Genomic DNA, 144179 nt, shown 5'->3' with positions numbered 1-144179 from the left:
AAATCGTAAAACAATTTTAAAAAGCTCTTTTGAAAAGTAGCAACAATGACTTTTTTTCAGACTGAACTTTTCATAATGAATTTGTTTTAATGTGACCTTTTTGCAACGCAAGATAAAAGCTGAAATCAAATTTAATTAAAATCATCCCCTGAAACATAAAGGCACCAACATTTCATAAAACATTTTGATTCAATGTATTTTCATCAAATACAAATTAATTACTATTGCCACCAGTTCATGTTGGCAGGTGCATTAAAGCTTTATTTGAATAGCAGCTTTATTTTTGGGAATTTCTTGCTTATTTTTACTGGTGCAAAGTTAAGTTTATTATTTTATAATTGTAATGGACATTGATTGAATTAGTGAAATCTACAGTAAATCCTTCACTAAAATGAAAAAGACTTTATACATAAAAACTTGCAAGGTTAAACTGAAACGTGTCTTAATAACAACACATTGTGCATGGAATACTTGAAATTATCATATTATTCCATCCACATCAGTATGTCACGTTCATAATATTTTACATCCCAGAAATGAATTTTCCGCTTGCAATATAGTGGCAACTTATTACTACCAAATAACAGACCAATGCAAGGCTCAAATATACAGCTCAAAACATTCACATCCCACACCCGTGCCTTCAAAAGGATTTTATGGTAAAATCTCTCATACTAGTTAGACTGCAGTGATTTAAAAAGTTGAAAGAGAGCAGAAGTCAGGAGCTCTGGAATATATTAAACACAGTGTGAAAAGATAGCAGAAATATTCATCGTCAGGAGACTTCAGAATGCATTACCAAAGAACAATTTCAACAAGCTCTTAGTACCTCTCATTAGACGGTGTATCAAACCAGAACAAAACTCACTTCTCCTAACTACGTGGAGGAAGTGGATTGGAAAATTAAATGGAAGAGACAGCACAGCCTTTGCCATGGTATTGTCGCCAGGCCTCGTTCACGCTCAAAAGTCCCTCAGCTGCTAAATTACATGCTCTTTAATATCACATCATTGGCTGTCTTTGAATGCCTAAGCATATCAGAAAACACATGAAAATAATTGTTTGAAAACCCATTTTCTCAAGTTCACTCAAAGATGCCCTTACTTTGGAAGATTTCAAGTTTGCATGCTGGTGTGAGTTGGTAAAGCGAAGACCTTCTTCTTGGCCATCTTCTTTTTAAACCTAGAGTTTCTTTTTTTAATTTTAAGAAGGAATGTTTTATTTGTTTACCTTTATGTCGGATATCATACAGTATAGTTCCTTGTTGAAAAATGAAGTCAAGACCGTTAATTAAGGATTTTATTGGATTTATTGGACATATAGAGGATACATTTGGGAAAAACCGTATGTAGCTTGGTCCTCGAATAATGAAGTCTGTGAGTAACTTTGAATTGGATCACAGTATACCTTGCATTAATAGAGCATTCATTCATTTGATTAAAACAACCTTCCCGTGACTCATCAGGAAATTTTATTCCAAGTTCCTTTTCTCATTCCAATTTTCAAAACATGTGAAATGTTTCCTAGTAAAATCCCTAATTTGTAAACACCAGGAAAAAAGTCTGTAAATAAAAGATCATATTTTAATCTTGACTGAATGAGCCAAATGTATTATCAATACGTCTCTTATGGAAATTAAAGACTTTTGCTTCCATTGGGAGAAAACATTGTCTTGTAAGCCAGGGCGTGGTTTTTACAAATTGGACTGTCCAAATATATATGTAAAAGATCCAAAAATGATTTAATCTGCTTCTATATCCTAAGAGAGTTATTTGTCACCATATATTCATTATAAAACCTTAAATCCATTTTTATTGGACTATTCAACAAAGCTTCTAAAGATGTCTTCCTACATGACATTCTTTCTAACCAAACTCATTCTGGTATCTTTGGTATCTCCACCATGAAAGAAACTGTAGATTAGTCGCCCAGTAGTAACATCTGAAGGAGGAAAGACTAAATCGTCCCTTTGCTTTGAACTTACATAGATGTTTTGTTTTGTAGACTTTTATAAATAAAATAATTATAGACTCTAATTTTGCAAATAACTTGTATGCAAATAACCGATGTGAGAACCAGAATGAAAAAAAAAAACAAATTGAGGAAGTGTTACCATTGGGCTCTATCATTAATTAAAATAGGGACAATTTTAACATTCTGCCTGACACTTTCTGCCAAGGGTGACCGAAAATCAGTGGAAAGTTTGTCTGCAGGCTTTCTTTTTGTGTAGCAGTGACAGTTTCTCAACTCATGGTGAATATCTTATGAGTAATATTTAATTGGGTTGGCATTGCCATGTCAACTGCCCCTCCTCTTTGCTTTCTTATGCATTGGAAACAGTCCTCAAATGAGCCGAGTCTCTCATCTCTGTCTGCTATAAGGAATCAGATAAAAGCCTCTTCAGTGAAACCTGTTCCTTTGCATAAACACTACAGCCAAATCAAACAGTCCTTTCCTTCATTGTGCTCTGACAGCAGAATGACAAAGGTACACCTTTGGTTCTTTCCAATGGGACAATAGTTGTATCATGCACATCAAGGGAAGTTTTAAACATTTCAAGAGCCCTAAGTTGTTCTATGCATGCAAATATTCTCTTTTCATGTGTGACTTGAAAGGCAGATGGCTCACATTTCCAAGAGAACGGTGGTTTAAGAGCACAGTTTTGCCCGTCTTTTGCATGCTAGCTTCATCCATATGCATTGTATGACTTTTAAAAAATGTATTAAAAAAGTCATTTCATTCAATTTTTTCCCACCACTAAAGAAGTCCATCTCCTGTTGTCATCTAATGTCAAAATCCACTGACATATTTGTTTTGGAACTGTATTGGACAGATTTTGTTTGTATACGGTGCTCGATTTGTGCATATTTCTCTCCTGATTCAGATTAGAATGTTTTATTATTATTATTATTATTGCTGAAGGAAGCAATATTATGGATTGAGGACACATACTGTAAGAAATGGTTTGAAGTTAAAAACAGCTTGATGGATTTGTTTGTTACAAACATACAACTTTTTACTTCACAAAATGTTAACTAATGGACTGGAGTTGTGTTGTGAATTGTTGACGTTTTAATCAGCTCTTTGGACTCTCATTCTGACGGCACCCATTCACTTCAAAGGAATCATTGGTGAGCAAGTGATGTAATGCTATACCTGTCTCCAAATCTCTTCTGATGAAGAAACGCATGTCATTTAAAGCTCTCTTATGTACTCTAAGTGACACAATATTTATGTATTGTATGTTTGGCTTGATCGTGATTAAATTTTAAGCACAGTTTATTTTTGGGGATTTGAGCTATTCCTTTAATATACTGCACAAAAAGTGTGTGCAGAATAGACAAGCTTATGTTTTTATTTTACAATTTTTTATCTCAATTGTTATGAAAGTGTAGTACAATTCAAAAAACCATCAATACAGTTTTTCTTTTGTTCATTTGAATGAATGAATGAACGAATGAGTGTAAAAATAAATATTTATGTTGAAGGCGAAATGTTGTTAAAAATTTGCATTTGATTTGAACAAAAATGATTTGCAATAAAATATAACAAAAAGCAAAAATAATACATGCAGTATGAAACTTTAAAATAACATAATGTGTACCATGGTTGCACAATAATTAGTCAAACAGCTTTATATAAAATCTCTGAAAATAGATCTGTGCTTCACAGGCAAAATCCACCACCTTCAACACATCTGCTGTATCTGATCAGTTGATGTATTATTGGGCCCTTCTTTACTATGCCAACACTAAACTACTTCTACTGCGTCATTTTTGGCTCAAGTCTAGGATTTTGAAAACTTTATTCCCTAACAATTGGTCTGGAGACAAAAAAAAACTATAACAGAACTGACAAAATAACCATCCAATTCACTCAACAGTCTTTGCAATCACATATCGAAATGGAAATTGCACCCTCTTGGAAGTGCCTGGTTCATGAATTACTTTTGCATTGATTGTGTGTTTTACATGCATCCAACAACTTATATGGAGTGCTGTAATCCACAGCCAGTGGTGTATTTTCACTACTTGAAAGTGACATTTTTTTATCCATTCTGCAAGATATATTTATTTTGCCACTGGAAATAATGCACCCTTTTTTACTGAGGAAATCTGTATAAAATTATAGTGCCACCGTTCAAGACAGAGCATGATGTTAAGGAACAAATCAAGCAGATTGCGAGTCCCTCAGCTTGGAGAAAGTAGCAAATGTGTCAACACATGCCAAAAATAAGCAATCCACCTAAAAGAGTTGCAAAAGCAAACAAATGATTAAAGTGAAAATGCCTATTTACAGGAGCAACACTAAACCTCTTAACAGTGCACAGAATAAGCCTGATTGTTTCTCTTTTAGCTAGTAAAATCTATTATTTTAGATGCACATCAGAAAAGTTTACATCCTGACACAGGTCAGCCAGGACGTTGTTGTTTTTTCCATCATTTAACCAATGTAGAGATGACCTTCCAAATCAGGCCTGATAGCAGACACCATTGACTTGGCCTCATCCGTGTCTCATTTGAAGCTCTCTTATGTACTCTGTGTGACACAACTATTTCTAGCTGATAGTGCATCTCGCCCCAAGTCTTTGTGATCTTAGATATCGTGTTTGACTTTGCCGGCTGATCAATATTCTATGAATTTTTGAAGCTCATTTAGTCTTTGGCAGAGAGAGCAGCCAAATGTGTTGGGGCATTACTGGGCCTAAATAAACAGGACATTTCACAGTACAAAAAAGTTCTGTTTCTGTTGTGCTTTAAAACACAATGTGTATGCATAAAAATCTCTCTATTGATTGTACATAGCCGTCATGTTGATTTTCACACTCCATAACGAAGCAGTTGTTTGTAAGGGGAAAAAGTTTGCAGAAACTTGCGGCACGCTATTCGACAGATACATCTACTATTCCTTTTGATCAAATGACCATTATACTGCAGGCGTTCACTGTCTCCTGCTGTCATTTCATTTAGCAATACTGGAATCGTAAGACCCTCATACTGTGCTTTCTGCTAAGATATCATTAGACACTTCAGAGTAGGAGATGACTTCAGCAGTTTACAAAAATGTTTTGAAGAAATATTAAGGTGAGTAAACTCTCATCATCCCTGCTTTGTAATTTATGATATAACAGTACTTTAGTTAGACTAATGGTGTATTAGCAACAAAGGTGTATACATTTAACAGAAATTGTTGAAAGGATTGCACGTAGAAGCAGGTCTTATCCAGGAAAGCTCATTTTCAGTTTGAGACTTTCCACTCATAGACATACATCTGGTGAAGACCATTCAACTTCAAGTCTTCTAAAGTTGTGTGATTAATAAACTGTAAATGTCTGAATATGCTGCACATAAATTGTGTTCAGAATACTTTTTTTTTTTTTTGCAAGTTATATAATTCCACCAGTAGGTCTTTATGAGTGAGTCGAGTCATTCATTATCCAATTCATTCAAACCATTAATTCAGGATTGAAACCTGTGTCATTGAATCATTTTTTCAGTATATTCGTTCAAACCACAGATTAATTTGGGAATTAAACAAACAACTCAAATGAGCGAGTCATTGAATAATTAATTGATTGATTTGTTCAGAAATACTGATTCATTCAGCAAGGAGTATGTTTATGAACAAGTCAATAACTGATTAGTTCAAAACAATGATTCATTTAGCGCCATAAAGGTTTGTTTCTCGCGCAGACGCAACAATTATGCTTTGATTTCATTTGAAGGAGCAAAAATAAGCAAAATAAGTGGCAATATTGTGTCTAAAAATGCAAGCTACTCAAAATTGTTAGGTATTTGTTTGCCAAATTGTTGTATAAATGCATACTCGGACTCGCAGTTGAGCACCGCTGTAATTCAGCACGAGGCTTTGGTAATACCGCTGGTGCCATATGACATTGGATAATTATCAAGCATAGAGTTACAAATTCTTGCAAAATTTATAATATATCACGGATGAAACTTTGTATGTTTGTGGGGAAGTACTTTTGTTACAAGAATTTCCCTTAAAAGAATGCAACTGGACCCGATCATAAGTTTAGCCACCTATCCAAAAGATTAATTTGAGATCGTTTGTAGTGAGCTTAATGATTAGAGGTACACTCTGATGCAAGAAAAATAATCACATCAGCTAGTGTCATTAGCACTCCTTTCCCCAGAGGTTAGAGCGTGTGGCACTGTTTGAGACTGAAATTAATTCCCTGACCTAATCAGAACCGCATTCCATGACACGGGTTTAATTTTCTTTTCTTAAAGGCAGGGTAGGTAATACATGTATAAACAACTTTCTTCCAAATTTGTTTAAACTTTCTATATTTCAATGCATAATTAAAATGTAAGTACTCTGATAAAAAAGAGTATAAAAATCGAGTGACTCTAGACCGTTTAATCTGTATTAAACACAGCTCATTATTTCCATTTCGGGACGAAACATAGGATTGGCTTAGGCGACTGTCACTCTCTCGCAACCATGGCAACCACCCTTTTGCCACACATGACCTGCCCACTTGCGCGTGCACGTTTGATTTTGGGAAACAGCACGTTTGATTCAACAGGCACGGATCCTAGGAATACCAAAACAATGGCAGAGAAACAGCAAGCAAAATTCACAGTACCAGCCTATGCAGTTAGTGAAGGCAAACCAGGCAAAAAAAGGAAGACAGTAACAGTACAAGAAAAGGCAATGAACAAAAAGTATTTGGATAAACAAAGAAATAAAACGCGAGTTAAAATCGGCGTGGCTTTCCAGCGATGGCGAGAACTGAGGGAACTCAAGGGGCTGAAAAATGATTCCTTGATGGCTTTATTTCTGCTGGACAGGTAAATCTTTCTTTTTGTATTTTGATCATACATATTTTTTTCATGAAGCATGTGTCATTAGCACACGTAGCTTCGTAATATAGCTAACATAACATTACTTAGCGAGCCATAGTAGAGGCTTTGGAAGGAGCCCAGAAGGGAGGGGGTGGAGTGAATGGAAATAATGAGCTGTCTTTAAAACAGTCGTGAGAGGTCTACAGTCACTCGATTTTTATACTTTCTTTTTCAGAGTACTTACATTTTAATTATGTATTGATATATAAATAAAGTTTAAACAAATTTGAAAAAAAAGTTTTTTATACATTTTTTTTTACCTACCCTGCCTTTAAGGCTGTTATAGAATTTATAGATTAGATACAATGCGGTTTCTGTAATTATTAGTTGCAGTCATGAGATTATATTCCACAGTAGTGTTCCTGTCTTGAGCGTATAGCAAAGGATGCTCACATGGTTTATACATCACATACATCAGTGTTTATTTCCATCCTGCAAAATGTTTTAATATGCTTGTTTAGTATGCTGTTATTATAATAACTAAATTGTTAATTATAAAAAAAAAAATTATAATAATAATAAAAACATTAAGGAGTCTATAAACACAGGGGAAAATTGAACTTGACACCATGAATTTCAAATTCTAAATTAACCATAGGAAAGAATTCTCTTTAAGTCACTCACACTAATGTCGAACCAGTTGTCGTTTCCAAATAAGGTTATAGCATCAGTTAATAAGCAACCCATGTATTGCTTTCAAAAATAAAAACATTCTTATCTTTATCTAGCACCATCAGAGGAAGTCATTAGAACTGATGGTCTTAATTATACAGAATCAACTTATAATGGACAAACCAATAATATACAATCATATCATAATGCAAATAATATATAAGTTACATTGTATTGTTTTTGTGCTGAAACTTTGATTATGCACCTGAGTGAGGATGACAGCAGTGCAAGAGAAGTTATGATGTTAAAGCATTTAAGGGTGATTATTTGTAAATTGTGGCAATTTATTTTTTTAACGGTCCTGAAAATGCATTTTATTAGCAATGCCTTATCACTTTAACTGTTTTGTCCTCAGATTATTGTGACTGCACTGTGTGGATGGGCAGAATTGTCACTCTGCCAGCAGGCTCTAGCTGTCACAAACATGGATTTGACTTGTTTTAAAGGCTATAAGGGAATGACAGGCCACTGTAAAATATGCCTTCAGACATTACCCTATGTTGGTGCCAGTTCTTCATCTGTGCCACCACTTGCCACAATTTATATGAATCATTCCCACACTCCCCTTGCTGCTTGTGATATATACAGTATTTATTGTAAATCTATTCAACACAAGTGTGATTTTCAAATATTGCTGCACTCTACTGAAGAATGATCGTAATAAGTTATACTGACCATAAACATAACTTTACAAGGCAGTGCCTGACATAAAAGATGTAGGGTGTGTGATTATGAATTTTGCATTTATCGTGCTGGATGAAAATATGGCAAAAATGTATAAATCTTTTCAAAATGCCATACTACACTCTTAGAAAAAAGGGTTCATTGGGGTTCTATATAGAACCATAGGGTTCTTTACTCAACTCCAAAGAACCTTTTATGCTTAAAAGGTTCTATAATGACAAGAAAGAACCCTTTTGGCACAAAGGTTCTTTAGGCTATTATTCATTCATATATTACATTATTCTGCAACATTTTGTATTTGTAATTAAATTATTGTTTGTAGTTACTTAATATCACATTTTAATCATGCTGATTTTTGGAGAAAAACTGAAATGGCACTCTTCATGTGATATTGATTAACTACATAAAATTATATAAATATATACATTTTCTAACCCCCATATCTTGAATTTTGTGATCATTCACATGCATTCATAAATAATGCAGTGAAAGAACGCACTCAAAATTCACACGCGCACTAGTATGACTTCATCATGTAACTTTACATTAGCCTAGATGCGTGCACTTTTTAGACACGATTTGTTTAGTTTTTGAATATACTTATATAATAAACTATACTGTTAAAAGGCACCTCATTAAAACAAAAAATACAAGTTCACATATCACACCTAAACACTCGTGGAAAACGTAATTAGAACTAGCTAGTAAATTAGTAAAAAAATGCCTATCCATATACAGCTATGATTCGCGAACCCCAAACTGACTCAAATGATTCGCGAACCTGCTCCGAACTTCCAAACTGGCTCAAATGATTCGCGAACCAGCTCTGAACTCCCGAACTGACTCAAATGATTCACGCTACGAACTCCCAAACTGACTCAAATGATTCGCAAACCCGCTTTGAACTCCAGAACTGACTCAAATGATTCGCGAACCCGCTACGAACTCCCGAACTGACTCAAATGATTCGCTAACCCGATCCAAAATCTCGAATTATCATCCGCGAACCCGCGATCCCGCTCCGAACTCCCGAACTGACTCAAATGATTCGCGATCCCCAAACTGACTCAAATGATTCGCAAACCTGCTCCGAACTCCCGAACTGACTCAAATGATTCGCGATCCCGCTCCGAACTCCCAAACTGACTCAAATGATTCGCGAACCCGCTCCGAACTCCCAAACTTACTCAAATGATTTGCGATCCCGCTCCGAACTCCCGAACTGACTCAAATGATTCGCGAACCCGCTACGAACTCCCGAACTGACTCAAATAATTCGCGAACACGCTACGAACTCACGAACTGACTCAAATGATTCGCGGATCCGCTCCGAATTCTCGAAATGATTCAAATGATTTGCGATCCCCAAACTGACTCAAATGATTCGCAAACCTGCTCCGAACTCCCTAACTGACTCAAATGATTCGCGAACCCGCTACAAACTCCCGAACTGACTCAAATGATTTGCGATCCCCAAACTGACTCAAATGATTCGCGAACCTGCTCCGAACTTCCAAACTGGCTCAAATGATTCGCGAACCAGCTCCGAACTCCCAAACTGACTCAAATGATTCACGCTCCAAACTCCCAAACTGACTCAAATGATTCGCGATCCCATTCTGAACTCCCGAACTAACTCAAATGATTCGCGAACCCGCTACGAACTCACGAACTGACTCAAATGATTCGCGGATCCGCTCCGAATTCTCGAACTGATTCAAATGATTCGAGGTCCCCAAACTGACTCAAATGATTCGCAAACCTGCTCCGAACTCCCGAACTGACTCAAATGATTCGCGAACCCGCTACAAACTCCCGAACTGACTCAAATGATTTGCGATCCCCAAACTGACTTAAATGATTCGCGAACCTGCTCCGAACTTCCAAACTGGCTCAAATGATTCGCGAACCAGCTCCGAACTCCCAAACTGACTCAAATGATTCACGCTCTGAACTCCCAAACTGACTCAAATGATTCGCAAACCCGCTTTGAATTCCCAAACTGACTCAAATGATTCGCGAATCTGCTACGAACTCCCAAACTGACTCAAATAATTCGCTAACCCGCTCCGAAATCTCGAATCATCATCGCGAACCCGCGATCCCAATTTATTTATTTATCTGAGGGAACTTTTTTACTGGAGCATTGACAGAAACCGCAGTTTAAATCTATATTAGATCTATAAATTAAATATAGTTAATTAAAGTTAAATAGATGAAAATATATTAACGTTAATTAAATAGAAATAGTATCATATCATATTAAAAAATAAATATTTAACACATAGATTTAAATTAAATGAAATACAGTGTATACGTGCGCTCGCCACGAGGGAGAGACGTTACGTGATGTTACGTTAGTGAAGTAAACGTGATGGCAGAAAAAAAAAACGTAAACGTGATGGGCTCAAATAAAACTAAGGAAGTTCATTTTAAGATCTTACATAAAATATACCCAGTGAATGATACTGTTGCAAAATATATGAATGTTGACAATTCTTGTTCATTTTGTGGGAATGAGGATGAAACACTGATTCATTTATTTTTCCAATGTGAAAAAACGAGTAACTTCTGGAATAGGTTTTCTTCATATTGGCAAGCACCTTGATTCTTCCAAATCCTTTCAATTAAAGAGGCGGACTGGCCATCTGGAGCACCGGGATTTTTCCCGGTGGGCCGCTAGCCAATGTGGGCCGGCCCACCCGGTACACAAATATATATATATATATATATATATATATATATATATATAATTTTTTTTTTTTTTTTTACTTGACGGAAATCATAATATTACATCTCTTTTCTACGCAAATGGATGAGTGAGTCGATCGCGCAGCCAACAAGCGCGTTTTCGTCTAATTTAGAGAGAGACAGATTCATCTGGTACAGCGAATTTCTCTGAGCAGCAGGCCACTGTATACGTTCACTTAAAACATAACCGACTGTGTTTACGAGAATACTTGCAGAGACAATTATTTTGAAATAATTGTGTGTGTATTTGTTCATTTAGAAGTTACGATACCCAAAAGATGAATTAATTCTTTGTACGCGCATTGTCTGAAATGCTGCTCACAGCGCGTGCTTTGAACGAGTGCGCGCAAGCTTCGAACGCGCGCAAATTGTTTAAAAAAGTTGAATCAGCAAGATTTAGAAACAAGTGAAAACGATCAACTACGATACATTTCACCCCTCCAAGCGAGTGAACAACGCGAATTTTAAATCGCTATTCACGATAGCCCGTCGGGAAGAGCAGTGATACATTTTGGAGCCCGACTGCAAAACACAATAGCCCCTGGACGTCGGGCTAGCGATTTTGCGAGCCCTGCACCTCAGATCTATCCAGTTTGTGAACCACTGGTTTCCACAATGTTTTCGTTAAACAAAATAAATGATTATTTTAAAAGATTTACTCAAGAAAACGTAAAAAGAAAAGATTTTACACGAATCGGATCATGAACTTATATTACAGCATATTCATGCATCTGTTAACTGAATGCAAAGTGTGAGTTCTAGGAGAATGTTTGTCTCGTGATGAACATGTATCGCTCACTAGGAGTCGCTAAATGAACAGCTGCAGCACGCAGGTTATATATATATATATATTTTTTTTTTTTTTTTTAATTGACAGAAATCATAATATTACATCTCTTTTCTACGCAAATGGATGAGTGAGTCGATCGCGCAGCCAACAAGCGCGTTTTCGTCTAATTTAGAGAGAGACAGATTCATCTGGTACAGCGAATTTCTCTGAGCAGCAGGCCACTGTATACGTTCACTTAAAACATAACCGACTGTGTTTACGAGAATACTTGCAGAGACAATTATTTTGAAATAATTGTGTGTGTATTTGTTCATTTAGAAGTTACGATACCCAAAAGATGAATTAATTCTTTGTACGCGCATTGTCTGAAATGCTGCTCACAGCGCGTGCTTTGAACGAGTGCGCGCAAGCTTCGAACGCGCGCAAATTGTTTAAAAAAGTTGAATCAGCAAGATTTAGAAACAAGTGAAAACGATCAACTACGATACATTTCACCCCTCCAAGCAAGTGAACAACGCGAATTTTAAATCGCTATTCACGATAGCCCGTCGGGAAGAGCAGTGATACATTTTGGAGCCCGACTGCAAAACACAATAGCCCCTGGACGTCGGGCTAGCGATTTTGCGAGCCCTGTACCTCAGATCTATCCAGTTTGTGAACCACTGGTTTCCACAATGTTTTCGTTAAACAAAATAAATGATTATTTTAAAAGATTTACTCAAGAAAACGTAAAAAGAAAAGATTTTACACGAATCGGATCATGAACTTATATTACAGCATATTCATGCATCTGTTAACTGAATGCAAAGTGTGAGTTCTAGGAGAATGTTTGTCTCGTGATGAACATGTATCGCTCACTAGGAGTCGCTAAATGAACAGCTGCAGCACGCAGGTTATATATATATACATTTTTTTTTTTTTTAATTGACAGAAATCATAATATTACATCTCTTTTCTACGCAAATGGATGAGTGAGTCGATCGCGCAGCCAACAAGCGCGTTTTCGTCTAATTTAGAGAGAGACAGATTCATCTGGTACAGCGAATTTCTCGGAGCAGCAGGCCACTGTATACGTTCACTTAAAACATAACCGACTGTGTTTACGAGAATACTTGCAGAGACAATTATTTTGAAATAATTGTGTGTGTATTTGTTCATTCAGAAGTTACGATACCCAAAAGATGAATTAATTCTTTGTACGCGCATTGTCTGAAATGCTGCTCACAGCGCGTGCTTTGAACGAGTGCGCGCAAGCTTCGAACGCGCGCAAATTGTTTAAAAAAGTTGAATCAGCAAGATTTAGAAACAAGTGAAAACGATCAACTACGATACATTTCACCCCTCCAAGTGAGTGAACAACGCGAATTTTAAATCAGCCCAACTGCAAAACACAATATCCCCTGGACATCGGGCTAGCGATTTTGCGAGCCCTGCACCTCAGATCTATCCAGTTTGTGAACCACTGGTTTCCACAATGTTTTCGTTAAACAAAATAAATGATTATTTTAAAAGATTTACTCAAGAGAATAATCTGTTCACGAATCGGATCATGAACTTATATTACCGCATATTCATGCATCTGTTAATTGCAGTGTTGGGAAGGTTACTTTGGAAATGTAATAGGTTACAGATTACAAGTTACTCTATTTAAAATTTAATAGTAGTGTAACTTTTTCAATTACTTTATTAAAGTAATGTAACTAATTACTTTTGATTACTTTTTGATTACTTTTCAAAATCTCCAATAAATGTTTATTTGCAACTGTTAATCATCTTCAAACATTTACACCATTCAGGTTTAACCTTACAGCAGTGCTCAATACAGTCAGACTTTTACAATCCTTCATCACTTGAATTAAGATGATCAAATTTGAACACATGTCTGCATGTCTGCTTCATTAATTTCCACATGGGGCGGACTGGGATAAAATTTCAGACCGGGAAATCTCAAAGTCATACAAACAAATTCATGGACAACACTATTTTTTGTATGGACCTGATATAAAAAAAGGTTTAAATCTTTAGTTTGGGGACATGCAAAATAATTAAAAGTTCTCTCCTGAACTTCACCTTCACTTCATTTCTTTTTTCTTTTCAGTCTCTTTATTTTGCCCAAAACTATACTTTCTAAATTGCCTACATGTCAAATTGAGTGCATCACTACAATATAAAATCCTAATACTGAACATGAGCCATGTTTTTCCCTCACAAAAATTAACTGCTTTTATTACGTAAAAGTACAGTAACCATGTTTTTTTTAAATTATTATTATTGCAAATGGGTTACCATTTGTATTTATTTTTAAATAAATAAATATGTAAATTTGTGGCATGGTTTAACAACAGTAACCTTTGTCTCTGAATTTATAGCAAATATTAAAACTTTGCATATGCTTTGATTCAAGTGAACTTTTGATATATTTGTCCAAAATGTGGCATATTCCGTCCGTGTTAGGCAATAGCAATCCCGTTTTTATGACTGGATTCTACTAACCAGACTATGTTTCTGCATCGCGGAAATTATAGGGCCGTAGGTCTCAGAATAGTCAGTTCAATTTGGGAAAGAAATCAATTACATCTGTATGTGGATGTGTGTAAATATTCAAATGTAATCCCCACTGTAATCTTTAAAATTTTCAGAAGTAACTGTAATTTAATTACTCATTTTTTCTTAGTAACTGTAACTGATTACAGTTATTTTTATTTTGTAATTAAATTACGTAATTAAGTTACATGTAACTAGTTACTCCCCAACACTGGTTAATTGAATGCAAAGTGTGAGTTCTAGGAGAATGTTTGTCTCGTGATGAACATGTATCGCTCACTAGGAGTAACTAAATGAACAGCTGCAGCACGCAGGTTATCTTTTTTTTTTTTTTTATTCAATGGAGGATCAGTTGCCCTATTGGTTAAAATCCCCAAACAGTATACTTAAATATCAAATAAATAAATTACATCAAAACAGGGGCGTTTGCGTTTTGATGTGGTGGGCTGCTGTGGGCCAGAAAGTCCAGGGCCACTTTTTGGTCCCAGTCCGCCCCTGAAGGATATAATCTGTTACTATAAAGAAGATAAAGCTAGCACTTCAATTAATTATATTTTTAATTTTTTAATTGTGTTTGGGAAGTTTTTTATTCACAAGCAAAAATTCTCTAAATCGCAGCCTACTTTTCCTCATTTTTTAATTGAAATTGATGCATGTCTGAAGTCTCTAAGGTTAATTAAAAACAAGAAAAGTGACAGATTCCTGAAATATTATGACGATATTTTTGGTATTACCAATGATGCATAATGTTTCCTCTATGTATCCCTTTTTTATTTTATTTTATATATTTTTTTATTTATATATATATATATATATATATATATATATATATATATATATATATATATATATATTATTATTATTAGATTTGGTTTATATATGTGAAGCTTTACATACACTTGATATAATTTAATTCCTGTAGATGTTCTATTTGTTCTGTTCTTTATATGTCCTTGTTATCTAATGCATATTCAATAAAAAAAAACGTAAACGTGATGGCAATCACGAAGAAGGAAGGATAATTCAGTTTATTACAAAAGACTGAAGATATAACTACCGCCATCCTTTAATTTATGTATTTTTACGTTGAGGACACTTGATAAACCTACAGAGATACCTGACTAACGAACAACCTTCACAACGGGACAGAGCTAATTAACGTTAACGTTACTTGGAAATTCAAACAGTAACGGTCATCTGACTACTGGTGTTGAGCCAAAGGTAAGCATAAATGTGCTTTTATTCGTCGTTTTATCAATCTAGTGTTAAATTTCACCTCAGATTAATATTTCAAATTATTTATTTGGATTAGAAAGATTATATATTTTCAAATTACTCTTTTTGTAATTGTACATATCCCTGTTGGTTTATTTTAGGTGGTTCAATTTACAGTCTGGGGTAAAATTATGATGATCCTTTTTAACTTAGTTATTAAAATTGGTCACTAAAACAGGTGACCGTAATTTTTCTTAATCAAATAAAAAACTGTTTTGTTATTTTGTATATATTTTTCTACTTTTCAGGACGGGAACAGCAACAAAAAAAGGTTTAACTTCTGATTCATAATCTACACACTCTACTGGTAACGTTAACACTACTGACACCTAGTGGTAAGTGTTAGTAACGTTACTGGCAAATACAAATACATTCTGTCACTACATTAACAATAATGTAAGATTTTCAAAACTTTATCTTGTGTGAAGTGTTCGTTCTTGTATTAAAACAGCCTTTGTGGTATATCCTGGATGCTCACACTATCCTGTGAAATTAGGCACTTTAAACTTTAAAATAATTTTTAAAATCACATTTTGAAATGATTCACACAGAATTTTCTGATCATATCTTCACCACAGAGGTAAAAATTTTCATTTTGAAGCTCTATTTATATTTATGATAATCATTTATATTTAATTTGTGTTTCAGGGCAGTTGGTGAAGACAGAGAGCTGTTGTGACGACAGATCCTCCTTCCACACCAGATTCTGCTGTATATGACATTTACAACATTTTGGTGCCAGGGACCCCTAGCAGAGAAGATTTTTCAAGGACACCCTCAGAATTACAAGATTTTAAGGTTTAAAATTATTGTGGGTTGGAGTATAATGAACATAATATGATTGTTTTATTTATTCATTTAGTTTTTTTAAATGATCCCCATTTTTTAAGTTGCACCAGGTCAGGAAAAAACACATAAGTTGCATCGGTGTATAAGAAACATTTTACTATTCATTTCAGAAATAATTTAAATACTGATAAATTAAAAAAATTTAAAGAAACTTAAAAACTATAAACACTGTAAATATTTTATTTTCCCTCACTCCTCATCTATTCAAATCATCTATTCAAAACAGAACAAAAATAAAAATATTTAGGCCTATGTATAAAATAAACTAATTCTAGTGCCATTAGTTACAAGCAGTATATATTTTGTTAAATAAAGAAACCAAAAAAAAAAAAAAATACACTTGCCATCTCAGTTTCTGTGAACCTCATCCTGAAATGTAGAAAACACAGAGGTACAGACAATGCTACTGTTTACAGACAGACTTGAGAGTGTGAGAACTATATTTATAGAAACTTTTAAGTGCCCACTTTTATGTTTACGTTTTGCTTAGGCTTTTTGACATTACATGCATTATATAAGTTACTTTGGAATAATTCAGCACATCTCAGAAGATTCAAAAATATGACTTGTAGTCTGGAAAATATGGTATAAATTATTTTGTGGACCCATTTGCTTTGGTCCTGAACCCCAGATCGAAAACCCTTGCATTGTAGTATATTGATGCTTTTTTATTATTATTATTATTATTATTCTGCATGCAGATAATATTTAGGCACACAAACACTTGACTATTGCATGAATAAAGAATACCATATTTAAGAATTTTATGCTAATTGCAGTTGAAATAAAAAGGTTAAAGCTTAAAAAGTGAAGCTCCAACAGGTGAACATAATGTGTGAACTACCCAACTAAACTAAATTGTTTGTTGTTAATTGTTATCCACTGTATAATGAGTGAAATTTATTTTATTTTTATGTTTTTTGTGTGAACACACTGTTTCTTTAAGTTTATTTACAAGTACAAAAATAAATTGCATGGAAATAAACATGAGATTTAATTGAATGCAGCATAAGAGTGTTTATTTTGTAGAGATGTCCTGTGGACGTCGATATTGGACGTCCAAAAGACGTAGAAAAAAAGACGTCATAAAAACTTTCATTCTGGCGCTTCAAGGGACGTCATGTCAATGTCCGACAAAGACGTCGAAAAAAGACGTCATAAAAACTTTCATTCTGGCTCTTCAGGGGACATCATTTCAACATCCGACAAAGACGTCGTTTTTTGAACGAACCCCCTCCGAACTGCCAAACTGACTCAAATGATTCGCGATCCCGCTCCGAACTCCCAAACTGACTCAAATGATTCGTGATCCCGCTCCGAACTCCCAAACTGACTCAAATGATTCGCGAGAGTTCAGTTCGAGAGTTCGGAGCGGGTTCGCGAATCATTTGAGTCAGTTCGGGAGATTGTAGTGGGTTCGCGAATCATTCGAGTCAGTTCGGGAGTTCGGAGCGGGTTGGCGAAACATTTGAGTCTGTTCGGGAGCTCGGAGTGGGATCGCGAATCATTTGAGTCAGTTTGGGCATCGCGAATCATTTGATTCAGTTCGAGAGTTCGGAGCGGGTTCGCGAATCATTTGAGTCAGTTCGGGAGTTCAGAGCGGGATCGCGAATCATTTGAGTCAGTGATTTGAACTCCCGAACTGACTCAAATGATTCGCGAACCCGCTACGAACTCCCGAACTGACTCAACCCAGATAGCAAGCAGACGTTGATCCGATTTTTGGTTATAAAGGTCAGTATTGGTTGTCGATCAAATTTCGTATTGAATCAACGTTCACTATTTGGTCGGAACATCAGAACGTTATTTAGTGGGAAATAAAGCATCATTCAACGTCGAAATCACGTTGACTCATCAACCGACACAGCCGACGCATCTGATCGAAATCATATAACGTTAACGTCGGATGTATGTTGAAACTTGATTAGTGCGCGTGCACTCTCACAGAAAGAAAAAGAGTAACTAAATTTATTTTTCTTCATTATTTTATATAGCCTCGTGGGTTGTCCGTCTGCCACTGAATATTATAGGCTAAGTTACTTAAAGTCTGTTTTTTTTAACGAAACAAGCGGTGAGAAATCAAAGAGAGAGTGCAAGTGTTAGAGGGTCAAGTCAACTATTAGGTATCATAGTATACACACACAAGCAGATTTTGTAATCAGCTAGTCGGGGGTTGATTGTTTCTGTAAATTCTGCGTGTTCATTCAGATTCAAACACTGGAGCGGAGGGAGTTGCCATGGAAACGGGGCGATCGACTCGACAACACTGTCAAGGTGCAGCTCTGTTTCTCGCTGCTGTTTTCACTGTTTTCGGTAAGTTTAGTAAATTAAAATTGCACAAATATCATATGCCCCTGTGCATGACATCTCTCTTGCTTGTATTTGACCCGCATCTGTTGAATTTACTTCATAGAAATGGTTTAGTGTTTTCGAACAAGTCTGTGAGCATCTTAACCGTTATCAGAGGAGGTAACGTATGCTAACTCCATAGACTGAGCTTTTATGAAGAGTTTGGGATTTTAATAACACATTTATGTGTAGATGAGAGGCATTGACATTTCTGTAAAAGATTTGCTGGTCATTTTTCAATGGATGATTGAAAATAGGCTTTTTTATTTAACCTAAATATACACGTATGTATAACCTAACGTTACCATTAATCAGTGACGTCATTACATCAGTGTCACAGTTCAAACGCATTTTGATCTCGTCTAATGATAAACAAATATTGATAAAAACTGGTCAAGATATTTATTAAATACATATTCTTTCTCTTTTCTACATTTCTAGTAGCTGGGTTTCTTGTGATAAAACTGTCATTGTATACTGAATATTGTTGGCTCTGTGACAGATTGCTTGTTATATTTCTAGATTCTTCTAGTGCTTGATGGCCTTCTGTATCCCATGATGAGCAAACCTCCTGTCCAACAACATTTCCAAGGTACAATGAACCATATGACTAGCAGGTTTACCCCAAACATACACTAATGCTATCCTTACCAATTTCTGAAATAATACTACAATTTAAAATAGCAGTTTTCGGTGAAATGTAATTTATTTCTGTGATGTGCAGCTGTATTTTCAGCATCATTACTCCAGTCTTCATTGTCACATGATCTTCAGAAATCATTCTAATATGATGATTTTACTGCTCAGACAACACACTGACAGAAGAAGACAGAGAAGATCACTTCTGGTATGAAACAAGTATTCAGCTTTCAAATTTGGCCCCTTTTTTTTTTAAAAAGAAATTCAATTCAAACAATAAATACTGTTTTGTGTTGTTTTAATGTGTTACAGATCGCTGTAGCGTCTCAGTTCAAGCAGCACACATGAACCGATTGATTCATATTTAATTGAAGCACAAAATAAAAGATGTCACACGTCTTTATACAACATTTTTCAAGTTTAAGTCCACCGAAGTTAATCTACTCTCCTGTCTACTGTATTTTCTGCACCATAAGGCGCACCAGATTATAAGGCGCAGTCTCAAAACAGTGAGTTTAGTTGAACTTTATTCTACTATTTAACAATACACTCACATTATTTTTTAATTAATCTTCTCCCACAGATCCATCAAAGTCCTCATCTTCTGTGTCTGAATTGAACAACTGGGCAACAGCTTTTGAACAGGTTTCACCATCAAATATGCCAGGTTCCCTCTCATCATGGTTGATCGCTGCCAGTGTACGTAGTGTACGTATTATGTCCCTGTGTCAGCGGGAAATGGTCCAACAGTCAGGTAAACGGAGCGCTTACCAAAGCCGCACAAAAACATTTTTACAGATTTTGGAACTCAGTGCACACATAAGACACACCAGATTATCAGGTGCACGCCTGATTTTTGAGAAAATGAAAGACTCTTAGATGCACCTTATATTGTGGAAAATATGGTAATTTGTTTGTCAGGCAAGATGGCAGTATTGGCGTTATGATAGGTTAGATCACCTGTCAATCAAGCTCACTGTGGACGTTCAATGACATTTTAACATGTATTCACAAAGAAAACATCTCATAATGTTTCACTTCTGTTAAATGCGATGAAATAAATCATCTTTTGTGTGAAATATGAACAGCTATGCTAATCTTTCTCCTTTTGTTTTCCTGTTTCTCCAGCCTCGCGTGTGGAGACTTCAGAAGATGCCAGACCTCACAAAGATTTCAGATGATGGAAACTATAGATGAACATGCAAAGCTGCTAAATAATCCTTATATTGTAATCATTGCCCTTAAAGGTAAGTTTGCAGGCTGATTTAAGGTGTGCTCCTACATTTTCTGCTTGTACTCCTATGTATTTATGATACAAATGTAAATGACTGTAAATGAACATAAAAAGCTGTTGCATTCCTTTCTCATAAGCACTTGCCTGTTAGCGATGCTAATTTTATTTAACAATGTTATTACAGAGATCATTAAAAAAGTAATTGTGATGAGTGGGGTGGGGCCGAGAGCCGTGGGAACGGAGCAAAGCCGGTGGAGTGATTGGGAAATGAGTAGGGATGGGTATCCAAAACCGGTTCCATTTTAGAACCGGGTATTTGATAAGATGCGTGCATTTCGATTCTGCTTAACGATTCCAGCGTTTGAATTCAATTTGATTAAAAACGATTAAGTGCAGGAACGGAAAGAATTTGCACCCTGTTTGTGTGCAGCGTGCATGAAGCGCAAGCGTGAACACAGAGAGCAGCGGTCGCGCTGCGGGTTCCCGGTTTGTGTCTGTTCTTGGACTGTTCCATGTATTTCCACTGTAGAAAAGGTTGTTCAGAGTCGAAACTGACTTCTTTCATATTTGTCGACCAATATACAGAAAACTACATCAGTATATCATCATAAACACAGCCGTTTTCGTCTTACGTGAACGTAAACAGATGAGAAAGAAAACACACATGTACAGTGTTTTTGCTTAAAGAGACAATAGCTTAATAATCGCGTTGCCTGTCATTAATGTTAATCAAAGAACAAAAGAAAACCATTCACTGATCTTGACTGAATGTGTTTAATAACTTTAATTGATGAATCTTTATTTTATTTATAAAAAGAAAACTATGCAGTGTTTTTAAACTTTTAATTACAGTTTCTGTACCTGAATTTTTTTTAGATGTATTTATTTAGGATATTGCTTATTGATTTGTTTGTTCCTATCTTATTACTGACGGTTTACTTGTCTTTAACACTAATATTTAATATTTGAAATTTATATTAATCTAGTTGTTTTTGCTATGGTATTTTTTTTTAAAGCACAGGCAAAATTCCTCTTGCAGTTTTTTGTAGGCTGCTGATTTTTGCTCATGTTATTCAGCTGCAACAGAATGCTTTGTAAAAAGACAGAATACATGTTTGACATCTAAATGTTTGACTTAATTTTTTTTTTATCTTATTGGAATCTAAACTAGGAATCGATAAGAATTGGAATCAATAAGCAGAATCGGAATTGATTAAAAAAAAAAGATACCCAACCCTAGAAATGAGGGACACCTGCTCCACTCACCGGTCTCGCATCCCACGGAGGAGATCAGAGGGATACAAAAGAGGAGCGACGACAGTGAAGGATGAGAGAGGACCAGGCCTGGACTTTATTTTGTGTTTGTGTGCGACAGTCATCTGCCAGGGGCTGGCGCAATGTTTTGTCTTTATTTTATTATTAAAGCTTTGTTTGATTGTCCACCGGTTCCCGCCTCCCCCTTTCTGAGATTGTGAAGTTTGTATGCCGTTACAGTAATATTGTGACTTTATTAAACGATCCTCTACGAAAATACAGTTTCACAGTGTTATCAATGTACTTACAGGGAGGAACTTGTCAGCAAATCTACTTCACAGCACATCAGTGAAAGCAGTTGACAGTTACAGACGTGTGTTGGATCAGGATCGGATCTGAATTCTGCAGGTAGGTAGATCTCCAGGAACAGGATTGTACAGACCTGTTATATTGGTAATGTACGATGGATTTTGTTTTTATTGAAGGTTTCCTAGGATGACCGTTGAAGAGATCAGCACATCAGATGTTGGCCTGGACAGCTGTACCTTCAGTACACCACACTGACTTCTTTGCATGGATAGCTGACTACTACTATTATGTTCTGTGAAGGTATTATTGTAGCAAACCTGAGCACCTGTGACAGTGTAATCTAAACATTTGTATTTTCATACAATTTCATAAATAAGTAGGCTATAATATTCCGCACCACAGGCATACCGCTGTGTGAATGCGTTCATGTGATTGGCTTATAAGTAAACAATCCCCCACGTGGGGTGCATTCTTGTGATTGGCTAAAACAAGGGAGATATCTGATTGGTTGCAGATCATTCCCTGTTTAAAAAAAGGCATTTGTGTGTCAAGCCAAGTCAGGGGAGTCTCAAAATTCACACACAAATGCAGTGAAGTTCACAGACCGCAAGCAGTTTGTAAATCAAGATATATGTGTGTGTGCATCAGAAATACATTTCTGAATCTTGTCCTGTGCATTTGTGAATTGCATTTCTGAATTGTGTGTGTATTTCTGAATTTTGTGTGCAACACATGGTCATATTTTTTTTTTATTCTGTGAATATAGCTTTTAATTTGTGACTTGACACAATTTATATTAGCCTATAATATACTTTATACCTATTTGTGTGTATTTGTGTGGTAAAGCATTTTCTTTGCTAGACTTAGAAGGTTTGTGCTCTACACGTGTATTTGTAACTGTGTATAAACTGTATTGTATAAATAATAAAGAAATTGTGACTGAATGTGATGTGTTTAATAAAGTTTTACTTATACAGGCTAATTTATTTAGTAGTAAGTATGTGAGATTTTTAAAACAAGCAGAAAATGTTAATAGTAAAGTAGTTTTACCAAATGAAATAAGCGTCGTTTCAACATTAGGTAAGCAAACCAATTAGATCGATTTTATGTTGAAAACGTATTGATTCTCTGACGTCGTTTCAACTAATTGAAAATCAACGTTAGGTAAGGCAACCAATTGCGTCGATTTTCCGTTAGTTTTGAATGGCGTGCCTGACGTTGGATCAACGTTAACCCGATGAGCAAAACGATGTTGGATCGACGTCGGAGATCAACGTCGTTTCGACGCCACGAGAAACGTTGATTCGACGATGTCAGTTTGCCATCTGGGAAATGATCCGCGTTCCCACTTTAAACTCCCGAACTGACTCAAATGATTCGCGAACCCGCTCCGAACTCTCGAACTGACTCAAATGATTCGCGATCCCCAAACTGACTCAAATGATTCGCGATCCCGCTCCGAACTCCCGAACAGACTCAAATGATTTGCGAACCCGCTCCGAACTCCCGAACAGACTCAAATGATTCGCGAACCGGCTCCGAACTCCCGAACAAACTCAAATGATTCGCGATCCCGCTCCGAACTCCCAAACTGCCTCAAATGATTCGCGATCCCGCTTTGAACTCCAGAACTGACTAAAAATGATTCGAGAACCCGCTCCGACCTGACTCAAATGATTCGCGATACCGCTCTGAACTCCCGAACTGAGTCAAATGATTCGCGAACCCACGAACTCCCGAGCTGACTCAAATGATTCGCGAACCCGCTCCGAACTCTCGAACTGACTCAAATGATTCGCGATGCCCAAACTGACTCAAATGATTTGCGAACCCACTACGAACTCCCGAACTGACTCAAATGATTCGCGATCCCGCTCCAAACGATTCGAGAACCCGCTCCGAACTGCCAAACTGACTCAAATGATTCGCGATCCCGCTCCGAACTCCCAAACAGTATGAGACATACGGCCAAATCAAGTTTTTTATTATTCTTGACATCCATGAATAAAAGTCATGTGGGTTTGGAACAACAAAGGTAAACAAGTTTTTTGGGTGAATGAATGCTTTAATTCTACTGATAATTGATTATTGACCAGTAATGCTAGAAGATTGTAGATAACAATTTTGTTATTTACTACTTTTTACAGATTATATTAAACCTGGAAAATATTGGAGAAGATCAATTAAGTTTTCAGGAGCACATTACTGTGATAAATGCTAAACTACGTAAAAGAGAACCTGACTACACCAACATATTAAAAATCTAATGAGATGCGCTCTTTTTAAAAGAGTTGATTTAATGACAAAATCAACATGAGAGGTCATGGACATGTACCCATTTCTTCGGGTTCCACAACTTGTGAGTATTTGTTTTTAGTGTTGTTTCCTTTGAGTTTAGTATTTCACATTTTCACATTTTTTTTGTATGTATAAAAAGTCCAAATTGTTTTAATGAATTTTTCTTTCTTTTTTCTTTCTTTCTTTTTTTGGTAGCTGCTGCATTAAGTGAAGATGTGGTTTGGGAAGGACCTTCATCTTAATTGCGCTTGATAACGCAAGGCTCTACCAATTGAGCTACAGGAACACTACTGTTTACTTCAGCAAATTGACACAAACACAAAGTGTGTTCTTTTTTTCCTTAACATAACCATTAGTTGCTTGGTTTGTTGAATGGTTACTCTAATAAATCTATTTATACCTTGGTTTGTCTGAATATTTGATTCTGATTGGCTAAAAGGTGTGCATTAAAATAATTAATGATTAATGTTTGAAAGTGAAGTGTAAAATAAATTATATAAATATTTTATTTGACTAAGTAATTACAGTAATATTTTAGTCTTTATATATTAATAATTGAATTAAAAAATAAGCAAAATAATAATGTTATTATTTAGATGTTATTTGTTCATATTTACAGGGTTTCCAAAAACACTGTGAATGTAAACCGAGACAACCATCACAGCTAAAATATAATGTGTACCAATAACCTGTTTTGTTTTGTTGTTTTTGTGTAAACAGATATTGCAGATCTGGAGAAAAATGCAGCACTGCTAATCTTACCATCTTTATTCAGAGAAAACATCAAGAGAGGACTGCTCAGTTTCTCACAAAGACGTGGAGGCAAAAAATCACTGATGCATTTTTTTTTTACCAACCGGCCTTTAGATCTAGCATTCTGCATGCTTTAAATCAGATACAAAAATGATGTAGCTTGAACGAATAGCATTTTTATTTATATTAACAAGAGAAAGTGAGAAACTGCGTGTGTGAATGTTTGTGTAGTGTCTCAATAATCAAGCTGCAAGTTTAGTTAAATCAAAAACAGACATTGTTGCTTTTTAGTTTTTCAGTATGCTATCCAAGCTATTTTATTAATGAATATTGCATTGATCTTGAAGTTTCTGTGGTCATGATTGTTTGTGAGTTGTGTGTTCAACCTAGCCAGTGAAATGGCCCTTTCCACTGTGGTAAAAAATGATCAGTCACATCCCTAATTGTTTGGAAGAAAGTATGCAAGATTCTAAGTTATATAACAAATAATTTATATGTTTTTCCAACTTGCAGGAATCAGTAAAGCCAACACCGACTATAGTTTTTCATGAAGCTTCAAACCCCCTCCATGCAAAAAGAGCCAGCATCAATATGGAGGTTGTCAACATTGTGAGCGCAGAAATGGATGTGATGGAGGCAATGGAGTGCCTCTTTGCTACTTATTTCATATTCAGTGTGGAATACCCCAAGCACATCACTCACATGATGAATTTTGTTGAGCACCTGTTTAAACTCTCCATAAGCCAAAAAAAAAAAAAACGTCTGTCCCAGTGCTCAAAATGTATAATCAATTATCATAATACTTTGATATTTTGTGAATAGTGCTAATGTAAATTTGTAAATATGAGGCGTTTGATGTTATTCTGAAATACTGATCTGAATTTGAATCTGTAATTACAATTCTTTATGAGTGATATTAATGTAAATTTGTAGATTTGAAGTACTTGATGTTCTGAAATGTTGATCTGAATTTTAATCTATGTATTCACATTCTTTATGAGTCATATTAATATATTAATATGAATTTGTAGATTTGAAGTACTTCTATATCTGTATATTTCCATTGTGAGTTATATTAATATGGATTTGTAGTTTTGAGGTACTTGATGTTGTTCTAACCCTGATGGGAATTTAGATGAATCTGTATATTTGCATTATTTATTAGTGATAGATTAATGTAATTCTATAATGGACTTATTTTGTAATATGTAGATGTAGGTGAAACTCTATTTTCATTATTTATGAGATTTTTTAAATGGTTGGTGTCTTAATGTTGATTTGTACATTTAAAGCCTTGAATATTTGAAATTACAGTAGCATTCTTTCAGTAATAGTAATTATTTTTGTTAATATAAATAAATGACTAGTTCTATGTAGTTGGGTGTGCTTTTTTTCAGTATTCATGGGTGACTTTTTTATGTGAATTACATTTTTACATTTTAGGGTATTGATGTTTGTCAATTATATGAAATATTTAATCTGGAAAGGACAAAAGAAATAATCATGAATGAACCCCTAAAAGGTTCCATATAAAACCTTTTTCTTTTGATTGAACCCTTAAAAGGGTTCTATATAGAACCTTTTAGGGGTTCCAAATACGTAGCACCTGATAGAACCTTTAGAGTGTAGAGTGTATATACTACATTGATGTCTTCAGAAATGAAAGATTACAAATTTATTAGGTTTATTTCAGATTGGTAAAGCATGCACTGAGCCGTTTCTGTTACAAAAGGAGAGAATGCAAAAGTTCTGTAGTGCCATTGTGCCCTTACGAAAAAGAGGTTTATTCAAGTGTGCTATTACTATACTTCTTTTAAACTAAAAATAGGAAAGTATGCTTTTAATTAACTTTTTATGTACTTTTCAGAAATTGGCTTTATGTACTCCTCAGAAAAATACTTAAACTGACATTTAAGTATACTTGACTTATACTTACAAAAAGTCTAAATATATTTGAGCTATACTCCTAGAATCTGTGTTTTCATTATTATAGATAGGCCTATTCATAAAACAAAATATATAATTAAAACCTAAATAGGAACATAGTATACTTAAAGTATGATGTGAAGTTCAATTAAAGAAAATTTATGAGTATACTTCCAGTATTAAACTAATAAACTATAATTTAATGAGACACTTATATTTGTAAACTTGCTACATAAAGTATACTTAAAAATAAACTTAAACTTTACTTAAGTATACTTAATAAAATAAACTTGAAGTTTACTTCTTTCTGGTAAGGGTGACCATAACCTAAATTTTGATAATTTCACATTTATCTAAACCAGTGGTCTTTTTACATAAATCAGCATTTTTATTCCAAACGTTAATTATATTTGTTTACATTATAATTTGTACACACCGGCGGCGCTAGGGGGGTCTCAAGAAACCGGCCAAAAAACGTCTTGACCCCCCCACCCTCTTCCTGATTAAAAAATTTATCCGGGATAAAGATTAAAAAAATGTTTCTCTTCAAACTACGCAGAACAATAATAAATAATAATTATTTTGACATTTATTCGTACACTGAACCGAGAACCGTTTCTGTCGGACGTGTCCGATTTGAGAACCGAGGAGCTGATGATAGGGCGCATGTGTGATTCAGCGTGAAGCAGACTGACACAGAGCGTGTCTGAACCGAACTGATTCTTTTGATGATTGATTCTGAGCTAATTTTATAAGCGTGGGTAAACCGAAGGCTTGAATAAAGGGCAGTCATCGCCAATGACATTACATCGAGAGCAAAAGAACCGGTGAACCGTTTGTTTTTTTCATGGAATCAGATTTGTGCCAAATAAAACGAACGTAACTTGCGAAAACGAACAAAAATATACATTGATAAATGAGAAAAACACTCTGAAAATAAAAACAATAAACTAAATAGCAAAAAAGTAACAGCGTCTTCAAATAAACTGCATTCTTTGTTGATTTCACTTTCAGCTTCACGTTTGCTGAACGCAGTTTTGAATGCGCTGCCAGTGTTTTCGTTTTCGCTTTCCAAGTTTTTGTTTGCGCTTCGCAGATTTACATTCGCCATTCTGATACGAACCTCTCGTGAGGGCGGGCTTAACAGCGGCTCGCTCTGATTGGCTCGAGAGATTTTGATCGGCGGCTCATTGAACCGGAAGTATTGTTTTAGTGGCGCGGGTGCACGTTCGGAGATGTAATGGCAATAAGAGGATATTAAAGAACATTAATGATAAAACACGGATATTTTCCACATCGGAAGAAGTGTAGGCTTATTCGAGATGAGTAATCGGGAGGCTCACAGAGAGTCGTCAACATCCTCCTCGTCAGAACATTCGAGGCAGCCTGAGGTAACGAAAGTTTGTTGTAACCAGGCACGGGGGGGGGGGGGGGGGGGTCGTTGGGTGCTTGAGCACCTGCCCCTTTGCCCCTTGTTGCCCAAAGTGCCCTTTTGTCAAAGCAAAATTCAATTCAAGTTTTTCAATTCAAGTTTATTTGTATAGCGCTTTTTACAATACAAATCGTTACAAAGCAACTTTACAGAAAATTATGTTTCTACAATATTTAGTAGTAGCTAGTAGTTTGTGCATGTTTGACAGGATTTTAGAAAAAATAAAAAATAATAATAATAATACAAGACGTAGTCAGCTAGACGATGAACTATCAATATTATTAATTAATAGTTATCATATGATGCAGTCACACATGTAGCAATAATTATTTAGTTCTGTTGTTGATTCAAGGTTAGGATCATCTGGGGTCCTCTGAGGGTCAGCATCATCTCTTCTCAGGTGTTCTGGATCCAGAATGGAGCTTGTGTAAATCCTAGTTACGCAAAACATAGAAACAAAATAGAGACATCATTAGCATAGCTGATGTTCTAACAAAGTAAAATTAGTTTAACACAAGCTAAAGAATAAAAATGCACATTTGATCAGATGCAACTACACTCACAATTTAAAAGATACATTTTTCATATGCTTGGCGAAAGAGATGTGTTTTAAATCTAGATTTAAACAGAGAGAGTGTGTCTGAACCCCGAACATTATCAGGAAGGCTATTCCAGAGTTTGGGAGCCAAATGTGAGAAAGCTCTACCTCCTTTAGTGGACTTTGCTATCCTAGGAACTACCAAAAGTCCAGCGTTTTGTGACCTTAGGGTGCGTGATGGGTTGTAACGTGGTAGAAGGATAGTTAGGTACGCAGGAGCTAGACCATTTAGGGCCTTATAGGTAAGTAATGATAATTTGTAACTGATTCGGAACTTAATAGGTAGCCAGTGCAGAGACTGTAAAATTGGGGTAATACGATCATATTTTCTTGACCTCGTAAGGACTCTAGCTGCTGCATTTTGGACTACCTGTAGCTTGTTTATTGAAGATGCAGGACAACCACCTAGAAGTGCATTACAATAGTCCAGTCTAGAGGTCATGAATGCATGAACTAGCTTTTCTGCATCAGAAACAGATAACATGTTTCGTAGCTTGGCAATGTTTCTAAGATGGAAGAATGCAGTCTTTGTAACATTGGAAATATGATTTTCAAAAGACAAATTGCTGTCTAATATAACACCCAGATTTCTGACTGTAGAGGAAGTAACAGTACATCCGTCTAGTTGCAGATTGTAATCTACAAGATTCTGTGTAGTGTTTTTTGGTCCAATAATTAATATCTCTGTCTTATCCGAATTTAATTGGAGAAAATTATTTGTCATCCAATCTTTTACATTTTTAACACACTCTGTTAGCTTAGATAATTGGGAAGTTTCATCTGGTCTCGTTGAGATATATAGCTGAGTATCATCAGCATAACAGTGGAAGCTAATTCCGTATTTTCTAATAATATTACCAAGGGGCAACATGTATATTGAAAATAGAAGGGGACCTAGGACGGATCCTTGTGGCACTCCATATTTTACTAATGATAAATGAGATGACACCCCATTTAAGTAAACAAAATGGTAGCGATCGGACAGGTAGGATCTAAACCATCTTAGAGCCTGCCCTTGAATACCTGTATAGTTTTGTAATCGATCTATGAGTATGTCATGATCTATGGTGTCGAACGCAGCACTAAGATCAAGTAAGACTAGAAATGAGATGCAGCCTTGATCTGACGCAAGGAGCAGGTCATTTGTAATTTTAACAAGTGCAGTTTCTGTGCTATGGTGGGGCCTAAAACCCGACTGAAATTCTTCATACAGATCATTTTTATGCAGGAAGGTGCTCAATTGAGCAGACACAACTTTTTCTAAAATTTTAGACATAAATGGAAGATTTGAAATAGGCCTATAATTTGCCAGTACACTAGGATCTAGTTTTGGTTTCTTAATAAGAGGCTTGATAACTGCCAGCTTGAATGGTTTTGGGACGTGACCTAAAGATAACGACGAGTTAATGATATTGAGAAGCGGTTCTTCGGCTACAGGTAACAACTCTTTCAGTAATTTAGTGGGTACAGGATCTAATAAACATGTTGTTGGTTTAGATACAGTGATAAGTTTATTTAGCTCTTCCTGTCCTATATTTGTAAAGCACTGCAGTTTATCTTTGGGTGCGATGGATGAAACTGAAGTGTTAGACGCTGTAGAATCTACATTCGCTATTGTATTTCTAATGTTATCTATTTTATCAGTGAAGAAATTCATAAAGTCATTACTATTTAACGTTGGTGGAATGGTGGAATATTTGAATCAGGTGGCGTCTGGTAATTTGTTAACTTAGCCACTGTGCTAAATAAAAACCTTGGATTGTTTTGGTTATTTTCTATGAGTTTGTGGATATGCTCTGCCCTAGTAGTTTTTAGAGCCTGTCTATAGCTGGACATACTGTTTTTCCATGCAATTCTAAAAACTTCCAAGTTAGTTTTTCTCCATTTGCGTTCAAGACTACGAGTTACTTTCTTGAGAGAGTGAGTATTACTGTTATACCATGGCACAGTACGTTTTTCTCTAACCTTTTTCAATTTGATGGGGGCAACAGCTTCTAATGTATTAGAGAAAATAGTGCCCATGTTGTCAGTAATTTCGTCTAATTCATGTGTATTTTTGGGTACAAATAGCAGTTGAGATAGATCAGGCAGGTTATTTGCGAATCTGTCTTTGGTGGCTGGAACAATAGTTCTGCCCAGACGGTAACGCTGAGACATATAGTTAATATCAGTTATACGCAGCATGCACGATACAAGAAAATGGTCTGTAATATCATCACTTTGGGGTACAATATCTATAGCAGTAAGATCGATTCCATGCGATATAATTAAATCTAGTGTATGATTAAAACGATGAGTGGGCCCGGTGACATTTTGCTTGACTCCAAAGGAGTTTATTAGGTCAGTAAACGCAAGTCCTAATGTATCATTTGCATTATCAACGTGAATATTAAAATCTCCCATGATTAGCGCCTTATCAACTGTAACTAGAAGGTCTGAGAGGAAATCTGAAAATTCTTTTAGGAATTCTGTATACGGCCCTGGTGGTCTATACACAGTAGCCAGAGCAAGAGATACATTAGATTTCTTTTGCATGTCTGACAGTGTAACATTTAGCAGAAGTATTTCAAAAGAGTTAAACCTGTATCCTGTTTTCTGGGTAACATTGAGAATATCACTATATATTGTTGCAACACCTCCTCCACGACCAGTCTGACGGGGCTCATGCTTATAACAGTAGTTTGGTGGAGTAGACTCATTTAAACCAAAATAATCATTTGGTTTTAGCCAGGTTTCAGTCAAGCAGAGTACATCAAAACTATTTTCTGTGATCATTTCATTTACAATAACTGCTTTGGGTGTGAGTGATCTAATATTTATGAGCCCAAACTTTAAAAATAGTTTTTGTTCATTTACTTTACATTTTTCTGGTTTAATTACGATAAGATTTTTTCTAGATCCTACATTATATTTTGACCTCACTATTCGGGGAACAGACACAATCTTATTAGTTTTTACAGCGCTACTTTTAGTACTTTTATCATTTAAGCGGGTGGAAAAAAAATCATCATAATAGTTATTTGAGAATTGTCTTACTAGTCACATGGAGCGAAGTGTCCTGGAGATGTTGTCAGAGAGCAGCTCCGCTCCGACTCTGCTGGGGTGTAATCCATCAGCGCGAAACAGCCTAGGACGCTCCCAGAAAAGATTCCAGTTATTAACAAATAGCAGTTTCTGTTCTTTACACCATGACAACAACCATTCATTTAAAGCAAAAAGTCTACTGAACCTTTCGTGTCCTCGTCGATACGTGGGCAGTGGTCCTGACACGACGATCGTCGCTGCGGGCGTCGTGCTGCGAACCATCTCGATCAGGCTGCTGAAGTCCCTCTTCAGCGTCTCCGTCTGCCGCAGCGTGGTGTCGTTAACCCCGGCGTGAAGCACGACCGCTCTGGGGCTCTCCTCGGCCTTCAGGATCGCCGGTATTTGCGCAGAAACATCGAGAACACGAGCACCAGGCAAACAATGAGTGTGCACTTTACCTTCGGCTAACGTAGCACTTACGTGTCGGACGATGGAGTCTCCGATGATCACAGCGTCGCGTCCTGTCTCGCGGAGGGGAGCGAAGCGGTTCCGGATGGAGATGTCGAAGGCAGGAGGGGGAGAAGTCGTCGCCCGGGACCCGGCTCGCGTCCTCCGCTGTGGATGCACCCAGGGTCCGTGGTGTCCCGGCGTCGCAGTGAAGGACATCTGGGAAGATCGCGTCCTGGGTGCACCGGGCCTGTGCAGAGAAACACACGGAGTAGACGTGGTGGGACTGTTAGCAACACGCTGTATGCTTACCCCAGACTTGTGAGCGTCAGCCCGGGATGATTCCAGCGAGGCTCTCCGCTCTCTCAGCTGGGCCTGCCTTTCCTCCAGGTCGCGAATCTGCTTCCCCACGGCCTCGAGCTCGAGCTGCACAGAGTGGAGACATTCATCCGCCATTAAAGCAAGTAACAGTGAGTACAGCAGTGGTAATGTGTGTGTGAATAGAGTATTAGCAATGTAAGCGCAGTTAGCAGCAACCACGCTTGCTGATGCTAACGGGCTAAAAGCTAATAGCGGACCCGGGAGATCAAAATAAAACTAGTAATAGCGAGGCGCTCTGATTGTTTTTGTTGTAGAATACAATAGAGGATATATTCACACGTTATATAAACGGAAACGATGATGTATAAAATTGATTTTTAAGTTAGAAATAGTCAATGAAAAGAATATAGTGACAGAGCTCAAACGCAGTACAGCCGCCAACAACTAACAGGAAGTGACAGGATAAAAATTTCCTCTAAATTTTTTTTTTGTCATAACGTACCCTTTTGTGAATGCCTGCCCATGCCCAATCTAAATATTAGTAAAATTTCTGAATAATAATTTAGCCGTCAATAAGATGACCCACATGATGACCTTTCACCTGACGACGTTGACCTCATCCGACCGAAAAGATTCGTCACGCCGCACGCGCATTTTTTAATTGCCAGAGGATATTTTCAACAAGCTGGTAAGAGGTGTTTCATTCTCAGCGAAGTGATTTTGATATTTATTTACTTATTATTATTTTACAAGAACGACGTGATGTGAGAACATGCAGATATGTTGTTTGCGGTGTGTAGCCTGTAGTGTAGAAGTATCGTTAGCGTGCTGTTTGAGGGAGAATCGTTTCACAGGCATCGAGGGCAGAGGCGTCATGCCCATTCAAAGATTTCTGAGCCAAGTGGATTTTAAATGCAGCTTCCAAATTTAATGCTAAATTCAAATCTGTGTTCGCTGGCTGGCGCTGAGCCAGAGACAGACGCGTTCGTATATCGCTTCATGATAACCAATCAGAAACGATTCTGTTGCGCTTATGAATGCAATGGCCAATCGGAGACGTGCAGAAGAGTCATCACTGAAACGCGGTGTTTTGTTCACTTGCTTGCTGGCTGAATTATTTAGCGAATTCTCTCATCAGAAACAACAAAAAGTGCAGATGTGCATAATGTAATGTAAAGTGCTTCAGTGATTTTAATGGGAGTTTTTGAGAGTGCCTGAACTCTGGCTAGACTGAATGAAAATGTTCTTTGATAATGTAAATTTTCTTTACTCTCTGTAAAATGAAAGTGTTAAAATAAGTAACTTACAATATTGTTATTAAAATTTACATTAAATGCAAATTCAGTTGTATTGAAAATATTTTATGGCATGATATGGCACTTAAGTAAAAAGTCGGGGTATTATGTGTAGTTAATAGATTACACTACTTTTCCATATATTGATCAAATAACAATCTATAAAGGTGCAAAATGCGTTTACTTACACGTTTGAGAATTGCATGATGTGTAATGGTATCTGCAGGAAAGAGACTGATAGACTGTTCTCTGACATAAGGTGACTCTGGTGTGTTGTTTGCCGGTAAATGTTGGTCTCCTATGGAAACATTTTCTCATATGCCTAGTTGCCTAGTTCCAGCCTCCACCCCCCCCCCACCCCCAATATGCCCCCTCAAAAATCATGAATGCATGACGCCCCTGATCGAGGGGTCTGGTCTTTTAATGTTATTTGACTAAACTATTATTATATTACAGTATTTATTTATTTTTTAACACGTAGAGTGCCTTAAAAATAATTATCACAACACTGGTAAGGCTTATTCATATTTTCTCATTCTCTGAATTATCATTATGAAAATAAAAACAATTCAGAAATTAATTAAAATATAATTATATTTTAAATGTGACACAAATATTTTTTTTTCTACAATAGCAACAGTGTTTACGACAGCAAGACCACTTTAGGCTGTAAACTCAATATCTCTCTGGAAATAAATGTAGAAATATCAATGTCAATATAAAATGAATAATATACCTGACCTGCCATCAAAGTGCAGTGTCAAGGAGATTAATAACACATGTAGCCTGTCATTTGTTTACATTGCAACGGTGTTCAATTTTAGACAACTACAACAGTGATAATAATATTATTCACTGTATTCCAGTGTAACAGTTTTTTAATGTTTTGTATCAACATTTAAGGTGGACTTATTGATTAGGTGCAAGAGTAGTAGTGATTGTTAAAATAATAGATTAATGCTGAAATAGTAAATTGTATGATGTATTTTCGATGCTTTAAAAAATTAATGGTGTCACATGGACTAGATAAAATATATAAAAGGGCAAAAGAACTATAAAAACAAATAGGTATCACTTTACAGTAAGAGTTAACCTTAGTTAACATTAGTTAACCTTAGTTAATGCATTAACATTCAAGGTAAGTTTATTTATAGCACATTTCGTACACAATGGTAATTCAAAAAGAAAGTAAAAAAAAGTCATGAAGAAAATTAATCACAAAAATAAAAAAAGCAATTTAAGAACTTGAAAAAGAAAATGATTTAAAAATTGACTTAAAATGAATTTAAGACAGTTTAAAAATAGAAAATGATTTTACATAGAATACAGTGCAATACATAAAATATAGTGTAATCAGTTCGGACATCGCATAGTGCTCATTCAATAAATGCACAGCTAAACAATGAGCAATAGCTACATTTGCTATAGATGTTATTGATCTTTGTTAAAAAATACAAGTCTTAGTTCATTTTAGCTCATTAAATAACAGAGTTGCAACTTTTTATTTTTTTATTTTAACAATGTGTTATTAAATATTGTAATACCTAAGATTAATGAATGTTCAGAATAATTTTTTCATTAGCAGTTTTAACTAATGAAGCCATAATGAACAATAAAAGATCAAAGCACTTTCAAACAATATCTAGGGCATTTGTAGTCCAGATAAAAAAAAAATGAATGTTTGAAGATAAATAACCTATTAAGTCTAATTATTTCAGTAGTTGGCTCTGTAATAAACACTATACGGAAAACACAAATCTGAATGGTTATTTAAGATTATTTTTATGTTTACAGGGTAAGGGCTGCATTTAGCGCCATCTGCTGTCAGAGAGTGAATGTGCTTTCATTCAGCGCGTCTCTCACGTGTTCCTCCATGTGCTTCTCATGCATGCTTGTTTATATCAGAGCGCATGCGCTCTTTCAAGCAGCATACAGCCATGTTGTTCATTTTAAGCAGCTGATGGGAATACTATTCTTAAAATGCATTCCAAATTCTTAATAATTTGTAATGTATATTTATTCACGGTATTTAGAAGTGCCCACGATAACAATATCGTGCCGGCACAAGTCTACCGTTCACACAGTTTCAATGGTAGGACTGAGAGCTCTCGGACTAAATCTAAAATTCCTTAAACTTTGTTCCAAAGATAAATGTAGGTCTCACGGGTTTGGAACAACATGAGGATGAGTCATTAATGACATAATTTACATTTTTGGGTGAACCAACCCTTCAGAGTTTTAGCATATAATTTGCAAACTGCAATTGATTAATTAAAAACAAAGTAGTTGATATGCTGTGTTTTTATTGTTTAGTAGCAGTAATATGCAGTTATTAGCCGTGTCCACTGTATTTTTTGTTGGTTTTCATGAGAGCCCCCTTGAAATGACCAGGACCCCTCATTGCCCCCCCAATCAAAATTGTCTGGAGCCGCCACTGTTTGTACACTTTTAAATTCATTTTGAAGGAATAATTCACCTAAAGATTAAAGTTAGCTGAAAAGGCCATCTAAAACGTAAATTTGTTTGTTTCTTCATCTGAGCCGATTTGGAGAAATGTAGCATTCCATCACTTGCTCACTAATGGATTGTCTGCAGTGAATGGGTGCCGTCAGAATAAGAGTCCAAAGAGCTGATAAAATCATCACAATAATCCACAAGAAAGATCCATCAGTTAACATCTTTTACAAAAACATCATCAAAAGCAATGTTTGTAGGAAACAAATCCATTATTAAAAATGTTCATTGCTTCTGGCTAAAATAATCCTGCTCAGACTATTTTTCTTTCTCTAGTGAGAAAAAAAAAAGTAGTCTTGTCCGAATCAGGAGAGAAATGTGCACAGAACAAGCACCGTTTAGATGTGACAACAGTTCAAAACAGTTTTTAAAAATATGTTGGTGGATTTTGATGTGAGAAGACAACGGGTGATGGACGTTTTTACTGCAGGAAGCATTTTGATTATGGACTTATTTTAGAAAAATCAACATTTTAAAGTTAAAATACTTTGATGGATTAGTTTCTTACAAAATCTCAGCTTTTCTCCTCATTAGACATAACTAATGGACTGGAGTGGTGTGGATTATGTGTAGATTATTGTGATGTTTTTGTCAGATGTTTGGACTCTCATTCTGACAGCACCCAAGTGATGTAATGCTACATTTCTCAAATGAAGAAACAGAATCATGTACCCACCAAAATCATCTTCATTTTGTATTGCCTGAGGGTGAGTCAATTTTAAAGTTCCAAAGAGAAGGAACATTTCTGGAAAAGTTTCCTGAAACTTTCCTGGACTTTTCAAAAGCTTGCAGAAAAAAAATGGAGAATTTTCAGATACTTTTTTAAAGTATCCGCCTCTTTGTAGCCCTAGTAGATTTTCAGTAAATTTTCACTTTTGGATTACAGGTTTTTTTTTTTGTTGTTGTTGTTTTTTTTAAGAAATCATTTTAAATATGTTCCTGATTTCCTCTAGCACAGTGTTTTTCTATCTTGGTCCTAGGCACCCACTGTTTTTCACATTTTGTATGTCTCCCTTATTTAGCGCACCTTATTCAGATCACCAGCTCATTAAGTGAGAGCTCCATAAACTCAGCTGAGAGTGTCAGATAAGGGAGACATACAAAATGTGTAGAGCAGTGGGTCCCGAGGACCAGGATTGAAAACCACTGCTCTAACAGTTCTGTGACTATTTTCATCAACTGTCGTTTAGTAAACTACCCAAGGGAATATTTATAACTGATAAAAGCTGTCTACAAATTTTAAAACTCAATATTTAGACCAACAGTATAGCTGTAGAGATAATAAATCTAAGATGGAAAAGAAGCGTGTATCAGAATGTAGTAAAAACCCTGAGCAAATCCAGAGCCTCATCCAGTTCGCCAACCGCTCAGGAACAAGAATCTCTTTGTTAGTCTGAGCAGGATTTGAGTAAACTTTGAAAGAGTGCTTATTGCTCAGTTATCCACGTTTGCTATAATGGAAAGCATGTCCTGAATCTGTCATGGGAGATTAGGTGAATGTGATTACTGTTGTCCTTTTGCCAGTGTTGATTTGTACCCAGAGAAGATAAAACAGAAGGAATTGATAAGGACTTAAAATAAAGTTTTATCACAATTGTGGTCAAAATAGAAAGAAAATGGATATTTCACTCACAGTGCCATGCAAATGAATTTACCCCTTACTGGTTAAGAGTAATTGTTCTATTATTGGTGCTTGTGGCTATATTTGCAACCGTTTTTGAGGGTGTGAATTCTTCACTTATGAAAGTGTCATCTCGTTGCAGTGCTTTGCTTGGGAATGTTATGCCAGGAGAACAAGGCACAAGTTGGAAATGGCTCAGGTATGCTCAGCCATCCTATGTTTGCTGCCCATTATAACATCTGTGCTGGAGAAAGGTCATGCCATGTGTCTGACATCCAGCTGAAGATGTGTGTCTCTGCTGTGTGGTCATGTACTTCACACACCACAGAACATGTGACATTTTATTGTGATATATTAAAGAAGGCCTGAAATTTGTTTCTGGAAAGTAAGCCACCGCCTTCATCTTGTCGTATGTATGTTTCAATGCTGCCAGTATGACGAGGATTGTGGGATGAACTTTTTGTTACTTCACTGTGTGCTTAAACAAATATCATCATGTTTAATACTTTGGAAACTGCCTACACTTCTGTGTTGGATTCAATTAACTGAGCAGTCTTTATCGTTACCCGGCCCTATGTTGGCAATAGCTGTGAATGTTACAAGCGTGGGTGCTTTGAGAACAGCTACTACCTAACTGAGAGTGTGAAGAAGCCCTTTTCTCTTGGCTCTAATTAGGATATGACAGCTTGTAATGCAGTCCAGGTTCAACATTTTTTTATATTTTAAGAATTGTTATTAAAGGGATAGTTCACCCCGAAGTTAATATTCTCATCGTTTACTCACCCTCATGTTGTTCCAACTTTTTTTTTTTTTTTAGTTTTTTTTAATCTCCAATAGAAAAAAATCTTTTCAGAGCATTCACACTACTCATTTTCATACAATGAAAGTAAATGGTGACCAGAGACAAAAAGCACAATAATATTGATCTGATTACTTGATCTGAGTTAAAATGAGCCAAAACAATGTTTTGTCACAACTTCATTTCATTACATTCATACAGCTTAAATTTGTGTGGGACTGCATTGGGAGAGTAAATGTTAAAAAAAAGTGTTTTTATGTGTTTTTGGGTAAAGGCTTGAAGGGTTATGAGAGTCTCTGTTATGTTGGGGTTTTAATGTGGTTGCTATTGGCTTTGAAGTTTTTTTTTGGGGGGGGGGGGGGGTTATCAAATTTTGATTGATTTGATATCAGCTTTCACCCATTTTTTTCTGTACATACAGTTCACTGAAGTTTCCAGCTGAACACTTGAGGCAGTAAAATTGCATCAACTTTTATTCCTTTTCACACAAATTATGATTAAAGGGGAAGGAAATTGATTAATAAATAGGCCTAGGCATATATATTTTCATGCAGTTCCTTGTGAAATACTGTTATGACCTCAAAATCCTTTATCTATAGTGTGTGATTGGAAAATTATGCGTTGACGATTGCATCACATAACCAGCTCCTTATGTATGTTTTATTTTTTTATGTACAATAATAAACCTACTTGGTAGCTTAGTATACTGCACTTGCAATGTGGAGCACCCGGTAAAACCCAAGTCACAATAAAAGAACTCAAAGAAGCAAGCTAAAATGCTCATGCGTTTACTTTAGTTAACACATTATTTTCAATCACAATAGAGCATTAAACTTTTAGCATTTCATGCTGTGATATCTACAACAAATAAACATTGCCAAATTCACTTCCAATAGTTTTGGATAAAACTGAATGAACTTTTAGCATCTTACTGGACATTTCTCTTTTTAAGGAGTCTCGAAATGTGTAAAAAAAAATTTGCAGATGTGTCACAACTGGCACGTTTCCAGTGAGTCTGGGTTGCATGTATTGCAAGAACACTTACTGTGACATGAGGTTGAGTATGTTACAGAATTGTAATTTTAAGGTAAACTATCCCTTTAAGAAATACTTGAGAAAACTGAATCAACCTTGCCATTTGAAAGATTCAGTTGATTCAATTTGAAAGTCAATTTTAAAGATTCTGACTGAGAATATCTCAGTTCAGAAACTACTGTAAAGCCAGTTAGATGTGTTTTATGAGTACATGGATGAAGCTTTAAAGCTGCATTTTCATTAGCAATCAAATGTTGCAAGGAGCTCAGGTCAAAAGCTTTATCAGATAGGAGAGTTAGAATTTCATAACTTATTGAGGGAGGGGCCTTGCCATCAACCATGTTTGGTGATTGAAGGGTGATAAGAGAACCAGTTTAATTAGTTTCATCAGAAGAATTAGTGGGCTCTAATATAATGGTGTGATTCATCTTTCTCACCATCGGGTCCAAGAGAAGTGCTCCAGTGGTGCTGACTGCCTTCCCTGGTGCTCTGTGGAGGTAATAGACTGTTCAAAGCCGGCTCCACTGTGGACAGCTGATCAGAGGTGGGGCAGCAGCATCTGGGCTTGAGGTTGTCACCAGCTGCCTGTCACAAAAACTACTTTAACTAGCAAGCAAAACCCACTCTATCCAGCATTATGCACTTATGCTGAAGGGGACCAATCGTTGTGTCTTTGGAGGACCAACAATTGGATTGATGACCCCCATGGTCATTGGATGCTGGGGTGAAATTCTTCTTTTCATTAATGGCATTCCAGTTTCTTTGTAATTACTGAACACTTATTTACTAGATTAGAGTGATTTTGTACCATTTTGAAAAATAACAAATGGACTATGTGGAAGCCTGCTAATAATCTGTATAAGAAAAAGGTTCAAAAGATGTCTGATTAAAAGACCCCCCTGCTCTGGTTTGATCGTAAACACAGGTATGTCTGCATGGTTTTGCTTTAACACTATGTATGGTGTATCTTCCCATTTATCCTGAATTTTATTTCTGCCCCTGTGTTTGTGATTACGCAGAAGCACTCGATCTCCAGGCCTCACAAGAGCTCCAAATGACTTGCGGTCATAAATTCTCTTTCTCTTTCTGGAAGCCTCTTAAGATGCTGCGTTTGCAATCTCCACTGCCGTCTTCAACCTTGCATGATGACCTTTCACCCAATCATCCAGGTTATCAACCTCATCCTCTTCTAGGTCCTTTTCCCCAAGGACATCCATTGGTAAACGTGCATCTCTTCCGAACATTAGATAGAACGGAGAATAACCAGTGGATGAATGCACATTGCTGTTGTAAGCCATTACCAGCTCTGGAAGGTGAGTCTTCCAATCCTTTTTTTTCTCGGGTGGCAAGGTTCTTAACAAATCATGCATGGTACGGTTGAATCTCTCACATTGAGAGTTCCCCTGTGGATGGTATGGGGTGGTACGGCTTTTTCCTATACCATAGACTTTGCAAAGCTCCTTGATCACGTTGGCCTCAAAACACCTGCCCTGGTCTGAGTGCAAGCGAGCTGGACAGCCGTAATAAACAAACCAGTGCTTAAGCAACGCTTTTGCTGTTGTGTTTGCAGTCTGATTCTTTGTAGGAACAGCAACTGTGAATCTGGTGAACATATCGGTAAGAACAAGCACGTTTTCATACCCTCCAGAAGACTGCTCAAGCTGCGTATAATCCATGGCTAGGACCTCTAATGGAGCTGAAACATTACTGCAGGTCATAGGAGCTCGAAGTCTGGGAAAAACATCTTTGGCTAGTGTACATCTCCTGCACTGCTTGATCCAGCATGGAACATCTGCAGACATTGTAGGCCAGTAATAACTTCTGCTCATCCGAGTAACTGTACTTCTCTCTCCAAAATGACCTCCGTGTTCATGTTGTCCCTCATACACTTCACGCTGTAAAGGCTCAGGAACAACCATCTGCCAGATCTCCTCTCCATCCCTCGGGTCCAAGATGCGTCTGAACAACACTCCATGACGCAGCTTAAGACGGTCAAATTCTTTGGCAAGCTTCTTCAGTTTTGGCGCCATATCTCTGTGATCCATTCTACTTGGTCTCTGGTTCTCAGATACGGCTTTATAAATGGGTCCGATCACAGGATCGTTCCTCTGTTGCTTTCTTATCTCACTCCAACTATACCCATTTATTTCTCCTCTTATTGAAGCCTGCACCGCGGCTTTGCCATCAGGTTGCTCTTGGTCGACCCTTTTTCCTGGCCACAAGCATGCTCTCACTTCATGAGCTCCTAGCCGAATAAAATCCTTCCCATCATCATCCTTCTCTGGTTCCTCCTTGGAGGGAATCCTTGACAGGGCATCGGCATTCGTGTTGTGTCGGCCAGGTTTGTAGCATACTTCAAAGTCGTACTCGGCCAACTGCGCTACCCAGCGCTGCTCAACTGCGCCAAGATTAGCTGAGTAGAGGTACCTTAGTGGGTTATGGTCAGTAATCACCGTAAACTTTGAATACATAAGATATTCTCTAAATTTTTCAGTGATCGCCCACTTTAATGCAAGCAGTTCCAACTTGAACGCACTATAGTTTTTGTCATTCTTTTCTGAACCCCTTAGCCCTCTGCTTGCATATGCCACAACACGCTCAATCCCTTCCTGTTTCTGGCTGAGGACTGCTCCCAGTCCATGAAGACTTCCATCTGTGGTGTGTATAAAGGGTTCACTGAAGTCGGGATATGCCAGGACTGGTGGTGACATCAAACACCCTTTCAACTTATCCAATGCGGACTGACATTCTTGGCTCCAAGTAAACGTTCCTGGGTTCTTGCTCGTCTTTCCTCCACTTACCAGTGCATGCAGTGGTTTGGCAATTTGAGCAAACCTTGGGACAAATCTTCGGTAATAGCTCATAAAACCAAGCACTTGCCTGACCTCTCTCACATTCTTAGGAACTGGCCACATATCCAGGGCTTTAACTTTCTCATCATTCACTTTTATGCCCTCTGCAGAGATCTGGTGTCCTAAAAACTTTACTTTGGGCTTTAGAAGAAAGCACTTGCTTGGCTTTAACTTCAGACCATATTGTCTTAGCCGGTTAAAGACAAGTTCTAACCTCTCACAGTGGCTTTCAAAATCTCTGGAGAAGATAATGACATCATCTAGATCATCATCTACACCCATAAGGGCTGAAAAGTGGCCGGAGCGTTGCACAGCCCGAACGGCATCCTGGTCCACTCAAACAGCCCAAATGGAGTGGTGACGGCTGTCTTCTCCTGATCCTTCTCACTCACAGCCACCTGGAAATACCCAGCAGTCAAATCCAGTGTTGAGAACAGCTTGGCGTTCCCCAACGCATCCAAGGACTCGTCCACTTGTGGAAGCGGATATGCATCCTTATACGTTACTTCGTTCAGCTTTCGATAATCACAGCAGAAACGCACACTGCCATCTTTCTTCATAACAATAACTGCAGGTGATGCCCAGGGGCTACTGCTTTCTCTAAGGACTCCCTGGGACACCAGACCCTGGACATGCCTTTTGACCTCTTGGAATATCCGCGGTGGTACTCTACGATGTCGCTGCTTTATTGGTGGCACTTCACCTGTCGGAATATTGTGCACCACAGCCGTGGTGTAGCCATAATCTTGGTCATCCTTGGAGAAAACATCTCTGTGCTTTGATAGTAACTCAGTGAGCCTTTCACATTGTTCTGGTGTGAGTCCGTCATAGTTCACTTCAACAGGAACTGGTAGCGGCGTGAGTGAGTTTTTATCAGCTTGAACTTTGTCTTGCACCAACTCTTTGACATGAAGTACTCCATTATCTTCCTCAAATTCAAGCACGTCCTTTGTGATTACTTCCTTTGGCTTAAAAACAGAAGCAACTCTGGATCTGGGAACAAGTCTAACAGCTTTTCCACTCAAGTTCACTACACGCACAGGGACCTTTCCATCCTCAGTTTTAGCAAGAACGTGAGCCACTAAGAGTCCATTTGGCAAACTTGCTCCAGCGACTGGCTCAACTAGCACATGACTGTTCACCCTAGGCGACACTCCACAGCGGCCTTCCAGCACCTTCTCACAGCGGGGAGGAATAGTGACAGCCTGTCTTCCGGCAATCTTGACATACCCAATCCTTCCATCAGACCCTAGGTGTCCTGTTTCTTTCATGAACTCATGAACTTCACTGTGGCTTTGGCCTCATCCTTTAGGTGCTGTTTCACCAGCTCTACCCGATCCTCAGTGGGCACCCTCATGACTTGAAATGCAGACTTCATCGACGCTACCCATTCTTCAACACTCAGCTCTCCTGGTTTTGACACGCAACCAGTGAAATCAGGGAGCTTCCGGTCTCGAGGGATATAAATGGCAGCCGGGGTCGTTTGTGCAGAGGTTTGGCTCTCAATTATCACCTTTGCTAAGGATAGGGCTTCTCTCTGCTCTGCCCTGGCTTGGTCAAGTGCCCCTGCCTGCTCAGCAAACCTCCTCTGCATCTCGGCCATCTCTCTTTTTAGTTCCTCCAGCTCAGACATCTTCTTACTTGACAACAGCTACTTATGAGCCTGGAGACGTGCGACTACTTAAATGTGCCTAATTCGATCCTGTTCGTGACGCCACTTTGTAACGGGGTATTTAGCCCGTCGTGTGGGGAAATGGATTATGGCTGCTCTGGAAGTTCGGACAACGAAAGGATCTTGGTCCTCGCTCCCCAAACGTTTTAGCCTCGTTACGCGCTAATGTGTGTATGTGATTTCTTACTTTATTGTATGAGAAATCTAAAGATTGACAAGGGTAGGCTTCAGGTACGATAATGTCACACGGTGGCTTCCTGAAGAGAAATTGCATATGCTAGATCACAGTGTGTTATACTCCACCCTCCCCAGATCTAATAAAGTAAGTGAGACTTCCCCACTCCCTAGCAGCTCTCAATGAAAAGATACACTGTAAATAAGTACAAAAAAAACAATTAAACAATTTATTCTTTTAGATTTCTTTTTCTTATGATTGGTTATGTCTTGTCTAAATAAAAAATGAAATAAAAATAATTTACAGCCTTTGTGTTGTCTTTTGAATTCACACCAACACTTTCAACACTGAAATTGTAAAACTCTTTTCGCTTGTGGAATAACAAATCCCTTATAGATCTTCAAATCGAGATAATTTCAAATGTTTCAATTTGTATACCCACAAATTATAACCTTTTTTAAAAGATCACCTTCAAATAATCACATTTGAAAACAACAAACAAACATACCATCAAATCTCACCTCTGAATAAGCACTTTTAAACGTGTACTCAGTTCACCGTTTATCAGTTCAGTCACTGAAAAATAAAAGAAAATACCAGTTCGTAGAATGAAGAATTAGAGTGCGTTGTCTGGACGTGGGGTGCGTTGCAATAAACTGAAGATCCCGTATTGAAGTATGCAAGTTCAAAAATACACTCAACTTTGTCTCAACTGTTTCACAGATAAACTGTCTCAAAAAAAAAAAAGAAAATCAACTTGCAGATGAATCAAACTGAGATGTCACTTGAATGGCAGGGTAACGACAATCTTCACTCTTGAATCAGCGAAAAAGTTATGTTTTTTTCCCATCAAGTGCATACTGCATACTAGCTGCTACAGCGATCTCAATCTCACGTGCTCTGACTCGTGCGGGAAACTCAATTACACGTGAACAGTCCCACTGAGCTATTAACTCGACGAAACTTTTCGATCAAAACATGAGAAGTGCAAAAAAAATTGCAAAAAGACATGTAACAGGTCTCTGGATGGCAAAAAAAATCAAACAGGGTTTGCACGTACTCACAGCTTCCGTGGTCTTCACAATATGTCACTGCTCATTCTCACAGCCAACACATACCACTGGAACGAAACTGTCTTCTGCGAAATCAAACGTGGGTCACTGTTCACACTTTCACTTGGTGCTGTCATCCTTTATTCTACTTAAGCCTCGATAATCTTTAATTGAAACAACTTTATCGAACAAGCTTCACAAACGCGACACTGCACTCTCTTCTGTGTCAGTCACACACTCATAACACGCGCTCTTCTTCGTCTCCCTCCGCTGCATTCACAGCACGCACAAAAAGTAGACCACTCGCCTAAATAAAAGTCCCCTAAACAAAAATATATATATAATCTCCTTTCAAAATAATATACCCGTTACATATATATAGATTTTTTTTTTTTCAAACACCGCGCCACCGGCGGTTGTTGGTCCATGACTACCGCGGCGGTAAAAATCAGCCACCGTCACAGCCCTAGTATGACACAGGTATTACAGGGAGAGGGTGACTTAGGAGGACATAACCCATGTCCCCATTTTTCAAAACGCTTATAAATCATACAGAATGAGTTTTTTTTTTTGAGAAAGTAAAAATGCACAAAGTTTCCTGTGAGGGTTAGGTGAAGGGCCATAGAATATACAGTTTGTACAGAATAAAAACCATTACGCCTATGGGATGAACACACTTTTCACAAAAACAAACGTGTGTGTGTGTAATATATTAATATATGTAATATATAAGAATTATTTTTTGAAGGATCATGACTCTGAAAACTGCAGTAACAGCTGATGAAAATACTGATTTGCATCACTGAAATAAATGATATTTTAAAGTATGTATTATATATGTAAACATATGACACAGAGAAGAGTGAAAATGCCTCACATGACCTGGGGCCTCATTTATAAACGTTGCATACGCATAAAATAGGCATAGAAATTGCGTACGCAGCTAAATAAATGGATGGATGCATTAAATAATGAATGGATGGATGGAGAGAAGCTAAATAAATCGATGGATAGATGGATTTATAAAAAATAAACCTTTTTTATCGTGTACTGTAATTGAATGTAGCCTAAGTTATACCTGTCAACACGTGTTCATCTAATAAAGATCTTCATCGCTAGCAAACAATAGCCTTAGCAGATTTGCTTTCAATTCAGTGCAGATTCAAAGCCACGTCTTCAATGCTCTCGATGTTCTTAAACTTTCTGTAACAACTCTGAGTGAACCGCTTCAGATGGCTCAGCACGTGCGGCAGGGAACTGAACGATTCATTCAAACTGATTCATGAACCAATTCAATGGTTTGCCAACTGGTTTGATCAAGACTTTGAACAGAATTGACTCAAATGAATGAATCATTTGCGAATGGGCATCGTTCATTGCCCAGAGAAAAGTAGATGGCGCATTTGGAATAAACTGGAGCATTTATAACTTTTATTGCATTAAGATAAAGTAACGAGAGGAGCATCGCCCACAGTAACGAAGTAAATGTACAGAATTTACCAAAAAATTTACTTAAGTAAGAGTAAAAGTACCCATCTTTAAATATACTCCAAAAGTATTAGTAACTCATTACTACCCAACTCTGCTCAAAGGGCATTGTGTTTCATACTCTTGCCCAATGGGCCCTTAGCGCTCCGTCCTTGTCACGAGAATCTTGATGTCTAATTTTAGAGCCCCACATAATTACAGAGTCTGGATGACATTTTTCAGCTGATGTGTGGTCTTGGCTAAATCACCTTTTTGACACATTTCATCTCCATTCACAATTATATGAAGTACGGTCCACAAAGGTCTGTGCTTCATAAAAACAATAGATCTGTAGGCAGATTTTTGTTCTTTGAACTCTTGATGCAAGGTGCACATTACCTAGCAATCTCAACTCAAAGTCCCAATTAAAAGTGAATGGGGCTTGCTCTTCATTACCCAAACTCCAGGTGATTTTTGGGTCATTAAGCTACCTGCATCTGTGGAAATGTTCATCTGGAGGTTACGAGATTGAGTATAAAATGCAATGCCTCACCAACCTTTCTTTGCCTTTTGTCCGGATAGGCCAAAGATAATGAAATGTAATGCCACGTGATAAGGATCTTGGCAGCGTTTTCTACAGCACTGAGCACAAATCTTCATCATTTGATAAAGCAGTAAAAGGTTTACAGATAATGTTAATTATTTAGCCTTATATGCTGCATGTTGAAAGCAAACAGTGGTCTAAGTCCCCACCTTGCTCATATCATAGTTGATTTTTCAGAATGCTTTCTGTTTCTATTTGCTCACAACATGAGTAGATACAGCTATATAAAGTCTTAACATTTTAATGCCGTGATAGTACAGCATCATTTCTCAAAGCCCTCTAGAGCTCAAGTCTCTATTTACAGCTATGCGTGAAAGCTTTTTTATCTAAAAACCTCCTCTGCAGTGTCCATGGCATAAGGTTTTTATCACACAGAGGGAATAATACCACCCAATAACCTTTGTTAAGCTCGATAATATGAGTTCTGTGTTTGATTTAATTCACTTGTCAAAGAAGAAAATGCTCTAAAATTTTAGATAAGTACGACATACACAAGACGAAATGTGGGAGGAGTCGTATATTTAAGTGTATTTAACAGATTGTGTGGGAGGAGCCTGACGTTTTGGAACATTAATTGCGCTTTGTAAATGTGCAAAGTTTTGGGGCAGATTGCAGCGCTGTCTACTAAAGTCTTCAGATCTTTCATAGCTTCAAGGATTGTATAAATGTATTTCTTTAATTCATTTTTGTTTGAATAATTTAGACGTTCATCTATGTTAAATGTCCCTACCACTGGTAGATCCAGATGCTGTTAAAGTTCGCCTCGGGCCGACTTCAAGGAGTTTGCGTTGATCAATATTTTTTAAGCAGAGGTACGAGCTCAATTTTTATTAATTATTAACTCGGCACTTTCGAGAACTACTGAAACAAAATTAAAAGCAAATTGTGAAATTAATAAATATTAACTTTAGCCAGATTTGATCCTTACCAGCAGCTTTTACTCCCATGAGGTGATTTTGATCTGAAACTACAAGTGCTGAAAAAAAGAACTGTTTTATGATTTATGAGAAGCCCGTATAGTTCAAGCATGCAATATTCATGTTTAATTCTGTCCTTCACTTTTTCAAAGTATTTTTTTTTCTTGCCTCAATATTGATTTGAGAACAATGCAGGGAAAGTTTACAACTAATTTCATTTTAGATCTTTATACCTGACAATTTAGTTAGTTTAGATACTCTAGAGATTCAAGTGGTCGCATCCTGTGATAAACTTGTATCTGCAACAGCCAACTAAAGTGGTGTTTTGTTTCTCTTATGGAATCGGAATAACTTAGCAAATATTGGCAGTCTGAAGTGAAAAGGACACAGGGAAAAGAACAACCAAATGTTTTTTTTCTTCCTGCTCTCGCAGCAGGTGGAACAGCAACATAAAAACACAGTTTTCTTCAGGCTTCGGCTGCCCAAGAGACTAATGCACTAATAAGCAGCAAGATGAGTCAATGTTGCCATCTTGTGGAAGGCAAATATCCAATCACGCAAAGCACGGCTCTCATTAGAGTCAAAAGAGTATAGATATATCTTGATGTGTGATTTAATGATTAAGATGACAGCCTGCTCCCCATTAACACACCAAGTATATATAACGCAAGCTATTTATATGGATATAAACATGCACTACTTAAAAAGATGCGATTTAAAGAGGCTTATATTTCAAATGAAACAGTGCGCAGACTTAAAAAGTACTTGTAAGGCATAACAGCCTTGACAACTAGAGTTAAAACAACAACAGCAAAAACTTACATTGCCATTGGTTTGCCTTATGGAGCTGCTGTAATGATCACACTCAGCGCACTTGTGAGTGTTTTTAAACCCTCTCTTGTTTCTGTGACCATAGTCAAAAACTATTTAGAGTCTCGCTGGAGGTTTGGGTGCTTGTTGCATTCCAGATGATCCACAGTAATCAGCTCCTTTGAGTCCGTCCTTCTGAGCCGCAGCACATCTTGCAGTGTCTTTATGTTGCATCATCCTCCACATGCCACATTATTAAGCTTATGGGAGCATGCTGGAAGAAAGCCTTGCCCTCCCATTTGTTGTTGCAGCGAGTCTCAGCTGGTATGAGCACAGATGGATCGCGTGCAGACCAACCCAGTGCAAGCCATTGAAAGTAATTTATGCATGCTTCTGGAGGACATTCTTGGCATTGACGTGACTCACATTGCTGTGATGCCTTTGATATGATATTAATGACAAGAGTTGGCAACAGGGATGATTTTTTACCGGAACGAAAGAACGACATTGGCCTGTCAGTGGATTTCTGCTTTGCACCTACTAGAACATAGTCATCTGAAATTCCAACCAGGTGTTGGGTCATGGTGATGTCTGATTATGCGGTGGTGTTTCTTGTGTGCGCTGCGGCAGATTATCAGAGCTTAACATGCCACACTGGAGATTTAGCTTTTGTGTAGCCCATCCTCCAAGCAGCAATGCATGATCCAGGTGGTTTTTTCCCTGAAAACACTGTGAAGGGCATGTTTTGGGAGCTTGAAAAACACAATGAAAGTGGCTTTTTTGACAGAGAATGCTGATTGCTCTCGCTCAACTCCGTGTGACAGGACTGTGACTGAAAACTCAAAGCATTAGCATGAAAACCCTCACTGACATACACAGCATGCCTTTTAATTTATCCCTCTTCATGGCATCATACCTATTAACTCTCACTGAATTTAATTGCATCTTCTAAGGCTTTCTCTTTTATTCTGAGCATAATTTTTAGTCCATTATATACCATGCAGTCCAGCAAGATATAGGGGCCCTTGAGTACAACTTTCCTATTATACTGATAAGAGCAAATCTCTTTAATTTCCCCTAAATTAAATGGACTTCAGAACAACTTAAGGGCCATTACTGTTCTCCAGTACATTTAGAGCCCTGTAACTTTACTACAATGAACATGTTGATGTTGTAGGATATAAAGAATCTTGCAGACTTTCGGAAACATGCTTTAGCCAAGCTCAGTTTTATCAGCTATTAGCAGCTATAACATGATTGCTTATACATCGTAGGGCTGCATGTTGTATTGAAATAAAATCGATATCTGGAGGTGACTATGCAAACAATGCGATACATATTTAATGCAATAAATATATGCTTTACTATTTCAGAGTGAAACATGGCATTTACACATCTGCAGTTCATGAATGGATTGGTGTTTCAGCATCTGAGAACACATTTATATTCTAAGTCAACATAAACGGTTGAGAAAGAAACTGGATGCATGTCAATAATTCATTGGATGCATTCGATCTGAAAAAGTGATAGTAGCCTAAACTACACTTTCTCCTGACAATTTATATAGTGCAGTTATTTCATATTGGATTTTTAATTATCTGTACCTGAAAGCTATTGTTAGACCTACCTGAAAAAAACTTAAGCCGCTGTTTATTTCTTTAGTACATTTTTATTTGTGCTATTGCTTGTAATTAGTATGTTTGTACTGTCTTTTGTACTGTTCACTTGTCATCAATAATGTTATTTACGTAATATGTAATGTAATAACTTAGTTATTTAAGATCAAGGGTCAAGCACCCAGTGGCAAGAATTGTTTCATCCACTCAAAACTTTTTACAGAAATTATAAAAAATTCCCCTATGTCCACATAATTGTGATAAAGCGATAAAAGAAAACGGAGTAATTTTATTAAAATATCCATGATTGACTGTCTAGACATGAACTGCCATGCGGGGCTCTCTGAAGTCAAGCCTCAGGACTATAATAACAAAGAAGGTCAGAGGCAAGTGTCATTGAGTCTGTAATAATCATTCCTTCATTAAACTCTTTCACACTGTCCACATTCACTTTTTTTCAGAAGCCTGGCTAAATTTAATCTTGGAGTGATTTGTTGCCCTTGAAACTGACTTTCAGTGCATGCAAAGAGTTTTTATCAGTCTAAGTCAGTCAAAAAAAAATGTTTGTGGGGTAAAAGATTAATGTGTGTACATGTTTGTGTTTTGCCAAGGGCGATGAATGGGTTAAGGTCGACAGAGACTCAAGCAGTGAGATGTTGTATGAAGGTCGTGTGTAAACCACGCTGGAGAGTTTACTTTCAAGGGCGTGCACGTGTGCTGTTAGAACATTGTCAAGAAAAGTCTGCTTTTTGAATACCAAGTCAGGACATACAAAATAAAAAACTTGCTGTATGTTATGTTTTCATGAGCTACATATTTTCCTCCACACACTTTCGATCCTTTTTCTATATGGACTCTTAACGGACTACTGTGTTTACGTTAGAGATCATTGAGACCCCACAAAAGATGATTTTCTTAGTATTTTGTTTTCCATTATAAATATTTCAAAATTCTCAAATCAAGATACTTTTACTTGAGAGGGTGAATAGCTTAAAAAATGCTTATAACGAGGAAAAACATTGTGTGAGTGGTGTTCAGTTAAGTTTATTTTACTCCCCTAATTTTTTATATTTATTTATATCCCTTTTGTAACATGTAACTTTTGAACATTTTAACAAGTTTGGTTTATAGTCAGTTCACACAAAATTAGTAAACATCAACCTGAATTTTAAATTTTGTGTTTTTGAAAATGTCTGTGGGGTCACTTTTTTTATTTTATTTATTTTTGTCATTTTGCTTCTCAAGTTTTTGTATCTTGATTTAGGAATGTGTAGATGTTTGAACCAGAAAACAAGTAGTAATAATGCAGTATAATAAAGTAATTTTAAAAGTTACCTCTAATTTTGCCATCAGATTCTTGTAATATATTCCTCTTAAGTAGATATACTCATTGAAGCTTTAACCCTCTATAGTTTCACAAAGTGGGCGTGTTCTTTTCAAATGTACCAGTAACATTACTTCTGTTTTGGCGACAAATAAACAGACTTAGCAGAATTGTACTACTTACTATAGAGACTATACTAATCAATTTCAGCAAGTGGATTTTTGATCTATTGACTGATGGATTTTTATATATATCACACAGGAGTATTTGTCAAACAATGCACTTTAGAAATTGTTTATAGTCAGATCATATACATATAAAATTGGGAAAAGACATGAAGAATTAGCCTGATGAAAATGTCTGTGGGCTCTTTTTATTTATTTTTTATTTCTACTTAATTTAAATGTTTACTTATAATATTCAGTATTATATTCAATACCTATTTTTAATGCCTAACAGTAGATGTTTCCGTTATGTTTTGCTAAACCTCAGTAATGGTGAATGTGAAAGCAGATCACATCTTAACTGAATTACTTGTTTTACATTTAGAAGAACCTAGTGGCTAGTGGGATGCATGGACTTCTGAACTTTACAATTTCCAGCTTTGAATATCCACACATTGACTTAGTTCTTCAAATGATGTAAAGCTTGTTAAACACATTAAAAAGGCGGGTTGGGTAAGGCGCTCCAAGGCTGAATTTAAAGGCAAGTCTGTCTTCTCAGACTTTTAAGCTTAAGGGTATACTACAGTATGTCAACTTGTAAAGCACCATAAGATCAAATTCATCTTTTGTTGTTAATAGAGTTTTGTTGTTAAAAGTTGTTATTAGCGATAGGCTCAAATCCAGACTCAGGTGCAGTATGTGCTGCAGTTTCCCACAGTGATAACCCAGCTACAAAACGATCCAAAAGTGATTAAATTAACTCGGTGTGCTGCAGTATACTTATGTCCCTTGGCTGGCAGCTATAGACCATGACCCATAGGTTAAGCACTGGCACCTCTGCTCTGGTTTCTGTGATTATCCTCGGAATACTTTGGGCCATTGGCTAATGTGAATAACTGTAAGTGACCTGCTTTGTATCTGAATATGCAGGTGTACTGTGCTTATGAGGTTGGTGCAATTCTAGAGAACACATTGCACCAAAATGCAAATGGCACTATAAAGTGGTGTGTTCCTGTGATTTGATATGATTTATGATCGAATTATGATATATAGGAGTGATAATGATCTTTCTGTTTGCTGAGCTGTTTCGGTGCCTTGTTTAACACAGTGGCCAGTTATTGAGGCATTTCCACACTTAGCGGAAAATAACTCCAGAATAATGGAATATCTCTGGGAATTGAAAAGGAACTAGACTTACCCAGCCTGAGGTCTTTTTAGAACAGTTAAGCATTGAGGGTAACCGTTTATTCAGCAAAGTAATGGCCTGGAACTTTAATTGTCATGGGTAGTTCATCTTCACCAGCAAAAGCAGCTAACAATGAAGTCTCACTAGAATGCCTACTTTTCGCCTAAACTGGTAGTGATTTAAGAGCAAAGCAAGATCAGAGCAAAATAATCTATCAACTGATTCAGTCATTTTTATGATATTTAATATTTATTCTGACTTTGTTTAATCTTCAGTGTCCTTACCAAAAATGTTATAGAGGACTGCTCAACGTTTGTTGACTTTTTGTTGTTGAGCACGAATAAAGAATTGATTGGAGAATGTACTGTATTATTGTTATATTTGTCATGCACTTACAATGAATGGAGAATTTTGAGCTTCAAAAAGGATGCAAAGATAAAAATCATCATAGAACAAAGTAATACATATGATTCATAGACTATATTTAAAGCCATGCAATAACTTCTTTAGAAGTATTTGAAGTATAGTGATGTTCATGACCTAAATTCATGATCTAAATTATTCTCCGTTTAAAATCACTGGTGGGGAAAATTATGAGTGATTATATACATGATATATTTATACATATGTTATAATATTGTGTATTATAAAATATAATTATTATATATTACAATATTATTTACAATATATTATATATGTTCATATCTGAAGTATAGCCCATGAGTTGTATACGGACCACTTTTAAAACGGTTCGCAATACTTTCATGGTGATTTTGCATCCTTTTTAAAACTTGAATCTCCAGTTCCTGTTAATTTCAGTAGCAGGAAAATTACATTGTTCAAAAGTTTTCTTTCATGTTGCACAGAAGAAAGAACAACATACAAGTTTGGAGTGACATGAAGGTAGTAAATGATGACGGAATTTTCATTTTTGTATGAACTGTTCCTTTAAGAGCTAGTTATTTTAAAACACTTTTTCAAATTATTTATATTGCACTGAAAATGTGAGACATACCGTATTTGCACTTAGCCTGTCACTGTTGCTAAAACTGGGATCAGAAAGCAGATGAATTTAAAAAGGGCGTTTAATTAATAATCATGACAGCCTGGGGAGCATTTCTGATGTAACTGCAGCCTATCATTTACTAACGTTAGTAATGTTGATAGAAGTGTTTATGGTGTTAAACTTGGCCTTATGTTTGTTTTCTCTTCACTTTACCTGCTGAGAGGATATTAAAAGACGATCAGTATTTCAGTTCGCATGAAGACAGATTTTGTCAAGACAAGGTTGATGTATTTCTTTTGCGCACTCCTCGCTGAAGTGTGATTAGTTCTGTTTTCCCATTCTTCCCTGGTTCAGATGTTCCAGATGATTAGAAATGCTTTGCAAAACAAAGTCCACTGTGATTTAAACATGAGGGTTTCCTGCAGGTAATTTTTTTACGTGCTTGTCATTCACACCTCTGTTAAAAGTTCACTTACGAGCTTGTCTGGGAAATTGGCATTCGTATTTGGAGGTTCAGCCCTCTTGTGTTTGTAATAGTGACTCAGTGTATGTAGTCACTGAATTACAGAATGTCTCCTTTGGAAGTTGAAGCTCATTAAAATGATAGATTGCACTGTGTCGTAGTTTATGCTTAGGGACAGTTTACACCCACAAAGCAGTCTAATTGCATTCATTCCTGTGAAAAATCCACAAACGTTGAATCTGGGCTCTCGGGCCAGTTGGCAGCAGTCTACCTGACATCAGAAGACGGCCTCTGAGGGAGAAGAACGAAAATGTAAATTCTGACAGTGAAAAGACAGGGTCTATATCATCTGAAGTCAGCGGACAGGCCTACCATGCATAATTTCAAAGACGTCACAAAGCCGGTAAAAGCAAGCGATGGATGGGTTCATTTCTTCTTCTCTAAAGCTTGTTGATCTGCACATTCCTCCCTGTCAAATCTTGTTAAAATGAATGACAATCAGTGCATCATTTCAGCCTCTGAGACAAAGTCTCTACCTCCCATTTCAAGCTTGAAATGTCTGACGAACATCACGTTGTTCTGCGTGCTGCGTGTCATTTTCTGGCACCGTAAAATATTCCTTTGAGAATGTATGAATAGCAATTAAGACATTTTCAAATGAGGAGACTTTGGCACAGCAGTTCTCTCTCTGCCTCTCTTGCCATATCACTTCTGACATTTTTGACAGCAATTACTATCTCTTTTTTTTCTGTTTGCCTTGAGCTTCCAGCATATAAATAACCCCCAAATTATTATTTTTTTGTAGGGACAAAATGTAATATTCAAATCGGGGGGAAAAAATATATTTTGACATTTTCATCTCCTCGGCAGAACGATTAGCTAGTATTAGTGTTTCCTTCAAGTTCCATACCAGTTACTAAAAGAAAAAAGCAGGCTGTTTTATTTATTTATTATTTATTTATTTCTATTATTATTATTATTATTATTTTATATATTTATTCATTTTTTGTCATCAGTTCTGGAGTTTGACTGAATTACACACAAAACTGTCTTTGTATATCAAAAGCTGCATAATGATGATTAGTACAACATTTTTGTGTTCCTTAATAAAAAGAAGCAGCAGACAGGTTTTGTGCGACAAAATGGGTCCTTTTTGGGCGAGCAGTTTGAATCCAAAGCATCTTAGTTGCTGCCCTTCAATTCATTTTGATATATTCAGTAAATGTCTAGTGTTTTTTTTGGATTATGCCATAAAAGTAACTCATAAGACTTGGCATGATTTGTCATAGTGAGTAGCAGGATATATATATATTTTTATACATATACAGGTATGTAAAATTTCTTCATATTTCATCAGCCTGGCCTCATAATTATGCAGCATTATCATCTCAATTAATTGCCCTTGACCTAGTTGATGCAGGTTGACATTTATTGTTCATAACAGGGATAGAGAACTGGGCTTCTGATTATATATATATATATATATATATATAATTATTTTTTTAATTTTTACTTAAAGTAATGGAGTTAGAAGTGCAACAGCACCATCTGCTGTAAACACACACATTATGCATATACATCAAAATGTAAAGCCATGTTCTTCAGAGCCAGGTTCAGTCTTTCTCACTGTAAGTCATTGTAAGGTCTGCCGCAGCTTTTACTGGATGGAGTCCAGGCTGTCCTGTTTATATTGAATTCTTATTTGAGCTCTGCAATCAGTATGCAAAGTAATTTGATGGTCCGGGTGATATCGACAGGAGCATAGATTACTTTTATGTAATGTCCAACGAAATCACATGAATGTGGGCTAAGCAGAACATTTAGTGACAGATCATTTTAAAGTTTAAAAATTTCAGAAAGCATTGTAAATATTCTAATGATAAATTCTCCAGTGCTAGTAAAACAGATGAAACTCAAAATGCTGTGAGTGGATCTATTTATTTATTTCCGTACTTTCTTACCTTCATTCAGAGGTCTTGGTATTGATTTCTCAGTTCCAGCTTGGATGAAGCAGACAGCTTTCCATGAGGCCATGAACTGGAGGTCAGCTCATTTCAGAAGGCTTTTCGGATATTGCCATTTCTAACATCTGGTGGGACTGAAGCAACATCTGCAGTTTTCTTGCCCTTTTGCACTCCTTCTCCACCCGTCTTCTGATGTGCTGCGGCAATTGTGTTCCATTAATAATCAATTTTTATTCCCTTTGAAATGTTCAGTCTTTGTTTTGCTCTTGCTCTGTTGGAGAACAAAGACTATAATTGCAATCTATCCATTTTATCAGATACAATCTGGCTTTAGACATCGCTCTGTCCTTTCACATCACTTTCAACTTGTGACATTTCAGACTATCAACAAATAACAGATTAATTTTTTAAAGGTTACACTGCAACAATTCAGGGTCCTTTTTTTCTTCTTCTAGACTTGAAACTCCCAGGTCTCTGGGTCTATTTGACTGAAATGCTATTGCCTCCTTTCATTTCATATTGATTCAGTTATGTCCTTCATGTAGAATAATGATTATGCCCATGTACTGGATTTATTGACTGTTGTAGTAATCTTGCTGTTATTGTTAGATTTTGACCTCTAATCCATAATGTTCAGCATAAACCAATTATCCACGTTGATTTTATTGCTGATGAATAGTGATAGCGAGTGACTTGATTTATTTTCAAATGGAATTAGTTATTAGTTTTACAGCTGAGGCAATACGCATCCAATGCTGTACAAGAGACAACCACTGGAGGCCACTAGAGTATTAAAAAAATTAAACGAAAGACTTGAAACAGCATATGTGGGACACGCAGTGCCTATTCAGACGGTATATACACCACCACAGAAATACCCAGAAAAGAGAATAACGTTTTATTTCTAAGTTTCTTCAGCATGCCATATAAAACAATGAAAAATTAAATGAACGCATTGCAAATGTGTCACACTAGTAAACTTCAGAATGTTACATTCCAGTTAAGTCAAACAGGAAATGAGGCTCTTCAATAAACCGTTTATGGCAATCAAAAAACAAACGAATATCAGTACATCACAAAGCAAGAATTTAGATAACAGCTTTAATGACTGATTTTGACATCATGGTTAAAAGTCCCTGTGAAATCAGTCATCTATATGCTAGTGTACTCATAAACATAGACAAAAATAAATGATCTGATACACACTAGAGCTGCACGATTAAAATACTGCAACCCCCATTCAAACACTCAGAGAGAGCAGTTGTCATGAATAGGTATGAAACAGCTTCACAAAGTCTTTTCAACCAGACAGTATCATTATTTCTGTCTTACAAACATCCTAATTGTCACAGAGGAACTGGGATGAACGTTTATAGTAAGGATATAAGCATTGATGTCTGATGTCATTTATAAAAGAGTAAAGCATCTTTTCTAAGAAAGTAACTTCACTTTAAATAGACTGAATCATTGCATCATTACACCTGCAGGTTCTCCACAAGTGACTGTTAGAAAATGTATTCAGCATTGAATCATTCAATTAAGAGACTCATTCAGCAGCCGTGACCTGGTTAGAGAGTCAAAGTTGTAACCCAAATGTCCTGGTTTCGAGTCTTGGTTCCTGCAAGGATTTACCCAGAATTGTGCAGCTCCATTATACACATTTTCATAGCTGTGTCAAAACTAAAGCATGTTGACCTTATTGAAGTAGCATGCCAGTACATTATGATGATAAAATTGCACAGGACCAGGGACTATGTACAATACAAATTACAAAACCTTTACATAAAGGTGAAATATCAATATGATATAATAGTATATTTTCTACTGTAAATCTTATTACCATTTCAATAAAGACTTACCAATACTTTCTAATTACTTTGGTGTTTTTTATTCGTTTTGCTTTTTTTTCCTACTTCAGAGACCGCTTCTTAAAGGGATAGTTCACCCAAAAATGAAAATGTAAAATTTATCTGCCACCTATCTCTCAAATGGACAACTGACACTATCTACAATCTCAATTAGAAGTGTCAATGCTCCACTTGAGAGATAGGTGGCGATAATGCATTTATAAGTCTATGATCCACTATAAAGCAAGACGATGTTGACGATGCCTCACGCGCCTGCTGCTGAGAACGCGCTCAGGAGAGCTCTAACAGTTCGAACATTGTGTGAATCAGAGGTAAAAAAAAACTATATAAATACTGTTCAGTTAACTGCACAGATCAATCGTTTTTTTTTTTTTTCGTTTTGTTTTATTATGTTTTAGCTATGATTCCCATTCACATCCATCGTAAGACTGACAGACTGCAACGATTTGTGTTAAACTGAAAAAACAAAGTCACCTACATCTCATATGCCCTGGGGGTAAGCAGATAAACATCTAATTTTCATTTTTGGGTGAACTATCCCTTTAACAGTTTCGTGCTGAACCTAGTCTCAGACCAAAAAAATTATTTAGATGAGAACTGCATGTGTATGTGTCCACAAACTTTTTGGGTATACCAAAATGAGTTTTGTTGTAAGCAGAGCTGGAAGTATTCACAGTGGTCTTTTAAAATCATTTATCGAAGATCAAAATACATTTTCCACAAAATTGCACGGGTAAACAAGTATGCTGCTGTCTTTAAAACTACATCTGATTTTCATAGTTAAAAGATATAATGTCAAAAATGTGATGAGGTTAACAAGATGTACAATTAAAATGAAAAATTGTAACTCAAATTCTTTCTGGATGCATTTTAAAAGGTATTCCTTTACTATAAAATGTATCATATAATTAAGTAAAATCTTACAATAATAATCCCCCCCACCCCCTTTAATTTCAGTCTGTAATAGTGTTAAAATATCTGAGCAAAAACAGACTGAACGGCACAGAGTTGTCTAAATCGGTTGAGATGAATCCAGTGTTGACGATAGCTTTGATGAACGTTGTGTACTACGTGAAAAGAGCATTCCAAGTGTTGCCATCGCAGGCCTCCTCTCGAGGTCACAGTTCAGATTCTGAGCCTTCAAGGCAGTTTCACAACCACCACACATGCTCCTGCCCTCCCGATGTTTAAAGGGACATCCTAGAATAACAAGAGAAAGAGGTTAATGACCAGTGTCCAACTGGAGCAAATTCCCTCCTCCGCAGTGCGCTCTGTCACACTCAGGTCTACTAACAGCCCATTGCAGGTAATCTTATGAAAGAGAGAGCAAAAGGGAGCCATGGGAAGTGTAGACAGGAGGGAAACTAGACTTGAATAGAACGTTTGTAACTCAGGATGGCTAAGGAAAGAGTGGTTAACCTCATTGTGTTCAAAGCCATTGTGACACAGTGGAAAAAAGATGAATGGCAGAAAATGCTTGCACTTCCTGTTCACAGACGTACATCATCCAAACATTCAAGGAACTTTCATAAAGTTGACTGTTTTGACACATTTAATGTTCTAGAACATTTCTAGGGGGTTATATCTAATTACGTTTCGTTGCCATGACAACATCTAGAACCCTAAATTTACTATAAAAATGCAACTTTAAATAGCAACTTATTAATTATTCTGTTAACAAATCTGTATTATTTCAGCTGTATTGTAAGTGTTTTTATACAATTATAAGCTTTGCACTTTTAAATCTTACAAAAAAACTGAGAAAATCGCCTTTAAAGTTTTCCAAATGAAGTTCTTAGCCATGCATATTACTAATCAAAAATTAAGTTTGATATATTTACAGTATGAAATTTACAAAACTTCTTCATGGAACATGATCGTAACTTAATATCCTAATGATTTTCGGCATATAAGAAAAATCCATCATTTTGACCGATACAATGTATATTTGGCTTTTGCTACAAATATACCCCAGCGACTTAAGACTGGTTATGTGATAGTTATTTGTCACATATAGTTATTTGTAGTTGCAGAATGTAAACGTAGCTATACATTCAAGTAATACTTCACGAGCAAGAGATTTTTTATTATCTGATATACCACCACGATTATCACCACGAATGGAAAAGTATATGGATTTGGTGAAATTTAATAAAATAAGTTAATATTAGAAACAATATTAATGAAAATAGTTCCAAACAAATCCACAGCAGTGCTGTACATCTCAGAACAACACACAGTGTTTTTTTACGGTGGCCGAGACAGCTCAACACGCTGCAACTTAAGAAAACACATGCAAATTGAAAAAACATCAGCAAATGAAGAAAACATCTTCATTAGTTTGACAACACAAGTGTTGCAAATCATCACAACACATGCATATAACAAAACGAGCTGCAAATAATCAACACATGCATAAACGAAATGAGCTGAAAATCATCACAACACCCGCATATAACGAAATGAGCTGAAAATCATCACAACACCCGCATATAACGAAATGCGCTCCAAATCATCACAACACATGCATAAACGAAACGCGCTGCAAATCCTTCACAACACATGCAATTAACAAACGCGCTGCAAATAGCACTGACCACAATGGAAATGTTTCAAGGAGACCTCAAAAAGTGTCGGACCCGACTTGGATTTGTTTACCGTGCAGTGGCTACTGGTCAGTGGAGTTGTTGGTGAACTGAAAGGGGAGTTTTTTTTTTTTTTTTCATGGTGTTTTTTAAACACCATGATTCCTTTATCTTTTGGATATTATTAGCCTAAATAAGCTGAATAATTACATGATTAAATGTAAAACGTTACTTAAGATGGCTAACTTTAATATTCTCAACTAAATATAATTTCAAGGTTAATGAAAATAAATTTGCAATGCTTCATTAATTGTTTAATGTGTATTTGCTGTGAGGATTTGCAGCATTTCTTAATTTGTGTTGTGAAGTATTTTCAGCGTGTTTCGTTGTATGCATGTGTTGTGAGGATTTGCAGCGCGTTTCGTTTGTGCATGTGTTGTGAGGATTTGCAACACTTGTGTTGTCAAACTGATGAAGATGTTTTCTTCACTTGCTGATGTTTTTTCAATTTGCATGTGTTTTCTTAAGTTGCAGCGTGTTGAGCCGTCTCGGCCACCATAGTTTTTGGTTCCAGAATAAATTCACATTTTTAACAAATAGGTTGAGCAAATGATACAATTACCCATTCATAAAGTCATAAGTAATTCCTTAATGAATCAGTCCTTTTGAATGAATCATATGATTCAATGATTTAATCATTTAGTCAGAAACTACTGGTGGTTTTAGTTTCATATTTAAAAAGATGATACATTTTTCCCCTAATGATTTAATATTTCTATATTCAAAATTTTATATTTAGAATCAAAATCAGAAAGGAATTTGTTTGCACATACAATGAATTTGTTCTGGAGAGTACACAGTACACAGGGACAACAACAACAATACACAGATAATAATAAAAGAAATAAATGTGATAAAAATACACATGTATATAAAAAACAGAAATAGACAAAATTTGTATGTACAGTTGTGGTATATAGATGGAGTATAATTTAGAAGAAATTGAATGAGATGTAGGGTAGTATTAAGTAAACAAACATGGTATTCATTTTTACTGAACAGTAGGGGAGAACATATAACTGTTCATGAGGTAGATTGCCTGGTGGAAGTAACTTTTCTTGTGCCTGCTAGTCCTGCTGTTCAGTGCTAAGTAGTGATGGCCAGACGGTAAAAGTTCAAAAAGGAGATGGCTTAGATGTCTTTTGAAGGGTGGGCAAGGGGAGCACCAATAATCCTTTCAGCAGTCCGAACCATCCTCTGTAGTCTTCTGATATCTGATTTTGTAGCTGAGCCAAACCAGAAAGTTATTAAAGTGCACAGGACAGACTCACTGGCGGCTGAGTAGAACTGTGTGAGCAGCTCCTGCGGCAGGTTGAACTTCCACAGCTGGCGAAGAAAGAACAATCTCTGTGACTGTCCCACTTCAGGTATCTGAGAGATGGTAGTGCCCAGGAACCTGAATGACTCTACAGCCACAGTGCTGTTCATGATGGTGAGTGGGGGGAGTGCAGGGTGGTTTCTCCTGAAGTTTAAGATCATCTCCACTGTTTTGAGCGTGTTCAGCTCCAGGTTGTTATTACTGCCCCAGACAGACAGCTGCTCAACCTTGTTTCTGTATGCAGACTCCTCACCGTCCTGGATGAGGCTGGTTACTGTAGTGCCAACTGCAAACTTCAGGAGCGTGACAGAGGGGTCAGTAGAGGTGCAGTCGTTGGTTTAGAGCAAGAAGAGCAGTGGGGAGAGAACACATCCCTGGGGGGCGCCAGTGCTGATGGTATGGCTGATAGACATGAATTTCTCACTAGCTGTTGCCTATCTGTCAGAAAGCTGGTGATCCATTTACAGACAGAGCTAGGAACTGAGAGCTGGGTTAGTTTGGGCTGGAGGAGTGCTGCAATGATTGTATTGAAAGCCAAACTGAAGTCTACAACAGGATCCTCACATAAGTCCATGGTTTGTCTAGATCAGTGCTTCCCAAACCTGTCCTGGAGACCACCTTGCCCTGCACTTTTTTTTATGTCTCCCTTATCTAACACACCTGATTCCACTCATCAGCTCGTTAGTAGAGACAGTAAGAACTAAATTGGGTGTGTCTGATTAGAGAGACATACAAAATGTGCAGGGCAGGGTGGCCTCCAGGACAGGTTTGGGATCATCTTTCACAGACTTGTTTGCTCGATAAGCTTCTTTAAAATGACTTCATGACCACACATGTTAGGGTAACAGGTCTGTTGTCACCAAGTCCTGTGATTTTGGGTTTCGTGGGATGGAGATGATGGTGGAGTGTTTGAAGCAGGCCGGGACTTCACACAGCTCCAGTGATCTGTTGAAGAGCTGTGAAAAGATGGAGGCCAGCAAGTCAACACACCATCTGGGGCTGGTGCTTTCCTTTTCTTCTGTTTCCTGAAGATCTGACACATATCATCTTCACTGATCTGAAGTGCAGGAGGGGGTTGCTGGATGTGTTAAAGGTTGTGTAGAGAGATGGTCAGAGCGGGTGTGGGGTTTGAGACCAGGAGTTTCAAATCTGCAGTAAAACTCATTCAAGGTCTTCAGCAAGTCATTGATTCACCTCACTGCTGGGGTATGGGGTTTTGTGCTTTGTGATATTTTTCCAGGTCTTTTGGGTTGTTTGCTGAAAACTGGTTTCCAGCTTTTAGAGAAGCTCCTCTTAGCCACTCTGATCTCCTTTGTCAGTGTGTTTATTTCTTGTTGATGAAAAGCACTTCTAGATCAGGACAGCACATCTTCTTTAACACTGTTACTGTGTTGGTCTTAATGAGCATTCATTCATTTTGTGTTTCTTTAGTTATTTGCAGTGCGTTAACGCCATCTACCGGACACTTGTGGTAACGGCAGGTTTGGTGTACACTTTCTATTTTTCCTGTTGTATTCTCGTTTGGAACGAGATTAGTGTTCAGTTAGTACATGACTTTTCCAGAGCGAGTTGTACTCCGTGTTGTGTAAATTCTGCTGTCAAGTTTCTTCAAACTACACTCAGTTGTGTTTCCCTCGGGGGCAATGCCGGTGAGTAACACTGTGTGTAATATAAGGCGTTTTATATTAGTCTTTTCTTTAAGATGTGGAGGAAGAAAATTAACGTGTTGCCACGAAGTGTAGATTCCTCTGTTTCCCATGTAATGGCAGCCCATGCTTAGTAGAAAACGATGTATGTGTTGCATTTGGTTTTGGAAATGATTGAAGAAGGCAATTTGAGTTAATAGGTACTTTTATTTGTGTTTACAGTTTTACAGCTATTTTTTTGCACTGCTGTGTGTAAAATAAAGGAGAGGAGAAAAAGGACTTTGGGATAAAGCATCATCTCTTTTCTTTGTTCACCTCACCTGGCTGTTTATACGCGCTGGATAGCTAAATACGCATACGTTTAGTGAGGCCAGTACAGTAAAACGGCAAACCCTCGCCTGTCGAGAAGAAGACGGAACTTCAACTGCCAGATAGAAAACAAGCCTGCATGTGACTTGCCCAGATTCCCCTGCTCCATAAGACATGGATTCTCCGACCGAAATGCAACTTCCCACTGGTGTAACTGATGCAGAAGCTGGTGACTGGGAGGTGAGATCAGAGCTATTTGCATCAAGCTCTGTTCGGGCACGATCTCAACACGGATCAACATGCAGCTCACGAAGGAGCACTGCGCTAGCAACCGCTAAAGCCAGAGCTCAAGCAGCAAGAACCAAATCAGCCTATTGTGAAAAGGAAATGGCACTGAAACTTCAGAAAGCTGAAGCAGAACTAAAACAAGAATGCTATAATACTCCGCCCAGCCTGCACAGCCACCCGCTTCCACCTGCACGTCCTCCAACGCAGCCAGCCATAAGACCTCCAGTACAGCATCCAGCAACATCGCTTGCAGAGCTACCGACACACCCACCCGCAGAGTCCCTGAGACCGACACCAGCCCCAAGACGGCTGCCACCGCCGTCACAGGTACCACTACAGCCACAGCAGCCATCCATGTTACCTGCTAGTCTGTATTACAGCTCACACCAAGCCAGCAACCAAGCATGGCAGAGAGGAAAAGACCATGGGCTACCCAGTCCTGCTCCACGCCCTACCTCGCCTCGTCACACGTCTGCTCAAGATGGACACAGCTCCCCGACTGCTGACCTGGGGAAGTTCATCACTAGAAACCAGATCGTCTCCACAGGGCTGATGAAGTTCGACGATAAGGCAGAGAATTACTGGGCGTGGAAAGTTTCATTCTGCAATGTCATAGACAATATAGGCTTGTCTGTAGCAGAAGAGACTGACCTTCTGATTAAATGTCTCGGCAAAGAGTCGTCCGAACAAGCACGCAGGCTCAGAGCAGCCTACATCAGAGACCCCCAGGGTGGCCTCCGAGCTGGCCTCTGGCAGCGCATTGAAGAGTGCTATAGCACCCCCGAAGCTATTGAAGGGGCGTTATTTGCCAGACTGGAAAGCTTCCCGAGAATCTCCAACAAAGAGCCAGCCAAGCTATGCGACTTAGCCGACTTGCTACAGGAACTGTACGCAGCAAAGCAGGATGGATTACTTCCAGGACTAGCTTACCTTGACACTGCTAGGGGAGTAGCCCCAATCATAGAAAAGCTCCCGTATAATCTACAAGAGAAGTGGATGTCCTACGGCTCTCAGATAAAGCAACAGCATCAGATTTCCTTTCCCCCATTCGGCGTGTTCGTCGACTTCATTCAGAACCAAGCCAAAGCAAGAAACGATCCCAGTTTCAGAGTCACCATGCCACTTCTGCCTGCCACAAATAGAGACAAACACAAAAGCATCCAGAGTAGAGTCAACCAGTCTGTTGCAGTCCACAAGACTCAAGTCGCCGAGTCCAGCCAGAAAGGTGAACCTGAAGCTGACTCTCTAGATCTCACCAAGCAGTGCCCAATCCACAAAAAGCCCCATTCATTAGGAGCATGTAGGAGCTTTAGAGACAAACTGCTAGCTGACCGTAAACAATATCTCAAAGACAATTCCATCTGCTACCGCTGTTGTGCTTCAACCACACATATTGCAAAGAACTGTGACAAAACCATAAAATGTGAAGAATGTCAGAGCATCAAACACGTCGAAGCCCTCCATCCAGGTCCATCACCATGGAAAGCAAAGCCACCCCCATCTACGTCAGAGAACGGCAGTGAGGGCAGTGAGAACCAGCAGCCTCCAGAGACGGTCTCCTCCAAGTGCACTGAGGTATGCGGTGAGGGTATGAGTGCTAGAGGCTGCTCCAAAATATGCTTAGTTAGTGTCTACCCACAAGGCCAGAGAGAAGCAACAACTAAAGTGTATGCTATCATTGATGAGCAAAGTAATAAATCCCTTGCACATACAGAATTCTTTGAGATATTCAGCGACAATAGCACCCCATCTTCGTACACGCTCAAGACGTGTGCGGGCAGTATAGAGACTTCTGGAAGGAGAGCCTGTGGCTACATGCTGGAATCACTGGACAAAAAGACCTGCGTCCCTCTTCCCGTCCTCATTGAATGCAATGAACTCCCGAACAACAGGTCTGAAATCCCAACTCCCAGTGCAGTTTTACATCACCCTCACCTGAGATGCTTAGCCAGTGAGATTCCTCCATTAGACCCCAGTGCCCAGATACTGCTGTTGCTAGGGAGAGACATTTTGAGTATACACAAGATCAGAAAACAGATCAACGGCCCTGACAATGCCCCATTCGCTCAAAAGCTAGACCTAGGCTGGGTGGTGATCGGCGATGTGTGCCTCGGCACAGCACACCGCCCCTCCTCAGTCACTTCCCTCAAAACATGCATCTTGGGAGATGGCCGCCCCAGCTATCTCACACCCTGCTCCAGCCACCTGCGTGTGAAAGACCCTCCCCACAGCCACTCAGTCCTTCATGATCCTCCATCTCAGCAAGCCACCGTTCACACTGCTTCTCTGTTGCACGGGGATCACCTGAAGTCCTCCGTCTTCCACTGCACCGACAAAGATCACCAACCTGCTCCGTCCATCGATGATCTCAACTTCCTGAGGATCATGGATACTGAGGTATATCAAGATAGCACTCAAAACTGGGTCGCACCCCTACCTTTTCGGACCCCGAGAGAACGTCTGCCAAATAACAGAGACTATGCCATGAAAAGACTCAAGTCAGTCTGCCGCACACTAGAGAAGAAACCTGACATGAAAGAACATTACATGCAGTTCATGCAAAAGATGATTGACAGTCAACATGCAGAGAATGCCCCCGTCCTCCAAGAAGGACAAGAAAGCTGGTATTTGCCATCTTTCGGCATCTACCATCCCAAGAAACCTGAACAGATTCGAATAGTGTTCGATTCAAGTGCTCAGTATGAAGGGATTTCACTGAACAGTGTCTTGCTCAAAGGCCCAGATCAGAACAATGACCTGTTAGGCGTCCTCATCAGGTTTAGAAAAGAGAAAATTGCTGTGACTGCAGATATTCAACACATGTTTTACTGTTTTGTAGTCAAGGAGGAGCACAGAGACTACCTGAGGTTTCTATGGTTCCGCGACAACAAATGGGACAGTGACATAGTAGACTATAGAATGCGTGTGCATGTGTTTGGCAACACACCGTCTCCTGCTGTAGCAATCTACTGCCTCAGGAGGGCAGCGAAAAAAGCAGAATCTGAATTCGGCTCTGATTTCAGAGAGTTCATCGAGAGAGACTTTTATGTCGACGATGCTCTGAAGTCGTTTGCAACAGAGATCGAGGCCATCAACTTGGTGAAGAGGGCACAGGAAATTCCACAACAGCCTCCGGTTGCACAAGATCACATCAAACAGTGCAGCGGCCGTGGCTGAATTTCCCCCTGAAGACCTTGCAAACAGCATTAAAGACCTGGACTTTGCCACGGATAACATCCCTGTGCAGCGTAGCCTGGGTATCAGCTCATGGGCATTAGTCACAGACACATTCACCTTTCAAGTACAGCGTGACGACAAACCTTTCACACGCAGAGGCGTGCTCTCAACCATAAACAGCATCTTTGATCCGCTCGGCTTTCTCTCACCTGTCACTATACAAGGGAGATCGTTGCTGAGAGAGCTGACCATAGAAAACGTAGAGTGGGACGCGCCATTACCTGGACACCTCCAAGCGGAGTGGGTGAGATGGAAGTCCTCCCTTCAATGCCTTCAAGACATACAGATCCCCCGCTGCTACACATCTCTCTCCACCTCTGCAGCAAGCACGAGAGAGTTGTGTGTGTTTGCGGATGCTTCAACCAAAGCAATCGCAGCGGTTGCCTACTTGAAGGTGACCGATGAAAATGGACGCTCCGAAGTCGTATTCGTGCTTGGCAAAGCAAAGCTGGCACCAGTGAAGGAGACTACAATCCCCAGACTCGAACTCTGTGCTGCAGTCCTTGCAGTTGAGATAGCTGAGACTGTTGTGAGTAGCATGGACTCGCACATGAACTCTGTCACTTTCTATTCTGACAGCAAAGTTGTGTTAGGTTATATTAACAATGAGCAGAGAAGATTTTATGTTTATGTAAGCAACAGGGTCCAACGCATCAGACAAGCAACGTCACCTCAACAGTGGAAGTATGTACCCTCAGAGCTCAACCCGGCCGACCATGGCTCCAGATCCGTTACTGCTGCATCATGGAGAGACACCAACTGGCTGACGGGACCCGCCTTCTTGTCTGGTAAACCTCCAGCTGATCATCAGTCACTGTTTGAGCTAGTTGAACCAGAATTAGACTCTGAGATCAGACCTCAGGTCACAACGCTAGTCACTGAAATCACACAGCCCAGCTTAAGAACTGAACGCTTCGAGCGCTTCTCAAAGTGGAATTCTGTGTTAAGAGCACTTGCGGTCCTGATTCACATAGCCCAGTGTTTCAGACTAATGGACAAAGACAACACATGCAGAGGGTGGCATACCTGTAAGAAAGCAATCACGCCAGAGAACCTGGAAAAAGCAAAGAAACTGTTGATCAAGAACATGCAGCAGGAAAGATATCCTAGTGAATTCAGTAACACTCAGAGTAAATCAGGCATTCCAAAACAGAGTAACATTGCAAAGCTGTGCCCAATGGTTGACAGCTTTGGACTTCTCAGAGAGGGCGGACGCATCACTCAGTCTGGCCTTGAGATAAACCGCACCAATCCCCTCATCATCCCAGTTCAGCACCACCTAACGACTCTCCTTGTGCGCCACTATCACGAGCAGGTAAAACACCAGGGCAGACACTTCACAGAGGGGGCCATTAGGGACGCTGGACTGTGGCTGGTGGGTGGAAAGAGATGTATCAGAGGCACTCTGTCCCAATGTGTCACCTGCAGGAGACTGCGTGGCAAGCAAGAGCATCAGCTGATGGCAGATCTGCCTGCAGACCGGCTACAAGCTGCACCACCGTTCACGTACGTAGGCTTGGACGTGTTTGGCCCATGGGAGGTTATCAGCCGTCGGACGAGAGGAGGACAAGCAAACAGCAAAAGGTGGGCGGTAATGTTCACCTGTCTGTGTGTGCGTGCTGTACACATTGAAGTGATAGAGACACTGAGTGCATCTAGTTTCATAAATGCTCTACGGAGATTTTTCTCCATCAGAGGCCCTGCCACACAGATTAGGTCTGACAGAGGCACTAACTTTACTGGTGCTTCAAAAGAATTGAATCTGGAAGATGACGCAGACATGCAACGTTACTTACAAGACCAACAATGCACATGGATTTTCAACCCCCCGCACGCCTCCCGTATGGGAGGTGCCTGGGAGCGACTTATCGGGGTGGCCCGTCGCATATTAGACTCCATGTTCCTGCAGCAACGCTTCTCTTCATTGACACACGAGGTCCTCGTCACACTCATGGCAGAGGTGTGTGCAATTATGAATGCGAGACCCCTGCTGCCTGTGTCAACTGACCCCGAGAACCCTCTCATACTCACCCCCTCCATGCTTCTGACACAAAAGACAGGAGCCCCATCGTCACCTCCGCCTGACTTTGGCAAGGCAGAGATCATCCGTCACCAATGGAAGCTGGTACAACATCTTGCAGAGACATTTTGGCACAAATGGCAACGTGAATACTTGAGCACCCTGCAAAGTCGTGCCAGGTGGCAAGACAAAAGGCCTAACTTGCAAGAAGGAGACGTCATCTTGATGAGAGACAATGCAGTGCCAAGGAACCACTAGCCAATGGCAGTGGTTATCAAAACTTTTCCCAGCAGAGATAATGTTGTCAGGACTGTAGATATCAGAGTGATTCGTCACGGCACTCCTAAAGTGTTTAAAAGACCTGTAACTGAACTTGTCTTACTTTTCTCCCCTAAACAGGATGTTACTTGTGTTTAAGTAAAGTGTGTGCATTTAAAAGGTAACAGATGTGGTATCCTTAGGATACCAGGCAGGGAGTGTGTTGGTCTTAATGAATATTCATTCATTTTGTGTTTCTTTAGTTATTTGCAGTGCGTTAACGCCATCTACCAGACACTTGTGGTAACGGCAGGTTTGGTGTACACTTTCTATTTTTCCTGTTGTATTCTCGTTTGGAACGAGATTAGTGTTCAGTTAGTACATGACTTTTCCAGAGCGAGTTGTACTCCGTGTTGTATAAATTCTGCTGTCAAGTTTCTTCAAACTACACTCAGTTGTGTTTCCCTCGGGGGCAATGCCGGTGAGTAACACTGTGTGTAATATAAGGCGTTTTATATTAGTCTTTTCTTTAAGATGTGGAGGAAGAAAATTAACGTGTTGCCACGAAGTGTAGATTCCTCTGTTTCCTGTGTAATGGCAGCCCATGCTTAGTAGAAAACGATGTATGTGTTGCATTTGGTTTTGGAAATGATTGAAGAAGGCAATTTGAGTTAATAGGTACTTTTATTTGTGTTTACAGTTTTACAGCTTGTTTTTTGCACTGCTGTGTGTAAAATAAAGGAGAGGAGAAAAAGGACTTTGGGATAAAGCATCATCTCTTTTCTTTGTTCACCTCACCTGGCTGTTTATACGCGCTGGATAGCTAAATACGCATACGTTTAGTGAGGCCAGTATAGTTACATCTGTACACAACCTTTCATTGAATTAAAAGCATGTCCCACTGCCACACGATTTCCCTGGTGATTCTGCATTGTGATCCGCTTTGAACAGCTGGAAGCCCGGCAGATCTAACACACTGTCCAGAATGGTTTCATTCAGTCAGGTGTCAGTGAAACAGAGCACCTTTGAAAAGTCCTTATTTATTCTTTTAAAACATTAATCTCATTATTTATGCTTTTTTATTTGCAGTGTAAATACTTTTACACCAACATGCTGTTTTTGAGCCACTTAATTATTTAAAAAATTGTTTTAATGCTTAAAGGCAGGGTAGGTAATACATGTATAAACAACTTTCTTCCAAATTTGTTTAAACTTTCTATATATATCAATGCATAATTAAAATGTGAGTACTCTGATAAAAAGAGTGTAAAAATCGAGTGACTCTAGACCGTTTAATCTGTATTAAACACAGCTCATTATTTCCATTTCGGGACGAAACATAGGATTGGCTTAGGCGACTGTTACTCTCTCGCAACCATGGCAACCACCCTTTTGCCACACATGACCTGCCCACTTGCGCGTGCACGTTTGATTTGAGGAATTCAACAGGCACGGATCCTAGGAATACCAAAACAATGGCAGAGAAACAGCAAGCAAAATTCACAGTACCAGCCTATGCAGTTAGTGAAGGCAAACCAGGCAAAAAAAGGAAGACAGTAACAGTACAAGAAAAGGCAATGAACAAAAAGTCTTTGGATAAACAAAGAAATAAAACGCGAGTTAATATCGGCGTGGCTTTCCAGTGGTGGCGAGAACTGAGGGAAATCAAGGGGCTGAAAAGTGACTCCTTGATGGCTTTATTTCTGCTGGACAGGTAAATCTTTCTTTTTGTATTTTGATCATACATATTTTTTTCATGAAGCATGTGTCATTAGCACACGTAGCTGCGTAATATAGCTAACATAACATTACTTAGCGAGCCGTAGCATAACATTACTTAGCGAGCTAACATAACATTACTTAGCGGCTTTGGAAGGAGCCCAGAAGGGAGGGGCTGGAGTGAATGGAAATAATGAGCTGTCTTTAAAACAGTCGTGAGAGGTCTACAGTCACTCGATTTTTATACTTTCTTTTTCAGAGTACTTACATTTTAATTATGTATTGATATATAAATAAAGTTTAAAACAAATTTGGAAAAAAAGTTTATACATTTTTTTTACCTACCCTGCCTTTAAAATTATTTAAAATAAGACCAGACCCAATTTCTTATTTGAACTCACCACCTCAACAGCTTTAATTTAATATTATTAGTTCCCAATGTCTTAAAAAATGTGTATATATGAGAAAGCCCGTTTTTAATTGTGTGATTTCTAGTAATGGAGTAATTCACATAATTCAATTAGTTCTGTCAAGATTTTCGCATTGTTACATGCAATACATTTTTTTTTTTCAGTTTCACGCGTTAAACATATTTAATGCAATTAACGCGGGGTGGAGCTAGGGTTGGCCACCCCACTCACAACTGCTGCTTCAGTCTCTCTTTTTTTTGACAATTGTGTTTATTTAGACGCAGAATGTCTTTATGACCACATCAAATGAGAGACTTTCAAACTTCACCTCAGCGCCAGAAATGAGTCAAACGAAAAACTACAGTTGAAGAATGAGTTTCAGCAGAACAACAGTGAACTCCGGACAGAAGAAATGTCAAGCCATATGACAGTAAAAAAATAAAATGTCCTTCCCTGTAAGCTGTTATACTGTGCTAGTTGAGATCTATATTAGAGATAATTGAGATTATCAGAAGTGCAAGAATATAGTGTTTTATATACATATAAGTGCAGAGTAAATTAAGCTATAATTTACAGTATGTACAGTGGAGTTGCTATATACATTATTTAACAGTATGTACAGAATATAAATAGGAGTGCAATGTAGGTTTATATGTACATTATGAACAGCAGCAACGTAAGAACAGTGGTAATAAATACAGTTGGTGTGTAAAACAGTATTGTTAATGTATTCTATGCAAAATATTAGTAGTGCACAATTATTTTTATAGAAATAGTTTACTGTGCTCTGTACAGTAACAACGTTAGATTATAGAACGTAATTATACTGAATGGCTATATTCAAAGGTTAAATATTAGGGGGGAAAATAAAATCCTAGAGACATCAGTATCAGTGATACTCGCCTTCAGTCATAAAGATGCCATTAAACAAATATAAAAAATATATTGTCTTTTTCGACTCTACATTCCTCTACATTAATTTGAAGACTGAATGTGAAATTAATGCAATATAAAAGTGTATTTAAAAACCTTTAATGTTAGTTGGGATTAATCACAATAAAATTCAGAAACATTTGTGATTAGCTAGTTAAATGTTTTAATTGATTGACAGCACTAAAATTTATCAAAACTCCATGAGCATTTTTCTAACCTCAGTCCATTCATTGTTCGGTGCATCATAGGACTCGACACTGTTTAAGTAGGTCTGACCGTCATATCCTCCGACCGCATATAACCTGTCTCCCAGCAGACACACCCCCACTGCATCCCGGGGTACACTCAGAGATGACACTGTGGTCCATGTGTCTGTTTTTGGGTCATACCTGTAAATGCAGAACAGAACATATGAGACACAGTGTGCTAGCACTTTCAATACAAGCCGATGAAACAAAATGAAAGATAATTGCATAGAGAGGTCAAACAGCAGCCAGTCTGTAATCTAGATGATGGAAGCTCTTGAAAGCACAAGGACTATGATTAACATCCCTAACAATCAAATCTATTGTGCTTTCAGCATGCACAGTATAATACCAGCGTAATGAGTTGAAGTTTCTGACTGCCGTTGTTCATTAATTAGGATGTCTTTTTGTTCTTTATGTATTTGTTTCAGTTATAATTCATTTAGCCTTTTCTCCCCAAGTACTTAAAGATAGTTGGTAACCTTATACTGGGAGAATTTTTTGACAGAAGTGAAAATACAGTAATATACAGGTATACTGCTTATAACCATCATCTTATTTTGAATTAAATTGTCAAGGTTAATTGTTGATACTTTTAGTTTACTCCACATTTAAATGTTTCTTGAGCAGCAAATCAGCATATTAGAATGATTTCTGAAGATCATGTGACACCGAAGACTGGAGTAATGATGCCGAAAAACAGAAATCGAGGGGTTATGATGACGTTATTGGCAGGCGACACAATGACACTATGGACACGGTCCGTGTCACTAGGTAAAATTGCTTACCCATGTCAGCAAAATATATAAAACTGTATTAGTGGTTTTTAGATATTTTAATAAAAAGATCTTACTTGTTGTACCTTTTAAATGCAGCCTTGGTGAGTTTTAAATTTTAATTACAAACTTTAGGCTGTATTTCAGATCATCACCAGCAGGGAGCGTCTATTTCCACATTACGGAATGACTGTGGCTTCCTACAACATTCCTCAATGAAAATGTAACAGTGATTTCACAGTGAAGTAAAGTGTGTCCAGATTTGCAATTAAACATGCAAATTGTAATACTTGGCACCCATAGCTATGTGCCACAACTTGCAGTCTGCTTTGAGTGTTGTTGTCGTTATCATTAGGTGTTGGATTTTCTTCACAGCTGCTGTGCTGTGGCAGCTTACCTCTCCACACAATCAGAGAGACGTGAACAATGGTTTGAAGCTGGTGCATCGTGTCCTCCGACTGCATACAAGAAACTGTTATATGTGGCCACGCCCACTCCTCCCCTCCTCTTTGACATGGGTGCACACATACTCCATTTATTGGTGTGGGGATCAAAACATTCCATCGATCGCAGACAGGAGCTTCCATCACGACCACCGACAGCAAACAACCTGTAAATACAAAAAAGTTTTACTCAAAGTTGTCAAGAACTGACCATAAAACATTGGGATTGTGTATGTTTTAAGCCTTATTTTCAGCTAAAGTAACAAAAGTTTATTTTACCATTTCTGCAGATTTTATTGGTAATTGAAAATATGATGTAGAAACATTTTATTAAAACAACAGTTTTTTTTTTTTTTGGAGATAATTAAAGAAACTGTTTTCCCATTGAAATACATAGGACCTGTACTTGTATACCCATTATTAAGACGAGAAAAGCTGACAAGGACCATTGCCAGGATGGCTGCTGAGAGAACTATCTTTGGCCAGCCCTGAATGAGTTTACATTCAATTATAGAGCACTAATCTCCTCCTGCATCTCCACAGGCACTCGTGTCACAAATGAACTTTTTTAAGAGGCATTATTTTCCCCCTGCAATTGAAACTGATAAAGTGACATTAGATCCAAATTTACCTTAATGTGTGATACTGATCTTATTGTGAACAATGCATCAGTTCATTTTACTTATTTATTAACTTTGAGATCTTTAATCAAAGTGTCATGATGTGCTCTCTGATATCAAAGTGCACTGAGATCCTGTATGCACCACTCACATTTCAACCAGTCAAAAATTCATAAATAAGACTCACTCAAATGTCACAATAACAACTTGTTTATAAAACTCACTTTCCTTCCTGAAAAGAGAAATATACAGAGCTAACAGCAGCTCGTCTGCCACTCAAGTGACTTCATGTAAAAGACTCCAGAGGGTCTTTGGTCTCAGAGCCTATTAACTCCCATCTGGCTGTACAGGGTTACGCTATATAATGGATCCAGTACCTAATTCAGACCTCATCATGAGGACGATCCATGGAGGAAAGTGAATCAGCCACAGCACAAACTACTGTTGATAGAGAAGTCTTTTTTTTTTTCTTCTTAAAACTGAATAGAAATTTGAGATCTTTACATACTGCAATAAAACAGATGTAATACACTACAGTTTCTTTAAAAAACCGGATCTACACAATAGGATGTATTGAATTCTAGATTTTTCAGGTATTTTGTAAAGAACAGCAGTTTTCTCTGTAATTTTTGTTCTGGTGGGATTGGGTGGAGGTAAAGACTAATTTGCATATTCATAGTTCTGTGTATATTAAATGAGGAAAGGGTTTGGAGCGATTTTTCCGCAATGCACTTTGTCGAATTGCATTGTGCCTCTTTTGTACACTGATTCGGATAACAGCGTCTACTAAATACATAAATATAAATGTTTTAAAACTGTATCGTAACTCAACAATGCTACAAAAGAAAATAAGACAAAATGAATTCCTTACTTTCCATTGAGAGCAGTGACCCCGACTGTGCTGCGTGGTGTGGACATACTGGCCACATAATTCCACTGCCTCGCCTGGGGGTCCCACCTCTCTACTGTGTTCAAATAGCTCCATCCGTCATGCCCTCCCACTGCATACATAGGCCCCTCCAGCACAGCAATTCCTTTCGAAACAAATAAATAAATAGAACACAAAATAAGACTGGGCTCAGCCCTTGGTGGTGCACGCCATACATCAGACAAGCACTAAGTTCACTAGCAAGTGTCTATCTTTGTCTTTGTGATGTACTGAAACTGGCAAATGTCAACATTTTTATGGTAATCCCATGGAGTTAATTTCAATGACTATCAAGAGCTTTTCCTTTTTAAGCAGATATCAGTAGCTAAAGACATTCTTCTGGTGCGACCCTAAGGACCAAAGCCCTAAGACGCTGTGGTAAGCATTAAGTATTCATGGTGCGTCTCGCTGCTCTCTTTACAGCAAAGGTCTCTCGTGTTTCTGTTATAAATCTCAGGCTGTCGCTTTTGGGGTCCTGATATATAAATTGTCTCTTGACCGACATTTTGGTTATGATATTGCAGTGCACTTTATAGGCCTCAATGAGCAACCTTTGAGTGTCAGTTTTATGGGATTATTGTACAGTGCATTTTCTCCTCCGAGTTTAAATTACCTGCCATATTTTTTATACACGTTTTTGTGTGCAGCCCAGATTTTTATAAAAGCATCCAGTCACTAAACCAGACTTTGTATGGTGGTGTTTTGACCAAATTATAATAATATTATAGGTATTTGGGCTTCGTATAAAAATCATGATATTTGAGATAGGGGAAAAAAATAATAAAAAAAAGACCCGTTTTAGAGTAAGCAAAACCACACTGGGAGTCACTTCTTTGAACCAGATACTGAAGTGGTCACATGGTTTTCTGACAAACAAACCTTTGAATCTCATAGATCACGTTTTGGTAAAATTACTCAAGACACAATACAATGACTTGCTGTGAAACGTAACTTCACTATAAAGTTTTATTATTTATCTTCCTTTACTAATCACCTCCTCATACTAGTTTTGTCCTCGAAAACTGGACCAGAATAAAAATTTAAAAAATATATATTTAGATCAGCTTTTAAGTAGGCCACAAAATAAAAAATCTCTCCCAAATGCACCAAACTTTACACACAAATTAAGTTTCACACTGTGATTGACTGCTTTTGATAAACAGACAGTTGACATGACGCATTCTTAAATTTCTTCAGGCTGTAATCTGCAGGGGCGTCTAATCTACTTTTCAGCGTCTTGCGCCATGAACCGTTTCTAAGAGTGTCAAGAGTCAAAATATTTCAAAACGCCTGCAGAGACGTCTCTGATCTGTTCCATTCTGCTCCGTCTAGCTATTGTTGAACCAAAACACATCATGTGTGAATATCAATGAAACTAATATTGTATGGTGCGTTATTATTAATTGAGTCGGGCAGACATGGCTTGGTAAGTTAGAAAGTAAAGCCAATTAGACAAATAAATGAATAAATATTCATTAATGAACTATGCCCTTATAATAGAATAATTTTTCATCTTTACCAGCTGATTAGCAACGTATTCCTTTTAACAAATAAGTTCGGTCTTCTAGGTGAACATGGCTTCTTTAATATTAATGAGCAAATCCTTATAAATTACAGCATACACACTGCCAATACAAATATGAGGTAAGGCAATTTTTTTTAAAAAGTAATGTTTTTGACCTCTTTATAATGTCTTTAATTACATTAAAAACCTAATGCTTACCACATTATTAGTTAAAACACATTCAGAATATATGAAATGTAGACATCATGATTGTTTAAATTTAGATCATTTTGAATGTTCATATTTGAATGTTTATAAATTACTGATCTATTAATCTATGTAATTTAACTAGTAAGACTCTTAAATACATTGAGGTCTGGTGTTGTTTAATGCTGTAGATCAGTGTTTGTCACATTTATGCTGTGAAAGAAAGAAGCTAATTTAATTACTAAACATTACAGTATATTAATTATTTATATATGTTGTGCAATGAGATTACACAAACATCTGAACCATTCATAAAACACACCTAATCCATGTCTGTGGGTTGACATTGGTGGCATGGTGGACCACACTTTAGTGATTGGGTTGTAGCACTCCACCATGTTAGAGGTCTTGAGTCCATCCCTTCCTCCAACCACGTAGAGTTTGTTATCAATCACTGAAACCCCGAACTGAAGTCTTCGCCCATTCATGATGCCAACTTGGATCCATCGGTTTGTGCGAAGGTCATATTTCTCTATCGTCGTAGACCCTAAAAGTAGACAAAGGTTCAAGACTTTATTGTTAGTTAAAGAGTTGTATGCTGCTATGCTGATAGCTATTCTATTGTATAAAGTTTACATTTTTATGACAGTAAGAGGTATCGCTATAAGAAAAGTATTGGGGGAAAAAAAACCTTTAGAGGCGTCCATGCCTCCAACAGCATAGAGCGATCCAACAGTGGATTTCCGTGGTTTGGTTCTTGGGCTCTGTAGCATGGGACGGCGTTCTGGCAAAAGATGGTACTTCATGGCTTCCATCAGGAGCTTCTGGCATTCCAGGTCTTCTGAAAACATCTTATTGTTTTCCAGATCAGCAAGAAGCTAAATAAAATTTTATTAAATAGTGCATTAACATCAACAGAAGAAGGATTAAATATGAGGTAGAAAGTTTTTTTAAATCTACATTAAATTATAATTAAATGACCAAAAGTCTCATATGAATGCTATTGGCTAGGGCTGGACAATTAATCGAAAAGTAATCGAAACCAAAATTTAGAACCTCTAACCGACGTTATTTTCCCATGTCGGTTATTTCGGTTATTTCCTGTTAATACTTCCCCCTTAAAAGCGTGTGTAGCCACATGATTCTGCCAGTCAGTGGCATAAAAGCAAAACACGGAGGTGAACGCCGGTTCAACACATAGTGATGGCTCTATCAGTGAGCCTTGAGTCTTCACTAAACTTTGTCAGTTGTATTTGTTTTATGGTTTGGTTTATATTGGATGCATTCATTGTCTCTTAAAGTGACCGCGCCTAATAGGGCTTGGGCGCCGCGTTGCATTCTGGGACGTGGCGGGCATGTTGATGAACAAATAGAACGAACACACAAATTAAACACTTTCAAACAGGGCCCACTGGTACAAGCTGAACCGGGGCCCCGCTGACCCCAGCTACGGCCCTGCTTACAGTACAAACCTTTTAAGTGAACTATGAGGGCAAAAAAAACAAAAAACAGAAACAAAATAATCGTTCATTAATCGTAATCGAGGTAAAATGTTCAATTAATCGAAGTTTTGACTTTAGGCAATAATTGTCCAGCCCTACTATTGGCAAACCTGTGGTGGTAATAGGGGAAGTCGAATATATGCCAGCAACACTCCCAGATCTTGTTGTCGGTGCTGCACATCATAGCGAACCCACATCATCAGGGCTTGGAAAATCGTTTCTTCATCTGGAACGTTGATGTCATCGCTGGCCAAAAGCATGACAATTTCCGTTGTGGGCAGCAAGAGGAACTCCTGATTCTGGATGACCTCTAGAAAGTTTTCCTGAAATATTAAGCAATTTTGTTTAGTTATTATATAAATGTGTGTGTTGCAATGTAATGAGACATTAAAGAATACTCCACCCCAAAATGAAAATTGTCAATTAATCCCTCACCCCCATGTCGTTCCAAACCCGTAAAAGGTCAACTGTAACGTTATTCATCTTTTTGTGACTCTGCATCACCGTATCGCCATTTTGGAGAATATCCGCTGAATGCAAGCAGCTTACGTTCTTCTGTGTCAGCCACACTGCACGAATGCACTGTTTTAGTTAAATCAAAGCATAAACACACATAGGAAACCTATCCCTGTATAGCTGTTGACACAGAAGAGTGTAAGCTGCTTGCGTTCAGTGGAAAGTCTCCAAAATGGTTCTACACTGATGTGGAGTGACACAGAGGAGAGAAATTGCTGTATAAAGTCGTTATTTTTGATTTCTTGCCATATAAAAAGTGTTCTTGTCACTTCATAACGTGTATGTATATATATATATATATATATGTATATATATATATATATATATGTATATATATATATATATATATATATATATATATATATATATATATATATATATATATATATATATATATATGTATGTGTGTGTGTGTGTGTGTGTGTTATATTTTATTATTGTAAATGTATAAATGTATTCTTGATTTGTCCAATGAAGCAATTTGGTTGTTGCAGAAACAACTAATAGTGATAATAGACACTCACAGTAACACTACAAAAAAAAATCATGATCCTAACCTAAAGAGACAAAACATCCTTTTTTGTCCCAGACATGCCCTGGTAATGATTTCTAAATTGTCTAAATGATCTGAGTTTTGCCTTTGTTTTATTATTGTATTGTTTTGAAGGTATTTTCACCAATAGCGTACAGGTATTGTACATCATTGTAAAAAAGGACACTGGGTCCCCTTACAGTATATAACCTTTATCATCATACCAAAATTTTTGTTAGCCAGACAGTGCTCCAGCTTTTCTAAATTGTTAAAATATTGGTGAGTTGTGTCCCTAAAGACTGTAGTGCACACAAAAGCTTAGCTTAAAGGTGTGCTATAAATGAATATTGCTTAATAATGGCTGTTGCATTAGCATCTTCACTTAAAATGGAGTCAAGGTTTGGACCTGAAACATATTCGATAAAACACGATATAACAAGCACAAGGCACTGATACAGAATATAACATCTTGTTTTGAATCACCCATTATGGAGAATCTATTAACTTTTCAAATAGGTCTTGTTCTCCATTCATCTCAGCGCAATATAATGATCTGCTCTGATCCACAATCCACAAGGACATCTGAGGTTGCTCTCTGATAAAAGCGTTTTGCAAGGGTGAACTTGTAGCATGTGAAGAACATGCTGGAAATCTCTCTAAGAAGTTTGTTCATTACTTATGGCACTTCTAGAGTTTCCTTTGTGCATTATAAGTAATTCCCATTGACTCTGTTGCAAATAAGGGCAGTAAACATCCTATTGATCATTAGTCAGATCTAAACAGCAGCATCTTTGCTAAAGCCGTGCATGCACTCTCTGAGCTTAGCTCAGACACACATAATTAAATGAGTACCATGCATTGATTTCCAGCCCTCCTCAATATAGAATTAAACTCTACTTCTTCTGGTGATATTGATATAGATTCATTATTCGCAATTACAGTCACAAGCACCCTGGCAATTAATTGAATACATTAATTCTGTTTTACTGCAAACATTCATTTAGAAGCCTTTCTCGGGCATAGATTTTAGGGGATGGCATTAAACCAAACAGCAAGTAAAAGGTCCTGCAGCAATATTAGTGTGAGATGAACACAGCTCTATAAGATCTAAATCTATTAGATTGTAAGGGAGGATGTTAGAAATTAATGGGTTGTGCCAAACCTAATGTATTCATGAGAAGTAATATGACCTAGAGCAGTGTTTGTGTTGTCAGTCATTTATCGAAGCATTGTCTCATCTGACTTTTAATTTCAAAAGAAAATACCTAGACTTCTACATTTAAATTTATTCATTTAGCAGACTCTTTTATCCAAAGTGACTTACAAATGAGGACAGTGGAAGCAATCAAAAACAACAAAAAGAGCAATGATATATAAGAACTATAACAAATCTCATTTAGCTTAACACAGTACACCTAGTAAGCGCTTTTAAATAATGTAATAAATAAACAAAAAACAGATAGAATAGAAAAAGAATAGAGCAAGCTAGTGTTAGAGGTCTTATATTATATATATATATATATATATATATATATATATATATATATATATATATATATATATATATATATATATATATATATATATATATATATATATATATATATATATACACACACACACACACATAATTCCATAATAAATGAAAAGAAAATAGATTACAAAAAGATAAGGCTCATTAAAAATTAATCTTGCTGCCACGTTCTGGATTAATTGTAAAGGTTTGATAGAACTGCTGGAAGACAGCATTGCAATAGTCCAGCCTGGACAGAACAAGAGCTTGAACAAGAAGTTGTGCAGCATGTTCTGAAAGAAAGGGCTTGATCTTCTTGATGTTGAATTAAAGCAAATCTGCAGAATCTGAGAGTTTTAGCAATGTGGTCTGAGAAAATCAGCTGATCATCAATCATAACTCCAAGGCTTCTGGCTGTTTTTGAAGGAGTTATGGTTGATGTGATGGTGAAATTGTGATGAAACAATGTGTTTGCTGGAATCACAAGCAGTTATGTCTTGGCAAGGTTGAGTGTGTGGTTGAGAATGACAGAACATTCAGAAACATTACTTCTAGCACGCTACAGGCCATTGATACCTTGAACTAAGACATGCAAGTATGCAGCGTCTCACGAAAAAAGAAAAACTAATGTAGGATGAGACAGAAAGGAGGAAAAGCAAGTTCATCAAAATATACGTTTTAATCAGAACACCACAATGAGTGAACCAGGAAGCTCTGTTAACTCCGTGTCCATTACCGAAGCGACCGAACAGGAAATTTTCCTGCTTGTGTCCTCTGATTAGATTAACCTCTCTGCTCTGGAAAGCCCTTTGTAAACAGCCTGTGCAGATGTCCTTCAGGAGATAACAGCTATCTTCCTAAGTTGTTTCCGCACTTGGCAGAGAAATGCCCATCAAGCAAATGTGTTCTGTGGATCCTTGGGCTCCTGAGAATACTTAATGTTTTGCCATTATTTAACCAATGCTACTCTTGCTATATTTCTCACACATCAAAGAGCTCTGCGCAACCTTTTAAGCTGACCACATGCTGAGATACAAAATGTCACATCAAGTAATTTTAAGCTTGGAGTTCTTTGACTAGGCTTTAAAACTTGTGGTATCTTCTGCTTTTTTAATATGCAGGGGGAACAGTTGATGGTATTAGTTTTCATTATAGTTCACTACAAGATGAATGTTCTGTCATTCTTTACTAATCTAATATTGTTTTTATAAATTTAGTATAGTTGATAGAAGAACACAAAAGATATTATGAAGAATTGTTATGCTGATATCCATCAATGAAGGTAAATGAAAAAAGGAGTAGTCATCCTTGAAAACAGTCAAAAAGGTTTCTAAAAGCAGTCCTTATGTCTCATGAACTACATGCTAAGTACTCTGAAGTCATATATATTTCAGTCTGTAATTTACTACAAGTTATTAAACTACAGACTAAATTACATGTCATAAATATATATATATATATATATATATATATATATAAGCTAGGTAAAAAATAATTGCCATCTACAATATATTGAAGTATGAGGAAATATTATATATTACAAATGAAACAGTTCATTACAATACATCTTTCTACAATTAAGGTAAGAGGATGTTTACCATTTTGCTAAAAATGATGCTTCTTTATTGTCAGCATTATTGGGTTTTGTATCAAAAGTGATGATCTCATACTATGATTATTCCCAGTCTAGTTGTTATCTCTGTAAACCTTTAATATTAGATATCAACATACTAAAACCCAGTGAGACTGACAATAAACAAGCATCATTTTAAATGCCTCTGAGTGTTACAAAATAAGTCAAAAGAGACAGCCAAAACAACAATAGCAACAGCAATATAAACAAAGCAAATAGTAAAATATTGCCACCGCATAATTTGTTCAGGCCAGATTGCATGCTGGGAACATTGCCAGTGTAGTACTGTAGACATTACACTAGTTAATCTGTAAATATACAAGAGATTACTGTAATGCAGACACAGATTATCATTAGGATTCTACAACACCAAGCTGCTACATCATGATCATTCAACTCCCGTGAAATTGCAGTATACAGGCATCTTTTAATTGTAATTCCAGAATTACTACAGTGCAAATTACCATGAAAGGTCAGCAACTTGCAGCCAGGACAAATGTTAACACTGTGTTTGGATAATTTATAATAAGCTACTTTGTATGCCAGGTCCTACCACAGTGTAGTTGTGAGCGACGTTCAAAAGATCCATGCATCCCTGAGCATCAGCAAACGAACGGATCCCCAGGCAGTTGGATGGGTGCAGTTGTTTCATCAGAAAGTTACAGCAGACCTGAATAACTTGTGAGAGCTGGAGGAGACAAGCAGCAGCTAACAGACTTTCAATTGTGTCCTCTTTTAGCTCCAGGACTCCTGAACATTTGGAGAAAAGAGCAAAATACGCAAGAAACTTCAGAATTATTCCAGGAACAAAAAGGTATGTTTAACCATTTTGTTTAAACTGTAGGTTTTGGGTTTGTAAATTAATGTTTTGCCCACTGGCATCGACCAAAAACTTATTTGTGGATGTGACTCTTCTGCTATGAACAGCACATTTAAATATTCCTCAAGCTGAATGCAGATACTCACCAGTATATGCAAAATGAACCAGTGCTCGCAATGCCTCAGGATCTACACCCTCCATTTTAATTTCCTCTTGTTTTGCCTCCCTAACGTCATTGGTGAACATGGCAGCAAAGTAGTCTGAAACTGCGCTCAGGACAAGTCTGCAAATAATTGTGCAAATAGTTTATATATGTGACTGCATACTTCAAGATCAACTCAAACAACTTCTCGAGAGCAGTCTTCGTAGAAAATTCCTCCCTACAAAAAGATTTATCTCAGCGCAGCTATTTTCACCAGGTTGTTTCATGCAGCTCTGGGATGATGTTGATTGAGCTCAGTGTCAAACTGGGACACGCAGCAGAGATTTGGCTACAGAGAATTTTCCAACAGAATAGCATCAAAACGCTCAGCGGCCGAGAGATTTCTTTAAATAAACACTCTTTTAGAGTCCTTAAGGAAAGTTCAACACACTCTGTAGTTTGAAATGGAGCGTGCAGCACAGTTTTGACACTTCTTGAATCTGCCATCTGCATATCTTTCCTTAAAGGAACAGTACACACAAAGTGAAAATTTTTGTTGCTCCAAACCCAAAGACTTTTTTTGATTTTTGAACAATGTGCTCACCACTGTATTTCACGAAATTTCAATGAATTGGCCTTGATCTTTCAAACTTCAAAACTTAAAATGAACATGGTCCTTGTGTGCTATATTTCTAGTTTTCTGAAGCCGTACTATTGTGTGAGATATTGACCAAAAATCATTCATTCTCTTTATCTATACAGTGAGACTCCACTCAGCCAAAACTTTCATAATATAAAAAATACAAAAAGACACAATTTATCTGATGAACAGATTTAATTAGGCTGACCAATAGAGCACATTAAATATGGAAGCTAAACCATTGCTTGATTTGTGAGAACTGATGAAGTTTTGTTTGTGTTTTGAAGAATGACACATTTTTCATTTTTGTTTCTCACACTAAAGCCAAGACATAACTTCCGAAGACTTTCCATGACTTCAAAAGACTACAAAAGTATATAGCACATGAATCATAAGCAAGACTTTAAGCTCCAGTCCATATTTATTGTATGAAAAGCCCAAATTTTCTCCTTTCATGTTCTGTAAAAGGAAGTCGTACCTTTTGAGTAATTATTAGGCAAACTATTCCTCCACTGTTAACTAAGAGTAAAATAAAGACGTTAATACTAGCATTTAGTTTTAAGCAGATGTCTCATAGTTTGATTTTGTTTAAGAATGATAAATGTCTCTTTTAAATTGATTTCTGGAGAAGTACTGGACTGCATTTTAAGCACGTTCCCTTCTGCCCTGTTGATCTGTCTGTTTTGCAGTACAAGTAGGACATTTGAAAGTAGGAAGACTTGATTCAGTGGAGACTCACCTGTGTGCAGGGATCTTGTGGTCTCCAGCTATCAAAAGTACATCACACAGCTGCTTGTGCTGAAGATAGGTCTCCATCTTTCGAAAGGTCTGTTCCGCATGGTTTGTGGCCTGGAAAAACTCATCGGAGCAGTTGGAGCTCATCCTAGAGAAACTGCTCAAAGCCAACCTGTGGGAAAGAAGAGGAAGACCGGAGTTGAGCTGGGACCGAGCAATGTGCGCTTCTGTCAGTTTGATATGACTATTTGATCTTTGCGGGTGATGGGGGAACTTAACTAACATCTGCACAAGCTGCTGTGTCCACCTGTGACTTTATCTTTTATTTTTCCCTCAATTAACTCGTCAGGTCTGAGGCTCCAAAAAAGTGAAAAGTCTGTGTTGCAGCAAAGCATGAGTCACGGGCATGCTGTTTCAAACTGTGGTGTTAATAGAACATTATTCTAAATCTAATAAAAAATCTATTGTGTAATTGAATTGCCTCATATCATTCCAAAACTGTATGAACTCCTTACTTTGGTACATACAATGGGTGATGCATTGGACTCTATAAACAAAAACACTCTTAAAACATTTGTTTTCAGCACGAGAAAGAATAGCTTACAGGTGGAAATTGAGTAGAGTGAGGAAATAATGAGAGAATTAATATTTTTGGTGAACTGTCCTTAAATCATTTGTGTACCTATTCCTGAAATATGTTTATTGCAAAGGTTTTTATTATTTTGGACAAACAGAGTTAATGAGTCATTTTACTTTTACTGTCTTTAGCGGCGCTTCAGTTGTTTCACCCATGACAGATTAAACAGGCAAGGCTTTCTAATATAAATTTGTAATATTATTCAGAAAAGCGGTTAGCTTGAGCAAAGTTAATAAATATAGCATGAACCAGGGACGTGCACAGACATTTTGAGGGGCAGGGGCTCAAGTGAACTAAAGGGCACTTCTCATAAATATATATATATATATATATATATTTTTTTTTTTTTACAAAAAAGTATATATATATATATATATATATATATATATATATATTAACGCAACTCTGACTTCCTTTTAAAAAAAAATATTTTAAAAGTTAATTAATTCCTCAAACTTCTTCAAACTCATGCAATTGTTTCATTTTCAAAAGATGTCTACAAAATAATCAGTTCACACAGAAACCATGGTCTCCTTAGTATTCACTAGGTTTATAGAGCAGCAAAGGAAACTATTCCACAATGTGCATGTTTTGAAAACATTTTCTATGCTACTAGTTTCAAGTATATATGAAGAGTTCAGATGCAAAAGCCTCTTAAGTGCCATCTGAAATTTTCTTATGAGCTTTTTTTTTCAAGCTCGTATTTAAGTTCAGTAATTTAACTTAAATGACAATTAATAGGTAATTTTCATTGCCAGTAATGTGAAATAAGTGAACATAAACATACAAGCTTGATAAAAATGATCATTATTGAAGGAAATTTCAGATGGCACTTAGAGGATTTTTCATCTGAACTCTTCATATTTAGAATAACCTAAATAACTGCATCAAACAGAGGGGCGTGTTTTACTAATAATTTGTTTATTTTTGCACAAGGCACTACATCGTTTTAATTATTTTGGTGTTATCAGAATACATAACACTTTAAAATTAAACTTACCAAAATAATTGAGTAAAAATTCAATAAAAGCCAATGTCATGTACAACCCGAATTCCGGAAAAGTTGGGACGTTTTTTAAATTTTAATAAAATGAAAACTAAAAGACTTTCAAATCACATGAGCCAATATTTTATTCACAATAGAACATAGATAACATAGCAAATGTTTAAACTGAGAAAGTTTACAATTTTATGCACAAAATGAGCTCATTTCAATTTTGATTTCTGCTACAGGTCTCAAAATAGTTGGGACGGGGCATGTTTACCATGGTGTAGCATCTCCTTTTCTTTTCAAAACAGTTTGAAGACGTCTGGGCATTGAGGCTATGAGTTGCTGGAGTTTTGCTGTTGGAATTTGGTCCCATTCTTGCCTTATATAGATTTCCAGCTGCTGAAGAGTTCGTGGTCGTCTTTGACGTATTTTTCGTTTAATGATGCGCCAAATGTTCTCTATAGGTGAAAGATCTGGACTGCAGGCAGGCCAGGTTAGCACCCGGACTCTTCTACGACGAAGCCATGCTGTTGTTATAGCTGCAGTATGTGGTTTTGCATTGTCCTGCTGAAATAAAAAAGGCCTTCCCTGAAATAGACGTTGTTTGGAGGGAAGCATATGTTGCTCTAAAACCTTTATATACCTTTCAGCATTCACAGAGCCTTCCAAAACATGCAAGCTGCCCATACCGTATGCACTTATGCACCCCCATACCATCAGAGATGCTGGCTTTTGAACTGAACGCTGATAACATGCTGGAAGGTCTCCCTCCTCTTTAGCCCGGAGGACACGGCGTCCGTGATTTCCAACAAGAATGTCAAATTTGGACTCGTCTGACCATAAAACACTATTCCACTTTGAAATAGTCCATTTTAAATGAGCCTTGGCCCACAGGACACGACGGCGCTTCTGGACCATGTTCACATATGGCTTCCTTTTTGCATGATAGAGCTTTAGTTGGCATCTGCTGATGGCACGGCGGATTGTGTTTACCGACAGTGGTTTCTGAAAGTATTCCTGGGCCCATTTAGTAAAGTCATTGACACAATCATGCCGATGAGTGATGCAGTGTCGTCTGAGAGCCCAAAGACCACGGGCATCCAATAAAGGTCTCCGGCCTTGTCCCTTACGCACAGAGATTTCTCCAGTTTCTCTGAATCCTTTGATGATGTTATGCACTGTAGATGATGAGAAATATATATATATTGCAAAGACTTTGCAATTTGACGCTGAGGAACATTGTTTTTAAAGTTTTCCACAATTTTTTTACGCAGTCTTTCACAGATTGGAGAGCCTCTGCCCATCTTTACTTCTGAGAGACTCTGCTTCTCTAAGACAAAGCTTTTATAGCTAATCATGTTACAGACCTGATATCAATTAACTTAATTAATCACTAGATGTTCTCCCAGCTGAATCTTTTCAAAACTGCTTGCTTTTTTAGCCATTTGTTGCCCCCGTGCCAACTTTTTTGAGACCTGTAGCAGGCATTAAATTTTAAATGAGCTAATTAAGTGGATAAAAGTGTAAAATTTCTCAGTTTAAACATATGCTACGCTATCTATGTTCTATTTTGAATAAAATATTGGCTCATGTGATTTGAAATTCCTTTAGTTTTCATTTTATTAAAATTTAAAAAACGTCCCAACTTTTCCGGAATTCGGGTTGTATGTATTTGTGGTGGTATGGAATACTATTTTATAAAGGTTTCGAGGAAATAAAAAAAGTTAATTTATAAATATTGTTATTTTAAAAGTTTAATGTTAACTTATTTCTACTCAGGTTTATTTATTAATGTACTAGATGCAGTTACTCAGATTTACTACATTTTTTAGAGTGTATCCTCCATCTGTTTGCATCTGTAGATTTCTTCTAAATTCACCAATTTAGATTTCTAAATTTCAGGGGGAAAGACACTTGATGTAAGTCAATAACTGGGGACGTTCTGTAGGCAAATTTGGCATCAACTAGTTAAAATACGCACATTTGCATCTAATTGACAGGGAAATGCAGGTAAATAGGATAAACAAAATAACTAAAGCATATCACCTGGTGGTGATATATGCTTATTTTATTAACTTATTTTATTACATGGCTTGGTTGAATTCCAATGTAGAATGCGGTCTGTTATAACCAACAGACCGCTGAGCGGAGTATAACAGACCGTTGCCATGAAAAACAGAGCGTTGCTATGGACTCACAGGATTCTAACCATAGAGACGGAGCGGACTATTATCTTTAGCGGAAGCAATACAATCGGGTGAACAATCGGGGGAGAGGGAGAGAGAGCGCTTCAGAACTCCTGACCTGATATTTAGATACTATATTTCAATAAATATATTTGTTTGACAGGGAAGCTGTGTGCAAACAGAAATATATATTATTTTTCAAAAATAAAAAAAGCATCCTAGAAAAAAGGGCAATTTCTCTCCAGGAATAAAAAGGGCAGGTGCTCAAGCCCCCTTTCATGTCTATGTGTGCACGTGCCTGGCATGAACAATTTTGTTCTATTTTCCATCAGTTTCCTCTGCCAATTTTAGGAAAATGACTTAGTAACATGAATGCTGTTTATGTCATAATGAAAATAACAAATTTATAGCCTTTGTAAACAATGATAGTGATGCAAAATTTTACAGTAAAATCTGCTTTATCACTGTTACTTTCACAGTTTTATACTGTATGATGGCTTGATCCAATTTAAGGAGTTTGCACCCACAAAAACAAGCTCTGCCAAAGACTGTCACCATGTTGTTTGATGCATATATTGTGCATAAGTAATAAAAACACGTTTTTATCTCCCAAATGGACATTAGTTATTCTGTGTACGTCTTCCTTCACACTTGTTTAGAGCTAAAATTGAAACCATTAGAACTAAACTCCGTAAATAAGTGGATTGAAAGCCAGAGTTTTCCAATGGGGCAGATTACCATTTGCACATATTTAGGTGTTTTTATTTCTTTATTTATTCTTTTGGAAGCACAGGACTTTGTAGGGATCTGGTCTCTTCATAGAGGCTTAATAATGTAAATTCTGAGCTGCTCTCCCTGCAGACCGCTAGATTACAAGCCATTGTGCTGCATCTGAATAATCTCTCTGACTCACAACAAACAATCTAAACCCTTTATTTTGCTGTCCTTCACGGAACAAAAACATGGCTGACATTTAACCCGTCCACAACACTGTTTAAAAAGTCTAACTGCCGCAGGGACCTACAGTAGAGCTGTGCATTTTGATTACTTGTCTGTAATATATGCCATAGAGAAGGGCGTTTAAAAAAAAAAAAAAAATCAGTAATTATGGTTTGCTTTGAATGACTGGTTATATTAACTGCCATCAACAAAGATTTGCATAACAAAAAGAAAGCATGACCATTATGCTATTTTTAATATCTGCACGTCCTATTGTCCACTTCATCTTTTAAAAATAGATGCAAAACCATAAAGTTGGCAATTAATATTTGGCACCTGATAAAACGTTATGATCTCGTAAAAGTTTTAATTACAGAGTAAATCCCACCGAAAGCTGTGCTCACTGGATCAGTGATTTTGTGAACTGTGGCTCCATCCTTAGGGGGACACATAAAGCAGAATTTTTCCCTTGTGTCCTCGACTTTAAAGGCAGATATGTTCCATCATATGAGCTAGTTTTTAAGCATGCTGCCATATAAATCACATTAATTCCCAAGTACATTCTTCTACTCTCTCTTCACAGCAGAATACATTTTATAAGTAGTCAGTTGGCGGCACATTTAATATGATGGAGCTGGCTTGACGTGAATTGGCTAGATGAGCAAGGTGACTCTCATACAGAATACATTATCTTTATCTCTCTGGTCAGCTGTCAGGGGTTGGTGATAGCACTTATAGTTACAAGCAGAGAGGGGGTTGACTTCTAAACATTTAAAATTGTCTTGGGGTGGCCATATGCAAAGCCAAACTCAGGTTTGGCTGACATTTCATATCAAATAGCCTGCTATTTTACATATAGGGCATCCAGTCGGCTTAAAGAACAGCTCACCCAAAAATGACAATTTGCAGAAAATGTATTCACCCTCAGGGCATCCAAGATGTAGTCTAATGTAGATTCGTCAAAACAGATTTGGAGAAATGTAGCATTACAACACTTGCTCATACATGCAGTGAATGGGTGCCGTCAGGATGAGAGTCCAAACAGCTGATAAAACCATCACAATAGTCCCCAAGGAATCCACACCACTTCAGTCCATCAGTTAATGTCTTGTGAAGTGAAAAGCTGAAATGTCTTGTAAAGTGAAAAGGTGAATGGTTGAACACACCACTGAAAAAAAAACATTTACAAATATTCAGATTAAATATTTCATTTTTGCCTCTATGTGGTGCTTTGGTTATTGGTTTTAAATCTAGTGACTGATGATGATGCACAAGACAAACAACGGTTGAAGACGACATTAAATTTACATTACATTCTTTACATTATGCCGACTTGTTTTTGTGAAATAAAAGGGACACATTTGCAGCTGCAAGACATTTAGACATGAATAAAAATGTGTTTCGATTGTGTGGACAGCAACGGCTACCAGTCCCAGACTCCTTCTGGTCATTATAAGGTTGTTTTTTTATGTAAATAGATGGGTAATTTATCTCACTGACATTATAACTACATTTTGGCATGGAGCTGGGTTTAATGAATAAGAAATAAGCCAACATAAGAGGTGCTGTAAAACCTAGATGCATTACTTTTGCTCAAAGGAATGCTGAGAGGACTTTTATGTCTACCACTATCAGAGAACCAAATTGCTTCTGTAACACTTTCTGAAAGGTTGTAAATTTACTGAAAATGTTTTCTTTCTGCCTGCGAAATTGGCTTTTTATATAAAGGGTCTTTATGAGCCACCGTGTACCTGAAACATGATGTAAAGCAACTAAAACATTTTTGTAACCCCTGAATAATACATAACAAGGGTTTCCTACATATCTATGTGTGTTAATCTTCAAATAAAATTGCTGCAAATGTAAATTTTCATAATTTTATGAAGCTTTATTATTCTTTGTTTTGATATGTTTATCTATTTCCTTTTATCTCTTTTACTTGTTGTTGTTGTTAATACACAGGTTTGAGTACTACATCTGGCTAAATAAATCTTTGTAACATTATGCACTATGAACAGAATAAACAGCTCAACGTTGAAACTGCTGTGTGAAATATTTCATACTCTGAGGACTTTTATAGAAATCTATTTATTGTGTTATCTGGTGCATTACATAAGCCATCATATCTCAGTTATTGAACTTGAGCTGTATCACTCTATTCACCCAGATCAATAACAAGTGGGCAGTTGTTGCAGTTACCTGAGCATTTCTTGACAAGAGCCTGTTCAAACGCTAGAGCATGTTATATGTGAAGCACCGCAAAGTGCTTAACCAGACTTTATGCATCATTACCTTTCTCTCCAAAACAGATACTTATCATTATCAGTACATCAGCTTCAAATATTTTTTTATTTAAAAATGCTATTTGATAAAGTGCACTAGCTCTGTATGTTACGTGTTTCAATGCAATCAACGAAAACAGCATAAAACATTTATATTCATGTTTTCTCAATTTTAGTGGTGCAGTTATCATTTAAATAGGAACTGCTAAAGCAGGTATAAAGGATTTTTCAAGGATATTAATAATAAAATATGTATCAGCATCAATGCTCACATGCGTTCTGTCCATGTATTTGGTTGACCTTTCAAGAAATAGCTGCTAGCTTGCAAACATACTGAAGCAGCCCTAAGCGATTTTATTTGGCAGGGTCTTATTCCTCATAGAACAGCATGTCAATGCCGCTTTCTCGATTCCTGAAGCATGCTTTGTTATTCAGTGATGCAAAGTGCACACATTATGTTGAAACTGCACAACAGTGCTTTCCCGCTTAAACCAGAATAACTGATCCAGTTCTGTGTGTCTGTAGGGTTTTTGTCAATTTTGCTTGCCTTTCTCCAAAATGTCATTGAACATGTCCATTGTTAAAGTAAACAAATCTGCTGTTGAGTCTAATCTAATTATTGTCTATATTTAAAATGCTACAACCATAAACAGCACCATCCAGATGCTGAGACAAAATAGTATGCTCAAAAATCCGAGGCCAATGTCCGCAAGGCACTTTATTTTTTTATTTTATTTTAATTTTTTGCATTTTATTTCATGGCGCCTTTCAGAACACCCAAGGTCACCTTACAAGCAATATACAGGTCACTGCATAAGACAAAACAAACAACAAACAAACAGCATATACATATAAAGTGAATTTAAGTCTCAATAAAAAAATATTATAAATAAGCCTGTATAAAAAGATATGTCTTAAGACGCTTTGTAAAAGTCAATAAGCAATCGCTATTGCGAACATCGAGGGGAAGAGAGTTCCATAGGCGGGGGGCAACATAACTAAAAGATCTGGCACCCATAGTAGTAAGTCGAATCCGAGGTACCGCAAGAGAAATTAAAGATGAAGATCTAAGTGCATGTGAAGGAGTATAAACCTGGAGAAGTTGAGTAGGGTATTGTGGTGCGAGATTATGAAGTGCCTTATAAGTGAGTAGCAAGATTTTGAATTCAAGAGAACACGAGCTGCAGAATTCTGAACCAATTGAAGCTTATGCAGAAATTTGGAGGGAATACCTGTAAGAAGAGCATTGCAGTAGTCTATACGTGAGGTGACTAGTGCATGAATGAGAACTGCAGTATTATTATTTGAAAGAAATGGACGTAGACGATTAATATTGCGCAAATGGAAGTATGCAATCCGTGTGATATTATTAATCTGAGCTTTAAAAGATAGTGTGCTATCCATGATGACACCCAAACTTTTAACCTGAGAGGAAGGACAGATTGCAGTATTATCAATGTGTAAACAATTAGATTTAGACACAGCAGATCTAGTGCCAACAAGCAGAGCCTCAGTTTTATTGCCATTTAATTTCAAGAAGTTCGCTGAAAGCCAGTCTTTAATTTCAGCTAAACAGCTTGACAAAGATGGCGGAGGAAAAGAACCGGCAGGTTTGGCAGACAGGTGAAGTTGGGTGTCATCCGCATAACAGTGAAAATTTATACCATATTTCCTTAAAATATCACCAAGAGGGAGCATATATATAATGAAGAGAAGCGGGCCCAAAACAGAACCCTGGGGAACACCAGCGGTGACTGTAGATAGTCTTGAACTAAAACCTTTTAATTGAATACGCTGACTGCGTCCAGATAGATATGAACTAAAACAAGACAGAGCAGTGCCAGTAATACCAATAGAAACTAATCTGTCAAGAAGTATGTTATGTGAGACAGTATCAAAGGCAGCGCTCAAGTCAAGAAGGACAAGTATAGTTAAAAGCCCAGAGTCAGCTGCCAACAGTAGATCATTGGTTATTCTGACAAGAGCAGTCTCAGTGCTATGGTGGGGACGAAAACCAGATTGGAATTGTTCATATAAGTTATTATTCGACAGATATTCATGAATTTGAATTGCAATACACTTTTCAACTACCTTAGAGATGAATGGTAAATTGGACGAAAATTTTTTAAAATCAAATGGATCACCCCCTGGTTTCTTAAGTATAGGTGTAATAATAGCAGATTTAAGAGATGGAGATACAAAACCAGAACCAAGTGAAGCATGAACAATTTTAGTAATCAATGGCAATAGGGCTGGTAAACAAGCTTTTACTAAAGGAGTTGGTAGAGGGTCTAATTGACAAGTCGAAGATTTAGATTTACCTATCAGACCCACTATCTCTGAAATAGTTGGTAGTGTAAAGTTAGAGAAGACAGAGTGGGGGGGTATGTGAGTGATAGACTGACAGGAGTCATTGTGAAGAGTACCAGTAAGTAATTGCCGATGTACATTTTCAACCTTAGATGTAAAAAAAGTCAAAAAGCGATCACATAAGTCAGTGGAATACATATCAGATGGCAAAGAATCAGGTGGTTTCAAAATATTGTTTACCACCAAGAAAAGAGACCTAGAGTTCCCATTGCTAACTCCAATTACATTGGAGTAGTAATCGGACTTAGCTGTAGTCAGTGCATTTTTATAATTTTGAATATGTTCAGCATACATGTCTTTATGAACAGTAAGGCCAGACCTGACGTACAGCCGCTCTAACCTACGGCCTTTAGCTTTAAGTTCACGCAGTTCAGGTGTAAACCAAGGAGCTGAATGCACAAATTTTCTGACCTTAAATGCCTTGACTATCTACTAAAGCACCTGGCGTATCTATAATTATTCAGTTCATAGTTGAATGTAGAATCCTAATAATATGTCTTGCGTGTCTGACAGATAATTCCATAATAATAAACTAAGTGAAGATGGATGAACCTCACTTCTAAAACAGGATTACAGCTATCTGTGCTCACTCAAAGCCATGAGTAGAAATCATCTTTATCGCCCAGGAAGCTTAACTTGGGTTTCCTTCCTCCAGAATTTTCACCCACTGTCCTGTAGGCTACTGACTACAGTGGGGCCTCAACCTCAGTTTTAAGATGGATCTTTATTCATGTAAACCCCAGAATTTGTGCTGAAGGGACTATTTTCTTTCTGCTCAGTTGCTCATATCCAACAAACAAAGTGCATGTTTGTATGAGAGATAAATATCCAGCCATCAGCATTCAGAAAGTGTTGCTTGAATCATTTGTCAAAATGGCCATAAATAAACTGAGTATGGGTATAAAAAAAAATATTGCCTTAAATATATTTTTAAGGGATTTTCCACTTGGAATTTGAATTGGAATAAAAGGAATACATTTACTGAATAAAAAAATAAACAAACAAATAATGTTATTCTGAGAGGGGGTTTAGCATTGCGAGCGAGCTGCTGCTGAAACAGTGCACGATCCACGTTGCCTTAAGTTTTATATTAAGCGCTTTGAACGGAATCATAAACCATGCGAATGGCCCTCCAGTTAGATGCGTGTTTAACGTCTAAGTTTACATCTTATGGTTGTACACTTACCTGTAAATGTTTGAAATTGACGCGAGTATTTTCATTTTGCATAAAGGCTCATCCTGACAGCGAATCTCCGTTTAACTTCGCAAACCTCAACGCAGGTGCGTCGGCGGCGGCGCGCGCATGCGCGTCAAGACGGGGCTCGGTAAAACACGATCTCAATAAAAGTAAAGGTAACATATTTTGCCTCCCAGTGGGTAAGCGTATCAATTATCTTCCCCAGTTAACAACAGCACCATTAACTGCAGTGTTGCGATATTGACAGACTTTGTATTTAAAGTAAAATATTTAACTTTGCTGAACTGTGACAAACCGTCATTTTGTGTTACTTACACCCCCTAATTCTAAGAAATGTTCTTTCACACTGGTCCATACAGTGAGGATAAATGTATAAAACGTAATGAAATAAATAGAAATGCATATCTGGCATGATGTACAGTCATGACGGCCATTTTTGCTATAAACCATGAAAGATGTTACCTGATGGGCTTTATTTTGCTATAATGATCAGCTTCCCTTACTTTCCTAAATTATACATAAAACACTGATAGAAACATCACAAGGTTGCAGCCAGATTATATAGGCTTCTTATAATTTTGTTGTAATGACCCTATCCACATTTGTTGCTGTTAGCCATCCAAAACTTTTCAACAAGAAAAGCTATAGTTTAGGCCTGTTGAACAGTTTTAGCCCTTTGTGACTGTGAACACATAAAATGACTTCTGCTGCTAGCAATCAAATAATGTATTGCCTCAACGTGCCTACCTACAGTGTTTATGAACTCCACTTGTCAAAAAGTCTACTCCTGTCAGCATTCTTTCACCCCAGACTGAATAGATCAGAGGTGTGGCTGGTTCCTTCCCCAAAGTTAATGCCTGTATTTTATGATGAAGTGAGCATGGATGTATCAATTGATTTACTGACTGGAATTTTCTTTAGACTGTGGCTTTATACATTTAAAGAAGCTGGTAATGCCAAAAGCAGGTGTTTTTTTTTTTTTAACATGTTGATTCTTAGACTGAGCTTTAATAGGCATTAATATTCCCACACCCATTCAGTTTCAAAACAGTGTCATCTGATGATGCATTGCATTTTAAGATAAAGGTTAATTGCCTGAAATTGGCTTTTAATAATCCACATTCTGTGAACAACTTCTGTGAATGCATTATTAATGAGACGACAACAAAAACATTATGAGCAGCAATACAGGTCATACATCTTCAGAGCCTTTAATTAGATTGTATTGAATATAAACATATCTCTTGTGGAAACAGTGGAAGCACAATTGCCTAGTGTATCAATACGTCTTAATATTCAGTATTATTACCCTCTCCATGTTGTAGTTAAAACATGGTGAACTGCATTAAAGACATTTTACTTTGCTCCTTGTAGAACTGGTACTGTTCTCAAAAACACAGTAGGCCTACATGTTGGTAAATCTTTTGCTTTCAGGGTTTTTTCTCTTTTCTATCTACCATACAAGACCATTTCAGCTTCTTCAGAACAAAAATAAAGTTACAATGGATGTTTGTAAATGTAACCATGCACAGCCCTTCAGAAGCTGAACAGGTGCAATGATGAAAGCATGTTTTTTTTTTTGTTTTTTCAAAGTGCTATAGAACCTCCAGGTCAGACCTCTTTTTATTATCATAAGTATTGCACTCTTTTCTTTATCTTCAGACTATGCTGCCCGTCAGTGTGCAGTGTCTCATCACAATTGCTGACCATCTGCAAGGCATATAAAAACTGTGCAGAACCTGTCCAAATTCCAGTATGCTACAGTTCGGTATTCTTAACCTCAAAGGAAAAGCTGCAGCTCAGCACCCGGGAAAGTCCCATGCCATTAAGAGTGATTTGAGATCAAGAAATACATTTAAATGGGGAAGTTAAAATATACACCATGCATGAATCAGTTGTGTTGTAAAATGAATCTGTTTCCCCCATCATATGCAGTAAGAAAAATGAAGCCAGATGTTTGCTAAGTGTGCATTTTTTAATATCCTATTCCCAGCAGATGCAAATTATGAATGTCTACCAATTATGCTGAGGCTAATAGACATGTTGAGAAGCTGAATTATAATTTGATTGAATGCGGAACACTCAGCAGTGTTAGGATAATTTATTGCCTGGCTTAAATGTATTGATCTCAAATGACAACAAATCCTGAATTATCAATAATTATGCTAATAGCTGCATTTCGAAAGACAAACAATATTCTACTGCAAAAATAAGGATGTGAGTGTCACTTTTTAAATGTATATGGTACAAAAATATATACAAATACATTGTATATGTATTATAGCAGTTCAGACATTATATAGACTATAGATAAACTGTAAAACAGACTGTTTTGTTTATTCATGATATTCATGTAAATGTTATATGAAACTAATTATAAAGTCTAATAGGATTTCTGCCCAATTGGAATAACAGTCCGTTGCCGTCTTGAACTATACTCAGATTAATGCATTAGCTGTGTTAACATGCAGGCACCCTTTGAAAAGAAGACATTTTCTCAATGTCCTGTTTTGTGTGTGTGTGAGTGTGATGCTTTCTTTTGAACACATAAAAACTTAATTCAGTGATTAATCAGTAAGTAAAACAAAATCATAATTTATAAAGACTGTAAGGCAATCTTTTGAAATTCCAGTTTGAATGCAATGTTTGTTAGAAATGGCATTCAGCAGATATTTGTTCCATATCTTTAAACATCAGTGATTTTAATACTTCAAACTGACTAGCATTTCTGTGTAATTATTTCATGCACAGCACATTCAACAGTGAACTCGTTTCTTGCATATTTTTCTCCCTCTCATACATTTCCATTTCCCTAACTGGACAATGTCTCTTAACATGTCAATGCTTTATGAAGACACTATAAATCTCTCCCTGAAATGAAGCTCTCATCCTAGGACAAGATGGTGTCATTATTTTCCAAGGCAATTGAAAGGAAATTGAGATATTATTCAACGTAACGGCTGCTGACTCAAGTCTCTGCTGTTTCCTTATTAAGAGGGTCAGGGCCAAAATTGCTCTTATAGATAGTGTTTCATCAAATGAAAGGGATGGTCTTTTTTTTACAAGGGCTAAGACATAAGGCTTTTGATATCTTAAAATTGTTCAAATGGTAATCCAGGTAAATACAGAAGTGCATATGATTTTTTTTAAAGACTTCTATACACACTAAATCATTATTATACATATGATTAAGAACTATAAAAATTATAATCTTAATGTATTTAAATATTTCTTATCTAAAACAAAATACTTTCAACACTTATGCATAACATTCATTATGGCTTCTCTGTGCACAGCTATGGAAACTGCAAGGATTTTCAAAAAATCCTTCAGCAAAATTACTTCCAGCAAGTAATTACAGTGAGCTTTGGCAGTACTCCTTTCAACCTTTCACTGGATTTCATCAAATAATTTCAGTGAATTCAAGACAATGCATTCAAAACTTAAATGCATTATGTATTTCATGCAATGTATTTCATTAAACATGTTATCATGTCTGCCATGCAACACGTTGCCATCTTCTTTGATACAGAGATGTATTAGTATTAGTCCAGTTAAAAATACCGATAATAACCAATAATTTTATTGCTGTTATTTTATCATTGTGGCACTAACCAATCATGATATGTCCAGTTTGTGATATTTTCATTAGAATGTTTGATATGAACTTTAATTTGTACATAACAGTGTTGTTTTAGTTGAACACCCCGCGACCCTTTGCAAGCCAGCATGCTGTCAGCTTGTCAGACTAGTTGAAGAAATGCTAACACAGATCACAAACATGGCCCTAAGCCCTTTATGTAGGACACCAAACATTTCTCTCTCTCTGCTCGGGCATTTGAAAAAATCAGAAACAGATGTTTCACAGAAATATGAATTTACTCAAAATGATCATCTATTATAGTAAATGGGCCTAGTTTAAAAGCCCAGCTAGAGATTCTACATGTTAGATTTAGTACTGGTTTGAGTGCATGTTGAACTAGAGCAAAAGGTTAGAGTTTTTCTTAATATTTCTTAATATCTCCAGTTTTGCTGTTATTTCCACACATTTCTGCTTGGTATATCAGCATGCCGTCCACCTACATGCTCTTACTGGGTCAGTTCATCATTACAAAATCACCATGACCTCTGTAATTTCGGCATATATTATATGCCTTTTCATCTCGCTTTCTGTTTGAAAAATAACCCTTACATATTAATAAATAACATATTTCATCAATCCCTTAGAATTATTTATGTTGAGCAGGTCTGAAGCCTTGATGTTACAGAAGATCGACAGAAACATTCTGAACATAGTATTCAGCAGTTTTCATTAATTTTAATAATTCTAATACAGCTCCCAGGTTGAATCCAGATTAATTTCTTCCCTAAAATATTTTATTAATTATTTGGCTGCCTCACAAGATTTTGACATTCCACCGGTTTGAAGTTTTACTGATAATGAAATCTATGAGTATTATATCAGATATAGCTTACATGTTACATAGCATACACTATTAAACATGACATGTTTGGCACTTTTCCTAGTAATGTGCTTTATTTGAAGAAATGAATTGTATCTTGAGAAATTGCATGTCAATACAGACTCATTCTAAGCTTTTTCATTATTTTAAGTAGCAATGCTGGTTAAGAGAGGACAGTAAATGGAGGGGGAAATGGGATCGGCAAATGATGCAAGCTGGACTGTTATGCTATGATAACAATTTGTGTTTGAATGATTGTGTAGATAGATGAATATGTTAAGTCCTAAATAGTTCACCCGTAAGTGCAGAGGACAAGCCTTCTGATTCTGCATTTTCAAAACAATACTGTGAGTACTAATATTTATATTCAGCTCATTTTATATACATATTCGCTTTTTCAGCTTTATAATTGCACTCTAATGCATTACCACCTCCTCTTCAGTTAGCTTTCCTTTACCGATGAATGTCATACAAGGCAATAAAACGCATAAACAAATGGATAGTTATTTTTTGCCCTTTGGGTAAAAATGTGTATTGAGGAACTTGGTCTGATCGCACTATTAACTCACACACAGAGATGCACAACAAAAACCCTAGTCTAAAGGCCTCATTTCCATTACATTGAGCCTGTAAGGCAAATTTATGCTTTATTTACGCATACTAAATGAAAAGTGATAAAAGGACCGGGAAGAAAAACACAGAATAACAAACAAATGTAACAGTAGATGTATCATTGCACATCTAGAGGCTCTGAGGTATGATCATATAAAGCACATGATAGGAGAGTCTTAAGGGATCAAACCTCTTTTGTTTCTATCTAATTCTCTGATTAAATATTCATAGCACAACACACAACTCAAAAATACAGCAGTTAATTTTCAGTGGTTAAGAATGATTTTCTAGTGCATAAGATAAAATTAGCAATTTGTCTTAATGTTGCAGCTTATGTCATTTCAGCCTGAAAATAGCAATTTTCCATGGTAGATGAAGAATGAAGTCATGGTAGTTAAGTTCACAAGACCATATCAATCAGTGAACAAGGCTATTAACACTAAGAACACTTTCAGACCAGCAATGTAATTAATATAAGCTTTTAAAGGTTCAAAACTTGATGTTTGAGAGTTCATGTCTTGCGAATATAACCAACGCAGTTAAGACTGACATGAAGGTGGTTCTATAAGGAATATTGTTGCCAGATTTACTTGATCTATTTATTGTTTTTGACCGGAATTGATTCTATTTCAATCCTGTTAAAAGATAAAAGGCTAAAAAGCAATGCCACACATGCACTAAAATATTAATAGACTAATAAACATCCATGAGAGATGTGCTTATGTTTCAATGGGTGCCACAAGCAATGGCTAACTATGTTAATATAATACAATGTAATATATTTAAGGCCTTTTATTTGCTAGTCAGCGGTCAGTCCACCCCCAGATGCGACTACAGGCAATGCTCCTCACCAGAACAAGCAAGACTGAATAAATAAAGAGCCATTCACGCAGGATGTTTACTTGTATAAAAAAAAAAAAAAAAATCTGTGTACTGCAAATGAAGGGGAAAAACAAGACATAACAGTGTTAGACTAACAGTCGATGTATACATGAATTGTTAAATAAAAATATTGGAAATGCAATACAATAAGATATTAAAACATATTGAAAATAAATAATGTTATGCATTTAAATTACCATTAGGTTTCTTTTTTCAGCTAGTACAAATATATGTGATTAATTAATCAGCATGTCATGCAATTAATTTAATTACATATTTGAATCACTTGGCACACTCGGCAAATATATTATTATTAACCAAGCGTTAATAAATTTACTAGAAATTCTGTCCAAACACAAACATTCATAGTCTTGTGCTTATGTATAGGGCTTTATAAGTACGCGTTAAAGACAAAACTGTTAATCAGTTGTAGAACGTAATGGGCAGGGTATTTTTATTTTATTTAATCTTTTTAGAAAAGTTTTGTTTTGTTTATATCTCTCATGATATCATCTTTTAGGTCAGTCTCACCATTTCCTTATCTGAGAAGATGTTTTCTTCCTGCCTTACATTGACATTATGCCAGACAGAGCCACTCAGTGGAAAAAAATAAAAATAACAAGATCTTTCTCTCCTTAACATCCAGCACTTAAGATGTTTATTGAAAGCATCTGTGGAAGTAGGGCTTTATAATCTAATAAATTTCGATCGATCGTAGCAAGAAAATTAAATGTTCTCTTTCTCTCAAACTGCACTGATGTGTAAATATCATCCCCACTAAAGATAATTCATCCTATTGACCTTCCCAAATTTATAGCCCTTGTGCCAATGGTCTCTGCACTAATGGTATCCTCTTTTTAGCATTTATAAGTCAGAGGATGCATGCATTAACATGTCATGAAATATTCCTCCTTCAGGTTATGAAAATGCAGGCTGCTAAAATGAAGAGTGAACCACCTCACAGCTTACAGAATGTGTTATACTACCGGCTATATCCAGACGCTTCTATGTTTTCCTCTGTATTTTGTGAGATGTCTGCTTGATGAATAATTTATCAGTAGGTATTTCAGAGCTGTGCTTCTACAACCCACGTGTCATGTGAATGAACTATTCCCAGGTGAGCAGCGGTGGCAGCTGCAATGATGGAGTTGACTGAAAAATGATATTCTCCGAAGACCAAACCAACGTGTCAGCGGAGGCCCTGAGTACTGGCAACACATCGAATGAAAGTAAAACAAACTGTCATTTCTTTAAAGGCAAATTTCACTGGCGTAACAAGCCAGAATAAAGTGACAGTTAAATACTGTACTTGTACTCAATCCTGACGCTCCCTAGGGCTTAACTTAAATCTACTCTGTCCCAAAATAACACCCATCATCTCTCGGCACAGTACTGTCTGTTTTCATTACCGCATGAAGGACAAAAATAGGATTTTCATCTAAAAACTGCAAGTCTTTCATTCTTACAGGCAAAACTTAGCTGACAGCACCAGGCACCTCTTCACACATCTGGTTACACAGTTCTATTTCTGCACTGAATTTTTTTACCTGTCTGTGGCGTCCTCCTCACAGGGATCCTCTGGATTGCTCTTCACATCCTCATGGCTGCTCTTCGCCTCCTCTTTCCTGGCACTGCAAGGTGAGTTGCTCTTGGGAAGCTGCTCCTCGCTAGCTTGGAGGTGCTGGATGATGTTTTGCTGGTGCCATGATTGATCGCCTGGCCTGACATAAACAGGCGTGGGTCCAGGGTTCGGTGCCAGAATGCCGTGCACAGGGCTGTTGCTCTTGCGGAATCCTCCTCTGTCCCGGGAGTGACTCTTCAGCCGGACCGGTGTTCCCCGGTGGTCGAAACCTTCTTGTTGGATGTAGCCCCCATTCCCAGCTGAGGTCTGAGTGTTGTGGCTGAACCAGCGCCAGCGGAGCCTGAGGATCTGCTTCACGTCAAACTCCTTTTTTCCAGACACAGACATCCTATTCACCCTCGATGTGTTGCCAGTGGCACATGGAATCCGAGGAGTAACGAGGCTTCAGATGCTTTACCTCTTTTTTCTCTGTTGCCGGATCTGGCCAATAAAGAGATAGTGTCTGCAGCTTCTTCCTTGTGTCTTATTCCCCCTCTTCGCCAACTCTCTCTGCTCCTTGTCCTTAGTTATAGTGCACACATGATATCCTCTGCCTGTACCACCCTCCTCCCTTCCCTTTGTCGTTCTGTGTCTCTCTACACATACGACACACACCACACAGAAAATTAGGAATGCATACAGCAACCTGCTCGGATTCCAGCAGCAAATAACGAACAGCTCTTACCTGAGAAGCTGAGGTGCCAAACTCACAGGACACAGAGGTCAAACCAAAATCTCGCCAAAACCTGCACCATCTCCTTCCACGAGCAGCATCATCTTTGCACGCACTCACACTCTGCCCCTTTCCGTTCTGTGCACACACATGCTCTTTCCCTCGCTCTAGCTCTCTCTCGCTCTTCACGCATGCACATAGACATGTCATTTCGCACAGTCCCCCCATCTGATGGGATCCCAAGGGAGAAGGTCTCAGCCTCTCAGTAGAGGAAACCATGCAGAAAAAATATGCTCTCCCTCTCTGTCTCAAGCCTAGTGACAGATAAACACCAAAGTGTATCACTGTTTTGACTTCTTCACCGCAGCACCAGTTTATATTTCATCAGGAAATGTCTACACTATGTGACTACGTAAACTCTTCTGTAAAATCAAGGTAAGAATGCTGTAAATAAAGAAACCTACCTACCCAAAAGTGAATACATCAACTTGTGAAAAATGTATGAAATGTGTATCACAGTTGTAATTTGATAATAGCTAGTTTGCTCAATTTTGTTGTTGATTACAAATTATGGTTTATATTTTGGACATGACACAAAAAAAAATCATAAAACGTATGTAAGGCAAAAAAATATTTATCACAATACTAATATGTTTGTGCAGTGGGATGTGATAACACTAACTCATTTTATTTGAGATTATGTTTATCCTATAGACTGTAAAGGTAGATTTAGATGTGTTGCAGTGTATGTTGTGTTGTTCATTGTCTGCTTGTATCCAAAGATTTGCTGGTCTTATACAGCCGATACTGATAATGATTTATTCATGTGCAGTGCCTTCAGTTGGCTGTTCTATTGTTATGCTAAAAATATGGATACCATCATCTTTTATATGGTATCTGTTATGGTGAGTTCCCCTTGCTTAATTCCTTAGTGTGTTGGATGAACTTTGATCCTCTGACAAATTTGCAAATCAAAATATAAAAAAGGAATAGAGAGAAACATAGGTTTTGTTTTAAAGTGATATACACCAAATAATCAATAAGCAGTAAATGCAGTAAATGTAATTTTTTGTCCAACATAAGCTTTTATTATATATATTTTTAACTTAGATAATGTAGGCTACTTTATTATTGTTTCAGAATATTTGTTCTGAAAATATATTCCTGATGTGAAATATTTTGCACCTTGTATCCTTTATCCTGTATTTCTTGAGGAATTATAAATAAGAGTTCACCAGCAAAATACTCAAAAATGTTCTAGTATGTTATCATATATTTCCATTTATTTGTATAATGGTTCTGAATCTACACTAAAAGTTCTGAATCTGTGCAATGCACAAAATAATACAACAAATTTGTCCATTTAAGTCATGGCTAGTTGTTCTGAATCTAAAAACTTTGATGAGAAGTCTGCCATCCAGCGGTTCTCTCACCTCACTTTTGTGTTTAATTACCATTATTCTACATTTTAGACATTTCTATACCTTGATGCATTATGTAGTGAAAAGCAAAGTGTGGAGGACAATCAATTTCCTTTGAATGCACAAACTAATCTCATTCAAAGCTACACTAAAATGACAGTAGTCTGGGTAAATAATGTAACCTGTACAATTATGCATGATGTCCTTCTGAAGCCATTTGAATGTTTTTTGTTCAATTTATGCTTTATATGTAAAGCATTTTAAAGCTATAGAAAAATTGCATCAGCCTGTTTATGTCTGTAACGTGCATTTAATTTCTTTCAGTACATTGCTATTACATGAAATGTTTTATATCTGTCCTCTTTGCCCTCAAGGAGCCCCAAGTATTCCAAGTTCATTCACTGGATATATACATCCCTGGAGAACAAGGCATAAGTCATATATTGGTAAAAAATGTGGTTGCTGCAAAATTAGTACACACTAGTATGAGCTGAAATAAATAGTCTAGCATCTTATTCCTGTAGGAGTCAAGGACACCATCTGTTTAAGTCTCTTTGATACAAGAGATGTCAGCCTAGACTGCTGTTCACTGTATTATTCACAAACATCTGTCCTACCTGATAGATTCTTCCTACCTTGAAACCACATAATCAAAAATAATCATACTGTAATTCTATATCCAGCTGCAAGAAGGAGCTTTTTTGAAGGAACAACACTCCAAACCCACTGGTTCTTAATGCAGGGTTTTTTGTTGTTGTTGTTTTATTACTACCTTACTACATGTAGTTTTTCTTATCATGGTTTTGATTAACAAAGTCATATTGGAGCAAAAATTCTGTGATGCCAAGCATACAAATTGGAAACAAGTTTTGTTCTTATAAATTCTGTATGACATTGCAAAAATTTGACAAAATCTGGAGTGACCAGGAATCATAAGAAAATCAGTGCACAAAAAAATTGGGAATTTGTATGTATAAAACAGCATAACGTTGTCTCGGAATCAAACATGTTCAAAGACAAAAGAAATCCAGCCGAATCCACTGCAATGTCAGCTGCATAGTAAATTTATGTCTTACCTTTCGAATGAAATATGAAAAATATGGGTCCTTGTCTATAAGATTCTGATTCTGGTAAGCTTATAAGTTGCTTGTCATAGATTTCAAGCTAACCACAAAATGGATGACCTGTTTTCTCATCCCAGTTCTGCTAATGAATATTTGCATACAAAGAAAACCACACTTTCCTCACTCAAAGGAATTTCCTGATCATTTCCTTCCTTAGTACTGGTTTGAAGAACCAGGACAGCCCATTTCCTGTTTTCTTGGTGTTGGCTCCTATCAAAGTATTCATAGAAATCTAAAAGCACAATTGTCAGATTGTCAGACCATGTTTTAATGAGTTCTGTCGTGTTCATGTTAAAAAATACCTTTTTTTTTTACATTACAATACATTACAATACAGAGGATTTGTGCAATCATGTACATTTTAGCACTATAATGCAAATGAGTCACATTCAACACAAGTATTGATATTTGATCACTTTATTTTTTGCAACTGATACAAAGAAAAAAAAGTTAGAAACTTGCAACTTAAATTATTTACAAGGGCAATGCACATTTTGTGACTTTTAAAAATAATAATGTTTTACCATTGGCATTCCTGTAGTTATATCATCACATGACAGCACACTATTTCATTAATTTAGTGAGAGAGTCAACCGGATGTAGAGAAATGTGGAAAATATAACTAAGAAAAACATGCCTTTTCACAGCTTCACAGCTTTTGAAAGCTGCTTCCTGGCGAGCAATCACTGAAAAAGAGTCTTACATATAAATACTTTAGAAGATTATAATCTCTAATAATAAATTCCATAATATCTGAACTGTCATAATATTTGGGACACAAAGTTATGTTTTCCCATGTATTAGTTTTGAATCCATTTATTTACAGTTTGTACAGCATTTAAAATTTCATTGTGCTTACTAATGAGATCTGGTGTATCACTGCTCAAATTAATTATTAAACTGTGATGAGTACATATGATACAGCACTAATTATGTATGTGAAGATTAAGTCTTAAAATTCTTTCAAATCTAACTAAAATCATTCCTTTTGCATTTAAATGTCCTGACAATTTTAAAAAGTGCTTACAGTGTTCCAAAAATGTTCAAAGGTACAAAAATAGAACAAATTATCAGATGATTTTTATATTAACTACACACATTGTTGGATTGGATTTGAATTTCCTATCTATAAAACAAAATAAAAATTACATAAATGTTTGGCTTATTTACAGCTAAATTGTGATAAAAAAATTGTATATATATATCAAAGCCTTTAAAGAACATATGTGGGAGTTTTGAAAACAATCAATATGGCAGTGCACTTTTGTTTAAATGAAAGAGAAAAGTGTGTATGTGAATGTGCTGTGTATAGATAATAGCGCGAAAACTATTTCTTTGGGGAAACCGCAATTTCAAGTCGTGGTAACCGAAAACTGCTTTTTGAACCACTGTCATTGCTAGATGATGATGACATTCTGGACTTCTTTGAAGACTGAGCAACTCCACCAACCCCCTCCATTCTAACCTCGCTTTCATCTGTCACTTCATATGAACCTTTACTTTTTGAGCTAAAACCTCCAACTGTAGCAAACTTGAACTTTCCTTTTTTGCCTTTAACCTTTTCTCCAACATCAACTGAAACATTGCCACCCTCTGTCTGTAAGTGGCCTTTAGCAGAAACAGGGGAAGCTAAACCTCCCTCATCACTTACAGAAGATGAGTGAAGCGGTTTTCTTTTTAAGAGGTCAAGGGAGGCAGATTTACTCTTTGGTGTAACTTTAAACCCAGAACTTCCCTCTACTGCTAACTTGCCACTTGTCAATTCCCCAGAACTAAGGCTAAACTCGTTAGACACCTTTGCACCACCTTTACTGGTAACATCAATTTCTTCTCCCTCAACAGTCAGATCACCTGCACTACCACCTTTAGATTTAGATTTGGTAAATAATTTTGGCATTTTGACTTTCACTTTTCCACCACTGCTTTTCATATCAGTGTTCTCCATTTCCAGACTTTGGGAGCTAACTTTAGAACCAGCAGCCAATTCACCTGAACCTACTTTAGGCAATGCAACACCAAACTTTGGTACTTTGATTTTAGGAAAGGTTACATTAACATCTTGGTACTCCATCACACCAGATAATGATGCATCTGGCTTCATGTCTAGCCCACATGTAGTCTCTCCTTTTTGTCCTCTTACATTAAAGCCTGGTATTTCTATGCTGCCTTTTACTCCTTTTTGTTCAGTGAGATTTAAATCAGCATCTAAAGCACCACCATGGACATTTACAGCAGGCACTGTCAACCTAACATCCTGTATTTTTCCTTCTATGTCAATGTTAGCCCTGCTTTTTCCATTAATGCCTGATCCTGCTACACTGACATCTTGGGAATTAAAAGATTTTTCTGGAAGATCTAATGATACATCTCTAACATCCAGTTCAGGAGTTTTTATCTCAGAGCCAGAAATGCCGAGGTTTAGCATTTTGATTTTTTCCCCTTTTGTTTGGAAATTGGGACCACTGAAACCTGCATCTGGTGTCTGAATATCAGTTTTAAGGCTTGCAGAAGGCAAATCAACATTAGATTTTATAGTTCCAGATGCAGATGAACTACCTTTAACTTTTGGAGATTTGATGTCAAATTCCACATCAGGAAAATGTAACTTTCCAAAAAGAGGTTTCTTTACTTTGGTTGACTTCATCTGTAGGTCAGGTTCATTTGTCTCCAACTTGATATCACCATCAAACGTTTTAGACTTTCCCTTCCCTTTAGACAGTTTGAATTTACCCTTATTTTCTTTCACATCTATATCAGGCCCTTCTGCACTACCACCAGAATCAGGAATATCTGCATCCAGTTTTGGGCTCTTAACTCCAAGTGAAAATTTAGATTTCTTCATTTTTGGCACCTTGATATTTGCATCTGTTCCACTGATATTGACATAGGGGCTTTTGACATCGATACTCGCGCCTAAATCTTTTTCGGGCATTAAAAGATTGCCACCTGAAGGCTTTATTCCAAGGTTGGGACCTGTGAATTTGAGGGGCCTAACATGTTTTAAACCACCATCGGGCCCTTCAATGTCAATATCAGGAGCTTTAACATCAATTTCAGGTCCTTTAATGTCAACATCTGCTTTGGGAAGACTAATGTCAACATCTGGGCCCTCCACATTAGGACCTTTGAGCCCAAATGATGTCATTTTGAAGTCACCTTCTGGGCCCTCTAAATTAATATCAGGACCTTCAATGTCCACTTTTGGAGCTTTTATGTCCCCTGAAATCTTTGGTACAGAAAAATCCAAATCACCCTTGACTTTGGGGCTTTTAAGATTTAAGTTGACATCTGGCATAGAGATCTTTGGACCTGATATGGAAGGCATGTTGAACTTTGGACCTTTGATTTTCCCCTCAGGTCCTTCAATGTCAAAATCAGGAGTTTTGATGTCAACATCTGGACCCTCCAATTTAGGACCTTTGAGTCCAAATGATGGCATTTTGATTTTAGGCATTTTAAAGCCACCTTCAGGGCCCTCTATATCAACATCAGAACCATCAATGCCCACTTTTGGGGCTTTTATGTCCCCTGAAATTTGTGGTACAGAAACATCCATATCACCCTTGAATTTGGGGCCTTTAAGATTTAAGTTGACATCTGGCATAGAGATCTTTGGACCTGATATGGAAGGCATGTTGAACTTGGCACCTTTGATTTTCCCCTCAGGTCCTTCAATGTCAAGATCAGGAGTTTTTATGTCAATTTCAGTTCCTTTAATGTCAACATTTGCTTTGGGGAGATTGATGTCAATATCAGGGCCCTCCAATTTAGGACCTTTGAACCCAAATAATGGCATTTTCATTTTAGGCATTTTGAAACCGCCTTCTGGGCCCTCTACATCAACATCAGGACATTCAATATCCATCTTTGGAGCCTTTATGTCCCCTGAAATCTTGGGTCCAGAAACATCAATATCACTCTTGACTTTTGGACTTTTCAAGTTTAAGTCTACATCTGGCAAAGAAATGTTTGTACCAGATATAGAAGGCATTTTGAATTTGGTGCCCTTGATTCGTCCCTCAGGTCCTTCAACTTTAAGATCACATGTTTTGATGTCAATATCAGGTGAATTTAAACCAACATCACCACAAGGTACACTGACATCAATTTCTTCGTTGGGTGATTTAAAACCAAATTTTGGCATTTTAAATTTTGGCATCTTGAATCCTCCCTCTGGACTTTTAACTTCTACACTTGAAGAATCAACTTCCAATTTTGGCATGAAGACATCACCCTCCAAACTGACACCTGCTTGACCTTTCACTTTAGGTCCTTTCGGATGTTTGAAATCAACATCAGGTCCTTCAATTTTTGACCCTTTAAATCCAAAGTTGGGCATTTTGAATTTTGGCTTTTTCACTTTTGTTTCTGGAAAATTAACCTCAACATTAAGACCTTCAGGACCAGATACTGATGGCATCTTGACTTTTGGGCCCTTGATTTTTCCTTCAGGCAAATCTATGTCTAACTCTGGAGCATTGATATCCACATCTGGAGCCTTAACTTCAATATCAGCTTTAGGGACTTTCACATCGACATCTGGACCCTCCACTTTTGGACCCTTCATTCCGAATGATGGCATGTGGAATTTTGGCATCTTAAAACGATCATCAGCTCTTTCAATGTCTGGGCCTTCAATCTCAACTTTTGGTGCTTTAAGATCTCCTTCCACTTTGGGAATGGACATGTCAATATCACCTTTCAGTTTTGGACCTTTCAGGTTGAAGTCAAAGTCTGGCATAGAAAGCTTTGGACCAGAGATTGATGGCATGTTAAATTTGGGGCCCTTGATTTTTCCCTCAGGTCCTTCAATTTCTAACTCTGGAGCTTTGATATCCACATCTGGTGCATTAACTTCAATATCAACTTTAGGGATTTTCACATCAACATCTGGACCCTCCACTTTTGGACCCTTCATTCCAAATGATGGCATGTGGAACTTTGGCATCTTAAAACGACCATCAGGTCCTTCAATGTCTGGGCCTTCAATCTCAACTTTTGGTGCTTTAAGATCTCCTTCAACTTTGGGAATGGACATGTCAACATCACCTTTCAGTTTTGGACCTTTCAGGTTGAAGTCAACATCTGGCATAGAAATCTTTGGGCCAGAGATTGATGGGATCTTGAATTTGGGGCCCTTGATTTTTCCCTCAGGTCCTTTAATGTCTAACTCGGGAGCTTTGACGTCCAGTTCTGGTGCATTAACTTCAATATCGGATTTAGGGATTTTCACATCGACATCTGGACCCTCCACTTTTGGACCCTTCATTCCGAATGATGGCATGTGGAATTTTGGCATCTTAAAACGATCATCAGGTCCTTCAATGTCTGGGCCTTCAATCTCAACTTTTGGTGCTTTAAGATCTCCTTCCACTTTGGGAATGGACACGTCAATATCACCTTTCAGTTTTGGACCTTTCATTTTGAAGTCAAAGTCTGGCATAGAAAGCTTTGGACCAGAGATTGATGGCATGTTAAATTTGGGGCCCTTGATTTTTCCCTCAGGTCCTTCAATTTCTAACTCTGGAGCTTTGATATCCACATCTGGTGCATTAACTTCAATATCAACTTTAGGGATTTTCACATCAACATCTGGACCCTCCACTTTTGGACCCTTCATTCCGAATGATGGCATGTGGAATTTTGGCATCTTAAAACGACCATCAGGTCCTTCAATGTCTGGGCCTTCAATCTCAACTTTTGGTGCTTTAAGATCTCCTTCCACTTTGGGAATGGACACGTCAACATCACCTTTCAGATTTGGACCTTTCAGGTTGAAGTCAACATTTGGCATAGATATATTTGGGCCAGAGATTGATGGGATCTTGAATTTGGGGCCCTTGATTTTTCCCTCAGGTCCTTCAATGTGTAACTCTGGAGCGTGGATGTCCATATCTGGAGCCTTAACTCCAACATCAGCTTTAGGGATTTTCACATCAACATCTGGACCCTCCACTTTTGGACCCTTCATTCCGAATGATGGCATGTGGAACTTTGGCATCTTAAAATGACCATCAAGTCCTTCAATGTCTGAGCCTTCAATCTCAACTTTTGGTGCTTTAAGATCTCCTTCCACTTTGGGAATGGACACGTCAATATCACCTTTCAGTTTTGGACCTTTCAGGTTGAAGTCAACATCTGGCATAGAAATCTTTGGGCCAGAGATTGATGGGATCTTGAATTTGGGGCCCTTGATTTTTCCCTCAGGTCCTTCAATGTCTAACTCTGGAGCTTTGATATCCAAATCTGGCGCATTAACTTCAATATCGGCTTTAGGGATTTTCACATCAACATCTGGTCCCTCCACTTTTGGACCCTTCATTCCAAATGATGGCATGCGGAACTTTGGCATCTTAAAGCGACCCTGAGGTCCTTCAATGTCTGGGCCTTCAATCTCAACTTTTGGTGCTTTAAGATCTCCTTCCACTTTGGGAATGGACACATCAATATCACCTTTCAGTCTTGGACCTTTCAGGTTGAAGTCAAAGTCTGGCATAGAAAGCTTTGGACCAGAGATTGATGGCATGTTAAATTTGGGGCCCTTGATTTTTCCCTCAGGTCCTTCAATTTCTAACTCTGGAGCTTTGATATCCACATCTGGTGCATTAACTTCAATATCAACTTTAGGGATTTTCACATCAACATCTGGACCCTCCTCTTTTGGACCCTTCATTCCGAATGATGGCATGTGGAATTTTGGCATCTTAAAACGACCATCAGGTCCTTCAATGTGTGGGCCTTCAATCTCAACTTTTGGTGCTTTAAGATCTCCTTCCACTTTGGGAATGGACACGTCAACATCACCTTTCAGTTTTGGACCTTTCAGGTTGAAGTCAACATCTGGCATAGAAATATTTGGGCCAGAGATCGATGGGATCTTGAATTTGGGGCCCTTGGTTTTTCCCTCAGGTCCTTCAATGTGTAACTCTGGATCATTGATGTCCACATCTGGAGCCTTAACTCCAATATCGGCTTTAGGGATTTTCACATCAACATCTGGAACCTCCACTTTTGGACCCTTCATTCCGAATGATGGCATGCGGAACTTTGGCATCTTAAAGCGACCCTCATGTCCTTCAATGTCTGGGCCTTCAATCTCAACTTTTGGTGCTTCAAGATCTCCTTCCACTTTGGGAATGGACACATCAATATCACCTTTCAGTTTTGGACCTTTCAGGTTGAAGTCAAAATCTGGCATAGAAAGCTTTGGACTAGAGATTGATGGCATGTTAAATTTGGGGCCCTTGATTTTTCCCTCAGGTCCTTCAATTTCTAACTCTGGAGCTTTCATATCCACATCTGGTGCATTAACTTCAATATCAACTTTAGGGATTTTAACATCAACATCTGGACCCTCCACTTTTGGACCCTTCATTCCGAATGATGGCATGTGGAATTTTGGCATCTTAAAACGACCATCAGGTCCTTCAATGTCTGGGCCTTCAATCTCAACTTTTGGTGCTTTAAGATCTCCTTCCACTTTGGGAATGGACAAGTCAACATCACCTTTCAGATTTGGACCTTTCAGGTTGAAGTCAACATTTGGCATAGAAATATTTGGGCCAGAGATTGATGGGATCTTGAATTTGGGGCCCTTGATTTTTCCCTCAGGTCCTTCAATGTGTAACTCTGGAGCGTGGATGTCCATATCTGGAGCCTTAACTCCAACATCAGCTTTAGGGATTTTCACATCAACATCTGGACCCTCCACTTTTGGACCCTTCATTCCGAATGATGGCATGTGGAACTTTGGCATCTTAAAACGACCATCAAGTCCTTCAATGTCTGAGCCTTCAATCTCAACTTTTGGTGCTTTAAGATCTCCTTCCACTTTGGGAATGGACACGTCAATATCACCTTTCAGTTTTGGACCTTTCAGGTTGAAGTCAACATCTGGCATAGAAATCTTTGGGCCAGAGATTGATGGGATCTTGAATTTGGGGCCCTTGATTTTTCCCTCAGGTCCTTCAATGTCTAACTCTGGAGCTTTGATATCCAAATCTGGCGCATTAACTTCAATATCGGCTTTAGGGATTTTCACATCAACATCTGGTCCCTCCATTTTTGGACCCTTCATTCCAAATGATGGCATGCGGAACTTTGGCATCTTAAAGCGACCCTGAGGTCCTTCAATGTCTGGGCCTTCAATCTCAACTTTTGGTGCTTTAAGATCTCCTTCCACTTTGGGAATGGACACATCAATATCACCTTTCAGTTTTGGACCTTTCAGGTTGAAGTCAAAGTCTGGCATAGAAAGCTTTGGACCAGAGATTGATGGCATGTTAAATTTGGGGCCCTTGATTTTTCCCTCAGGTCCTTCAATTTCTAACTCTGGAGCTTTGATATCCACATCTGGTGCATTAACTTCAATATCAACTTTAGGGATTTTCACATCAACATCTGGACCCTCCTCTTTTGGACCCTTCATTCCGAATGATGGCATGTGGAATTTTGGCATCTTAAAACGACCATCAGGTCCTTCAATGTGTGGGCCTTCAATCTCAACTTTTGGTGCTTTAAGATCTCCTTCCACTTTGGGAATGGACACGTCAACATCACCTTTCAGTTTTGGACCTTTCAGGTTGAAGTCAACATCTGGCATAGAAATATTTGGGCCAGAGATCGATGGGATCTTGAATTTGGGGCCCTTGGTTTTTCCCTCAGGTCCTTCAATGTGTAACTCTGGATCATTGATGTCCACATCTGGAGCCTTAACTCCAATATCGGCTTTAGGGATTTTCACATCAACATCTGGAACCTCCACTTTTGGACCCTTCATTCCGAATGATGGCATGCGGAACTTTGGCATCTTAAAGTGACCCTCATGTCCTTCAATGTCTGGGCCTTCAATCTCAACTTTTGGTGCTTCAAGATCTCCTTCCACTTTGGGAATGGACACGTCAACATCACCTTTCAGTTTTGGACCTTTCAGGTTGAAGTCAACATCTGGCATAGAAATATTTGGGCCAGAGATTGATGGGATCTTGAATTTGGGGCCCTTGATTTTTCCCTCAGGTCCTTCAATGTGTAACTCTGGAGCATTGATGTCCAAATCTGGAGCCTTAACTCCAATATCAGCTTTAGGGATTTTCACATCAACATCTGGACCCTCCACTTTTGGACCCTTCATTCCGAATGATGGCATGTGGAACTTTGGCATCTTAAAATGACCATCAGGTCCTTCAATGTCTGGGCCTTCAATCTCAACTTTTGGTGCTTTAAGATCTCCTTCCACTTTGGGAATGGACATGTCAATATCACCTTTCAGTTTTGGACCTTTCAGGTTGAAGTCAACATCTGGCATAGAAATCTTTGGGCCAGAGATTGATGGGATCTTGAATTTGGGGCCCTTGATTTTTCCCTCAGGTCCTTCAATGTCTAACTCTGGAGCTTTGAAATCCACATCTGGAGCCTTAACTTCAATATTGGCTTTAGGGATTTTCACATCAACATCTGGACCCTCCACTTTTGGACCCTTCATTCCGAATGATGGCATGCGGAACTTTGGCATCTTAAAGTGACCCTCAGGTCCTTCAATGTCTGGGCCTTCAATCTCAACTTTTGGTGCTTTAAGATCTCCTTCCACTTTGGGAATGGACATGTCAACATCACCTTTCAGTTTTGGACCTTTCAGGTTGAAGTCAACATCTGGCATAGAAATCTTTGGGCCAGAGATTGATGGGATCTTAAATTTGGGGCCCTTGATTTTTCCCTCAGGTCCTTCAATGTCCAACTCTGGAGCTTTGATATCCACATCTGGTGCATTAACTTCAATATTGGCTTCAGGGATTTTCACATCAACATCTGGACCCTCCACTTTTGGACCCTTCATTCCGAATGATGGCATGTGGAATTTTGGCATCTTAAAATGACCATCAGGTCCTTCAACGTCTGGGCCTTCAATCTCAACTTTTGGTGCTTTAAGATCTCCTTCCACTTTGGGAATGGACACGTCAACATCACCTTTCAGTTTTGGACCTTTCAGGTTGAAGTCAACATCTGGCATAGAAATCTTTGGGCCAGAGATTGATGGGATCTTGAACTTGGGGCCCTTGATTTTTCCCTCAGGTCCTTCAATGTCTAACTCTGAAGCTTTGATATCCATATCTGGTGCATGAACTTCAATAACGGCTTTAGGGATTTTCACATCGACATCTGGACCCTCCACTTTTGGACCCTTCATTCCGAATGATGGCATGTGGAATTTTGGCATCTTAAAATGACCATCAGGTCCTTCAACGTCTGGGCCTTCAATCTCAACTTTTGGTGCTTTAAGATCTCCTTCCACTTTGGGAATGGACACGTCAACATCACCTTTCATTTTTGGACCTTTCAGGTTGAAGTCAACATCTGGCATAGAAATCTTTGGGCCAACGATTGATGGGATCTTGAACTTGGGGCCCTTGATTTTTCCCTCAGGTCCTTCAATGTCTAACTCAGGAGCTTTGAAATCCACATCTGGTGCATTAACTTCAATATCAGCTTTAGGGATTTTCACATCAACATCTGGACCCTCGACTTTTGGACCCTTCATTCCAAATGATGGCATGCGGAATTTTGGCTTCTTAAAACGACCATCATGTCCTTCAATGTCTGGGCCTTCAATCTCAACTTTTGGTGCTTCAAGATCTCCTTCCACTTTGGGAATGGACACGTCAACATCACCTTTCAGTTTTGGACCTTTCAGGTTGAAGTCAACATCTGGCATAGAAATATTTGGGCCAGAGATTGATGGGATCTTGAATTTGGGGCCCTTGATTTTTCCCTCAGGTCCTTCAATGTGTAACTCTGGAGCATTGATGTCCAAATCTGGAGCCTTAACTCCAATATCAGCTTTAGGGATTTTCACATCAACATCTGGACCCTCCACTTTTGGACCCTTCATTCCGAATGATGGCATGTGGAACTTTGGCATCTTAAAATGACCATCAGGTCCTTCAATGTCTGGGCCTTCAATCTCAACTTTTGGTGCTTTAAGATCTCCTTCCACTTTGGGAATGGACATGTCAATATCACCTTTCAGTTTTGGACCTTTCAGGTTGAAGTCAACATCTGGCATAGAAATCTTTGGGCCAGAGATTGATGGGATCTTGAATTTGGGGCCCTTGATTTTTCCCTCAGGTCCTTCAATGTCTAACTCTGGAGCTTTGAAATCCACATCTGGAGCCTTAACTTCAATATTGGCTTTAGGGATTTTCACATCAACATCTGGACCCTCCACTTTTGGACCCTTCATTCCGAATGATGGCATGCGGAACTTTGGCATCTTAAAGTGACCCTCAGGTCCTTCAATGTCTGGGCCTTCAATCTCAACTTTTGGTGCTTTAAGATCTCCTTCCACTTTGGGAATGGACATGTCAACATCACCTTTCAGTTTTGGACCTTTCAGGTTGAAGTCAACATCTGGCATAGAAATCTTTGGGCCAGAGATTGATGGGATCTTAAATTTGGGGCCCTTGATTTTTCCCTCAGGTCCTTCAATGTCCAACTCTGGAGCTTTGATATCCACATCTGGTGCATTAACTTCAATATTGGCTTCAGGGATTTTCACATCAACATCTGGACCCTCCACTTTTGGACCCTTCATTCCGAATGATGGCATGTGGAATTTTGGCATCTTAAAATGACCATCAGGTCCTTCAACGTCTGGGCCTTCAATCTCAACTTTTGGTGCTTTAAGATCTCCTTCCACTTTGGGAATGGACACGTCAACATCACCTTTCAGTTTTGGACCTTTCAGGTTGAAGTCAACATCTGGCATAGAAATCTTTGGGCCAGAGATTGATGGGATCTTGAACTTGGGGCCCTTGATTTTTCCCTCAGGTCCTTCAATGTCTAACTCTGAAGCTTTGATATCCATATCTGGTGCATGAACTTCAATAACGGCTTTAGGGATTTTCACATCGACATCTGGACCCTCCACTTTTGGACCCTTCATTCCGAATGATGGCATGTGGAATTTTGGCATCTTAAAATGACCATCAGGTCCTTCAACGTCTGGGCCTTCAATCTCAACTTTTGGTGCTTTAAGATCTCCTTCCACTTTGGGAATGGACACGTCAACATCACCTTTCATTTTTGGACCTTTCAGGTTGAAGTCAACATCTGGCATAGAAATCTTTGGGCCAACGATTGATGGGATCTTGAACTTGGGGCCCTTGATTTTTCCCTCAGGTCCTTCAATGTCTAACTCAGGAGCTTTGAAATCCACATCTGGTGCATTAACTTCAATATCAGCTTTAGGGATTTTCACATCAACATCTGGACCCTCGACTTTTGGACCCTTCATTCCAAATGATGGCATGCGGAATTTTGGCTTCTTAAAACGACCATCAGGTCCTTCAATGTCTGGGCCTTCAATCTCAACTTTTGGTGCTTTAAGATCTCCTTCCACTTTGGGAATGGACACGTCAACGTCACCTTTCAGTTTTGGACCTTTCAGGTTGAAGTCAACATCTGGCATAGAAATCTTTGGGCCAGAGATTGATGGGATCTTGAATTTGGGGCCCTTGATTTTTCCCTCAGGTCCTTCAATGTCTAACTCTGGAGCTTTGATTTCCACATCTGGTGCATTAACTTCAATATCGGCTTTAGGGATTTTCACATGGACATCTGGACCCTCCACTTTTGGACCCTTCACTCCGAATGATGGCATGTGGAATTTTGGCATCTTAAAACGACCATCAGGTCCTTCGATGTCTGGGCCTTCAATCTCAACTTTTGGTGCTTTAAGGTCTCCTTCCACTTTGGGAATGGACACATCAATATCACCTTTCAGTTTTGGACCTTTCAGGTTGAAGTCAAAGTCTGGCATAGAAAGCTTTGGACCAGAGATTGATGGGATCTTGAACTTGGGGCCCTTGATTTTTCCCTCAGGTACTTCAATGTCTAACTCAGGAGCTTTGATATCCAAATCTGGTGCATTAACTTCAATATCAGCTTTAGGGATTTTCACATCAACATCTGGACCCTTCACTTTTGTACCCTTCATTCCAAATGATGGCATGTGGAACTTTGGTATCTTAAAACCACCCTCACGTCCTTCATTTTCTGGGCCTTCAATCTCAACTTTTGGTGCTTTAATTTCTCCTTCCACTTTAGGAATGGACACGTCAACATCTCCTTTCAGTTTTGGACCTTTCAGGTTGAAGTCAACATCTGGCATAGACATCTTTGGACCAGACACTGTTGGCATCTTGAATTTGGGGCCCTTGATTTTTCCCTCAGGTCCTTCAATGTCTAACTCTGGAGCTTTGATGTCCAGTTCTGGTGCATTAACTTCAATATCAGCTTTAGGGATTTTCACATCAACATCTGGACCCTCCACTTTTGGACCCTTCACTCCGAATGATGGCATTTTCATTTTTGGCATCTTAAACCCTCCCTCAGGTCCTTCAATATCTGGGCCTTCAATTTCAACTTTTGGTGCTTTAATTTCTCCTTCCACTTTGGGAATGGACACGTCAACATCACCTTTCAGTTTTGGACCTTTCAGGTTGAAGTCAACATCTGGCATAGAAATCTTTGGGCCAGAGATTGATGAGATCTTGAACTTGGGGCCCTTGATTTTTCCCCCAGGTCCTTCAATGTCTAACTCTGGAGCTTTGATGTCCAGTTCTGGTGCATTAACTTCAATATCAGCTTTAGGGATTTTCACATCAACATCTGGACCCTTCACTTTTGTACCTTTCATTCCGAATGATGGCATGTGGAATTTTGGCATCTTAAAATGACCATCAGATCCTTCAATGTCTGGGCCTTCAATCTCAACTTTTGGTGCTTTAAGATCTCTTTTGACTTTGGGAATGGACATGTCAACATCACCTTTCAGTTTTGGACCTTTCAGGTTGAAGTCAACATCTGGCATATAAATCTTTGGGCCAGAGATTGATGGGATCTTGAATTTGGGGCCCTTGATTTTTCCCTCAGGTCCTTCAATGTCTAACTCTGGAGCTTTGATGTCCATATCTGGAGCCTTAACTCCAATATCAGCTTTAGGGATTTTCACATCAACATCTGGACCCTCCACTTTTGGACCCTTCATTCCAAATGATGGCATGTGGAACTTTGGCATCTTAAAATGACCATCAGGTCCTTCAATGTCTGGGCCTTCAATCTCAACTTTTGGTGCTTTAAGATCTCCTTCCACTTTAGGAATGGATATGTCAACATCACCTTTCAGTTTTGGACCTCTCAGGTTGAAGTCAACATCTGGCATAGAAATCTTGGGGCCAGAGATTGATGGGATCTTGAATTTGGGGCCCTTGATTTTTCCCTCAGGTCCTTCAATGTCTAACTCTGGAGCATTGATATCCATATCTGGTGCATTAACTTTAATATCAGCTTTAGGGATTTTCACATCAACATCTGGACTCTCCACTTTTGGACCCTTCATTCCGAATGATGGCATGTGGAACTCTGGCATCTTAAAACGACCATCAGGCCCTTCAATGTCTGGGCCTTCAATCTCAACTTTTGGTGCTTTAAGATCTCCTTCCACTTTAGGAATGGATACGTCAACATCGCCTTTCAGTTTTGGACCTTTCAGGTTGAAATCAACATCTGGCATAGAAATCTTTGGGCCAGAGATTGATGGGATCTTGAATTTGGGGCCCTTGATTTTTCCCTCAGGTCCTTCAATGTCTAACTCTGGAGCTTTGATGTCTACTTCTGGTGCCATGACTTCAATATCGGCTTTAGGGATTTTCACATCAACATCTGGACCCTCCACTTTTGGACCCTTCATTCCAAATGATGGCATGCGGAACTTTGGCATCTTAAACCCACCCTCACATCCTTCATTTTCTGGGCCTTCAATCTCAACTTTTGGTGCTTTAAGATCTCCTTCCACTTTAGGAATGGACACGTCAACATCACCTTTCAGTTTTGGACCTTTCAGGTTGAAGTCAACATCTGGCTTAGAAATCTTTGGGCCAGAGATTGATGGGATCTTGAATTTGGGGCCCTTGATTTTTCCCTCAGGTCCATCAATGTATAACTCCGGAGCATTGATATCCATATCTGGTGCATTAACTTCAATTTCGGCTTTTGGGATTTTCACATCAACATCTGGTCCCTCCACTTTTGGACCCTTCACTCCAAATGATGGCATTTTCATTTTTGGCATCTTAAACCCTCCCTCAGGTCCTTCAATATCTGGGCCTTCAATTTCAACTTTTGGTGCTTTAATTTCTCCTTCCACTTTGGGAATGGACACGTCAACATCGCCTTTCAGTTTTGGACCTTTCAAGTTGAAGTCAACATCTGGCATAGAAATCTTTGGGCCAGAGATTGATGGGATCTTGAACTTGGGGCCCTTGATTTTTGCCTCAGGTCCTTCAATGTCTAACTCTGGAGCATTGATATTCACATCTGGTGCTTTAACTTCAATATCAGCTTCAGGGATTTTCACATCAACATCTGGACACTTCACTTTTGTACTTTTCATTCCGAATGATGGCATGTGGAATTTTGGCATCTTAAAATGACCATCAGGTCCTTCAATGTCTGGGCCTTCAATCTCAACTTTTGGTGCTTTAAGATCTCTTTCCACTTTGGGAATGGACATGTCAACATCCCCTTTCAGTTTTGGACCTTTCAGGTTGAAGTCAACATCTGGCGTAGAAATCTTTGGGCCAGAGATTGATGGGATCTTGAATTTGGGGCCCTTGATTTTTCCCTCAGATCCTTCAATGTCTAACTCTGGAGCTTTGATATCCACATCTGGAGCCTTAACTCCAATATCAGCTGTAGGGATTTTCACATCAACATCTGGACCCTCCACTTTTGGACCCTTCACTCCGAATAATGGCACTTTCATTTTTGGCATCTTAAACCCTCCCTCATGTCCTTCAATATCTGGGCCTTCAATTTCAACTTTTGGTGCTTTAATTTCTCCTTCCACTTTGGGAATGGACATGTCAGCATCACCTTTCAGTTTTGGACCTTTCAGGTTGAAGTCAACATCTGGCATAGAAATCTTTGGGCCAGAGATTGATGGGATCTTGAATTTGGGGCCCTTGATTTTTCCCTCAGGTCCTTCAATGTCTAACTCTGGAGCTTTGATATCCACATCTGGTGCATGAACTTCAATATCGGATTCAGGGATTTTCACATCGACATCTGGACCCTCCACTTTTGGACCCTTCATTCCGAATGATGGCATGTGGAATTTTGGCATCTTAAAACGACCATCAGGTCCTTCAATGTCTGGGCCTTCAATCTCAACTTTTGGTGCTTTAAGATCTCCTTCCACTTTGGGAATGGACACATCAAGATCACCTTTCAGTTTTGGACCTTTCAGGTCCACTTTTGGACCTTTCATTCCAAATGATGGCATTTTGCTCTTTGGCATCTTAAATCCACTCTCAGGTCCTTCTATGTCTGGGCGTTCTATCTCAGCTTTTGGTGCTTTAATATCTCCTTCCACTTTTGGAACAGAAACATCTACATCACCTTTCAGTTTTGGACCTTTCAGATTGAGGTCAACATCTGGCATAGACATTTTGAATTTGGAGCCGTTGATTTTTCCCTCACATCCATTAATGTCAAGCTCTGGACTTTTGATTTTCATGTCAGCCTTGGGAAGATTTACATCAACATCAGGGCCCTCCACATTTGAAGCATGGATTCCAAATGAAGGCATTTTGATTTTTGGTATTTTAAAACCACCATCAGTACCTTGAAGTTCTGGACCTTCAATCTTAGGTGCCTTAACATCTCCTTCCACTTTTGGAGTAGACACGTTGATGTCATCTTTCAGTGTTGACCCTTTTACATTTAAGTTCATGTCAGACACTGAAATCTTAGGACCAGAGATTGGTGGCATTTTGATTTTGGGATCTTTAACTTTTCCTTCAGATCTCACAATGTTAAGGCCTGGAGTATTCATATCCACATCTTGTGTTTTAATCTCCATTTTGACTTTGGCAAGATTTGCATCAACATCAGGACCCTTCATTTCTGAAGTTTTTATTCCAAATGAGGGTATTTTGACTTTTGGAACAGTAAAGTCACCTTTGACTCCCTCAACATTTGGAGCAGACAAATCTCCTTTCGCTTTTTGTCCTTTCAGGTTCAAATCCACATCTGGCATAGAAATTCTTTGAGCAGTATTTGACGGCACATCAAATTTAACATCTTTGACCATACCCTTATATCCTTCAATTTTAAGCTCCAGACCTCTAATGTTCATATCTGGTGGTGTGATTTTAACATCAGCTTTGGAGAGACTTACTACTGTATCAGGTTCCTGAGCTGAAATTTCCTGATTCCCAGTTATGCTAAAACCTCTCTGACTAACATCTTTAAGATTTTGATTGTTAAAATTCACCTCTACATTTGGACTTTCCTTGGGTCTCTGAACATCTATGGTAACTTTAGACAATTTGGTTTTATCATCAGACCCATCCTTATGAAATTTATACAAAGATTCTCTCCCAATACTGTCCCCTGTATCTCCACTAATGGAAAAACCTGAAACATGAGAGTCCTTCACTGTAGAAAGCTCAGTTACTCCCATCATACTTGGAGAATAAATATTTTTCACGTCTTTGCCTAAGCCCATGGTAACTTTGCCAGAGTGTTCACTACTCCCTGCAGAAGCTTCAGTCCTTTGAAAATGTTTTATCCCCCACTGTCCTTTTCCACCTGACAGTCCAGTGTCTGACACATTAGATGTCATTTCTTTCCCACTACCATCTAATTCACTTGTTGTTTTGGAAGATCCTGTGCTACAGTGCTTCACAGAGGAGCCAGTCATATGGGGCCCGCTAAGAGATATGTCACCCATTTTTATACCTCCGTGTACACCACTAACAAGGCTACTATGTGGTAATCTGATCTGAGTAGTATCCCCCTCCGACTGCTCATGTTGCAAGACCTGAATTTTGAACTCAGGGCTTGAGTGATCAATCTGCTGACTAGTCCCCCCAGGCACATCCACAGTGTAGGTAGTTATTCGACGAGTGATTGTAGTAATGGTGCAACCATCACTGCTTGTGCTGCTGTGACGTTCTGTGCATACATCAACACCCTCAGCAAGATCCTCAGACTTTAGTCTTGGTTTAATTTTCTTAGTGTAGATTCTTTTATAGTCTTCGTCATCCCCACTCTACAGGAAATGGAAATTACAAATTAGTATGATATGCCATATATATATATATATATATATATATACACACACACACAAACACATACATACAGGTGCTGGTCATATAATTAGAATATCATCAAAAAGTTGATTTATTTCACTCACTAATATTATATTCATTCATTACATACAGACTGATATATTTCAAAAGTTTACTTCTTTTAATTTTGATGTTTATAACTGACAACTAAGGAAAATCCCAAATTCAGTATCTCAGAAAATGTGAATTTTGTCAAAAGGTTCAATATTGAAGACACCTGTTGCCACTCAGCTGACGCATTCTTTGTGTCAAGCCACTCTTGTACAACAGACAGCGTCAGAAGCGTCTCGCTTCAAAAAGGACTGGACTGCTGCTGAGTGGTCCACAGTTATGTTGAAAGTAAATTTTGCATTTCCTTTGGAAATCAGGGTACCAGAGTCTGGAGGAAGAGAGGAGAGGCACAAAATTCACGTTGCTTGAGGTCCTGTGTAAAGTTTCCACAGTCAGTGATGGTTTGGGTTGCCATGTCATCTGCCGATGTTGGTCCACTGTGTTTTCTGAGGTCCAAGGTCAACACAGCACTTTATGCTTCCTGCTGCTGACCAACTTTATGGAGATGCAGATTTCACTTTCCAACAGAACTTGGCCCCTACACACAGTGCCAAAGCTTCCAGTACCTGGTTTAAGGACCATGGTAACCCCTGTTTGGCCAGCAAACTCGCCTGACCTTAACCCCATAGAAAATCTATGCGGAATTGTGAAGAGGAAGATGCGATATGCCAGACCCAAGAATGCAGAAGAGCTGAAGGCCACTATCAGAGCAACCTGGGCTCTCATAACACCTGAGCAGTGCCACAGACTGATCGACTCCATGCCACGCCGCATTGCTGCAGTAATTGAGGCAAAAGGAGACCCAACTAAGTACTGAGTGCTGTACATGCTCATACTTTTCATGTTCATACTTTTTAGTTGGACCAAAATTTCTAAAAATCCTTTCTTTCTATTGGTCTTAAGTTATATTCTAATTTTCTGAGATACTGAATTTGGGATTTTCCTTAGTTGTCAGTTATAATCTTCAAAATTAAAATAAATAAACATTTTAAATATATCAGTCTGTGTGTAATGAATGAATATAATATACAAGTTTCACTTTTTGAATGGAATTAGTGAAATAAATCAGCTTTCTGATGATATTTTAATTATCGAAATCTGTAAATAAAAAAGTTTTTTTTAAATACTGAAAAACTGACCATACTAAAATCTACGCATTATATATTTGTTCTTATACATTGGTTCCAATGCTGAATGACAACACTTTAAAATAACTGATTCACATTTTCATAGCCTTATATAAATCATAGACCAACACTGATGCCACCTTACTAGGAAAATGTCTGAACTAGAGCCTCCTAACCCTCCACGTCCTTCCCATGACAATGTCCCCATTGGAGAACGGCAAGGTGACTTGTCTCCAGTCTTGTTTTGTAATTTTAGTCCAACCTTATGTTGGTTTAGAGTCTTTAGTAGTTCAGCTGTTTCTTCTGAGCTCATGTTGTCAAAGTAAATGGTGGCCCCGACAATCTGGTCACCTGTGACAAAGGGCAGTATTAAGTTAAAACTAAATGGTTCAAAATAGATAAATTATGTTTGGAGGAACTACAATAGCATAATCCAACACCAAAAAGGGCAGTGGCAAATGTTGTTCAGACAATCAAAACATTAGAAAATTAGGTTTTCTGAATGTTTGCAAATTGCATCACTATTTTGACTACATACCTTCATATACATTCCCAGTATGTGCAGCAGGGGACTCATCTTTCACCTCTTTGACAAAAATCTCTCCTTGACCTTTTTGTTCAATGGTGAGCCCATGCTTATCAGGGCCCATCCACTGTGGGAAAAGCACTTCCCTTGTGTCCTGCTCATCAGCCATCCTAAAAAAAAAAAGATAAATGATAAAACATTACACAATAAAACACAGTGAAACATAGTAACTGTTATACAATACCAAATATATGAGGTATATGTTGACTATTATACAGTTTCAAGTTGAGTGAGTTCAAATGAGCATAAGCAATTTTTCTGCAAAGCAGTTAGGTTATAAACCATAAAAAAGTGCTTAGTATTTCTTGGTACCTGAAAATGTTTGCAGTGATTTGCTGTAAATTACCTGAAGATGTACCTGATGTGTTACTTCTTAGCCTGTCCCCTAGCGTGGACCGTGCCAGCCCTTGTTATTTCCTTAAAAAAAAAAAACAGTTTATTTCAAATTAAGCTTTCACACACAGGTTTAAGGTTGTTCATTCAATACAATATACCATAGATTTTTTTATAGTTGTAAATAAGTATCAAACTGTGACCACTAGATGGCAATATAGTCTCCAACAAAAAAAGTGATAGTTATAACAGAGGATCTGTTTCCCATTATTTCCTCCAGCACTGATACAAAGCACTAAACTTCATGGGGAAACATTTTTAACAACAAGAACAATAACTTGTCACTAAATGCATTAAGCTCAGTTTAATATGCATTTTCAACATTTCTAAATATCTAAAAACCTGATGTCCATAAAATTAAAATCAGACAATAGCTTTTAGATCTGGGAGGTCTTTGCTTGATGAACATTGCTTCAGAGATATTTAGCTGACGTGGGCCTGCCATTCCAGCTTTCAACACAAAGTTCTTTGTTTCATAGATAGCATCCCCTCACAATCACCCACCCTACAATTACTCAGGAGCTCTTGGATATGAAAACACCTACAAGCATATTTCACTAAACATTGGCAAATGAGGCGCTAGTTTATTTTAATTATGAAAACATTTGCCAGTGCCAAGAAAAAAAAGCTTAGCACAGCTCAAGTAAAGTGCTGTGTAGTCAATTTGTCCCATGTCCTACTTTACTGACAAGTGTGATACAAGTAGCAATATCATTACGTTGACACTACTGGACATTATTTTTTTTTTAAAATTCAGTGGTCACTACAAAAATATTTGATTGCTCAATAACGTGTCTGAACATTAAATGTGTATATTATATATATGGTGATTCGGGAATTGAAAAAAAAGTTGAACAGATTTATGCATTTAAGATTTAAAATATTAATTTAAAATGTAACAATGATTTATATTGGACCAGATAAATTCTGTGTGCTTTCTGGAATGAGAACATCCTCTCCCCTCTAAATTATAAATACCATACTTGCCTCCCACTAAATATGCTTCCCATTGGGGTAAAAGAAGCCTGGTTTTGTGACCATGTTGACCATTGTACTCTAGAGACACGATAGTACAAGAGCAGATCATTTGAGAGAGTTAGTTAATCAAGCTTCCCTCGACAGTGCAGCACAGACCACAAAACATCTGTGATCCATCTGAATTGTACACAAAATATTCTATTTATACTAAAGCACTATTAGAGGCATTAATATATAAAAGGATAGATAGCTTTAACTTTGACAACAAATTCCAAATTCAAATTCTTTTCAAAGTACACATCATCAGCATGCATCATCAGCATAATTTAACCCATTTTTCCTGTGTTAGTTTCATTTTTAAATCTACTTTGATTATGTGACTTAAATCCTAAATGCTTTTAAAAAAGGATTAGCCAAACATCACAAATGCAAAAGAATAATGCACAATATTTTACATTTAATAAATATTAACTTAATTTAAGTAAAACTCCACAGGAGGAGTCCACATGAGAAATAGGAGCTGTGAAACCCAAGCCTTAAAAAGCACCTTATTATTGTTGGCTAAAGCTGGTATTTACAAAAGGAGAAGGTGAAAACCTACATTGCTGTGTACTTAAGAACTCCCTAGCAAGCAGACCAAAGATTATTATTTCACTCCCAGCCTGTTCTATGATCTACATCTTAACATGATGTCACACCCAGAACCCTTTATCAACAATACCGTACCACTATACATGCGTGTTCTCCTTCCTTTACCCTTTTTTAAACCTTTATGATCAACGATACTATTTGCACATAGGCTGTTCTCACAAATCTGACAGTGCACCTTAGGAGGAGCAAACTGGATAAAATGATTAAAAAAGGCAGATCTGTACATCCATGACTGAAACATGGAACAATCATGGAGCGAAGAAGCAGCAGAGGCAAATTACATGCCACCAAACCATTGCCTGACACATGAATTGTGCCCAAGCAGGCACATCTTTCTTTTCTCTTAACCATGGAGTTTGAGCTCAAAATAAATCTGACACCAAGTATAGCACAGATTATCTTTTATTTTATATAAGTGAGCTATCCTTTGGCTGTCACAGGAGTATAAACCATGTTATAAACTCTACCAGAGCATTACTGGAGGGTATTTGCTTAAAGCAGATGGCCCTTGCCCAAAATCATATGATCTGCTATGATCCATGTAAGCAGACTTTTCATAATAGCTCCAGTGTTTGTGCAATCATAAGACATCAGCAACGATATACAACACATCTTTGTGAACTCTTGAGTTGTAATGAGGACCTTTTAAACAGACCAAGCTTTAAGGTCTAGCAATAAAGAGCATCGTACTGGAGAGTGTAAGGCTCAAACAGACTAAACTAGAAAAAAGGAAACACCCATATTTTAATTACTGTTACAAAAAAGGACTAAGAGGATCTGAAAACTGAAGGGAACATGGGGCTGTATGATTATGACAAAAATCATCATTTTCGAATATTCCCTTGAAATTGTAATGGCGATTAATAATTACGATTATCACAAGAATGATGTTTAAACCACTGTTTGATGCAACTGCATGACATATTTATATATGATTTGATTAATTGTGCAGCCCTAACATAATAAACCTTAACTGTTTGGTGCATTAATTATAATTTAGTGACACAACATACACCCTGCAATTCTTGCTGAAAGACAAGTGGATGTTACTGCTTATGCTTTCTTTCAATCCACTGTCAAAGCAACTAATTGGTAGAAGGTTCTGTTTAGTCTTCTAGCTGATTTTTTATGCATGTAATAATTTATTCACATTAAAAACACAGAGCACCTTCTGAGATGGTCAAACTTTACTAGGAGCGCCCAAGACATCTACGCAACTTATCGGATATAAGATATAATCAAATATGCTGCTTCAAGCATGCATCTTTGCGGTGTATTTGATAACTTTCAAGAGCAAAACCTTGATGAGCAAGATTGTAGCACTGGGATTAAGCAGCTCTTAACGGCTGGTCTGACAGCATTGACGAATCAAATGTGCATGAGCAGTATCATGTTTCTCAGTGTTGACAGTAGGTAGCATTGTGCAATCCTCAAGGTGAAATATATGATTAACATTCAAATGAATTCAATTCTCAGTTCAAGAAATTCTAACATTAACATTCCAAACAAATAGTTGAATAAAACAACTTGCAAGATTTACTTTAGCTATGGGAGGGGACCTACTGAAGGGGACCTTCTGAATTTCCAAGTCTAATGCTCAAACTCTCCCGTCTTCCTTTTTCTTTCCTTCTGAAAGAAAGCAGAGGGAAGTCAGATGTAATATTTATAAGTAAATATTTCCATGCATCAAATAGTCAGACGACAAAACCAATCCAAAACCATCAATTACAAAATGTACATTCAATTCAAGTACCACACTTTCATCTCTTAAAGCTCTTAATAAAATAGTTTTATTTGCATGGTTTCGAGACCTTAAGCTAGTGGATCAGACCGAATTTATTTCCCTTTTCCTTCAAAAATGCACCCCCACCCTACTTGGATTTATACTTTGTTTTGCCCTAAGAGGGCGACTGAAACGGTTACAATACGAGCCCACACAACGGGGAGTTTTTAACCAAAAGAACCAAAGACAGAAGCTTACACGTGTCTGTATAAGTGTAAATGTTTCCTCTTAATGTTGCTGTTGAATAGTTGTCTGACTAGTCTGACTTCTGAAAGTCACAATTACTTTTATTTGTCTTTAAATTTCAAGTCTGATAACTAATTATTGTCAAATACAATTAACAGCATCACTCCCTCAAAATAAACTCAGCCTCACATGGCTGCAAATCCACCTGCACTCTAAACACTGGGAATGTGTTTGGGCAGCTACGGAAACAGTGAAATGGCTTGTCAGAGATCATCGTAAACTAGATACCAAAAAAACTAAAAACAAGTTAAATTCTCACACTGCCACATAGACCATTGTGTGCAACATTTGATGTCAAGAAGCAATTAAAGACGACTGTAAACTAAAAACGTGAGATGTTGCAAGCAATTCATAGTAATCATGCCAAAAGTATGAAACCGTCAATTGCCGCAAGCAAAATAAAGTTCAAGTAAGTTTCTCTCACAGGAAAGGAAACATCATATGCAAATCCTTATTTAATCGCCTAAAAGCTCCTCAAGTCGCATGGTTATGGCAAAAGACACTGGAGGCTAAACTGCATAGTCATTTCACTCATTTAATTTCACACAAACCAAATTATCAAACCATTCTCCACCCTCATCTTACACATGAAGAGAAATTTTTTTTATTTCATTTAATAAAAAGGTTAAGATGGCCAACTCACGTGGGAAATAATTCCTCTCTGTCAAACAGTTTAATATTTGCTCCACTTATTATTTGCTTTAATAATGTACCTCTCTAGTTACCCAAAACTGATAAGACTAAGTCAAGTGACTTTTTACAGAACTCCAAATATAGCTTAATGCTCCTATAACCCAGAGGGGCATTATGAAGAGAAAATTGAAAGTACAAGCACCATCAGCTCTCATGCACTTTCTTTAAATCTGTAAACTGTTGCCTTTCACACTTCATGGCCTTCAAAGCTGTCCCGTGGCATCTAATCCAATTTAACGTTTGATCATTTACGAATGGAGGAGGCTAAGGACAAAGAGATATCAGTTTTAAGCATTTGAGTCTAGGCTAGAGAAATGTTGGGAATTTGTTTCATTTCATAAACATGTCTTTTAGGCCATAACAGGAATGATGCATGATAAGACAAGATACATGTGCATTTCTGTGAACACTGTGACAAAGAGCAATGAAATGTGCTTTTAGTGACACCAATATAATAATAATAATAAAAATACTAAAACCTTATGACTTAGGTCAGATCTCAGATGTGGTTACTTGAAATTGAGAGGTTTTCCCTACAGCAGAAAAGCATGAAAAGGCTTCACGTAACACTAGCACTGCAAACAAATGCTGGAATCAGCGCAGACAGGTACATGTTTGCGGGGACCTTCCCTGATATCAGTTCACCCTGCTACTATTTCACTGTTACTGACTTTACTAGAAAATAACTGATAATTTAATAACTGATCCAAACTGGTAATTTATAGCTGCCCCAAGAAAACTGTATATTTACTCTAACTAAACTCAAAGTGCCTCTCTGTCCCATTCAAAACGACCAACCTTTGACTTCCATTCATCTTCTGAACACAAATGAAGGTATTCTTGATGGAATCTGAGAGCTCTCTGACCCTCCCATAGACAGCAAGGGTACCACCACGATCAAGGCTCAGAAAGGTAGCAAGGACGTTGGTAAAGTAATCCATGTGACATCAGGGGTTCAACCGTAATTTTATGAAGCTATGAGAACACTTTCTGTATGCAAAGAAAACAAAAATATGACTTTATTCAACAATTTGTCTCCTCCACGTCACCCTAGCGCCATTTTGGAGAATATCTACTGAACTCAAACAGCTTATGCTGTTCTGTGTCAGCTGCGCCACGCAGATACATTTTTTACATTGTTTACACTTTAAACTGAAATGCCAGGAGGGTAACGCGGAGGAGGCGAATTGTTGAATAACGTTTTTTTTTTTTTTTTTTTTTACACAGAAAGTATTCTCGTAGCTTCATAAAGTTATGGTTGAACCTCTGATGTCACAGGGATTACTTTTCCGATGTCCTTGCTACGTTTCTGGATCTTGATCATGGTAGTACCCTTGCACTTTATGGAGGATCAGAGAGCTCTCTAGAAGTATCAAAAATATCTTAATTTGTGATCTGATGATGAACAGCAGTCTTACGGGTTTGGAACAACATGAGGGTGAGTAATAATGACAGTATTAGCAAATTTTGGGTGAACTATCCCTTTAAAGAATGCCATCTAGCTTTAAAAAAGTTCAGTTTCACAGAATAAGCACACTTATATATACTTTATACTGTCGTGCATGAGAAAGACTGGTACTAGAACAAAATGCGACCATAATCGCTGGTCTAAATGTGTCAGATCACACCGCAACGCTTCCATCTGCAGATGTGATTTGGCAACAACCGTCCAACTCTAAAAAGAAAAGAGTTTATGGCACAACACAGGCAACAAACATCGCAAATCCAAAGCAGGGGACACGCCCTTCATACAATGAGAAACTACACCATCTCTCGGCCCGCACATAACACACAGTGAGCTGCGAGCCCCACCCAGGACTCCAGTCACACGCATTCCTTGATAGAGCCGTCAGGCCAACTGGAAGACTGCCCAGTCTCCCCTGCAGTGAATAACTCCAAAGCAATGTCCTACTCTCTACCCAAACACCCAGTGGGTCTGAGCTGGGAACAGAAACAGGGTGTTCTTTCATGGTTTCCACTTACTAACCACCGATGGACCAAGGCAGTTTGATATTTGTTTATTTATTTTTTAAGCAAGCTGATTTACTCATTTATAAATACAAACAGAAGCCCCTCATGAAACTGATTAATGCACAGCAAAAGAGGTCATAAAAAATTACATTTACATAGTTTTAAAGTTCTTCTTGCTTCCATTTAAATGTGAGATATTGCACAACTAAATCTACATTTATAAAGATTCAGCAATGCTGCGGGTTAGATAAGTGATAGAATCGCTGGGCAAACAACCAAACCACTAATTATAGAAAAGCCACTGCAAGCGTTTAATGCCACACTTTTTCCATTAAAGTGCTGTAATGTTTAATATGACACACACACACACACACACACACACACACATACAGTCAGCCATTGCACAATGCAATAACATGAGTTGTTTGGTTACTCGATCTTTAGCAGACACGTTTTTTCCTAAGCAAATTACAGGATACTTTTTAATGTGACAAGTGTTAGTCATATTTCTCTATTAAATGCTCATTATTATTTCAAGAGAGTGGCTATTTCTGACAAAGCAAGAGCCGATACATAAAAAGGGACAACTACTATTTGGTTAGAAGTTCCACTTTTACTTCCACATGGATTCCAATTCAAGCCCACATGTGACCAAACTCACGTGCACCGATGTACGCTTTTAATCTTATTGTGGAAATATCACCTATTTAGAAGAATAAATAGAAGACAAAGATAAAACCATAGAGCTGTGCTGTAGTGAATTTCATTAAATAACATGTTGATGCTTTAAATGGTATAGAAACATAAAAATATTTTAGATGCATGTATATTAGCTAAAGGCTTTCACTTGCATTCAGTCACGTTTTTGTATATCCTGAATAGTTTGTTTATTCTGTTAACAACGCAAGTCAAAAGGATACGAGTCAATTATCAAATACATAATGATGACTGATGGTACGCTCGGGGTGCATTATATTTCATTAGCCATCAGCTGGTTTTATAGTTAGGTCTGTATTGCCACTGCCAAGTCTTTTGTAGAAGTTTGAAACATCCAATTAACTCTCTGCGTATCTACAATTCAACTAGAAACAACCTCATGTAAACTGCACATGGAGTAATCTAACCTCTGCAGCCAGTATCCTTGGTCTGTTGTAAACAAGTAGATGTGAATGGTGTGATGTAGTACAAGCTGTAGTGTAGTCAGACTATTATTCTACGTCTAGACATGCCAATCATTGAATTGCCTTACAGCACACTTTGGAATGCATTAGAAGTGATAAATTATGGCCTTGTTGTGTACTTTGTCATTTTAATAGTTTTTTTTTTTTTTTTTTTTTTTAAGTGTGAAACTGAAATAATTTAAGAATCATCACAAGCAGCTCTTCTGTTACTCACTAGAACCAAGAAAACATATCAAATGTCACTACAACACGTCTTAACTGTAATTCATTGATATGGAAGATTAGTTAGCACTAAAAGAATGTGCACAATAAACCTAAATCAACATTTAATCCATAATATAATGCAGCAATGACAGTTGTGGCTACCAGGAAATAATTGCTACACGTCATTCAAGTTAGTGCATACATTTCACCTTGTCTACAGTATAACCCATTTACTTGTTGCATCATTAAATTATGGCTTGTGCATATAAAGCATGTCATTCAAAAAGTAACTGTCTAAAAACAAGAGGACTTAATAATTGAAGCATTAAAGTCCTTGGACGGACATTGAAACCTACTGTCATGTGATCCTAAACTTTAATGAAATGCAGACCGTATCTTCTATTTCAAGGATAACAACAAATTAAATCTAGTAATCAAAACCGAATTGCAGAAGTACAATGGAAGTAAAGTTTATCATATGTCGTAGGCACACGTACAAGAAGAAATCTGATGATATGAGGTCTAAAGTATATAATAATATAATGTTATTTAATAACCCAGATAATGCAAGTCATCATATCAGACTTCATACTTCAACCTCTTCAAATGATGCCTACATCCTGTATGGCAACGTGCTGACAACTTATCTGCGATGGATCATCATCACAATTTCACAGAGAATTGATTTCCATCACTCTGCACCCATATGAAAAAAAAAATCTAATAAAGAGTCAAGAAGTGAGAACGCAAACAAACAGTGAATGAAATACTCCGCTACAAAAGCTTGCCACTCCTCCCTTGGCGTTACTATCACAAGTCCTTGACAAGGAATTAACAAAGGAAGTGTGCAGAAGTCCAGACTCTTTTCATTTCACACAGATGGTCCTACCAAGTACACCCTGATCTGACCTATCAACACAGAGGAGAAAGTTTTGCCTCCACTGTAAACTTCCAGGACAATCACGCATCAGATAAGGACACACAGACCCCAAAACCATGTTTCTATTCAACATTCAAATCCTAAATCATTTAAGATAAGCAAGAAGCTCTGTGTTCTGTTTTAAACAACACATTGTAACCTTCAAATGCAACCAAGGTTGAAAGTAACTGCTAGACATGAATGAGGCAACCACAATACAGAATATAAAAATATATATTAAATTCTATTTTTTTAAAGTTACTCTAGCACAACTTAAAAATAGTGCATTATTACTGTGTGATTTTTATTATTATTATTATTCTGCTATGGACTCATCTGTCCTGACATAACAGAAGAAATCTTTGGGTGTGGCAGGAGAGGGGGATGGTGACAAAATCTGCTCACAAACACTTTTAAAAGATAGCTTAAATCAGATAAACTGCAAAACATCTTTATGGATGTCAACACTCCATACACATCACCAAACTATCAGCACTTATCTTTTTGTCCCTCTTACCCATCTATTCATTTCATTCTCTTGTATAAAAAACTTTCAGTCATCCTACTGCAAAACAGCTCCATAACTAAAGTCATGCCACAGTCTGTCGTGAATAAAACACTTCATTCTTTCTCCTCAATAGCAAGCCTTACTTTCCCCCTCTGTGCTTCAAACCTGGTTTCAATTAGTAAGTCTTTCCAAACCACTACATTCCATTACCCCCTCCTCCCTTCACCCCTCTTACTCCCTATACCCACACACTGGCCAGGTTGAGAAAATCAGGGCAAAATGTGACAGGCTTGCAAATTAAATCAAATTAAAACATTCACATTTTATAAGAGTAACAGGAATGTTTAAACAAATTAAAATTTAATCTAGAAAACACAGCAACATATGAAACAACGATTCACCCACAGTACAGAATATGTGCTGACGGTGTCCAAAAACCTTGAGCTATGACCAGATTTGGTGTGGCAGGATAATGCTCCCATTCAAGAGGAAAGTTAAAAAATCGATGGACGTGTGGCGTTAGTTTAATTCACTTTTTTTACAATTTACTACTAAATACTAATACGAGTATGGCGTTCTTGTGAACCAAATGTATTCGTTTTATTTTACAAAGTGGGCAAAGTCATGCAACCAAAGTCATTCTTATCCATTTTAACTTGGGTGTATCTTTTGCATGAAATGCAAAACCCCATAGAAAATTTGCCTTAATTGTGAATCCAGTTTCTTCTCAGTGATTTATCAGGTCAAGTTTAAGAAACTAAACGCTGAATTCTGAACGATGGCAAACTTTAATATTCTTTAGTACTGTTGGGGGGGGGGGGGGGGGGTGACGTGCCCACCAGATGACAACTACGGAGCAGATACACACCCACCACCTCTTCATGTTCAACGATACAGATGATAATACGTTTTTTGTGCGATACAACAATCTTTCTTAGAACCAAATCAGCAGATGTTACACACATAAGCATATAATAAATTCAGAAACAGTCTCTGGAAAAGTACTTTATGCATGCATCGTGAGCGTCTCTCGCTAAAACTGCATAACTAAACCTCAAGAGACACAAACTTACCTGGAAAGTTCAACACCTTTGCTCTAGCATCTTCAGCGGTCCACAGCTTTCTGCCACAGCCCAGAAAACTTTTCCACCACGTTTTCTTCACCAACTTGAACGTATTCGTGTACTCTGTCGTTCCTTCTCGAGGCACGAAGCCTCACTGTATATTTCTCTGGTTTTATTAGTTACTTTGTCACTTGCTCTCTCTCTTTCTGTCACACCGTGCTGGGTTCCCTCAGTGTGCTTGCAACTCCGGGCTATGGAGAATGGCAGAGTTTGGGTTTGGGCAGTGGAGACCTTCACTGGAGAATAGGGCGGGGTTACGGTGTAGCAGGGCGTGGTCCTTTTTCATTTTAGTCCAGCCCACCCTCTGTTTGAGTGACATGTGTGTTCAACACAGTGATAAAGCACGTGAATCTGGATTGGAAACAAGATTTTAGCTAAGGATGAACTGTATTTCTAGGACAAGAGTAATTTAATTATCAGGTTGGTGCAAGGTGGCACATCTTTACTGAGAAAGTTCGTAAAGTGTTTTCAAATTTGTAATTTTGAACCTATGAAAGGTGTGTTCAGAAAAACTTTTTTCTGCTTTATGGTGGAAATAGCTTTTGTCATGAAACAGTCGTGATTTTAAGGTACGTATCTGTACAGAAATGGATTTTAAAAATAAATGTATAGTAGAAAGTGTGACATCTAGCCCTGAAGTGCCCTACAAGCTATTGCCTAGAACAGTACTTTATACACCTAGTACTTTTAAGTTGTAAAGTATATTTGCTGTGACTTTTTTTACTTAGTATATTTACAAAAATGTTTAAATCTATCTTGAATTTGTTTTGTTTAAAAATAATTACATGGAATTTAAAACTAATAACCACTGAATACAAAGGTTTTGTGAATAAAAAAGACTGGAGGTGTGTGTGTGTGGGGGGGGGGGTCTTGCAGTATTGATTCGGAGAGGAGAGGGGCCTTGGAGTAAAAGGTTGAGAACCACTGGCCTAAAGTAAAGTGTCACATGGTTAGGTGCCATGTGATCTTAATCTATTAGTAAGGGGGAAACTAGTTTTCATTGTATGTTTGACTGTTGATGCTAGTCTGATTTTACAGTGCTGATTTGTAAACCCAATCCACCTTATTTTTAATAAAAGAGAAGGCACAGCCATTTGTGTTTATAATGTGCGAGGCATCCGGTTATTTTACATGTGCAAAGCATGCACTTGATGTTGCAAACTGTCATCTCATTATTTTATTCATTGAGGCAATATAGATAAAGCAAATATATGAGGATATTGGAACTTTACTTTGCAGAACAGAATTAATGGGAATTGAGTTCTTTGAACTAGATGTTCAAACTAAATACAAACCCCTTCTAAAGAAAAAACATGTTTGTGCAATTTGACTCTAAATCTTATGTTTGCTGAGATATCGCTCTTGTGACAGCCCCATGTGACAGCTAGCCTTCGTAACACATTCAGTTTTGTTTATATTTGTCGTGAGTGCAGTGTGCTCCTATGCAAACTGAGTTGTCATGTATTTTATAGTGTCTTGTGCTTACTTTCATGTGTGCACTGTTGATACTTAATAATTGTCACAAAATGTAATTTCGTCAATCGGCAATTTATTTATGTAATTACAGAACATGAACCTGCTGGAGAGCAGTTCTACTATGTACAGTACGTGCAGTACTTTAGTACTTCATGTTCTTCTGATAAAAAGTTTATATATAGTGTATGTAAAGGGGTTTGTTTATTGTTTTGTTTCTTTTTTTTAAGTTATTTTGTTAAGCTTATTTTTAAGTTTTCTCTTTTTTAATGACAAATATTTATTGAGATTTGAAGTGCTTCCTGTAATTGATAATGTGTTCGTTGTGTCTGTTAACATGGATATAGTGCTCTCTTTGAGCTAGACCAACATGATTTCCATACCATTTTCATAATAGAAGATCCTGTGTAAATCTCTTGGGAGGGTTTCATTCTCATTTTGTAACCATTGGACTGATGAAATATTAATGCAGTTAAATGATTGGATGATGATAAATGAAGAAATTTGAAGAAAAAGAAGAATTTGAAGAAAATTTAAAAATAAAAATCAGCAAAGAACATATTACAATGTTAAAACATCATTAAATCATTATGAATCTAGTTTTGATCTTTAGTACGCTATCCACATTGCATTTAGCCTAAATCTAAAGGCTGCTTTGAGACTGGAAATGTATTTTCTTACCTCTGAAATACATATTGAAATATATTTTGGTACGTGAAGGTTGAAACTATATATATTTTCTTTTCCCAAAATATATTTAATTGGGCTTCGCTGATTACAATTTATATTTAACATATATTTAAGTAATTGTGGCCATGTAAGTGTATTATTATGTGTAATTTTTAGATAAAAAGTAAGCCCAAGAGAAAAGTCAAGTGACATGTGTACCTAACCTGAAGCAACAATCGAACTTCACAGGATTTGCATGGCTGATGGGATACCTGGAAGACCCAGAACATGCTTTCCGTCTATATACCCTGTGATTGACACTTGTACAGTTCTCTGTGTTTTGTGTAGTGCAAGGCCTTCTACTCCTTCAGGTTATGTAACCAAATCAATCATTCATCCCTGTCAAAAAGATGCTTTTCTCTCAAGCATCTCACACATTCCTCCAAAACCCTCAGTGCCCTCTGTACAATAGTTCTGTCTTGGTTTAACCTGCTCTAATCTCACCAAATAGGTTTCACAAGGTCAAATTCATGTTTGATTAAGACATCTGTGGTTACTTCAAGCGACCGTTTCAGCTGCCTCAGATATTGCTCATACCAGAAATGCAGGTAAACAGTGTAGGTGTGCACATGTGGTTATGGGTGGCAGGGTGGTTGGATGGTTTTGAGGCAAACAGACAAACGGAAAGACAGACAAGCAAAGCGAGAGAACCCTTAGGTGCTTGGTGAACAAATCCATGTGTCACACCCATATTCAGGGCTGTGTAATGGTAAGCAGAAGATGAATTCTTCAAACGAAAAAGGAGTTATACTGTCTGCCTTGTAAAGAAACAAAGGGAGTGGCGCTCATTGCTTTGAGTAAATAAGTAGAAATACTCAAGAATTGAGTTGCAGAAGTCAGTACTTCTTGAAAAACCTTCTTGGATGTGCTGTAACCAAAAGAATAGACAAAACGTTTGAGGCGAGAAACAACTGGAACAGTGTGCATGTGTTCCAGTGTTCTCTTGTTGGTGTAGGAGTTCTGTCTCCCCAATGCAATAAAAACTTCTGGATTACAAACAAGCGAAGAATGTCAAGGAACAAAACAGTCATGCTTTTCTGTAGAGCTCCAAAACCATGTGAGGAAAAAAAAAAGAAAAGAAATGGTCAAAGCTCTGTAGTTTGAGGCAAATGCATATCTGAGAGATTAGTAACTGTAAGCTATTTGGCGAGTTACCCGATGATGCTGGAGAATTCCTGAAAAATGATATCTTAATAGTTGATTACTAGGATATGTGGGAACGGGTGTTTCCTGGTGAGTGGTTCATAGGTGTGCCTGCCTGTGTGAACTAGTGTGAGTAACAGCAGTCAGTGTGGTGTGTCAGGGTGAGTCATCCCGTATGATTACACTGCACACAGCGCTGTACCGAGAAGTGAAGGAAGGGAAAAGAACAAGGAGGGACAGATAGGATGAATTTATTGGGTGTGTCCTGGAATCAACTTTATTTGAAGTTTAAAGAAAACAGCAAAGAGCAAAGTGATCTCAAATGTGTACTCTTGCTTGTGTTTTTGCTTGTAAATCAGAGAGAACAGCTAGTTTTACTGCAGGGAGTACACATATGATACTCTAATATAAAGGCTGAAAGCTTTCATTGATGCTCCCCACAGTCGCACAATGGTCGCAAATAGTCCTGTCCAGCCAAAATATAAAAGCTGCGTGGTTATAAGTTTTTTCACAACTTAACAGTTAATGGGTAGTTTTTGTTCCCCAAACACAAATGTTATAATTAGTCTGGGAAACATGGTTTAAATATACAGTGAATTTTATAGTTAAAGTATTTTATGTCATACATTTTTATTTAAAGAATATGTATTTTAAATATGCTTAATTCATTAAAAAAAAAAAAAAAAATTAATCTCTGTAGTTTTTAAAAAAAAATTATACATATTTTAAATATGTTAATAAATGCCTGCAATTAATCAAATTAAAAGTCATCTATTTTATTCAAATCTAATTTAATTAAACATTGGTATTTCTATAAATTGCTGATATTTTACGTTTTAATATAAGCAACTGATTTAAATTAATGTTAGAAAATGTATTTTACATATCTTGCATTTTAAATTAATCATAGCTATTTAGAATATGTTTTTTAATATATGAAATTTAATTATAAAATAATATTTTATATAACTATCTACATTTATTTGAATTCATTACATTTTCTTTAAATGTCTGAATTTCTTTTATTAATTACAGCTATTTAAAATTAAAATTTTTAAAATATATATTTTTAAATTGCAAATTAATTGCAGCTTTTTCTAAACAGTGAAAAACATTTTGAACATTTAAAATAAAATTATATGTTTTTTTTAAATCTTTAATTAAAAAATGCCTCCATTATCATACTTATTTATATAATGGAAACTGAATTCACACTTATTGGAGCCAGGTGTTTTTAACACTGCTGAGGCATAACAGACTTGTTGGTTATTGTATCTAGCGAACACCACAAAACAAAGACAAGGTTTTGAGTTTTCAATAGGCCCATCCTGTTCTTTGTGGGAGGGCATGGTGCACAGCGAGGGCTTGGGCTACCTGTGTATGTAGGTTACTTTAATTGCTAATGACAGCTATTATTATTATTACAGCTTGCACATCTGGTTTCCTCCCTCAGTATGGAGGATGGGAGCGTTTTTGCGTGAGTACAGAGGTTTTGCCACTATATTTATGTGATAAGGCCAAATGGTCAGTAATGTTTTGTTTTAGTCCCTGAGTTTTCACACAATACTAGAAACTCTCAAGTATTTTTTTTTGCAAATTGTTTTGATCACTGCGGTCTCCATAGCCACATTTTTTATGTTTTCATTCTCTTTTAGACTCAGTACTAATGTTCTAGTGCAGATGCAGGGGAGGAACATCACGAGATACAGACTGAACTGTGGTTTCCCTGCAGGTCATGAGTCATAAACACGAGGGAGGGACAGACTGAAAGGACTATTCTGGGATGGCTGCCATGGCAACATAATAAGCAAGGGGGAAGGTTAGAGTAGTGATGTTTCCATGGCGTTCCCCGGTGTGTATATAAA

The 144179-nt window shown here is 37.7% G+C and overlaps 2 protein-coding genes and 2 long non-coding RNA genes across 8 annotated transcripts; 2 read left to right on the top strand and 2 right to left on the bottom strand.

Annotated features, from left to right (window-relative positions):
- Positions 1 to 18635: 18635 nt before the first annotated feature.
- On the top strand, positions 18636 to 19563 carry LOC132114195 (uncharacterized). Its single transcript, XR_009425254.1, has 2 exons — positions 18636 to 18750; positions 19309 to 19563. It is a non-coding gene; the product is annotated as an uncharacterized LOC132114195 (long non-coding RNA).
- Positions 19564 to 59802: 40239 nt separating this feature from the next.
- On the bottom strand, positions 59803 to 108555 carry LOC132113538 (kelch-like protein 4). 4 transcript variants are annotated; one of them, XM_059521342.1, is made up of 12 exons: positions 105831 to 106077; positions 105072 to 105741; positions 86969 to 87136; positions 85594 to 85730; positions 85181 to 85377; positions 80544 to 80756; positions 79623 to 79809; positions 79254 to 79478; positions 77164 to 77326; positions 75627 to 75839; positions 74426 to 74597; positions 59803 to 60625 (listed from the first exon to the last, which is right to left on the bottom strand). In XM_059521342.1, exons 2-12 carry the CDS (start codon positions 105491 to 105493, stop codon positions 60566 to 60568), a joined length of 2157 nt encoding a protein of 718 aa, XP_059377325.1. In that variant the 5' UTR covers positions 105494 to 105741; positions 105831 to 106077; the 3' UTR covers positions 59803 to 60565. The 4 variants fall into 4 exon arrangements, with proteins under 4 accessions (XP_059377325.1, XP_059377328.1, XP_059377327.1 ...); XM_059521345.1 differs by lacking the exons at positions 105072 to 105741; positions 105831 to 106077 and adding an exon at positions 108316 to 108555; XM_059521344.1 differs by lacking the exons at positions 105072 to 105741; positions 105831 to 106077 and adding an exon at positions 97556 to 97684.
- On the top strand, positions 59822 to 75732 carry LOC132113539 (uncharacterized). Its single transcript, XR_009425178.1, has 3 exons — positions 59822 to 59921; positions 75365 to 75452; positions 75605 to 75732. It is a non-coding gene; the product is annotated as an uncharacterized LOC132113539 (long non-coding RNA).
- Positions 108556 to 109655: 1100 nt separating the features above from the next.
- On the bottom strand, positions 109656 to 139214 carry LOC132113535 (neuroblast differentiation-associated protein AHNAK-like). 2 transcript variants are annotated; one of them, XM_059521338.1, is made up of 5 exons: positions 138919 to 139214; positions 128677 to 128735; positions 128271 to 128428; positions 127878 to 128083; positions 109656 to 126475 (listed from the first exon to the last, which is right to left on the bottom strand). In XM_059521338.1, the coding sequence occupies exons 3-5, from the start codon at positions 128425 to 128427 to the stop codon at positions 109691 to 109693; spliced, it is 17148 nt and encodes a 5715-aa protein (XP_059377321.1). In that variant the 5' UTR covers position 128428; positions 128677 to 128735; positions 138919 to 139214; the 3' UTR covers positions 109656 to 109690. The 2 variants fall into 2 exon arrangements, with proteins under 2 accessions (XP_059377321.1, XP_059377320.1); XM_059521337.1 differs by having other exon boundaries at positions 128665 to 128735; positions 138919 to 139213.
- Positions 139215 to 144179: the final 4965 nt, after the last annotated feature.

This window comes from Carassius carassius, chromosome 33 (assembly GCF_963082965.1).
Source record: "Carassius carassius chromosome 33, fCarCar2.1, whole genome shotgun sequence".
Taxonomy (NCBI): Eukaryota; Metazoa; Chordata; class Actinopteri; order Cypriniformes; family Cyprinidae; genus Carassius; species Carassius carassius.
The sequence above is the reverse complement of the archived record's forward strand: the minus strand, read 5'-3'. Positions and strand labels throughout refer to the sequence as shown.

Bases quoted from the DNA above. Each gene is read 5' to 3' on its own strand.
- LOC132113538 (XM_059521342.1), bottom strand. From the start codon at position 105,493: ATGTCTGTGTCTGGAAAAAAGGAGTTTGACGTGAAGCAGATCCTCAGG. The intron at 79,810-80,543 runs GTTTGCCAATAG...AATTTTATTTAG, and splicing joins TTCCCCTATTACCACCACAG to CTTCTTGCTGATCTGGAAAA. The intron at 75,840-77,163 runs GTAAGGAATTCA...TTGTATTTACAG, and splicing joins GTCACTGCTCTCAATGGAAA to GTTGTTTGCTGTCGGTGGTC.
- LOC132113535 (XM_059521338.1), bottom strand. From the start codon at position 128,427: ATGGCTGATGAGCAGGACACAAGGGAAGTGCTTTTCCCACAGTGGATG. The intron at 128,084-128,270 runs GTATGTAGTCAA...CCTTTGTCACAG, and splicing joins TACTGGGAATGTATATGAAG to GTGACCAGATTGTCGGGGCC. The intron at 126,476-127,877 runs GTAAGGTGGCAT...CATTTCCTGTAG, and splicing joins CTAGTTCAGACATTTTCCTA to AGTGGGGATGACGAAGACTA.